The sequence below is a fragment of the Stegodyphus dumicola genome, chromosome 9 (assembly GCF_044657685.1).
Source record: "Stegodyphus dumicola isolate Sdum_Otavi_A_Nest chromosome 9, ASM4465768v1".
NCBI lineage: Eukaryota > Metazoa > Arthropoda > Arachnida > Araneae > Eresidae > Stegodyphus > Stegodyphus dumicola.
In genome coordinates this window covers 153,540,938-153,685,116 of record NC_140776.1, presented here as the reverse complement: position 1 = coordinate 153,685,116, position 144,179 = coordinate 153,540,938, and the positions used below count along the sequence as shown (strand labels likewise).

At 33.5% G+C, this 144,179-nt stretch overlaps 2 protein-coding genes, 1 non-coding gene and 1 pseudogene across 4 annotated transcripts; 2 read left to right on the top strand and 2 right to left on the bottom strand.

Moving 5' to 3' along the window:
* Nucleotides 1-2,071: 2,071 nt before the first annotated feature.
* On the bottom strand, nucleotides 2,072-15,926 carry LOC118184875 (uncharacterized). Its single transcript, XM_035354602.2, has 3 exons — nucleotides 15,633-15,926; nucleotides 11,593-11,829; nucleotides 2,072-6,508 (listed from the first exon to the last, which is right to left on the bottom strand). Exons 1-3 carry the CDS (start codon nucleotides 15,748-15,750, stop codon nucleotides 6,273-6,275), a joined length of 591 nt encoding a protein of 196 aa, XP_035210493.1. The 5' UTR covers nucleotides 15,751-15,926; the 3' UTR covers nucleotides 2,072-6,272.
* Nucleotides 15,927-42,322: 26,396 nt separating this feature from the next.
* On the top strand, nucleotides 42,323-47,178 carry LOC118184876 (hexokinase-2 pseudogene; annotated as a pseudogene).
* A 16,188-nt stretch (nucleotides 47,179-63,366) lies between these two features.
* LOC118184877 (uncharacterized) lies at nucleotides 63,367-139,261 on the top strand. Of its 2 annotated transcripts, none has more exons than XM_035354604.2 (8): nucleotides 63,367-63,550; nucleotides 92,502-92,546; nucleotides 94,738-94,861; nucleotides 120,479-120,603; nucleotides 122,716-122,842; nucleotides 127,557-127,732; nucleotides 129,768-129,873; nucleotides 134,033-139,261. In XM_035354604.2, the coding sequence occupies exons 1-8, from the start codon at nucleotides 63,529-63,531 to the stop codon at nucleotides 134,703-134,705; spliced, it is 1,398 nt and encodes a 465-aa protein (XP_035210495.1). In that variant the 5' UTR covers nucleotides 63,367-63,528; the 3' UTR covers nucleotides 134,706-139,261. The 2 variants fall into 2 exon arrangements, with proteins under 2 accessions (XP_035210495.1, XP_085680380.1); XM_085824254.1 differs by having other exon boundaries at nucleotides 63,369-63,550; nucleotides 136,409-139,261.
* On the bottom strand, nucleotides 131,630-131,736 carry LOC118184879 (U6 spliceosomal RNA). The gene has a single exon (XR_004757501.2). It is a non-coding gene; the product is annotated as a U6 spliceosomal RNA (small nuclear RNA).
* Nucleotides 139,262-144,179: the final 4,918 nt, after the last annotated feature.

The window sequence follows — 144,179 nt, the reverse complement described above, 5'->3', positions numbered from 1 at the left end:
AAAAAATATTATTATCTGACATAGTTTAGGAACAATGTAATTTATATTGAGGATAAAATACAACTATTTTACTCGAGATGACTTCACATCATCCCTAAAGTGTTAATTCATTAACCAAAAGCAAATTATTATTATATACGTTTAATTTTCACTTTAGTTAGCCTCAGATTAGAACTAAACACAACTCCTAGCAATTAGATATAATAAATTATTAAATATGCAAACCCATGGCCCAAGTAGATTGCCATTCGCTTAACAAAATAATGTCTAAATAGACCAGTGACTTTAAAGGAGTCATCCAAAGGGAAAACAAACAAGAGCTTTCATTTGAAGCACATGTTAAAACTAAATTTTAAAGAAATTGTCCTGATTATAAAACTTATGCTTTAATTTCGAAAGTAATTTATTTTATTGTGTTACAAACTTTTAAATAAAAATGAATGAAGCAAAAGCAACAAATAAGTAATTTATAAAAATAATATTCCTTATAGAAGAAATTAAAAGTTACTAAATAGTATGAGCATAATTCGCCAAATATATATTCTAAAAAGTAACAATATATATATATATAAATACTAGAAAAATAAGCTTTATCCATTAATTTTGCAAAAATATATATTGTGTATTAGACACAATATGCATTGTGTACTTTTTGTATATTAGAATACTTTCGAAATTTTTCAGCTTTCTGTGTATATGTGTACTCAGCAAAGTTATGCAATAAAATTTTAAGAAATAATGAAAATAAGCATATAAATAGAAGAACCTGGCTAAAACCTTTATGACACTGTCTTTAGACATTCAAATTTGGGAAAGAGAAAATGGACTTTTAATGCAAAGAAAACTCGTTTTGAATATTAAATTTTTAGCCTACATTTTCGAAAATTATAGAGCGAGTAACAAATCATATCAGTAATGCCATCTTATAACTTTCAAACTAATTGCTAGGAAAAGAATTTCGCAAATATAAAACAATGGCAAGCAATAAAATTGCAGTAAAAATTGTATTTGAAATTGTTGACCATCATTTAAATATCAATTTTAAAGCGGTTTATGTAATAGAAATATTATTTATATATATATTATATATATATAATTAAATAAAATATAAATATTATTTATATATAATTATTATAAAAATTTTAAAGCGGTTTATGCAAAGTTCTGAAATAAATACTTTTAATATGATTAATAATTCACCACATGGATATTATACATGATCATTTAAAAACTAATTCCATTTGTTGGCTCTTACATTCTTAAAAGCTACCTAAAATAATTCAGTGGATCACAAATAGTTATTAAGATAATTTCCCTTCTAATGCAATAAATAATATCAAATTTAACTAAACAAAAATAAATTGGTTTTTTCCAATTCCTGAAAAATTTCTATTACTTTCTACACAGTAAAATCAAATCAAGAGTATAACACTGTTTTATATGCAGCAAGTGCAGAAGAATTTGATAATTAATAATAAATCTTTAATTTTCTGTTGCTCTTTGAGCACTTTCATGTATTACTTCCAGTTGCAAATAAATTGAAAGCTGTATAGTAAATCTATAAAATTCATCAATAAAATACTGAAATCAAAATAAGTTAACTATGAAGAAGTAAATAAAATCATTAAAACTGTTAACTATGATTAAGTAAATAAAACTGTCAGCAATACATAGTGATCACTATCTAAAGAACTTAAAAAGAGATATTTATCTTCCCATTGAAAGTAGCAAAAGATACAAAATAAATGGACTCTCCTGCATAAACTCAAATAAGTCTTAAAACAATCATCATCATCATAAATTTTTTGCATCGTACAACAATTCCACAGCTTTTAGCCATTGAGGCCACAGCAGTTACACTCACAACAAACAGTTCTTTGACATACACATTTATTTCCACCTATAATTCCCTCAAATCGGAACCCCACAAATATACGATCTGATTTGAATACTACACTTCATTTGGAAATTGTATTATCATAGGTGATGATCTTAACGCTAGACATAGCTTTCTGTTGAAAAATATTGATCCAATGAAGAAAAATACCATTTTCAAAAATGACAGCACAGCTAAGTGACAAAATCAATTTAAGGTTGCTGATATATTCAACAGCTGAAAAATAAAATTGTAGATAATTGCAAACTCTCTCTCATTAAAAAACTTTCAAAATCAGATATTTTGTTACATATTTATGAAATAAAATTAAGTAAAATTTCCACAGAAAGCTAAACATTATGTGCTCTTCACTTTTTTCAAAATTATGAAAAGGAAAGAAATCACTTAAGCTACCTTAAAGTTACAACAAATAACAACACATTTTGTAAGAAATAGCAATTTTACTGAAAAAAAGCACATTGAAAACAGAATATACAATTGATCAATCAAATATATCACATCATTTAAAGCGGGAAAAAAATTAATTTTATATATAGAAACAGTATGAGTATTTATTGCAATAGTAATAATCATGAGGTTTAAATTTACTTGATTGTTGCACAGAAATTACCTGATAAATGTTACCTAATAAAATATATTTGTTTAAATGAAATATTTAAACAAAAGAATTTACTTAATCATGAGGCTTCTTTTAATAAAAAAAAAAGTGTTTATTATAAAATTTAATTCAAGATTAAATTTCCATAATATGCCTTTGGAAACCATTTTAAAATTAATTTAAGTATGTAAATCAACAGTTTTCAGTTAAAAAACTAAAATTTCTAGAATTCTGATAATAATGAAAGAAAGAATTTACTCAAGGCACAATAACAATTCATTAGGCTTATTAAACACTTTAGAATTATGAATATTTTTAAAGTATTTAAATTTTCCACAAAGTTCCAAGTTATTTCACGTATTTCTTCAAGTAATGATATTTCAAAATTTAGTCCCAATAAGTTATTTTTTAGGTTTATTTTGATTAAGGTGCAAATTATTTACAATTAAATATAGTTAGTGATAAATAATTCAACATCAATGACAAATTTTTACATATTTTATACATATCATTTTAACACAAGAACATTCACTAATGTGATTTTGAAACTAAAGTATAATTATCAACTTTTCACTTTTACAATTTGTTTTCAGATTTTAGTAATTGTATACTATGTTAAATCAATTTATACTATAACAATTTCCAAAAACTGATTACAGCATGGCAAACATTTTAGTTGTTTACCTTTTAATCTGAAGAAATTCTACAACCATTCATATATCTGCTGGTCTCATTTAGCCATAGCTTATATTTAACAAATGGAATTTGAAATTTTGAAAATGGAATTTGAAAATGGAATTTGAAAGCAGTTGCTAGGTTCTTACACTTATAAATCTCAGTCTGAATCTAAATTCAATTTATTTCGTTTTTAAGTAAAAATGAAAGTGAAGTTTTTAAAGTTTTAATATACAAAATATTATGAGTACATGCAAAATTTCATACTTCTCAGTCATGTTGACATAATGATGTACTTTCAATTGTGGAACAATTATTTCTTAGCAAAATATGCTGCCATTTATGCATTCTCAATCAAAAAATCTGGATCAGTACTGATTCAGATTATATATATATATATATATATATATATATATATATATATATATATATATTATTCCTTTGGCTGATTTAGAGAAATATAAATGTGACCTCCAATGTAAAAATAAAGTAGGTAATATGATAGTTGATAATTTCAATACATCACAAATATTAGTGAGATAATCCATAAATAGTTGTACAACTCTTGTAAAATTTGTAAATCATTCATGAAAAGTAACTTAAGGTAATTTAAAAGTATTTAAAGATTATGTTCACATATATAGAATAAAGAATATTCTTTATTCTATAAAAGAACATATATAGAAACACACATTCACATATATAGAATAAAGAACATATATAGAAACACACATTCACATATATATAAATGTGAACAAATTTCAAATTACTGACACCCTAATAAAACATCAAGAAAAGAAGCAGAATGTTATGGCATTGATTACCCTAATTTCAAACAATGAAATGTCTCAGAACGAAAAGAAATCTCCTAATATAATTAAACTTAAAGCAATAAGACAAAATGCAGTCTGGAAACCCTTGCATATTAAACAAAAGAAATTATTTTGTCAATACCTAATCTATGGTACACTCTAATGTGTCTTATACCTTGTAGATATAAACATATGGATTATCTGCAAATCCCAGTTAGATAAATTTATTTCAGAGTAAAATTACATAAAGAAATTATTAAAAGAATTCCCTTTAAATTACACAACTAATGAAAATTGAATTAACATACAGAATTTTAGATCAAGTCAGTATAAGTAAATTACCTAATACATAAATTAGTTAGTATAACGAAAACATTACAACAAAAAGTGTTTCTTGCAAGAGAATATTATATAGAAAATGTACCAAGAAATGTATACAACACTGCACACATATATATAAGCAACACAAATACAATGCATGTATATTCTAAATTATGTTTATTCATTATGTTGTGTCTTATTATTACAATTTCAAGATGTGTTAAAAATGTCAGCGATTTCAAAAAGTTTTTTAAGCATGTGTTTCTATTCCACAATTTAAATTTTATCATTGAACTTTTGGTTTATAAAATAAAATTATCATTTTCAATAATACAGTATAAGCTTCATTTAACTAAAATATAAAACAATCATTTTATGTAAAGAATATAATAAAAATTTTGATATCTTCATTTACTGCAGTTAAAATCATAACAGTAGCTTGTGTGTCAGAAAATGCATCTGTTCTAACATAAAGGAAGAAAATACATTTTAAAACTTACTCAATTAATGAAAGAAAATATATGAATAAACATTTATTAGATAATTTAATAAAGCTTAATTAGACGATATGGTAAACTTGATATAACTAGGAAGAAAACAATTTAAATATATGCAAAAGAATGGATAGTCTTAGGAGAAGAGCATTTGCACAACGCTTGGCTCTTAAACATTCATCATTAAATTACATGCAACTATACATCTACATTGGAAAATATGTTACACTTGTAAAATCCAAAATTTTTAGTATTCTTATTCTCATTTGAATGAAGCAAGGCACAATAGCAATTCATTAGGCTCATTGTAAGTTTAAATTTCCCATGCATTTCTTGAGGCCTTTCATTGCATTGTAGACCAGAATATTAAGATTGTCAAATATGTATAAATATAAAAAAATATAATTCTGAGGCTTAAAAAATATTAATTTATAAATCACATAATGAACATAAACCTCAACATACAGATATCAATAAGAACTAAGAAAATTCTAGTCTTTCATAATCATGTAATTACATAACATATACAAGAAAAAGAACTGGGAAAAGTACCTTTATCATTTAATAACAAGCAACAGCTATCTTACTAAACAATTTATTTTTCTAACAATGCTATACAGCTGAACATCCTTAACTTGAAATGATCCTAATTCATTTCTAAATAATTTGTTTTTCTAACATTGATGTACAGCTGAACATCCTTAACTTCAAATGATGCTATATGTTAGACTTCTAAATTATCAAACCTAAAATGTTTTAAAATATATAATCACTGTTACTATTATAGGCAAATGTCCAAAATACTCATTTTCACTTTAAGGCACTATTTAATATAAAATAATGACATGTACTCTCCAGCAGCATTGCCATATATGAAAGAAAAGTGAAAAATCAGTACAAATGTGCAAAACATCTCTCATGTAATTATAACCTTATAAACACATTCTGATTTTTCTGGCACTTAAAAAATGCTTTCCTTTATAAGAGCTTATTGCAGTAACAGCAGTTATATATTAATAAAAACCACATAATCATTTTTAACTAAAGAATTTAAGTTATACAATACATATCAATATTAGAAAGCATACATCTCCTGCATAAAATATGCAGCTAATTTAAAAATAAAAAAATTTCTCAACACTTCAGAAAAGACAGGAATAACACAGTACATTTCAAATCTTCTTTAAGTTAATAAACATCTGTATGAGCACACATGAACTAATTTAAATGACATTAATCAATACCCAATCTAAACAATGATACATCTTTGCGAGCTCTAAAAGACAATTTTACAATAGCGGTTTTTTAAACTTATGCCAACACAGATAGGAAATATTATTAATTACAAATGTTCAAGAAAGAGATTCTGCAGCATTAATAAAAAAAAATTCAAAGCACATAGCTTATATTTAACAAAAAGAGATTACCTACATGCATAATAAATGTAATAATTAGCAAATATAACAAAAGGAACTTCAAGGAAGGTTTTGTTTCTCCTTATGCGTTTTCAATGCAGTGGCATACCATTCTAATTCTGAAACTAATCTCTCTGCCTTCGATACTGCAGTATCATTTGAGGGATCTGGAACTCCATCTTCAGAAAATGCTTTATGCACAACAGGTATAGTGTACATAAATCCAGGGGTAACCATTCCTAATTCCCCTAAAAAGTATCGCAATTGCATTCCAGCAGTTGATCCACCTCCTGGACCTATAAAATATTAATATACATGTGACAACTCAGCAAAAAGAATAAGTTTAATGTGGATAAATTGATGAGCTCATAACCAACATATAAATTTCAGTAGATCAGTAGATGGCAATGAGTAGTAAAATTTTCTAGCCATTATGCATTGAAAAAGCATCTAAAGAATGAAAAATTGCATTTTTCTTCATTCCATGCAAGTAATTAAATTTTAATATTGATTTAAATGATTATTATTGCAAAAATGTAAATCTATAAAATGTTATTTGTAAATATTCTTACTAGTATAATTTAATTTTTCAACACACATTTTGAATACATAGAATAGACTTTATTTTAAGCAAGCTTAGTATACTATGTCACCTACTTAATCATTATTACATTATTTAACAATAATGTATGTTTATTTAATAATATTATTTAATATTACTATTTTATATTTATATTATTTAATAATAATGTATGTTTTAATCACATGTACATTGTAGCAGAAGAACGTTAGTAAAAATCCTTAGAAGATTCCATTCTCATCACACAGAATCAATGATGATGAAAAATAATAATGCAAAAAGGAAACAAGTTTCATATGTTTCTTTTAATGTTACTTGTACCTGATGATTCAAAATTAAATTAAATTAATAATATAATTATAGAACTAAGACAATGAATAAATAATGTAAAATAATATCTTAAATATTAGGTACTGAAAAATATTTATCACATTTTTTAAAGACATTAATTTAATGGTAAATGCATGCATAGTCCTTTTTTCCAAGTTTTCATCATTTGGGGTAGATCTAAATAAAAAATTCCTGCAATTTGTGATTGTCATATTCTATCATCTTCTTTCTACACATTATTAATTCCCGTAGAAATTACTGATTACTTTTTTCTTCATATTATACCATTTTGCTAACAAACGTTTTCCAGGAATTTTAATTTTGCATATTAGTGAGTATATAAAAATCATATTTGCAACCTCACAAACAATAGTTATTGATTTATCATTCATGCTCAGTTAACATATGAATATCCCCAAATTTGAGTTTGTTTCTAGTAATCTTCACGTGTAATGTGCACTAATTTGTTTTTTTTTTTTTTTTAATTTATTAAATGCTTTTATAGCACTCTTGACAAGTATTGACCTTTTACAGTATTTGCACTTCTGCACCGGCTTTTACAAGAAAGTAGATTTGGCACCTTTCTGCACTGGTACCAAATAAATGATTACCAACTTGCACATGTGGAAGAAACAAACAGTTAAAAGTCTATGCATAAGTGAGAAACAAACAATTAACAATTTAACTGATTTCCCATAATTACATTGTATCAATACAGTGGTTTTATATCATAAAATGCTTTTTATGCTTAATATTTTCAATCTTCCATCAGTGGAAAAGAAGCTATAGTTGATCTGAGGCATTATTAAAAGCAATTGCTGAACTATGGCCACTAAAAAAGGTCTAAAAAATGAATTTTCCAATAAGTTTATATTTTTATTTGTTTCTTAAAATAAATTGTTAACAAAATAATATTAAATAAGATAGTAAACAGAATTTCACCATGTATATATATATATGTCAGTACTTAGATATTAATACAACTACCTTGGAGCAATCTGACACTCTTTTATGGTAGAAAAGATAAATGTTAATTATCAAGTGCAAGTTGGTGGGTTTCATGACTTTTTAAAAGCTTTTTTCATAACTTTTTTTAAACTTTATGACTTTTTTTTAATTTACAAACTACCAATATTTATTGAAGGTTGGCAAAAATTATCGTTTGAAAAGGAAATTAATTAGTATATTAATTACAAATTTAGTAATTTAAAATACAAACTTTAATTATTAAATAAGTATTATGTGATATATTAAAAATTAAAATACACTTTTCTCCAAATAGAGAATTGCAGAACTATAGCATCATGCAAACTCCAGTACCATCAACTATCAACCAAATACATCTCCTCATTGTTCCTTTTAGAGATTTTGTGTCAAAATTCTGTGTTTCTGAAGACATTTTGCTGCAGTTTCATTCATTGCTTGCAAATTTTAATAATAAGTTTGTTGCAGTTTCATTCATTGCTTGCAAATTAAATAATAAGTGCATAATTTAGAATTAAGTTTAAGGAGCTGCTCAGATGGTATAGTAGCTAGGGGAGCCTAACTGTGATACTGAAGGGCTTGGGTTCGAATCCCGGAGAAGACATGGATGTAAAATTATCTGTCCTTTCATAGGAGGTAACAGTGGCTGCGTATTAGGTGCCTCTGCAATAAAATGTCCACCACTTCTGGCCTTAGTAGTGGCCAATGCCATTATAGGCAAGCGCTCGCCATTTGGGGAAGGGGAAGAATTAATTATAAACATACCACAATCTGTTTATAAAAAAATAGTGACATTGTCTGAGTGAAGGATTATTATGAGCATGGTTGCCTGAAGGATCGTTATATGCATGGCAAATTCTAAAAATTTGGCTAATTCTGCTAAGGTGATTGCAGTAACATGCAAGTACCTAGATGTCCTTAATTTAACCACTTGTGCTAAAAAGACATGCCATGCACGTCGAGATGCTTTTGTCTAAAACTGCGTGCAAAAATGAAAATAACGTGGTGCCGCCTAACAACGAGATTGTATATTTCTCGAGTTACAGCTCTGGATTGCACTCGTAGACATGGAGCGGTGTAAATGAGACACTTTACCGCTTGTTATATTGTAGCACACAGCACAGTAACCATGAAGTTTAGTCATAGTGCAAGTGGTTAAATAAATTACTTATATAATTGGACTAAACACAATAATTAATATATTTATTTTAAAAGTTCTGTTAAATTGAATTGTTATTTTAACTAAATTGTGTATACAGTTGTATTAAATACTATAATAAATATAAATTTGTATTAAAATCATCATGTATGAATATATTAAATAACTTGTGTTGTACAGATATCGAAAGTATTGTTGATTTATCATTTACCGTAGTCACTTTTTTCATGCATGTTTATACATTTGGTAACCAATTATACTATCTTAAAGCTGATAAACCAATGCTGTTTTCTCTCACCAAGGTTGTGCAGAATACAAGTACTCTTTTTTCTTTATAAACTACCCTCAAATTAAATATCAGACCTAAAACAGTTTTTAACTTTATAAGTACTTTGAGAATTTTATTCTTCCTCTTCTGCTGAAACGTTTCTCCCCCAATTGCCTTCTATTGATGCTTCTGAAGATTGGTTCTTTCTTACTGCTCTCATTCTTATGCTCTTCAAGTAACTTCTCCACATCTTTACTGTTAACTTCCTAGCCCATGGTTTTGCCTTGAGACACAATATAATAAAAAACAAAAAAGACAAATGCTCAAAGTCTATACATGCAACCCAATTTGACCATAATGTCCTCCAGGCCAAGTGATGCTTTTATAAGTTACTAGCTGCCAGACTGTTAATGAGAGTTAAATAATGGAAAATATTAAAATGATGTTTGCAGAAAGTTCTGAACGTTAATGATGTGGCACAGGTTACCTCAAAACACCTTTGAAAATTTTATGTTGCTCAGCTGAGTATTTGTAACTTGAGACACTTTTAGTCATATAAGGTGTTTTATATTCAAATAATTTGTTCATGAACTGAACTTTATATATATATATATATATATATATAAACTCATACATATATGTGTGTGTGTGTGTGTGTGTGAGTGTGTGCGTGCATACTGACAAATTCCTAATATTGGTTAGATTAATAGTTATAATAAAAAAAAAAAAAAAAAATACGATGGCTTTGCTCTTTGCAAACCAGCAACCTTTAATTACTTTTCTGCAATTCAGGATCGTTCCCTAACCCAGTACCTGCTAGAACATTCACGCCATTTACATAACCTCCTCATATAAATGCTGCGTCATAAGTTTTCTACATTTTTTCTAGAATGTTCTTTGCGGCACATTTCTCTTCAAACAATAGAAGATATTTGTCTATTGGAAAATTTGTACTTGTTCCATCAAAAATAGGGAATTGAAATTTTATTGTATCCACAATGGCTACGGATTCTTTCTTATCAGTTGACATTTTTGCCGTTTTTGAGCGTGTTAACATTCCAATCACAAAATCTTGAATTTAAGAGTTCGCATACACATCAATTTGAACACTAAAATCAATAACTTTAGAAGCACTTGATAAAACGCATAACTTTGGAGACGAGGGAAAGTACTTAAGAATCGCCGGAAAAGAAGCACAAGCATCAGACGATCACACACTGTCCTTGACCCACTGTTGAATTTAGAAGCGCGTTATAAATAAATCCAGGAGCTTTTTTCCCAAGTAGAGGATAAATCCTGTCGACTAATTAATAACTGTAATGTTTTCAGTTATTCCATCACATCGTGGGCGAATGGTGAGGCTATTCCATTACACGTTCTGGCAGATGGTTGACGAAGCTGGGATGATTGAAGTACGGAGAAAAATGACGACTCAGGACTTTTCACTTTTAACAGCAAGCATATCTTTATTTTAATTTATAGCAGATGACTTTTTCCAGATGAAGTTAATCAAATAACTTATTCAGTAATTGAACTATTAGATACGACTGACTTTAAACTTTAATATGTCATAACGTTCTAACAAAGAAAGAGGAGCATAGCGGAAGCGTTAGCAGGACGAAGGCGAGAAGGCATCTGTCTAGGAGAACTTATGACTCAGCATTTATATGAATGGTTATGTAACAGAGTAGCTTCTAGAAAAATGTAGAAAACTTATGACGCAGCATTTATATGAGGAGGTTATGTAATAGGCGTGAATGTTCTAGCATGTACTGGGTTAGGGGACGATCCTGAATTGCAGAAAAGTAATTAAAGGTTGCTGGTTCGCAAAGAGCAAAGCCATCGTTTTTTTTTTTTTACATATATATATATATATATATATATATATGAGTTTATATATATATATATATATATATATATATATATATATATATATATATATATATATATATAAACTCATACATATATGTGTGTGTGTGTGTGTGTGTGAGTGTGTGCGTGCATACTGACAAATTCCTAATATTGGTTAGATTAATAGTTATAATAAAAAAAAACTTACCAGCAGAATAGCAGACAATGCTGCAAGGCTTACATCTGTAAGATTTTGGAGGAAAATGATCCATCATGTTTGTGAGTGCAGGTGGGATGCATCGGTTGTACTCTCCTGAGACAACAACATAGCCATCTGCTCTTTCAATAGCAGCATTATACTGCACTAACCACTCTGGAGGCTTCTCATTAGGTCCATGGAAATGCAAGGGCTTCTTCAATAAGGGAAACTCCATCAACAAAGGATCTGTAATAGGAAACATGATTACAAATCAGAACAGCTAAAGTAATAAAATTACAGAAATAGAGATGAAAATGAAAACTGCTTTTAATCATTTTTTGCATTTAATACTTTTGATATATTAAACAGAGGAAGCATAATGAAAGGGGGGTAAGAAATAAATTTATTAATGATGCTTTCAGCTCAAAAGTTTACAAATTAAAAATTAGCTGACCTTTAAGATAGTACATATATTAAGTATAATTTCAAATTACTAATAAAAAAAAAAGAATTCTCAAACTATAGCACAGCCATGTTGAAGGTAAAACAAATAAGAACAAATTAGATAAAAAATTAAAAAGGGGATGCAAAATAAAATACTAAAATGAAAGCATTTAAAAAGCATGGCAGCATAATTTTAAGATTTACCTAAGATATTAAAATTTGTTGACATGGCTGTGAATTACAATTAAAACAACTTAAATCTGATAAAAATTAATTTTCACTAAAAATGGAACAATAAAGTTTTCATTTAATCATCATATTCTAAACATATTTTTAATGTTCTTAAAACATATTTTAATGTTCTTAAATCTTTGATACAATGCTAAAAGTTTAAAAAAAAAAATACATGTTTTGACCCATTTTAGGATGCTGTCAGCAATAAAGAGTAATGAATACTGATAACATCTAGGCTAAGGGATTTTAGATAAAGATAGCAATAAATTTCTTTTAATGAAAATAAATGGCTACTGGTTTTTCCAGACTGAAATATAGTTTGAAATTACAAGATAAGAATCTCTAAATGCATGACCAGTAACTGTGATAGTAATCTAAAATCAGAAACAAGTACTAATAAATCTAGTGTCAGCTTAACTCTCTACATCCTTTAAGAACTGCTTTAATCAAAGTTATAATGACCCCAAAGAACAAGTTTCTACTAGATGTGTATATAAAGCCAAAAACCTTTTTAAATGTTTTCAATCAAGTTACTATTGCTTTGACATGTAAAGACAATAATGTATGCTTGAACTAATAACTGAATACTATATAATGAAAGAATACACATTTAAAAACTTAATCAGAAATTTAGAATAATTATATGTAGTAGCATATTACATACAAACAAAGTTATATTTTAAAATGCATATTTCAAATTTCATGCATTAATTTATCTTCTGTAATATGCATATAATAAAAACATTCTATGCACAGTATTCTATAACTTCCATTTTTGCAATATAGTTAGTTATTATTAAAAATTATTTAAAAAAAATTAGCTTTCAAGTAGGTAGTTGAATTATGCAGTATGTAAAAACATAGCATTTTCAAATAATGCATCATTCAAAAAACATACTAATGTATACTTATAAATTCTAAGTACATTATTTTCATTTACAAAGCATATAAACATACTAGTGTCATCTGAACTGATTTTTGATCATTCCATTATTTTCTTTTAGATCAAAATAACACTTTTCAAATTAAATAATAATGATAAATAAATAAATAAATAAGATACTTCAGATTTTTTACTTTGCAGTATATAACTCAATTGTTTATTAAGTCTGAATTAATTGCGGAAGTTTATTTTTTTTTAATTTATTAATTAAATTTCTGCAAAATAACATTGTTCTTAATATTGTACATTTAAAAAAAAATCTTTCTCATTCATTGTAGTACTGTTTTGCAATATTTATGCTTCATTATGCACTGTATTTAGAGATAATTTGGTATTTTTCTGTTATTGGAACTGCATTCAGAAATGCAGAAATGTATGCATATATGTATGTACATGAGTGTGTATACACACACATATATACAAGCATACCTACATACATACATATACACAAGCACACATATACATTTCTAAATCCAGTTCTGATAACAGAAAAGTACTGATAATTATTGGCCCTTAGGGTAATTTCAGTTAATCTGTTTTAGAGTATTCCTGCTTCATATTTTATAACTTTAGAATCTGTAAAATATTGACCTTTCTTTTATAAAAATTTCAGCTGCAAACATTAATTTTTTTTCAGTCTCAGAAAATTGGCTTTAAACAAGGACAGTCATGTAAAATATGAGTTTTAGCTTCATCAGCTTCAAATTCTTTTGAAGACCTCCTAAGCATATGTTGAAGGCAAGAACTTAGAATAGCTCTGTCAAAAACTACTCTAGAAATAGATTTAAAAAAGGTAAAATAGGAAAAGAAGATCATTAAAGGAAAAAAGAAAATGTTCATGCAGAAGACCTTAATAACAAGTGAGCAGCAAATAATCTGATACTGACATCATTAATTCAAATTCCTTTGAGCAAATTAGAAATGCTGCTACATCATAAAATGATAAAGGAGTATTAAAATATATTCAAAATGTAATAGAAAAAAACATGGTTATTACATTATGTAGTATACAGTAAGTAGAGTAAATTTTTTATGCATAATCATAAAATTTTCATTCGTCTAAGCAAAATAGAACAGAACACATAAATATTCAGATTATTATAAGTACTATCATGATATTTTAGAGACAATGATCCATTCACAGTGGATGAGGAAACATTAAAAACTGCTTTTGTTCAGTTTAAAAATAAATAAAGAAAGAAAACTCTGTTTTATTTTCTGACAATAGATCTTCAAGGCAATGAGAATATAACTCTAGAATATCTTTCCCACAAGTACAAATCAAGTATTTGAAAATAAATTTCACAGTCATCATAGTACTGCAGAATAACAACATATTCAGTGAATAGATAAATATCTTAAATTCAGTTTAAAATCTTAAATCAGAACTAAACAAGTATTAAAACAAAAAATATATAACTAACATGAAAAATGGTGATACAATACTTAAAATGTAATGCTACTATATACAAGTTGTCCTATAAAGTCCATTTTACCTTGTTCATTTGCAATACAATTAAAAATTTGTTACTGAAGAATCAAGCATTTCATCTTTTATGTGGATACATGATTGGCAATTCAAGTAAAAAATATCAGATATAAGTTTATTAAATGCATAATGCATTATTATTTTAACTGTTTATTCAATCAAACAGCACAAATTAAAGAATAGCCCTTTGCCTCAGGAGTAGTGCTTTGGATTTTCTAAGCACAACTAACTTGTACTCATGTCATACATTGAGAAAATGATGAAACCTTAAGCATTTAACTCAATTATCAGAAATCAACCTATCTGATCAAATTTGCAAACAGGAACTGATTTTTTACAGCATTTTATACTTAACATCTGTCATGGCACATATACATTCAGTTCAAATTTTTAGAACTTTGTACTAGATAAAACATAAATTTAAATTTATGCTTCATCATGCTATTGCAATAGACCTTTAAACTTCATTAAAATGCTGAGATTGTTATGAACTATGAAAATTAGCATTAGATCAGAAAATTGTGGCAGATATTACTTATTAGATTTTGTAATTATGCTCCTCAGATTATATATTTGTTTTGAAAAGTACTCACATAAAATACTAAACTCTTTTAAGATTTTTAATAGAAGAAATAAGCAATAATACCTATAGCTATATGATTTTTTTTTTTCTATATGAAAAGCTATATTAAAATTTGATGAAAATTTTAACATACGTTACCTAATGATTCATTCAATTCACGGGATACATTTTAACTGCAGTATTTACATTCAAAATCAACTTGATATTACACTTCAAAGCAAAATTTAAGTATCAAAAATCAGTCAATTCTTTTCATTCCCCTTGAAATGTGTTACACTTATAACCTTAGGCATGTCTACTTTTTAATTTTAAAATTTAATGCCATAAAACAGTCTAAATAACTTCGATGTACTTACCAAAAACAGTGACAGAATGATTTTTTGCCTCAATCTGTTTTTTGATAAAGTTTCCAACTCTAGCGCAATTTCTTCCTTCTCTTACGGAACCCAAAAATAAAATAATTTTAAGAGCCATGATAACGCTTAAAGGTCAACTCAAATCTGAAGCGAGAGCTGAAAGCCACCTTCACTTAGCCGTGGAAAAGGAAGTTCTATTTACACCGGTTTTTCTAAGCAGCACAGACGCTACTTGTGGTCTTCGAAGGACACACTCCGTTACCATGGCAACCACACTATGTTTCTGTCGCCATAGTTAAAGTAATTTTTCTTGTATATATGATAAGACAGACAGACAGACAGACAAAGTAGACAGATGTCTTGTTTTGCACCCGCTAAGTCTTTCTGGCCTGATAGCTACGCGTGTTTGTCAGGGTTAAAGAGAAAGGTAATTTATTCCTTTTAGTGACCCTTTGTCAATGCGATCCTCGTAGGGAGTTAACCAGGGCTTAAGTTCCAAGATTAGAAGTGCCGGAGCCTATGGAAGACCGTCAGGAAAGAAGACCAAGAGTAAATAAATAAATATAATGACCATTAAGCTCATTAATAATTTAAAAATTAAATAGTTAATTATTATCAAGTTAATTAATAGCTAAGACACAAATACTAATTCAGAAGTCCAACAACAAAAATCAGCGTTATATTTTCAAATTTTCACAGGACTAGTTTCGATGATTTTACTGAACCACCATCGAAACTAGTGAAAATTTGAAATATAATGCTGATTTTTGTTGTTGGACTTCTGAATTAGTAATTAATAGCTATTTAATTAATGTTTATAAATTGTTATTTAATCAATAGTTAAAATTAATTAATTATAATTTAGTTAATAATTATTAGATAGTTAATTGTTATTTATTGAAATAATTAAAGTTTGAAATAATTAAATAATTAAAATTAAATAAAATGTGAAGAGATAAATTGAAATTTAATAAGCGATTTTTAATATAATTTTATTGTTAAAATAAAATTTTCGAGATAAAATTTCTACTGAAATCGTTATTCAGTTACATCAAAGAAGTGCCGCAGCCTTCCTATTCAGGGCTCCGATACGTTCCGGCTAGAATTATGATTTATTAAAACTAAGATGCACTGGTTCAGTTTAAGCTCTGATCATAGGGGGGGGGAGTTCTTTTATCATCACAAAAATTAAATATACTATAGTATAGCTGATGAAAATTCCAGGGCGAAACAGTATAAGGGTATTAGGGGGTGGAAACAAAAAAATGAGGGGAACCTTGGTGAGAGAGAACATTCTCTTTGACCGCTGCTCTCTGCTGATATAATTATAGCATTAAACATATGTGTGTCAGGGGTAAAATGAGTCCTGAATCTGACTCCTAAGGATGAATGTAAAGTTGCTGGTTACGCTTCCCCCCATTAGTGGATATTATGGGAAGAGCAGTTTATCTCAGTATTTCACTCTTGTTGTTATCTTAAAATCACTCTTGCAATTTATCTTAAAAATTGAGAAGTACCGGATCCGGGTTCCAGTGGGCTCCGGCGCAATTTAAGCACTGGAGTTAACAGGAAGTAGTGTAATGTCACTAACCTTCATCAACTCTTTTCGCGCGTTTTAAAAACTATACCTCCATTCTGCTGCGAAGCGATATTCTAGCGATGTGGGCATCCCAAAGTAATTTTTATCAAATATATTTTTTCTAGTAATGTGATATTTAGAAAATTTTGTATCTATAATTTTAGTCAGATTTTAGTCTAAGTTTTGTGTTGAAAAGTATTACTTATGTAATACGTGTTCTTGCGCCAGAGGCGTCGTCTTAGTAAATATAATGTATGCGCAGTATGTCTATAAATTTGAAATAGCAAAAAAAAAAAAAAAAAAAAGGGGGGGAATTCTCATTTTTTTAACTCAAGCGAATAATAAAATCCTTATTAATTACTTTAAAAATAAAGCTTTGTATTGAATCAATGGATTTTGTTTAGAATCAGAAATTTAAAACAAAATGAACTGTGCGCTACATTGTTGACTAATTTTGACTCTGCATGCGGTCATTAACAAAATAGCGTATTTTACAAGGGTAAAGAGAAACACATATTCTCTTTTTTCCCTCATGCAACATGAAAGTGTATTCGAATTTTCTTTAAATGCATGCTGAACTTTTAATCCGTTCAGATGGAGGAAATGAGTGTTTGGAAACTACAGGAAGACATTCCGATATTCTAAGAGTGAAGCAAAAATTGGAATATTGCTATGAATGCACAAAATATCAGCTGCCTGTCGTTAGGAGAGAAGAGAGGAATGTCAAAATAAAAAAAAGGTTGATTTTATTTACTGAATGTGTTCCGATTGTAAAACAAGTTCGCTGCCTAGGTGTGATTCTTAATGACAAACTGACCGGATCGCATCATATAAAACATGTTCGAGACAAGGCAGTTAAATTATGAATGCCTCTGCCTGTTGATTTGAAAGCATTCAAAATTAGATCTCTGTAAAGAGAGATTCATCTACACCTCCACGATACGTCCTGTACGCCTCGTCAGCATGGGCCTCCGTCATCAAAAATGATATTCAGAAACTACAGGTGGTGTAAAATTCCACCGATTCCTGCGAAAATTCACATAGAAATGTACATTTCTATGTGAGGAACAAGCTATTGACCGATGATCTAAAAATTGAGCCTTTAGACAAGTTCCTGAACAGAACAAATGAGAAATTTTGAAACTCTGCCCCCTATTGTCAGCACCTGAAATATTTTAATCTATTTCATTATAAAGCATCTGCACAATATGCAGCTTTTTTTCTCCACGATAATCAAAATTTTCCAACTTAATGTATTTACTTGATAATCCCATTTGCATCATTGCAAACTTAATGTAAACGGCTCTACATCTCTAAATGAGAGTGAATGTGGTCTCACGTGACTTGCTACTTTGTCATTTTTCCAATTGATGTGAAAAGTTTTGCTAATAGCATTCTGTACATATATATTTATTTTCTATTTATTCTGCATCTCACTGTGTTCTTACCTACTTACTTATATATATTTGTGTTTTAAAATTGCAATTATTTCTCCATGAGAGGCTATTGCACAATTTTTAAAAATTTTTCAATACTGTGGTCTCTTATCACATAATCAACGAATTGTATTTATGATTAAGTGAGGTTTTCTCCCTCCTTTCTGCATGTCTTCGTGGTGTAATGGTTAGCACACTCGGCGCGTATTCGAGAGGTCCAGGTTCGAGACCCGGCCCGGGAATTGCTCATTTTTCAAGTGTTTCCTACTTTAAAAAAACCTAATTACTCTACAAGGTCGACTTTTGATAAACGCAACTAAATCCTCTGCTTTGGACACGCCTTGACTTATCAGATGTCTTTGTTACTCCTGTGACAATTAGTCACACCCTCCTGCACCTTCAATGCTGTCTTCTAGACCTACAGTCGTGCATTCCTGTACTTGAAGGTTCAATCTAGGTTCTAGTACTGAAGGTTCAGTCTAGGCATCAATGAAACATTTCAATAAAACCTTCATCATATAATATTGTTGCGTGCGTACGGGTTCGTTACGAAATGAATGCACAAGTCCGATGAAAAATGAACAAAAATTTATTATTATCACAACAAAAATGCTTAAATTTTCTCAAATTATCATGCAGTATTACGATATCTCACAGTAGTTATCTTTTAACTACTCAAATGTCCAATAGAACGTAATTCAAAACAGCTAAAGAAAGCTAATCCGCGAATTCGCTACAGTTAACAAGAGCAGTTTTCTAAACAACAAACTACGTAACTGCTACGAACTGAGAGGTTTTCCTCCTTTTATAAGACTTTTAGATCGCGTGCGAGAATTTTCTGGTACTTTCTCGAAATCAAAAAGACATATTTATTTATTTAATGTTAAATGCACGTGCTCTTGTATTTTCAATTTTTCCGGCTTAGTTTTCTTTTAATATTCGTCACGCGCTGCACTGCGCGAGAAATAAAACCATTTAATTTATAATTGAACTAACATTAGCTTTTTAAATACCAAATTCGTAACACTGCCCCCTTCCCAAGGACTGCACGTCCCGGGCAGTACAATCCCTGGACAGGAAGCTAAACTTACAACTGTGGCATAAATGCAACTGAGGCATAAACGTTACATTACAATATCAAACAATATAAACAATAAATGCAATAACTAACTTAAACAAATCAAATGCTATCAAATACTAAATACAAAACAAATACTAAATACAAATCAAATACTAAATACAAATCAAATACTAAATACAAATCAAATCAAATACACATTTATAAACAAAAAGGACCATGGTCTGATACTATTTACAATTATTTACATTACGTACTATGGCCATAGTAATGAGCTAACCTGTCGTAATGAACGACTTTAGGTTTAGAGTTCGAAGACTTACGAATCCGAACCACGACGTCATTCAGCCTGTTTAGGACTGTGTACGGCCCATCCCAAGGTGACTGTAATTTCGGACAAAGTCCTTTCCGTCGAGTTGGATTCCACAACCACACCTTGTCTCCTTCGTGGAATTGATGTTCAGTAGCTCTTGTGTCGTATCGGGTCTTCATCTTCTCCGTCGCCAAGTTGACTCGCTCTCGTGCAAAATTGTGCATCACTTCAAACCGGGCCTGGAGATCTTGAATATATTCCTCAGACGATGAAGGAGCATCCGGAGGGCGGCCAAACAATAGATCACAAGGCAGACGAAGGTCACGACCGAAGAGCATCTGTGATGGAGAATAGCCGGTAGTCTCGTGGACAGCACTGCGGTAAGCCAGTAAAAACAGCGATAATTTCTTGTCCCAGTCCTGCTGATTTCTGGAAACCACTAATGAGAGGTTATTAAGGATGGTTCGATTGAACCTCTCTACCATGCCGTCCGACTGGGGATGTAATGGCGTCGTTTGGGTCTTGTCAATGCCGAGTAGTTTGCATAGTTCTTTGATTACTACCGAGGTAAAATTCCTTCCCTGATCGGAATGTAACTGAAGAGGCACTCCGAACCTGGAAATCCAGTGCTGTATCATCACCTCAGCTACTGTAACAGCCTCTTGATCAGGAATAGGATACGCTTCAGGCCACTTGGTGAAGTAATCAACGACAACGAGTATGTATTTGTTGCCATCAGCAGTTCGTGGCAGAGGTCCCAGGATGTCAAAGGCGATACGTTCAAAAGGCGCCCCTACGTTGTAACGTTGCAGCTTGCCTCTGCTGCGTCTCTTCGGTCCTTTCCGACCTGCACAGGCATCGCAAGATCGGCACCACTTTTGCACGTCATCCTTTGCATTATTCCAGTAAAAGCGCTCACGAACTCTCTGTAAGGTCTTCATTATTCCAAAGTGACCTCCCGTAGGGCTGTTATGTAGTTCTTTAAGGACATCAGGAATGCGGGATCTTGGAAGTATCAGCTGCCATCGGAACGTCTTCCCATCATACGATTCGAATTTCCGGTATAAGACGCCGTTTCGAATGTGAAGTGAATCCCACTTCTGACACCAAAAATTGTTGCGTGCGTACGGGTTCGTTACGAAATGAATGCACAAGTCCGATGAAAAATGAACAAAAATTTATTATTATCACAACAAAAATGCTTAAATTTTCTCAAATTATCATGCAGTATTACGATACCTCACAGTAGTTATCTTTTAACTACTCAAATGTCCAATAGAACGTAATTCAAAACAGCTAAAGAAAGCTAATCCGCGAATTCGCTACAATCAACAACAGTAGTTTTCTAAACAACAACAAACTAAGCAACTACTACAAACTGAGATGTTTTCCTCCTTTTATAAGATTTTAAAATCACGCGCTAGAATTTTCCAGTACTTTCTCGAAATCAAAAAGAGATATTTATTTATTTAATGCACGCGCTCTTGTATTTTCAATTTTCCGGCTTAGCTTTCTTTTAATATTCGTCACGCGCTGCACTGCGCGAGAAATAAAACCATTTAATTTGTAATTGAACTAACATTAGCTTTTTAAATACCAAATTCGTAACAATATTATGCCAAAAAAAGACTTCATTTCGCATAGATTTTGAATACAATTCAATGGGTTTCGGAAGCGATCAGACCCAGGAGAAAAACATATTTTTTTTTCTGATGTTTACTGTCTCCTGCAGTTGTTAAACACCTCAAAGACGCATTTCTTGTTTTCAATAAGAAAATTACATGCCCTGCCAAATAAAAGGTATTGCATATTCAAAGCAAAACGTTTGTTGTAATTTTCATTCAATCAATATTCGTCACGCTCTGCACTGCGCGAGAAATAAAACCATTTAATTTATAACTGAACTAACATTAGCTTTTTAAATACCAAATTCGTAACAATATTAAATGACCACACTTCATCTGCACTGGCAGAAGAACAGATAAATTGCTTTGTCCACTGCTTTCTCATACCTCATTTTGCAGTATTCAGTTTTGTGTACTAATTTTTGTGTGCAGTTTTATGTAGTATACTCAAACTGCTCGAAACTGATCCACTATGTAGGTTTGTATGTTCGCAGACTGTGTTAACGAAATACGAAATACAAGCTGTATATCTGCGAATATACAAACCGTCATAGTGGAGTCGGTTCCAACCAGTATCGTCGCTCCAGAACCCCCTTGAAGGTTGTTTTTTTTTTTTTTTTTTTTCAAGAAACTGTCGTTTGTATTGCGGTTTCTGCGGTTTCCTCTGGCCATTAGTGTTAAATACCGATCCTCAATTTGTGTTGTTGCAGGCGTACGATCTTGTCCCGATCTCCAGCAAATCCAGTTTCAAAAAACCAAATCTGGAAATGATACTTTGCGAAATTCCTAACTCTTCCCCTACAACGGATTGTGTTTGACCTGACTCTAAACTATCGATGGCCCTCCAGACTACCAATTCAACTACGTCATCTTGCTGAGACATCGCACTAATTGTTGCAAAACATTCAATTCTTGTCAATTGTTTTTAATCTCCCGCTGCAGAAGGAATGCTGCAAGTTGCTTTTCACTCCTTATCTAAAACGCAGAGTTTTCGACGTCATGGACAAATTTGCATATTCCCAACTTTGTAAACGTTATAATTTTCTTTTTTAACCTCTTCTATTTTTTTTTAAAGCTGCCGGTTATATTGTTATTTCATGCCGAAATCACAATATACCCTAATTGTTCATCTAGACGTCAAACAACAAAAATCAGAGTTATATTAGCAAATTTTCATAGGACTATTTTCGGTGGTTTTACCGAACCAAAATTCTCAGCTGCCAAAGTGCCAATGAAATTTAATTAAAATTCTTTCAGTATTGTATTCCACTGATCCTGCTATTCAGTTCACCTTTGAACTTGAGACATGTAATTCTCTTACGTTCCCTGACATTTTGGTCACACGTAACGACATTTTGTTCGCACGTAAACATCCAACTTCAGTACTACGGTTTACTGTTACCTTCATCGGTTTGCCTTCCACCACACTTCAAATCATATCATCCGATTAAACAAAACTTAGCTTCATTTTATTCCTATATTTTCCGTGCACTTCAGGTTTGCTTCTCTAAATTCGCTCTTGATCAAGAACTAAATTATTTTAAAAGCAGTAGCTATTGACAGGGGCACTTCAGCCAACATTATTAATCAAGCAGTTAAAAAATTCTTATCTCAGCACACCAAAAGGCACACGCTTGTTTTAGGAGATTATAAGAATTCTGTTGTCATTCCTTTCTTTCCATCAATTAGCTATAAAATTGCACGTATTGTACAGAACTTTCGGAACTTCCGCGTTCCATACTTCCATTCTGGATATGAATTCCTGGGGTATTTACAGGATTCCTTGCCAGTCGGGTTTAATTTACATTGGTCAAACTAAGAGAACCTTAAAATTTCGGGTTAAGGAACATGAACCACATGTTAGGAAAAAGAAACACAGAAGTCCACTGTTGTCCAACATTGTTGGTCCGAAAATCCCACTTTCAATTTTTCTGCAGCCAAAATTATTCAAAAAAACATCTTCCATTGGTGAATTATATTTTCTAGAGGAGTTTCACATAAAAATTAATCTTTCTATTCTAGTTAATGACCCTGATTAAAATTCTTCTTTACCTTCAGCATGCCAGAAACTTAACTCATGTCCAGCCATTCTTATCCTATCACTTCATCTCATTTCGTACATTTGCACTTTGGCAGCTGAGGATAATGGTTCGACAAAACCATCGAAACTTAGTCTTGTGAAAATTTTAAAATATAACGCTGATTTTTGTTGTTTGACTTTTAAATTAATATTTGTTCGGCGTGCTGGTTTACCTTACTACTCTAATTGCTTAGAGCAGTGTATACATATAAACTCCTCAGTATAGATATCGCACCCACTCCTCCATTCTTCGAAGATTATTAATGTTGCTGCCACAGTTCTGGATACTTTCGTTCCTATTTGACTCCTCTGCATTGACTCCTTGCACCAGACAACAACAACAGTGTATACATATATACATATATGAGAATGATTACATTTCTCTTCCGATTCAGTCAATTTAATATCCCCAAGATTTTATTTTTACTCTTCATGACTGTATTTTTACTAAGAATATTATAGTAGCAGTTTAAAAATTTTAAAAAGAAGAAAATCTATAAACTACGTCCAAAGGGGCGTTTTTTTAACATTTTGTGTATTACCTTTATTTATTAAATATCATGTTCTTCGCTCTTAAACCATAAAATTCAGTTCAACAGCAATACCACAAAATAATTTTAAATAGCATATCTTTAGAATTTCCGATACACAGTCTCACGCGCTGGATATAAAATTGTTTTCTCTGTACAATATTGCCATCGCTCGCTTTGAAATCCTTGAGTTTGTTAATCAAAAATTCTTAAAAGTTTTACAAAATATGAAATCGATAATAAAACAAATTCCAAATTTCAAATTTGGGCTTTCAGATGCTCATATTCGCAGTAGGATTACGTGATTCAAAATTGGATGGCTCTAGGTACCGTTGTTTTATCACAGTGCGAAAAACATACATACATTTGTGCAGATTCTTCAATATTTAATTTCTTCAAATATAATACAGGGGATAATATTTGGTGGCAACAGTTTGAAAAGTGAAACGGACATTCAGTGATTCCAAGCAAAATCGCAAAACGAAAACAATGGTCCCTCAGGGACAAAGCCCCTTTGGACAAAAGATATTTTGTACTTAAATCGTTTAACTAAAGCTTAAAAAAGTTTCTTATTTAATTTTCAGTTTTTTTTTTTAATTGGAAATGAGTAAATATGTTTTAAACTTCCTTTCTAATTGTTACATATTAAATAGTTAAATGCATTACGAAATAAACGCGAATGAAAACTTTTATTCCCTGACTGGAGTAAAGAATTATCGCAGTTGGTATTTTGACCTTGACGCAACAACTTATACAACGCTGTAACGGAAATTACCTTCAAATATTGCATAATTTGCGTTACAAGGTAGAAAACACAAAGACGCGCTGTGTAATCTATGCCTGCAGCATCCAAGGCTAACTATAATTTAAAACGTAAAAATAATTTAAGTTGACAATTTTTAACTCAAGACTAGGAACTCTCAATTTTCTTCCCTCCCCTCATCAACCTATTTTAGAGAATGATTTTCTACATCCACTCTGTTATATTTTTCTCTAAAACATATATCATAAAGCTTAATAATAATAATACAAATAATACCCATAAATAACTGAAAATAACTAAAAGGTAACAATTTGACTAAGAATATGAACAAAGCTTTTAAAAAAAAATGTTTATCAGATTTACGTTTTATTTTGTTAGTCCAAAGGGGCTTTGTCCCTGAGGGACAATTGTTTTCGCTTTGCGATTTTGCGTCGAATCACTCTGAATGTCCGTTCCACTTTTCAAACTGTTGCCACAAAATATTATTGCCCTGTATTATATTTGAAGAAATTAAATAATGAAGAATAAGCAGGAATGTATGTATGTTTCGCACATTGTGATAAAACAACGGTACCTAGAGCCATCCAATTTTGAAGCACGTAATCCTGCTGCGAATATTGGCATCTGGAAGCCCAAATTTGAAATTTGGAATTTGTTTTATTATCCCTTTCCTATTTTGTAAAACTTTACCGAAGTTTTGATTAACACACTGAAGGATTTCAAAGAGAGCAATGGCAACGTTGTACAGAAAAAAAAAAAAAAAAAAAATTATCTCCAGCGCGCGAGACTGTGTATCGGAAATTCTAAAGATATGCTCCATTTAAAATTATTTGCGATATTGCTCTTTAATTGAATTTTATGGTTTGAGAGCGAAGAACATGATATTTAATAAATTAAAGTAACACAAATGTTAAAATAACTCCCCTTTGGACGTAATTTAAAATCTGAAATCTTTCAAATTTTTTTTTTTTTTTTTTTTACTTCCTTGTAAGAAGTAAGAAGGAAGTATTGTAATTGCGAAAAGTTTCAAGCATCATATTTCAACGCAAATATGCATTTTCACCGCTCTCAAATGCTATTTAACGATGTTTTTGCGTGACACCTATACATAAGGACAGGGTAAAGGACTCTTTTCACCCAAAAAAATTGTAAAATGAATTCTGAAGAGAATTTTTCGTGGCGTCTGGACGTACGTACATATGTATCTCGCATAACTCAAAAATGAATAGCCTCAGAACATTGAACTTCTGTATATAGGACTGCCATATAGATGCGCACATCGTCTTTTGGTTGCAATCGGTCGCACCAAAAGTATATAAATATATGTATATATATATCAGCTTTGCTACTCGGCTCAGTGATCTCAGTTTCTTTATTCTTATATGTTTGTAAATTGTGCATTTCTTGCTTTAAAAATGATTGAACTATGTTGTTCTTATCCTCCGCTTAAGATTTTTATGCCTTTAGTAAATCTATACGCAATATTTTTTGAATTATCAACAATTTAAAAGGTGTTCAAGTGCCGCTAAGCCTAATATTTTTTTTCCATGGCGGCCATTGCTTGTTTATTTGAAACCGCAGAATAGTTGCTAATCTAGAGAGACTAAGCTTCGCAACAACAAAGATAACGCCTTCTTTTATTATTGCGAATTAAATCACGCTTAATCCATTCTGGAATTTATTCGAGGAAATAAGTGTTTAAGATTTACTTCATAATTTTCAATACAGACGTTTTGAGTTTTTATGTATTTTTGCCTTGTCGCGAAGTGAGAACTTAATTAATTGAATGAGGAATACTGAATCGTCTGTGAAAAACTGTTTCTTTTCTCGTTGTTGTTTGCTTAATTTCTTTTATACATTGTTTTAGATTTATAATAATATTTGAATAGAACATGTTGTAACAATTAGATAATTCTTAAGATGATACAAATTTTGTGCATTTTGAGTTAAAAAATGAATGAAATGTAACGCTGTTAAGTGAACCTAAGGCCAGAGTGTCGGTATGGTAAACAAATATAGTAAATTTTAAAAAGTGGATTTATTCTATTGTGGTTTATGCGCTATCGACGAAATAGATTTAATTCAGTCCAATAAGTTTAAATGAAATGCAAGAAAATTGGATATAATTTAATATTCCGTACAAGGAAGTCACGTGGTGCACACATCAGATTTATTATTATTATTGTTATTTTTAATTTTAGAAATATAATGAAGTTTTTAGAAACAAAATCACAGATTCTAATTGGTCAAAAGTTCGATTTAATTTAATGTGATGACTGCGCTCGATGTACGTACACATTTTTATAAAAATATTTGGCGTAAAATTGCTCAACTTAATTCTTAATTACTTGGTTCAAAAATATTCAGCCTGTGTTTTGTTTTCCGTTGTAAATTATTGACTTGATTGAAGTTTGCTTCCACTAGGTTAGAAACGGGAAGATCAATAATGTTGATTAGATAACAACTTTTATTTTGGTCTATTTCTGTCCGGTGACTTTTAAATTCCGGAATTTAGTGCACTCGTGGGTTTTGAGAAAGATATGTGCTTTAACACACTTCTTCAATGCAATTAACTCTTCTAATATCACAATATTAAGACCAGATACAGCGCAGTTCAGGGGTTCTATGAGCCATGCTGGCTCATTCAAATTTTAAGTGTCTTTGAAAATTTGAAAGATTTTAATGTTCACACATTAAAATTCTTCTTTCAAACTTTTCAAGAGCTTTGAATATAACAATACATCTTCTGAGACAATACAACCCTTTGATAATCACATTTAGTTATCAAAGTAATCTAAGTTTTTTGTTTTTTGTTTTTTTCCTATTCGTAGAAGACGAAGTAGCGAATAATCGCTATATCTTGAAGAACAAATACTACATAAGAAGGTTTAAAAAAAAAAAAAAAAAAAAAAAAAAACTTTTTATTTGAACTAAAATAAATAGATACACCCACTTGGTGCTCACAAATCACCACCACTTGTGGTTAATGTAAATTTAACAGAAAATCAAAATGTAACGAATTACAAGTAAATTTGAATGGCTAACGACTGGCTCCTTCAAACCGCTAAATCGGCTGCACACAGAAAAGCCGAGCCTGGAATATCAGAATAAATCTGACGGGTGTCTAGCACCGACTAGCGAGCTAATTTCAAGCAGAGCATAAGTTCAACTCAGCTTAAACTTGCTTCTGAAACATGTTTAGATTAGCATACTACGTCATTAAAAATTTAACATTCCAGCAGGAATTTGAAATCAGAAGGGGAAAAAAATAAAACTAAAAATAATTGGTTAGAATAAAATAAAGTCCTTACAAATTTTACAACGAAAGCCGAAGATTCCATGATTAGTTATCTATCAGAATAACTAGCGAAACATTTTATTTGATTTGCACTTTAGACTGCCTAAAGACTTTTTTTACTCCTTCTCCTTCATTCTTCCATGAAAATAAATTTCTATAAGCATTGTTATCTCTTAGATAAGCACCTAAAAAAAGCCGATATTTTCGTTATCGGCACCTGTCATATTTAAAGTTTACATAACTTAGGTATCTAAAAATATTTGATTATTCTGCCATTTCGGAAGTTTATTCAGCATATATGGCAATCAATCAAGTCTGAATTTTGATTCAAAAGCCATACTGATAAAATGATAAAATTTTCTTCCATGTTCATGAACATTATTAACTGACAAACAGAAATTTTAGAGAAATGTGAAATGCACGAATAATGCGATGAATTACAGATCAAAAACCGGTCAGATTACAGATCATTAACACGCTTAATTTCAGAAATTACAAAATACTGAGGATTTAACTGTTTCTAAGAAACAGAAAGGTATGTGCAAGTGCGTTACATAATGCACTTCATTAAAGTATGTAAACTAAACAAAAATTTAAATACCACATTCAAACAATATTCAACTAAAAACCTTAACTTTAATTCGAAAGTTGTAAATTATGCACACCTAAGCAAATAACGCTCTGTTAACAAGCTTGAGGCAGGAATCTTGATGGTAAGTTTTGGAAAGCTATTATAGTACTAATCTGTTAATATTGGTAATAAGTCTAAACAGCGTATTGTCAGCAAGAAAAAAGAATTAGTAGTGATTCTGAAATCTCAAACAGTGATAACTTAAGAAGCCATCCAGAACAGAGAAAACAGCAACCCCTGCTGAGCCTTAAGATGATTTTTCTATTCAAAATAAATTTGTCTTAAATAATGTAAGCAGCAATATTATTTTACCAATAATGAAACTAATAATAAAAATTCTAACGTAATTATTAATCCATGCTCCTATTATAATGCTAGCTCTAGTTCAAACTCAGCTAATAATTGTGGAATAATTATAATCTAAGCAAACACCAGCTCGCTTCAGCAGCAACATGTAAATTAAAAAGCGGAGGGTAAAGCAACGCAGAAAATTATTAGGATCACCATGGAGGCGAAAAAAGAGATCATTAAAAAGTATGAAGGCAGCAGGCGCATCCGGGACGCATATTTCACAAGTGCACATCAGCGTAGCCACTGATGGAGGGGTTTCGAAAATGGACCAATGAACTTCTATTGCTCTTGTGACGCTAGATCTTCTTGTGAATGTGAGCGTATGTTGTTTACGTTTTAATTTGCATTTATTTCGCAGTTATAAATGTATGGCGTAAAAGTAGAAAATCTCGTAGTGCTTTCGTTTTATGAGTTTAATTAATCGCCTACATTTCACTTTCGCGATTTTTATCACGCATTAATATTTGGATTGATGTTCACGGCATATTATCGCTCTTTACACCGAGAAAATGACTCAGGCTACAATTAGCCTCGAATATTTACTAACTAATGTGGATTAAGAGAATTCATATGCATAGTTTATTATTATTATTATTATTTATTGAGCTGAGGAGGACTGGAAGTGTTACAATGAATCTAGTGTTTTCTTATTTCAGTGCTTGCATTCATTTGATTTTGAAAGTGTAAGATTCAGAATACATAATGTGTATGATCTGATTATATCTATTGTTAACATTAAAAGTTATATGTGAATAAATTGAATATGTTCGTTGTGAATAGATAAATTCATTCTGTTTGATGAATATTTCTTGCGTAGACAGTATATTTAAGAGTAAGCAGTTATTAAATGTGAAATTTAACACAATGCAAATTAGTGAAGTTCACTTTGAATAAAATTCTGCATTGGCTATTATTATAACATCTTTTTCTTATAGACTGAAATAAAAAGTGCTGACTTCTGTTTACATATATAACTATATAACTGGTGTAAATATTTTTCTCATATACATAGTTTTATGTAAAGATTGCACTTGGGCTCAGATGTGCATCACATATTTCTTTAGTAATTGCTTATATTTATTTGATCTAACTTCGCAATGACAATTTTCATAAGAAATAGACGATGTACAGAAAATTGCGTGGCAATATTTTCAACCATCTTGCTTAATTCTTAAAGCGTGCGAAAGGTCATGTGACATGACAGAAATATTGCTAGATGCTTATTGGTGTACCCTAGAAGCCACTCCCTCGGTGGCTACACAGATGTGCACTTGTGAAATATGCATCCGGGACTTAACATACTGTATGCCGAATACGATGGTGTAAACGATTGTAAAAAAAAAAAAAAAAAAAAAAAAAAAAAAAAAAAAAAAGGCGCTATTAAATTGTTTAACATTGGCGAAGGGAATGAAATCAATTACCAATAAAATATCAACAATATTACAGTGCGCCGGAGGTTAAAACGTTTTTTCTGCACAACGTTGCTATTGCTCGCTTTGAAATCCTTGAGTTTGTTAATTAAAAATTCGTTAAAGTTTTAGAAAATATGAAATCGATAATAAAACAAATTCCAAATTTCAAATTTCGTCTTCCACATGCCCGTATTCGTAAGAGGATTACGTCATTCAAAATTCGATGGCTCTATGCACCGTTGTTTTATCACAATGCGAGAAATATACATACATTTATACAGATTTTTCATTATTTTATTTCTTCAAATGTAATGCAGGACTCTAACATTTGGTGGCAGCAGTTTATAAAAGTGAAACGGACATTTATAGTGATTCAACGCAAAATCGCAAAACGAAAGTCCTTCAGGCACAAGGCCCTTTGGACTAAAAATATTAAATTTTTAGTGAGAGAAAGTACCATACCAATAAAGCACAGGCATCTCAGAATATAAGAAGGTGGTACTACCAGTTCCAGGAAACTAGATACCTGTGTAAAGGAAACAGTCCCGAACAATCAGGTGTTTCAGTCGAGAATGCTGAAAGAGGGCGAAAGACTTTTTTACGCAGTTCGAAGAAATCAACGGTTTACGATTGTCGTGAAATTTATATACCCTAGTCTACCGCTTGGACTGTTTCGAGAAAACTGTATTTTTAGCCTTACAAATTGCAAAGCATGCAAGCATTGAACCCTAGTGACGAGTTGCAAAACGTTGTTGTAGTTGTGCAAAACGAACATTTTTGCAATCAACTCGTATTTAGTGATAAAGCCACCTTTCATTTAATTGGTAAAGTAAACCGTCATAACGTGCAAATTTGGGGGCGGGAATCGGAAAATCCCCAAATTGAACACTTTAGGGACTCTTCAAAAGTAAACGTCTTTTGTGCAGTATCTTCATCGAAGTTTTATGGACCGTTCTTTTTTGCAGATGGAACAGTGAGTGGTCTGACCTACCTCACTGTGTTGGAAAGTTGGCTTTTCTCCCATTTGAAGGGGGGAAAAAATTTGGTTTGCTCTCTTCAACTTTTTTGGTTTGCCCTCCGCCCAAAAAATTGGGCAAAATTTCATATTTCAGCAAGAAGGTGCATCGCCCGATTGGCATTTGGAAGTTCACAAATTTTTACACAAAGGATTAGTCGCATAGCAGCCGATGATTTGGTCCTACACAGCTATCCTCCTATTTCACCTGATTTAGCCCCAGATTGATCTGATTGACTTCTTTTTTAAGGATATGTCAAATATCTTGTGTTCATACCAACTTTGCCCGCACTAAAATAACGCATTTGTGATGCTTTACAAACAGTTAATAATGAAATATTGCAACATGTTTGGCAAGAAATGGCATTTCACGCTGATATTATGCGGGTGAAGTCATATCGAACATTTGTGAAAACGAAATTAATATTTTTTTCATTACAATGACATATTGTTTATAATTTTTTCTGCTAGTAATTATGGAAAATATTAAATTTTGTAATCGGAGGATTCTTTCCTGATAATCTTGCACATTGAATATGCGTCATTTCAGTATATTTTTGTACATTTGGCGATTTTTACTGTATTAGCAATGCATGCAATCAAAGTAAGCAGTTTGCATAAAATTATGCATATTTCCTGTAGCAAACCTCTAAATTTTAAATACGTTTAAAAATTATAAAGAACTCAATTTAAAGTTGCATTAAATGACCAGGAAAATAAATTTAAAATTGCACTAAATAAACAAGGCATTAGCGTTATCATTAAAATAATTTAATTTTTCACTAATCAACGTGTAAAAGGAATACATATTATAATTTATATTTATTCAGTGGCGTCTAACCGGCATGATGGTTAGCGATGCTGACTACAGTACTCGGGTTCGAATCCTTGAGAAGCCATGGATGTTTGTAAATGTATAGTGCCTGTGCAGCATTGGGACACTCTAAACATTCGGCAAGCCAAAAGCCCTCTTAAGAAGTTGGTAGGGAAAGAAGGGTGGGAGAACCTCGGGCTCGTTCTCCCCCGGAATGCTCTTTATCAAAATTCGGGGGGAGGCGGAACTAAGCAAAGTCATATAAAGATGCAAATATGATGCTCAAGGCTCTTGCCTATCAAGACAGGCACAGTCTTGCATTCCCTGCCACGATAAATTTCGTGGGCTTGTTCTGATGTTACTGTTAAACAAGCGAGATAAGTCACAACAACATATTTATTCAGTTATTAAAAAAACAGTTGGGGAATTCTACTTTACATTCACAATAAAATTTTTAATTCAACAAAATACAAATAAACGTCATTTGAAGATAACTTCATCGTAATTAACAATTAATTAAGCATTTGAGTTTGTTATTGTGGTCAATTAATTAATATAATAATTAATAATTTTAATTATAATACATTGTATTTACAATGTACAAGACAGTATACAGTGGCGGCATCTATCGGTAGCGAGTCTAAATATTAGCCTTATATTCAATCAGATCAGATATTCACTTAGAATCAGAAACTTTTAAAATGTGCAGAACTTGCGAATATGATTTTCTCTGTCTCATAACTCAAATTTGTAATTTTTGTCTAAATTGCGACTACATTCAAATACAATTATAGTTTTAAAGAGCATTAGATAACCATGATCAAAAAGAATGTGTGTACAGAAATGTTACAATTTTTAAGAATTTTTCTAAAGAAAAATCATTGAAGTTATTAAGATATACGATTTAACCATTATATATTTTAACAAATTTTTAACATATTATTTTTTAAAAAAAATATTATTTCTTAATTATTTGCGTTAAAATCTGTGCAAAAACATGAAAACTATGCTAAAATGTAACAAGTAATACCTTTATTCTTCCTTAAGGTTGAGTAAAATATGCATAATAAGAAATACTTAAATTGCATGGTTTAGTGAAATATAATAAAAAGTTACTTTTTTAGCTCTCTCAAATTTCGTGGCTATATTATGTTACTAAAATAAAATTTTCGAATGCTAACAATAAAAGCTTTTCTAATCAAAATTTTCAAAGAGAAATTCAACTGAATTTGTGGTAACTGAAGTTTGAAGTTTAAAACAGTACTTTTTTTTAGTCATTTCTAATATCTTAACACATTTAGTAATCCTTAAAATTTTGTGAACATCCGCTATGCCATTCTTTATTATGGGACTGTACGATTTTAGTTGCGATAATTTAAAAAAATTACTTTTATACTTAGCGCGTTTTAATAAATGCGTGTACTAAGTATTTTTTAATTATGTTTTACAGATTTTAGTCTATATAAAAGGAAATAATAAAAAAATCACTGGTTCTGAAGGTAGAAAACATTTTTTTCTCTCAGCTCAGAAAACGAAGTACGTGGCACCGCCTTTTATGTTTCTAAGATTTCCATGCGTTGTCATGGGAACATAAATAACAAACTTATCCCTGCAGGAAATCAAAAAGCAATGCATTAACAAAGCTGCAAAAATCACACATTTCTTATGCCATTCATTTTTTTAAAGAAAGCTAAAGAGCATTTTACAATCTCTAAAAATTTCAAAGATATAATCAATAATAAACTTTCTGATGCAAAACATTTCAATATACAGGATCTATAATGATTGAAAAATATCGATTATTATTAGAAAATATGCCAAAATTCGATAAATTAGAAATAATTTCAATCTGGAAAAAAATTTTTTTTATCTGTTCATTGGTGTGGGAAAGCAGCGGAGTAGATATTTTACAATAAATAATTTACACGTTAAGAGAACATATGTGCAAAAAAAAAAAAAAAAAAAAAAAAAAAAAAAAAAAAAAAATCCATAAAAGACTATATATGGTACCGAAGGGCGTGGGTTTGTTTGAATCCCGGAGAGGACATAGATGTTTGTAAATGTATAGTGTTTGTGCGGCATAGGGGCACTTTAAATATGCGGCGAACCGAAAGTCCTCTCGGGTGGTTTGGTGGAAGGAGAGAGCAGTGGGAGACCGCCTGACCCTCCCCCGAAGTGTTCTTCCTCAAATTTGGGATGGAAAGTAGGAGTCCAACCTCTCCTTGGAGTAGGCTCTGGCAATCATTCTTCCATGTAATCTGGACACGACAACAACATCAATATATGCAAATTATAAAATATAAAAGTAAACTTCTAAATTTAATTGGCACTAGCTCCTTTTATCCTCTCTTTTAATTAGGTACTTTTCCTTACTGTCTTAAAATAGTAACTATTCCTAGCATATCAATTTAAACTGGGCCATTTCAAAATTAATCATGGGATCTTATATAAACACCGCTAGTCCAAACACAATGAGATTTCACTCGAAACCGAAACTTTTTAACTCTATTTCTCTTTTTCTAAATGCGTAATCGTTTTTCCCACTTTGCTTTCGTATGGCAACAAGCCTGGCTGCTCGCTTATGTGCATCGACTATTACCTTAAACACCTTGTGATCTTCGAATATGTGACTGTTGCAAGAATTGGGATATTTTATTTATTTTAAAAGCGATTACTTCCAACTTTTTACAGCTGACTACATAATATAGCTGCTTTGGAAAATAGTAACCAGAAAGTTTGTGTTGCCACAAATATTTTTGTAATTTAATCCTCTTTGTGACAAAATGTTTCGCCATGTTTCCACCTTGCGCGCACGATATTTTAAAAATGGCTAATGGTACATACTTGAAATTGGATGGAATTCTTTATATGGGCACTACTTTCTAACTGAACCAACAATCCTATGAATATTTTAATATTGAAAAATTTTATAGACGAAAGCATTAAAAATTTTGTTAATAAAATTCATTTTATAAACTTAACTCAAGATAAAATAAAAATTTAACATGAAATTTTTAGAATTTTAGGTTCACAGTAGTTTCCAAATGTTATAAAAGCTTTATATTAAATATGGAATTAAATTATGCAACAGAATGTTTTAAACTGTGCGCGCAAGTTGGAAACATGACGAAAAATGTTGTCACAAAACGGATTAAATTATAAAAATATTTGTGGCTACACAAACTTTCTGATTACTATTTCAGAAAGCAGCTATATTATGTAGTCAGCTGTAAAAAGTTCGTAGTAATTGCTTTGAAAATAAATAATTTATCCCAATTCTTGCAACAGTCACCTATTCGAACATCTGATGGGTTTTAAGGTGTATGAGTCCCCTTAAGCTTTCAAAAATGGTGGTGCGTATGGTACCCATAATAATGCGAATTAGTTCACCTCCAAAATTACTTGACACAGTAATAAAATTATGCTTGTAAATGGTGGCTACGTCTGTCTGCAAGTGTCATCATTATATTTACGCAATAAACCATCTCCAAGCTGATCTATAGATGGATGCAATCATCCATTATCTAGATTTATAGATGGATGCAATCATCCATCTATAGATCTAGATATAGACAACTATGAAGTAATCTATGGTGCTGCAAATACGTATGTTTTTACCTGCAAGAATTCTGTTGTTGTTAATACTCACTTGTGTAACCTATAGTCAGCCCAAGACCACGAAATTACTCGTGGCAAGGAGCTCAAGTTTTACGCCTGCCGTTGGCAACAGCTTTGAGCACGTTACAGCACGCAAATCAGTGTAATATTTTGAAATATCAAACATAACGCTGATTTTTGGCGTTATATTATAAGGTATTTCTCCCGTCTTCCTAGCGTGCCTTTGTGGTGTGGTGGTTCTGCACCCTGGGACGGTATTCCAGAGGTCCATAGTTCGATTCCCGGCGAAGGGGATTGCTAATTTTTCATCTCTCTGGATTTTCCAAAAAATACCTCATGTCTCTGCAGTTTGTTTCAAAATATAAGTTGATGCTCAAATTAATACTTGTTCGGCGTGTTATTGTATCTTATATTACACATATTTCAAACAGAACCTTGTAAAAAATTAAATGTAAAACTCTAGAAAAATGTACAAACTCTAGAAATTCCTGTTGCTTTTAGTTGAATAATAACGAAGTTTTTACCTCTCCCTGCAACTCCCCAACAAACAAACAAACAGAACACACACACACACAAAAAAAAAAAGCAGAAATTATGTTGAATTAAAATATTTAAATATAATAAAATCTTCTTGACCAGGATTTCTTGAATTCGACTAAACTTTGGGTTGATCTTTAGATTATGGTAACTTGGCGATTTTTTGGCGAAAATTTGGCGACCAACTCTGCTACAGCAACCCTCTATTTTTTTTTTTTTTTTTTTTTTTTTTTTTTTTTTTTTTTTTCGCCGCTAAAACATCCCAGAATTGCACAAAAATGGCATTGCACACACTCTTAACTTGATCCATCTACACTGCTATTTTCTCATAAATTACAAAAATTTGCACGAAAATGCAAAAAAAATTCTCTGAATCTTTAAACTCGGTAAAAAGCCCATACAGTGGATAGAAAAAGTATTTGCACACCTACATTTTTGTTTGCAATTCATAAAAAGAAGCATTAAGAAATAAAAAAAATTGGTATTGCCAAATCATAATAAGTTTAATCATCCAAAACAAACAGAAAAATTACAATAATATAAATAACAATGCTTTTTTGTAACAAAAATTAAAATATCTCGTATCAAAAAAGTATTTACACAACTGCATGAATACAAAAGAAATAAAATATATAAGCAAATTTCAAATAACTAATATTTAGTATGCATTCCTTTAGCATCTATTACTGCTTGTAATCTTGCTCACATTGATTTAATTAAATTTTCTGTAACAGTAGGATCAGTATTCTATCACTCTTCAATAAGGGCAGATTTGTTTGAAATCTTCCTTTTTCTCATTTTTAAATCCAAAGAATTTCATAAATATTCCAAAGGAATTAAGTCTGGTGATGGTGGTGGAGTGGTATGTTTTCTGGGAACATTATAAAGCAACCACATACGTGTTATACCGGCAGTGTGCGTGGGATCATTGTCTAGCTAAAAATAGTACGAATTACTGATACCCAATTTTATTGCACTTTGTGGCAAGTTATCTCGCAACACATCAATATAGGTTCGAGCTGTCATATTCCCATCAATGAAACACAAATTACCAACTCCTTTGCTAGCCATGCACCCCCAAATCATAACAGAACCTCCTCCATGTTTAACTGTAGGTAACATATTTTTGGTATGAAAAGCAGTACAAGGTTTTCTCCAAACTAATTTCCTGCCATCTGATTTAAAGATATTAAACTTACTCTCGTCGGAGAATATGACATTTTTCCAGAAATCAATTAGCTTATCGATATATTCCTAAGCGAATTCAAGTCTCTTCAATCTATTTCGTTCAGTTATGAGAGGTTTTTTTCCTTGGAGATCTCCCATAAATGTGTGCATCGTGCAGGACATTTCGAACACTTTGGGCACAGATTTGAACTCCAGATGTTGAAGCGACATCATTGGCTAAAGTAATTGCACTAATAAATGGATTTTTCGATGCTTCTCGATGTGAAAGTTTCTTTGAGTGTCCAGAGCGCAAGTTATTTGATGTAGATCCTCTTTCTTTATGACGTTTTATAACATACCGAACAATAGAGAAGCAAACATGTACATTTTTTACCTATTTTTCGATAACTTAGGCCATTTTAACGTAGAGAAACAATTTTTTCTTGCAACGAAATCGGCAATTCAGTTTTCTTAGGTGCCATTACAGTTTGAAATCGACAATCAACTGATAACGTTTCTACAACACCTCCTTTTATAGTCGTCTTACGTATGTTATTTACTGCGGGAGGACTGTCAAATAATAGCATAAAAACTCAAATTTGCTAAAGTTGAGTTGAGTGTGCAAATACTTTTTTGACATAAGATATTTTAATATTGTTGCAAAAATATTTTTTTATTAATATTATTATATTTTTTGTAATTAATTTAAATGAATAAGCTTATTCTATGTTTTAAATGCCAATTTTTGTATTTCTTAATTCATTTTCTTATAAATTGTGAACAAAAATGTATGTGTGCAAATACTTTTTGTACCCACTGTATATGAAATTACCTGATCGCGAAAAAGTATATACCCTTTCCAAGGATGAACATTTCCACGTATAAAATAAATAAAATATCCAAAAACTTTTACCTCTAAATTATCTATTATATTATAAACGTCACCAACGAATTCATACCGCAAACATTACAAATGGTTACAAATACTTAGTGTCAAATATTTAAATTATTTTCATACACGTTTACTTCAACTGAAACGTATACCAAATTCCTACAAACATAACATTCACAAAATAACTATCATTTAATTAAAATATCACTAAACCATGTACACGTCGACATATTTTTACTTGAAAAAACATCCCAGAATTGCACAAAAATGGCACTGCGCACACTCTTCACTATATCCATGTACACTGCTTTTTTTCTCATAAATTAGAAAAATTTCACGAAAATGCATGAAAATACTCAACGTATTCTACTCAAAGGTATTCCAAAATACTACAAACATATAACTCACAAAATCACGATCATTAAATTAAAATATAATTAAATTAAAAAACACTACTTAAAATATAAATAAGCACATACAATTAAATTAATAAAAATTAGATTACAATCCTAATTACTTTAAACTAAATCATTGCTAATAACAATTTTCCAATAATATCATATTAATTTATTTACTCCTTACATTTAGAACAATGCATAAAAATAATATCCTCAAATGATTAAAAATACGATTGTTCTAATTGTTTTTCAGAGGAGATGGCCTAAGTTGTTATGCAAGAAATTATGCTATCGTTTTCATGTAAAAATTTAATTCTTGCAGAATATTTCAACATCGTATATTTTTAGAGAAAAGTTTCTAAATAAGAAAAGAAGCATTTAGTATGCACAGATTGCAACTATAAGTAAGTAATAAAAATAAATATTTGCAGAGAAAATTAAAAGTACACACTCCACACTTAAATTAGTTAATAAACATTACAAAAAGTCAGAACTATGCTAATATATTTCTTTACCTAAAGTCAAAGTGGTAAATGTACGCCCTGTTACATTTAAATCATAATACTACAATTCGTATTACATTTTAGTCGCAGCTTTATATATTTCAGAAAAATTAAAAGAGTATTGATTAATAATTTTTAATGATACTTTTAAATGAAAAATGCTAAATGCACTTTTTTGATAATAATAAATAAAATTGTAATAATATTATCAATATAAAAATCGTAAACAACTTTTTGAAACACACTTTGAAAATCCGTTCTTCTTGATTTGAACGAAGTAAAATAATGAATATTTATTTCAAAATCCTCTTCATTACTTAATCCATATATGACAGGCAAAATAACCATGTTTAAACTGTTTCAAGTGAAGATCTTATATAACTATTTATTATTTTTAATTTCCTGAAATTTCTCTCACTACTGCATCTATGACTGTCAGTATTAAAAATATGGACTTAACTCAGAAATCACTCAAAAATCAGAAAAATCAAAAATTCACACAATCAGAAATCACTGAAAATCAGAAATCAGAAATCACTGAAATGGGCTAAGTTCTTGAATTACCTTTGCAAGTTCTAAGCTTGCATCTGCTTAGTGCCCGAAACTAGGTGAATAAGCTTGCCAATCCGAGTGATTTTCATTCCAAGTATTCTGAATCTAGAGATGCTCGTTGCGGAGAAGCATTGTCTTTAACATAAGGTCTGGACCAACAGTATTCCTAAACAGCCTTATGTGGGACTCCAAGACGTCATGCATACATATGTGTCTGATTATAAAAACTTCCATAAAAAAGTAAAATGCAGCTCTAAACTATGAAACCGTTTCACTTCAATAAGATAACACAAGTTGAGTGTTCCTCGCTTTCTCGAGATTAAAATGCGTTTAAAATCATAATTTAGGTCAGGGATTCATAACGGGTCCATACAGATCCCCCTCGGGGGTCGATGAAATTTTCAAAGGCGTCATGCCTATATGCACTGGCATAAGCAAGATGTCACCGATTACAAAAATAAATAAATAAATAATAAATTTGATAATTAATTGTTTGCTGATATAAAGCTGTATAATGAAATAAGCTGCCTGTAATCTAGAGTATAGATTTAAATCAATGGGGACAATGAGTCAGACAACCTAGTGCTGAGTTTCTCGCTATTGCTGGCAGCAGACTGCGAGCCCAAGCTGTCTGTCAAAAACAGCTTAGGAATTTTCGCCTAGAAAATAATTTTTTTTTAATATTTTTTAAATCAATAATATTTTTTAAAAGTATATAAATTTTGTATGCATTAAGTGCAATACAAAAAAATAAAAGGTTAGAACAGAAGAAAACACAACTAAAAAAATATGAAGAATGCAAAATTAGAATAGAAAACAAGAAACCGGTTGAATATTTTTGAAGAGGTCATTTAAAAATTAAATTAAGCAACTTTATGCCAAATATTTAAAAAAATTACAGCAATACATTAGGTGCAGACAACACATCAGTTGAAACGGAACTTTTGAGCAATTAGAATCTGCGAATTTATTTCAGAAAACTTGTTTTATTTGTTGGATCAAAAATAATAATAATTAAAATTATTAATTTTAAATCTGATAAGCTTTTTGTTTCAAAACTTTTGTTCATATTTTTAATCTAATTATATCTTTAAATTATTTATGCGCAATGATTTCCATTACGAATTTTTTTTCCATACTGTATGTCATAGAGAAAACTGTAAGACGGTCATTGAAGAAAACTATTCCTTTATAAAGGCCGCTGCAAGAAAAAAGTTTGATTATCTCTGCTTTAGGCTGTATCTGACTCCATTTCTTTTGGCTCCATTAAGCATGATGACGACATCCCTTTAAATAATTTAATGATTTGTATCTCACTCATTTATTTTTCCAAAGACGACACACCTCTTTGGAAAAATAAATGAGATACAAATCATAAAGTGGCTCTAGTGTAGAATTGACGACAATTTTTTTATTATTATTATTTGGCGATTAAACCTCATTTCTGGTTACAATGATAGTTTTAACTTTGTTTTAGCTTCCATATTTGTTAACATTAACTTGTTAACATTAATATTCCTAGAAGATATTTTTTGCGTGGTTCAGCAATTAATGCAGAAAATATGATCCTAATTGTTTTCGCCGATGCCAGTATCAAAGGAATCAAAGGATATGGTAGTAAAGCGCATCTTCAAAATTTCGCTACTTTGGACATCCTTTGCACTATTTAAAAGCAGAGTAGCTCCATTAAAAAAGCTTACACTTCCGCGCTTGGAACTGATGGCAGCTACTATTGCTGCTAGGATAGCTAATTATCTGAAAACGCTCTTTAACATCAAGGAATACAATATTTATTGGTTTAGAGACTCTCAAATAGTACTTCATTGAATAAAGGGCTCTTCCAATAATTGGAAGCCTTTCGTAGCAAATTGTGTTAGAGATACAGAATTTAATCGCTCCTACTCAGTGGCAGTTTTGCAAGGTATCTGAAAACCCAGCAGATGTTGTATCACGAGGTGCAAAGTTGAGAGACCTAATAGATAATGAATTTTGGTTTCACGTTCCACCTTGGCTAAGGTAGGCAACTTCAGTAATCAAAGGGTTGAACTTGTTTTAGATCCTGAACTTAAGGGACTTTCTCTTGAAGAGCAGCGAAAAACTGTGGTGTGCGTTGCATCCAATAATCAAAATAAATTTGACCTTCTCACTAAATTTTCATCCTGGAATAAGCTCAAGCGTGTAGTAGCATGGTGTCTTAGATTTGTGAACAATGCCAGTTCTTCAACATTAAAAGTTAAAGGAGTTTTAACTGTTCCTGAACTCAACAGAGCATCAGACATTATTGTACGCTTAGTCCAAGAAAGTGAATTTAAAGCCGAAATCTCGGCAATAAGAGCAGGGGAAAACATCAGCTCTAACATCAGAATTATCTCTTTGAATCCCTTCTTGGATAACGAAAATATTCTTCGCGTTGGAGAAAGGCTAAGGAATGCTAATATACCTGAAAATAAAAAGCACCAGGCAATTCTTCCTAAGAAGCATCACGTGACTGAATTAATAGTTAAGTATTTTCATGGAGAAACTTCACTTACAATTTCGGCTATCCGACAGAAATATTGGATAATTAACTGTAGAGACGCAGTACGCAAAGTTATTAGAAACTGCATGAAATGCTTCAGAAATCGTAATAAATACTGCATCGTAAATAATGGCCGATCTTCCAGTATCTCGAGTTGCGCCAAGCAGAGTTTTTTTCTAGAGCAGGCCTTGATTATGTAGGGCCATTCCTTTTGAAACCCCGCAAGGGGAGAGGAGTGAAGCCAATAAAATGCTATGTATGCCTGTTCATATGTTTTGTCATGAAGGCAGTACACTTGGAGGTTGTGAGAGATCTCTCTTCAGAAGCCTTCTTGGCAACATTAAGAAAGTTAGTAGCCCGTTGGGCAAACCATAAGAGATGTTTTCTGATCAAGGGACTAACTTTGTTGGTGCAAATCGTGAATTAAAAAGAATTATGACATCCATTTTATCATCAGAAAAGTTCCAAAACCAGTTAACACAAGAAAACATTGTTTGGAAATTCAGTGCTCTCTCTGCCTCACATTTCGGGGGTCTTTGAGAGAATGGCATTAAGCAAATGAAAAATAGCTTAAAACGTACAATAAGAGCTCAGCTGCTCACATCTGAAGAATTTCTTACCTTGATAATTTAAACTGAAGCTTGCCTGAATTCCAGACCTATAGTGACGATTTCCAGTGATTCCAATGACTTAAGCACTTTAACACCTGGTCACTTCCTTATTGGAACCGCGCTAACAACCATTCCTCAGCCAAATGTGATTGATGATAAGGTAACGCCTGTAGAACGTTGGAAACTGATTCAGCAGCTTTTTCAGCACTTTTGGAAACGCTGGGTCATTCCACTATCTCTCCCAATTGCAAGGACGTGCAAAATGGCTAAAGAACAAACCAAATTTAAAAACCAATGACTTGGTGCTAGTAAAAGATGATAACTTACCACCTTTAAGGTGGCGTCTATTTAAAGTAATTAATGTTTACCCAGGATCTGATGGAAAAGTGCGAGTAGTGGACTTAAAAATTATCAATGGTGTGATTAAACGTCCAATCAACAAACTCTCACCATTACCATTTTGCCATCGTGAGAATTAATGACTCTAAAAAGTTTTATTCTTATTTTCACATAATTCATCATATTTGTATTTTAGTTTCGTAGTAATGTTTTGTGTCTAAGCACAGTAAGTATCTTAATAATTTTCTCTGTCAGCTTATGGAGATTTTGAAATTCATATTTTAACTTTAAATTTAACTTGTCATATAGTATTTATTGAAAATCTTGTTAGTATTGAATATTGTATTAAAATAATTCTAAATTTGAAGCTTGTGGTAAACAGTTGTTCATCGCGGGCCAGTATGTTATGAAGTGAGATGCTATAGGTGGCGCTGACGCGCCAAAAGGGTTAGTTAGGTCTTGTAACTCATCGTGAGCAGACGCATATGTTGGAGCGTCGAAAGGGCTAAAATTCTGTAGCCCCACTCAGGAATATGTATATAATGTTGTGTATTATCATCGTAATAAATATGGTGTGTGAACATCGCTTAATCCTTGAAAAGTTACCGACCACAAAAGCATCTTGCAACTACACCTCCTCTGGATACTTGGAGCTTTCATGATCGTTCACCTACATATATGATACTTATTAATATGAAGGTAACACACAAAATGTTAAAAAACACCTTTTTGGACGTAATATAAAATTTGAAAGGTTTCAGATTTTGTTTATTTGTTATTTTTGTTTTATCTTCATGTAAATGTTGACTTTTACTACCAGTATCCAAAATTTATTGCTATTTAGGAACAGTAAGAATCACTACCGAATAGCTAAGTTTTATTTTTAACTATCCTAAGGAGCTGATGCTGAGAATGACATAAAGCAACAGAATCAAATTTCAAATTCAAAAGCATCATGAGCAACTACTTGTCATTCAACATAAAAGAAATATAAAACTCAGTATTAGCAAAACATTAATTTTATAGAATAATTACTCTTCCAAAAATATAAAATACCTGAATTTAAAAATAATTATTACTCATGCAGTAAATGAGCCACAACAAATAAACTTTCACTGCACGCTTAATTTTAAGAAAGAAGTAATATAAATTCATGAAATTAACAAGCATTAAGGCTCGCGACCTTAAATACCTTTATTAAATTTTAAATGCTTTTTCCAGAAGTTAGTAAAGACTGACCGTAAATGGAAAATTTCAAATGTGTGTTTAGCAGTTTTCATAAACTAATTTTGCTTCATTACCATATCGGTACCAAAACTGGAAGATACAAGATTTGAAGAATTTAAAAAAACCTATTGAAAAAGGTCCGAAAATCCAGGCTTACAGCGACAACTAAATCTGTTGACTTTGATGGACATAAAAAAAGATGTGTAAATTGAAAACACCTTTAAGCAAGACGGAAAATGTATCAGACTGAAAGTTGGAGAATCAATTTGCAATATTCATGATTTCTCAAACTTTATTCGTAACACTAGAAGGAAAGATACAGTGAGATAGCTAGAGAAATGCATTTATGTTAATAAAGCTACAATGAAATAATACTGCAAACAATACAGATCAAACAATAAAAGTGGTAAAAGCTTGAAAATACTGATTAAGAAGTGTATGAGTGTTGATACTATGGTGAAATGACTTACATAATTCTAATGTAGTTCTTTCATTACGTTGAAGTTCAAGCAGTGGACGCATAATTCACAGTTTTCCACATATAAAAAAAGGTTTCATTATTACTTAGATTTAAATAACAATTTTCCACTGTGAGTTTTAATCAGAATTTTCTTTGAACAGTCCCTTTAGCTGCACTGATCTTTTGTATTTCGCGCATCTATTTTTTAAACTCTCGTATCAGCCGCAAGCTTTACAAACATGACTAAAAATTATGAAAAGGCTGTTGATATTCTCAAAGATTTTATGCTTCCAAATGATATGCTACTTAAAGTTTCTGCTCTTTTACTACAAGAATTCAACAAAGGTTTGAGTTCTGCATGTCGCAATGGATCAGTTGTTAAAATGCTTCCTACATTTGTTAGAGATGTTCCAGATGGTTCCGAAAGAGGAAAGTTTCTTGCCCTTGATTTGGGAGGAACTCGTTTTCGTGCTTTATGCATTGACTTGAAAGGGGACAAATGTACTATTAAGGCAACTATAAACTATGAAATTCCTGAGTCGATAATGGTTGGCTCAGGTGAGGAACTATTTGATTATATTGCTGATTGTCTGGGACGATTCTTGGTTGCACTTGGTAACATGCACAGGACTTTACCTCTTGGATTCACATTTAGTTTTCCTTGTACACAGAAAGGTTTAAATAGTGCATTTCTTGTTAACTGGACCAAAGGATTTAATTGCTCTGGCGTTGAAGGAAAAGATGTAGCTCAATTATTGAGTCAGGCAGTTGAAAGAAAAGGAGGAAACGTAGAAGTTATGGCTGTAATCAATGACACTACAGGTACTTTGCTGTGGTGTGCTCATAAACATCGAGACTGCCGAGTGGGACTGATTGTTGGAACCGGAACAAACGCTTGTTATATGGAAAATTTAGATAATGTTGAAACTTGGTCAGCTGATAGGGATGAACCTAACCAAGTCATCATTAACACCGAATGGGGAGCCTTTGGTGATAACGGATGCTTAGATTTTCTGAGAACTGAAATTGATCGCCAAATTGATGAAAATTCAATAAACAAAGGAAAGCAATTGTTTGAGAAAATGATATCGGGAATGTATATGGGTGAAATAGTTCGAAGAATTGTTGTTAAACTTGCAAATGAAGGCTTGATGTTTAAAGGAAATTTATCAGAAAAGTTCAAAACTCCCAATGCTTTTAAAGCTAAATACGTTTCTCATGTTGACAGAGATCCAAAACATAAACATACAGGAGCAAAGATTGTTCTAAACAAGATGGGTTCTGAAGCATCTGACGAAGATTGTGATATTCTCAAGCTTGTGTGTGAAAGAGTATCAGTCCGAGCAGCAAATTTAGTTTCAGCTGGTATAGCAACGATATTAAATAAAATGAAGCGGAATCAAACTACAATTGGAATTGATGGTTCTGTTTACCAGTATCATCCCCACTTTAGGGAACTAATGAATCGCAAAATTGAGGAGTTAACAGATCCTAATTTTAAATTTGAACTTGTATCTGCTGAAGATGGAAGTGGTTACGGAGCTGCAATAGCAGCTGCTGTAGGCGTACGATGCAATCAATAGATAATGCATCGAGAGTATAATTAAAAACATAAAATGTAATTTATAGGAAACGTCTACACTGAAAGTATCAGATGTACTTCATTATGGAACGAAGAGCACATTTAAGAGATCAGTATATTATGTTATTGTTTTAAGATAAGTATTTTCTTTCATATCATTCATCTTTTTAATATATTCTTTGTACCATTTATTAAAAATTACTTGCTTCATTAAGTATATATTGTTTCAATACATTTCTTCGCTCTAGTGTAGAATTGGGTGCCACTTCGATTAGAGACAATTTTTTTTAAATTTTGGCGATGAAACCTCACTTCTGGTTACCATGATAGTTTTAACTTTGTTTATTTGTTTAAGCTTCCTGGTTTTATTTAAATGAAAATAAATTGATGTGTACATGGACAAATTGAAGGCAGTGCGCGATGCCTAGTTTGTGGAATTCTAGGATTTTTTTTTAAAGTGAAAACAGATCGATGTGTACATGAACACAGAGTTTGTGCAATCTTTGACTTCTTATTTTGGTTTTGTGTAGCGGCCATCTTGAAGTTGCGCCTTCCTGGCGCCGAACTTGAAAGAATCGCCAAAAAACAAGAGGCATCCAATTGTAAACTTTTACCCATTTCTTTTATTCTTAACTCCAACCATGGAAATTCAATATGTGTTGGCAAAGGTCAATTTATGCTGTTAGTTCTTGTTCAAAGGTTGGTAAGTGAAACTTACTACATGTGGAGACTTATTGCATCTTTAAAATATCGGTAAAATCCTAATATATGGTACGGCCTTAGTGCGATTTTGAAAATTCTCGCCAACACCAAAATGATATGTTTGAACCCATTTCTGATATATCATTAGTCGCCAAAAAATCGCCAAATTCCGTGTGCACCGTATTCTAGGATCAGACCGAAAAATCTAAGAAAATACAATAGACTGCATTGCTATTCATTTTCTTCTTCTGTTTGAATTAGTCTGTCAGCTTTTCATAGGCTTTTGTGTTTGGTACAAAATTTTTGATTTCAGAATTTAAAAGGCATAGCTTTATAATTTGTTTTGTACAATACTTACTGACTATTAGCAAGTGAAATATAAAAAATATTTGATTTCTTAATATTTGCATATGCCACTGAATTTAATGAAGCAATCTTTTATGATATTTATTTACTAAAAGACGGGTAATAATGCTTAAAAATATGCCTTGCTCATTTATCCAAGCTTTAAATTATTGATTTTTGTGGAGGAAGATATTAAAAGGTAACTAGTACAGTGGGTAAAAAAAGTATTGGCAATTGCCTATAATTGATCATATTACCTAACAAAGGAAATGCTTGACCATTTTAGCTGGACATAACGAATATAGGAGGTAATAAACACACAAATCTAATGAAACGTTCAATTTAATATGCGTTTTACACAAAATATACAACAAAAGCGTAAATTTGTATGTCAGAAAAGTATCGGCAAAGTTCTAACTGCTATGCAAATTTCCTTATGTTGGAGTCACTTGTTTAGACTGATAAGAAACCCTATTAGTATGAAGTCTGCAGTGCTACTTCAAAACTTTTAAATCGTTATTTTGCTGATACTGTGATGAAATGGCTTCGAAGTCGAAAGAGTTGAATGTTAATCTTAAAAACATGACCATTCTGCTCAGAAAGCAGGATTTAACTTGTCGTGCTATAGGAATACAGTTGAACATAAGTTTATTTACTGTTAGAAGTGTTGTAAAAAGTTCAAAGAGACAGGGATCGACGGAAAAATAGATTAGAAGTGGACGGCATCGAATTTTTTCTTCAAGGGAAAACGGGGCGTTATTAAAGAAGTTAAGAAAAATCCTAAAATAATTGCACCCCAGTTAGCCAAAGATGTTAATACTTCGCATAAAACTTTTAGTGTCGAGACTATATAGAATATCTGAGATGGAGGAAGTTATTATGCAAGGGCAGCTAGAAAGAAACCTTTCATTTCAGAAATAAACAGGAGAAAAGGATTAGATTTTGCAAAATCTCATTTTAATTCATCAGAAGAACTTTGGAACACTGTTATTTTGTCCGACGAATCGAAGTTTAACAGTTTCGAGAGTGATGGACGACAATGTGTGTGGAGAAAGCCTAACGCCGAACTGGGAAAACAACATTTAACACAGACTGTAAAACATGTTGGAGGGAGCGTCGTAGTTTGGGGCAGTATGGCAGCAAACGGAATTGGTAACCTGTGCTTTATTGATGGTATTGTGACAGCACGCACGTACACTGACATATTGCGCCGTAACATGAAATTCAGTGTCCCAAAAACTTGGCTTAGGAACATCATTTATGTTTCAACAGGACAATGATTCTAAGTATACAGTGAACCTCATCTCGCACTAGTTACTCTATTAAGCTCCTCGCCGGTTAAAAAGGCCGTCTCAATAGTCCGACATAAATTGAATTGAAAATTTATGGCACAAATTGGACCTAGAAGTCAGGAAATATAAAATTTCGTGTAAAGATGAACTTAAGCGTATACTCCTTCAAGAATGGCACAAAATTCCCAACAGGACGTTTTAAACAACCACGGTTTTACGGTTTTCTCTGTGAAAAATAGATTGCAAGCTCTTATAGAAGCAAAAGGTACGAATACAAAGTATTAAATTTTGTTCCCACATTTTGCTATATGATCTTGCCAATAGTTTTTATAATGCAAATTTACGTTTTTGTTGTATGTTTTGTGTAAAAGGCATATTAACACGAAAGTTTCATTAGATTTGTGTCCTTATTGCCTCTTGTGTTCATTATGTCCAGCTAAAATTGTCAAGCATTTCCTTTGTTAGCTAATATGATCAGTTATAGGCAATTTCCAATACTTTTTTACCCACTGTATCACCTTAACTAGTATTTTAGCAATAGGGCCACAGAGCTTGTTGATGATGACTATGAAGATTTGGAGAATGTCCTTCTGGATCTGAAAAGTGAAGATTTGGATGAATGCACTAATAGTTCATCGTCCGAATGTTTCAAAATTTCAATAGTCCAGATATTTCCAAAATTCTTTAGGAGGAAATACAATAGGAGTTTGTGAATGAAAAGAAGTAAAAGAAAAATTTTACTATCATGAAAATAATGCATCTAAGATGGATCTACATTGATATTGTAATTTTCCAAATAATTCCCCTTGCCTTAATTATTATTCAAAGGTGCACTAATCTACGATTAGAAAAGAATAAAAATTTTAATATATGTAGTCTGAATTTTGAGGGTAGTTATGTTACTAACATCTTTGATAAGATACATGTGTATGTAGAACAAGAACGCCGAACTAACTGGACAGTATCTCAAAGCAAATCACAACGTTTTAATTTATTTTAAATACTTTTTTTGCCTTTTCACCGCATTGATTGATGGAAATGAAATCAAAGAACATACAAGCTAAAATTTCAGGTTTTATCTGAATTAAACTTGGCCTTAATCCTTTTCTGAAAGTACCCATCGATTCCACCTTTATAACAAGCTGCTTGAAGCCTCTTAAATGAGTTTGTGTGTTTCTAATACTCTCATGAATTCTTCCCCGAATGTCCTTTACACAAAGTGTTTCCAAATCTTTCATGACAGGATATACTGTGAGATGGAACCCCATAATTTCGCAATACAGCTATTTATATTTTTAATTGTTACTACTTTAAAGTAGTAACAATTAAAGTTTCTATATATTTTAATTCAAGTGCAGTTATGGTACAAGCCCAATCTTGATGCATAAATGCGGCAAAAAAGCAATAAACCAGATTTTTATCTTCAGTGTGTGAGACTTATGCCGCTTGAAAAAATAAGGGCGGAAATTAGCTTTTTCAGGGTTTTTAATTAATATCTCGGCTGATGCATTCGGGAGAACCTTGCAAAGGAAATTGCCCCGTGCTGGCGTTACTAACGGAAAATTGAAGAAAAGAAACCCTGAAGCCAGTCTATAAGCCTGAGATCGAATATTGGCCTGAACTCCTATTATTCAGAGCCTACCATCGGCTGAGCGGTAAAGTGGCTGAATACCTGTAGTTCTGTCCGAGGAGGCCCACCAGCGGCCGAGCGGTAAAGTCGCTGAACACTGGTAGTTCGGTCCGAGGTTCGAAAACCGCGAACGGGCTGGCTGCATGGGCATATTCGTGGTTTTCCCCATGTGTAACGTGTATTTGAGACAGTTTCCCTTAGAAAGTCCTCCACGAAGGCATTCCTCAGACAAATAGTCCTCGAGGCTTTGCCATAATAACATAAACCAAACCAAACCCAATATTCAGTAATCTTAACTAGACCACTGGTGGGGCCAATGTATTTAGGATAGTTCATGAAACTGTATTTTCATCACATCTTCAGGTACTTACGTATTATCGCAATGACTTTGGCACAGTTTGGCGAATTTTACTGAAGAAAAAGAACAATTACATTTATTGTAAAAAGTTACATATTTACACGCATGCATATTATTACATACATAGTCTACGTTTCAATTATATATTTATTTCGAAACATTATCAGTAAACCTAGTTACAAATGGTTTTTCGTTTTTGTTGTGGTGGGAATTTCGTAGCGATCGCCTTTTTTTAGAAAGAATTCGGAGCATTGTTCCTTTAGCAATTTTGCTGCAAAACAATGTCTTCCTCCAGAAATGTCACCTCTATTTCTTCTACTGTAGGAAACTTTTATAAGTAAAAATTTTAAAATCGAGTTTAAGACTAAAAACAATCATGGTTGTGCTATAAAAGCCGTTGGAACTCGGAGTACAACAAAACTCATTTAAAAACGGCGACGTTGGAAACTGAATATTTGTCATGGCTACATGAGCAACTGTTAAGCGCGTGGTTGAGCCTTTGCGCTTTCTGCTAAGGTAGTTACGAAAATATGTAAGTTGTTACATAGTTAATAAGTAAGTACATGTTACTTATGTTGAATGAATGAGCATTTAAAATAGCGTCTTCTTCCAGCAGATTTTTTAAATGTTCAGTAAGTTCCGTTATGTACTATTGCCGATGTATCATAAGACTGATAGCTAAGATATGTTCTAATTAGAAGGTGACAATTTAAAATTAGTTTAAAAAAGAAACTTTAGAATGATATAGATTTTACATGAAACTCTGTCAGTTTCGAAGGTAGTAAGAACATAGGTCCCTTTCTTCAGCGGCAAAAGCGCTTTTGCTCACTGCCAAGCTCATATGCAAATGGCAAAAAGGTATGACTTTTATGAAATAAAATTGATAAAATGATGGGTAAAGAAGCAAAAAAAAAGTATTACCTACAGACAATTGCCGTACGCAACCATCTTATCTCCGACCTTAGACAAATGCATGTGTTATTTCCCTCCCAGTAAAGTATACTAATCTATCTCGGCCATTTGATCTCTCGGGATTTTACAGTTATTGTTCAGCATATATTTTATGAAAGATTAAGGGCAAAATGTTCTTGTTCCTTTCAAACAGGAAAGAGAATATTATATTTCGATTATGGATTCTATAGATGTATTAACTTTGTCCTGGAATAAAGTGACGCACTTGAAATAGCCACAGATAGGCCTGGTAACTATTTAAAATAAGTAGGTTTCTTTAGTTCGAGTGATTGACCAATCATTCGACATCAGAAGATAGTGTATCCTAAACAGATTTTAACCAGGAGGCATATTCTAAATTTTCTTAAAGAGACGCTGTTTCATATCAAATTCTATACCTTCCATTCCTTAGCAGTAAAATGGAAGTTACCAGCTTCCATTTTACTGATCGTAATCGTGAAGTCAATGAATGCATCCCCCGTTTCTATGTTTCTTGCTTCGAAAACATGATACTGTGGCGCCCGAACTAAAATCTGGTGGACGATGTTTAGTCACCATCAGAATTTGTCCCATTCCCTGCCTTTCTAGTCGCCGTTTAAGTGAGAGAGAATGTATGGAATTTTCTCTTTCTTTACTGCATATCTTCATGATGAAGTTGAAAGAACGTCCTAGCATTCGGGAGGTGAAACGTTCCACAGCTAGAGACGGCATCGCTGGTTTTTCGCATTTCCTACTTCAAAATTCTAATAGAGTCTACAATATGAATGAATGGGTGTTAGCATTACATGTATTCAAAACTTGGCTACAGTATTTGCACATTAATATTGTTAAATATTCCATCGTGCATAAAGTAATGAAATGCGTATAACAAAAATTTTTAGTTCAGTAGTTTTTAATCTAAACTAGAAATTATTTAAGTCATTTAAGGTTTAGAAACAATTTGCACTGTAGATCATATTTCAGTTTTGCTTGTTTGTGCACATGGCATTATGTATAACCGGTTATTACCATTGATTAGTGCTAATTAAAATCAACTCTTGGTGTATTTGTTGTTAACTCTTGGTGTATTAGTGAATCAATCTTTATGTTTCACTCTTGATGTTATAAATACAGTCGATGTATAGGGAATGGGACTATTCACCGCTGCCATTTCGCAGCCTCTGTTTCGCCGTCAGACCAATTTGGCATCAAGACATATTTTCCTTTAAAATGCCTATGTTATATCTTTCCATATTATATTAAGTTTATTTAGTTTAATAATTTTATTTACCTGTAGTACACCTCCGGTCGACAAATTTTAAAAGAAAAAAAGCTTTTGCAATTAAGCATATCTAGAATTACTAAAATATTACCTATAATTAAATGAATTAAAACCTTTTGAACAACATATAAAATGCTTCTGTACACAATTTTTTATAAACATATTGTTACGCATGACATAAAAGTTGACTTAATAGTATATCAATCTATATATTTATTACTTTTAAGAGAGTAATATGGTAACAAGATTCTAAAGTAATAACTTTTCAGTTAAAATTTTATAAAAATGTGAATTTCATACTTGCATGAGTGATTTCTTTGAAATAATTAAAATTTCAAGAAATTTTGATGAAGTGCGCAAATGTGGTGTCTGCATAATTTTAGGAACAATAATATAACAAAATATCTCAAAAGTTCAGCCCATATATTATGAAATGTGAAAATTTTGTTGGATTTGCTAGTGACATAATTTTCTTAATGTGTTGTTGTCTGGTAGATGGATTTCATGGAAGAATGGTTGCCAGAGCTTCAAGGAGGTTAGACTTCTACTTCCACCCCAGTTTTGAGGGAGAGCACCTCGAGGGGGAAGATCCGAGGGTCTCCCACTCCTCTCCTCTTCAACCAAACCACACGAGAGAACTTTTGGCTCACCATATATTTAAAGACATTTTTTTATCGCGGCTGGCATCCAAGCTGATCAAGTTGGGACTGCCTCGAATCCTGGTTCTGCTGAGTAAATCTTAGAATGCATATTAACACATCTTAGTGTTTAAGAGATCTTAAACACGGAAATTTGATCTCCAGCGTTGCGGGCGTTTCGCAAGGCTCTATTTTGACGCCGATATTTTACATTCTGTCTGTCAACGATTTACCAAGCTTTATAAATGACAGCAACACGCTCCTGGCTTGCTATGCCGATGATACGGCTGTTGCTATTAAATCAAAATCGCCAAATCACGCCCTCGTCAAATTACAGAAAATATCCTCGCCATCTAGAAATGGTGCAGCAAATGGAAAATCAGTATTCAACCTGACAAATCAAAACTTCTGCTAGTTAGAAAACTCCCCAAAATGACAGCTATCACGAAAGATGTAAGGCTATTCGGTACCCTGGTTCCCAGAGTGGACAGCCCCAGTTATCTGGGGGTTACCATTAGGTCATTCATCTGGTGCACTCATATGGCCAAACTGTGTGGGAAAGCATACGGAATAATGTTCAAATTTTTCCCACTGCTAAAAATGATAAGCTTTCTATCAATTTGAAGAGAAGAATCTATATCACACCTATTAGGCCTATTATTACGTGCCTGGACTACTGCCAGCGAGAAAGACTAATCAAAAAAAAATTCAGGTGTTGCCAAATAAAGCTCTTAGAATTATCCCAAATCTATGAAAAATTTCACCGCACGGATTAATGGAAGATTTTATGAGTGAACTTTAAGAAATAACCCAGCAAATTACTCAGAAATCTGGAGTACGACATTGAGGAAGATAGATGTTTTAGGCCCTACGCTGCTCATTTGCTGCGTACTACACTGAGCAATGAGGATGACTAACGAGAAAGCAGAATTCCATAGTGCTTTTACTATTCAGTTTGGTATTGTGTCTTTGCAAATAGGTGAATTCTCAGAAACTACCAGCAACGACACCGACCAGTCTTCCAGACCTACCCGGTCTTGAATTTTAGAAACAAAGCGCTTCACTCTGTTCTCTCCCCGTCAAGCACTTATCTCTTTTGGAGAATATTCTTTATGGTTGCATCACAAGTCAGGCCCTAATGAGTTTCTTTCAATAACTGGCAAGAGTAGGGAACACTATCAACTGCTGCAGGTTAGTATACCGACCAAGTAAAGACACTATACATTTACCAATATTCATGCTTTCTCAGGATTCAAAACCGGGTCCTTCGGTACCACAGTAGGCTCCCCTAACCCCTATAGCGTCTGGACGGCTAATAACTATGTGTAGATTCTTCATACCTCAAATTTGTAAGCAAGTAAACAAAGTATATTATTATGAGCAACCGTTAACTTATTTCATTTCTACTTGACGGCAAAATGGCTCACAGCGAATCAGCTGCCTGCGGATTGGCTGTCGGCGAAACGTCGACGGTAGAGCCCTAAACCTGATGTATATATGAAATATAAATTCGCGTTTAAATTTATTTTCTATTTCAAAAGGAAAATACAGGCAATTTCTACTCAATAAATTGCAAACTCAAATGATACACAGGACAAGTATAACGTTTTTTCAACAAAATTTTGCGAAAAACTAAAGGAAATTTCTCTGCATTCAGAAAACTCGAAAACTAAAACTCATTTTAAGAATCAGGTTTCTCGCATATTTGGCTAATTTATAATTTCACAATACATTTAAGCGTGGCCAACCGGCGGCCGAGCGGTAAAGTCGCTGAACACTGGTAGTTCGGTTCGAGGTTCGAATCCCGCGAACGGGCTGGCTGTATGGGCGTTTTCGTGGTTTTTCCCCGTGTGTAACGTATATACGAGCCAGTTGTCCTTAGAAAGGCATCCCTCCCTTTAGGCAGGAGCCCACCATCGGCCGAGCGGTAACGTCGCTGAACACTGGTAGTTCTGTCCGAGGTTCGAATCCCGCGAACGGGCTGGCTGCATGGGTGTTTTCGTGGTTTTCTCCATGTGTAACGTGTATACGAGCCGGTATCCCTTAGAAAGTCCTCCACAAAGGCATCCCTCCCTTAAGGCAGATAGCCCTCGAGAGCTTTGCCGTAATCTAATAAACCAAACCAACCCTTTAAGCAGATAGCCCTCGAGGGTTTGCCATAATCACACACACATATATAAGCCAATTAATCATTTTTCAAAACACTTTCCCGTTACGGAATTTACCCAACCCTCTTCTGTTTGACCAACTGGCTTTTTGATTGAAATAAATTGTGAAGTTACCATTTCCTTTTTACGATATTCATACAAACATTTTAACTGCAATTTCTACGATCATTCTGAATATTAAGAAATAGTCATACTACTGTGCTGACTTTTTTTTTTTTTTTTTTTTTTTTTTTTTTTTTTTTTGTTAATTAAATTTATCAATTTGGTATGTTTTGAGAAAAGTGTATTTAATTTTCCAACCGATTTAAATTTTGATTCCTGTTTTTATCTCATTTTAATGTTTTACAGATATTTCGATTTGCTCATTAAACTGAAGATCTCAACCTTTTTTTGTATGAAATTCTTTAATATTGCAGTCAGTGCTTAATTTACAAAATCACAATTGTTAAAAATTTTTATAAACTTTTTTTATTATTTTACTATTTTTTTAGATCACTAAATAGATAAGTGAAAATTCCCTCACCTTCTAAAGGGCTGCCCAGAACTTGCTTTCCTTTCAATATTCGTTAGTTGCAGAAATTCTATTCACAGCGAAACACTACTATAAATTTTTTGTAAGAAATTTTAATTAACACGTGAAAGATATTTACAAATTATAATTAATACAAACATTATGTTTCTTATATAAGGAGACGGTCTATCGTTTTGATTTATGTTAGACATGTCACCCGTTCAACTAACTACTTTTTGTCTTTTCCGCTAGAAGGCGTTCGTGAAAGCTGAGTTATTAGAACACAAACGTGACAACAATGCTGGAGCTTAATAGGTGGACGTGGACCTATTAAGGTCTGGGATTATTACCTAATCAGGAACGGTGAACAAAAATAAATTAAACACAATAATAAATTAAATAAATTAAACACAAATAAATAAAACAACAGCAGGTAAAACAATAATAAATAATAATAATAATAAAGTCGGCAGCTTGTAGATTTTACATTACGCCCAAAGGGACTTTTTTAACCCTTTGTGAGTTACATTTATTTATTAATTATGTTCTTTGCACTTAAAGCATAAAATTCAATTCAACAGCCATATCGAAAAATAATTTAAAAATGAGCATATCTTTAGAATTTTCGATACACAATCTCGCGCTGGAGATAAATTCCTCCCCATACAGTTTTGCATTGCTCGCTTTGAAATCGTTAAGTTTGTTAATCAAAAATTCGTTGAAGTGTTACAAAAGATGAAATCGATAATAAAACAAAGATAAAATTCCAAATTAGGGTTTCCAGATGCCCATATTCGGTTAAAGATTACGTTATTCAAAATTTGGTGGCTCTAGGTACCGTTGTTTTATCACAGTGTGAGAAACATACATACATTTAGGCAGATTCTTCATTATTTAATTTCTTTAAATATAACACAGGGTCATAATATTTGGTGGCAACAATTTGAAAAAAGAACTGACATTTAAAGTTTTCAACGCAAAATGCCAAATCGAAATTAATAGCCTTTCTGGGCTAACTCCCTTTGTGCTAATAATTAAATAAAATATTGTTACGAATTTGGTATTTAAAAAGCTAATGTTAGTTCAATTATAAATTAAATGGTTTTATTTCCCGCGCAGTGCAGAGCGTGACAAATATTAAAAGAAAGCTAAGCCGGAAAAATTGAAAATACAAGAGCACGTGCATTTAACATTAAATAAATAAATATGTCTTTTTGATTTCGAGAAAGTACCAGAAAATTCTCGCACGTGATTTAAAAATCTTATAAAAGGAGGAAAACCTCTCAGTTCGTATTAACCTAAAAAGAAGAACCTTCCAGGTGAGAGTTGGAGACTCCCTTTCCGGAAGGAAAATCATTGCCAGCGGCGTCCCGTAAGGGTCTGTTATTGGCCCAAAATTATTCAACATTTTCGTTAATGATTTACCCAACCCACTGAATGCTAAAATCCTGAAATATGCAGACGACACGGTGATTTTATCGGAATCTAAAAGCCCCCAACTTGCTCTTACTAACCTACAGTTTCACATCAACATAGTAGCTGCTTGGTGTCAACTTTGGAGAATTAAAATTAATACCGCGAAATGTAAAATTGTCCAATTCCGTCGCTACAGAAGAAATGTCACTACGAACACGGATATCAAGACAGAGAATAATGTGATTTCAGTTTGCTCGTCCGCAAAGTACTTGGGAGTTACCCTAGATGATAGGCTCACCTTCAAAGAGCACGTAACCAAACAAGTAAATAAAGCAAACGGAGTTTTCATGTCGCTTTATACTGTTATAGGTAGGAAATCGAAATTGAGCTTAAAAGCTAAACGCATGATCTATCTCACTATGATTAGGCCAGTTATGCTCTACGCCGCCCCAGCGTGGGTAATTGCCAATAAGACGGATATGAGAAAACTAGAAGTCCTTCAAAACAAAATTTTGAGAGCCATCACTAATGCGCCCTGGTTTGTACGAAATAGCATCATTCATGCAGACTTGAAAATAAAGCCCATTCCTGAACAAATCCTCATGGAGGCGCACAACTTCTTCGAAAAAATGGATGATTCTCCAGTGCACACGCTAAGAGAACTCGGTAATTATGACCCTACGGTGGACAGCGTGGTGAAGAGACCTCGGTCAATTCACCATAATGCGCGGTGGTGATGTAAATATGTAAATAGTGTACATATGAAGTTGTGTTTTGTGCTCTATCTGACCTTATTTAACCAAGTACTGTGTTACAGCCAAAATTAGCTATTTGCCTGGGAGCAGGCTAGAGACTCAGAATCAATTACTATGTGTTAAGGACTGTGTATTCTGTGATCTCACCACGCCCACTGCTGTGGTTCTACTCCTGATTACCTGCTGGACTGCGTACCCTATCTCAGTAACCTTACGCTACTGTCCTGACCGAATGCATCATGCAAGGACTTGAATGCTGGATGATTTTGTTTTCCAAGTACTAATTTCCCAATTTTCGTATATTTAGCTTGACTTCCCCACGGAATGATTGCACCTTGTTCTAATGTCACGCCCCCGGGCGAGGTGCAGTAGCACCTTAATGTACTAAAAACCGTGAATGGCCTTCATAGGCTGCACAGATTGTACAGGTCAAAACTCAAAGTAGTTGTATACCTGAGGTGAATCAGAAATAAATAAATAAAAAGTTCGTAGTAGTTACGTAGTTTGTTGTTGTTGTTTAGAAAACTGATCTTGTTGACTGTAGCGAATTCGCGGATTAGCTTTCTTTAGCTGTTTTGATTTAAGTTCTCTTGAACGTTTGAGTAATTAGAAGATACTACTGTGATATATTGTGATACTGCACGATTATTTGAGGACATTTAATCATATTTGTTGTGATAATAATAAATTTTTGTTCATTTTTCATCGGACTTGTGCATTCATTTCGTAACGAACCCGTACGCACGCAACAATTTTTGGTGTCAGGAGTGGGATTTGAATGCCAATAACAAGAGCGATGGAAGAGCAATTAAGGCAGTTGATATCATCCTTTGCCTCGTTTAAAGAAGAAATTAAAGAGGAAATGAAATTGGGCAGGGAATCCGTTAAGGAAGAAATGAAATTGGGCCAGGAATCCGTTAAGGAAGAAATGAAATTGAGCCAGGAATCCGTTAAGGACGAAATGAAAGCCGTTCAAGCTGGTCAAGAAGAAATGAAAAGAGAAATTACCTGCATAATAGAAAATAAATTTGAAGCTATGGAAGGCAGAATTGACACAATTGAAAAGAAAGTTGGACAAATTCAAGAAAAAGTTTCTTCCGTAAAAGATCAAATTGAAGAAAGAGTTTCTTCAGTGAAAGAAGAAATAGAAGAAAGAGTTTCTTCTGTAAAAGAACATATAGAAGGGAGAGTTTCTGCTGTGAAAGAACATATTGAAGGAAGAGTTTGTGCCGTCCAACACCAAATCGAACAACAAATTGATGATAGGGTTTCTGCAGTAGCCAAAGAAGTGGATATTTGAAAGAAATTCGTAGCGACGGCAGGGAACAATAGTGATGGTTTTAAATTTTTACCCATGCCTGCTCGTCCCTCTCTAAAGTTATTCACTTATGATGGGAAGACCTCCTGGCAAGTGTATAAAACACAATTTACTATAGTGGCGGATGCGAATGGATGGAATTCCCAAACTAAAGCCTGTCATCTCGCCGCTTCGCTGAGAGCAGACGCAGCGGATATCCTGCAGACGCTTCCCGAAAACCAAAGACTTGACTTCGAAGCTGTATCCGGCGCATTGGAGCTGCGCTTTGGCGAGAAATGTTTAAAAGACTACAGCAGGCTTCAATTAAAATCCCGTCAACAGAAGCCCACCGAATCACTCCAGTAACTCGCCACGGATGTTGAAAGGCTGTCCCAACTCGCCTTTACGGAAAACGAGGGAAATCCTGTCGCTGCAATATTTCATCGATGGCATCCGGGACCCTGAAATAGAGAAAGCACTGCGAATGGCGGATGTTAAAGAATTAAAAAGCGCTCTGTTGTACGCCGTGAAATTGGAGGCAGCCCAGCAAGCAACTCATAGAGATCGCTACCCAGTCAGAGCTGTGCGAGTCCACGTGCCAGGGGACCAATTGATGGCTCGTTTAGATGATTTATCCAGACAAGTCGACGCTTTGATACGGAGTAGCAGTGAGAACAAAGTGGCTCGAAGGTGTTGGAGATGTCGATCTGAAGGTCACCTACGACGGCATTGCAGAACACTTCAGGGTACGGATAATAAAACGGATGAGTTGACAAGACTAGTGAATGCCTTGAGACGGAATAGTGGTGAGAAGAAACCGACCCTAAAGTGCTGGAACTGCGGTGTTGAAGGCCACGTACGAAGAAACTGCAGAACACCCCAGAGCACGGAAAATAAGGCATACGATTTAAACAGACAATTAAATGCCAGGGAAGTAAAAGAATTGACAAGTGCTGGAACTGTGGAGCTGAAGGCCACGTACGAAAGAATTGCAGAACACTCCAGGGTACGAACATTGAGACCATTTCTCAGCAAAGACGCAGGAAACAAATGAATGGCCATATCGAGGAACGGAGGTTGCCAGATAATGGAAAACCTTGTTTTAAAGCCCTCAAGATTTCTATAGTGAGTGGCAACAGTAACGGACTGTCCATCAATGGGCACATCGATGGAGTTCCTTGCAATATGATCATTGACACAGGAGCTAATGTTACCATCATTCGGAAGGATTTATCTCAACAGTTTAAAGATAAACTTATTTGGACGCCATCCTGTGTTACCCTTCAGACTGCGTCTGGTGACAACATCGAGATAGCTGGGAAGTTAAACGTGAACATCACGTTTGGAAGTGCCGCCTACAATCACACGGCATATGTGGCGGATATTACAGATCCATGCATACTCGGATTGGACTTTTTAAGAAAATACAATTTTTCCTTAGACTTCAAAAACAACAAACTGCTTTCAGCATCTGGTGACATGACTATCCATCCTCAGAAGAGATCCTCACCTGTAAATGCCGACGCCTTGTCCGAAAGACCCAGCTCGGGAAGCCGCCGAAAATCATGCTAGGGCCGAAACGAAACGCAAGACTACCAGCTATTCTCCATCTCAGAAGTCACCTTCGGATGATCCATATACAGTGCTGAACACGAATGACGTCGTGGTTCGGATCCGTAAGTCTTCGAACTCTAAGCCTAAAGTCGTTCATTACGACAGGTTAGCTCATTACTATGGCCATAGTATGTAATGTAAATAAGTGTAAATAGTATAAGACCATGGTTCTTTTTGTTTTTAAATGTGTATTTGATTTGATTTGTATTTAGTATTTGATAGCATTTGATTTGTTTTATTTATTGCATTTATTGTTCATGTTTTTTATTATTGTAATGTAATGCTTATTAATGCATTTATGCCACAGTTGTAAGTTTAGCTTCCTCTCCAGGGATTGTACTGCCCGGGACGTGCAGTCCTTGGGAAGGGGGCAGTGTTACGAATTTGGTATTTAAAAAGCTAATGTTAGTTCAATTATAAATTAAATAGTTTTATTTCCCGCACAGCGCAGCGCGTGACGAATATTAAAAGAAAGTTAAGGCGGAAAAATTGAAAATACAAGAGCACGTGCATTTAACATTAAATAAATAAATATGTCGTTTTGATTTCGAGAAAGTACCAGAAAATTCTCGCACGCGATCTAAAAGTCTTATAAAAGGAGGAAAACCTCTCAGTTCGTAGCAGTTACGTAGTTTGTTGTTTAGAAAACTGCTCTTGTTAACTGTAGCGAATTCGCGGATTAGCTTTCTTTAGCTGTTTTGATTTAAGTTATCTTGAACGTTTGAGTAGTTAGAAGATATTACTGTGATATATTGTGATACTGCACGGTTATTTGAGGACATTTAATCATATTTGTTGTGATAATAATAAATTTTCTTCATTTTTCATCGGACTTGTGCATTCATTTCGTAACGAAACCGTACGCATACAACAATATAAAGAGATAAAAGGGTTAATAACTTCTGCATTAATTAACTAAATCGGAATAAATTTAATGACAAGTATGTAAAGAGTTAAGTATAAAAACTAAATAAAATGAGAAATTTAATAATAATTTTTAAAAAAGTCATAAAATTAAGTGCAATAATAGAACAAATGAAAGGGAAGTGAAAAAGTAATAAAAGCGAAACATTATATCAGTTGATAAAAGGAAGGTATGTATATATATTTCTATTAGTGTTCTTCAGAATCAGATCAAACTGCATCTTATTTTGATTTCTAATCCATTCTAAAGTGATTTTGTAGGGAGCAGCCCATAAAAATTCCTCATCCTGAAAATAATTGCATTTTAACGTGGACAATTTTCTCTTCTACTTCTCATGTTCCAAAAATTATAAAAATGTTTCGCTTCTACACGTTTTCCCACTAGTGAACCACTGTAGTCGTATGACAACATGAAAGCACTTTTGGCGGTAATTCCAAGTTTAGTATTATGCCAATGCCAAGCGCTAGAATTCCCTTGAAAATTCCCTCTTCCTTTCTGACTTCCCGTTCTGTTACGGGAACTTCTGCGCACGCGCGAAAAAGTTGGCGTTCTGACTGCTTCTTAGTAACCTTCTCCGTGGGAGGGGTACGACGCGAAAAGAGGAAACGCAATAAACCGGTGAAAAATTTATACAGAAGCCGTCATACAGTTTTCGCTCATTGTTGTCTGAAACAATATATACAGTGCAGTGCTAATCAAGGATAATGGCCAACTGCATGAATGAAAGTGAGTATTGGTTTGTTTCTATATATATTCTTGATCGCATAGATCTTAGGCATAATAATTTCGGTTTTCATCCGCAGAGAACCCGTTGGCGCTTCGGGAAAAAACCCGTTTTCGCCGTTGCATTTTTACTCGATGAGCCGAGCCGTAAACGTGATATTTTGTTAACGTGATTTTTAGTGCACGTAAATTCAAGTTAGCAGACAAAACAGTATATTAAGCATGTGGTAGTAAAAATTCACAGATAATAAGCATGTAGATGTAAAACTAACCGGTTAAACGTAATATATTCATTTAAAAATATAAATTAGTACTAATGTACTGAAATTAACCGGTTAAACGCGACAAACGAAAAAAAAAAAAAAAATTGTCTTAAATTCCAGTTAATACAGAAAACAATATATTCCTTACACCAGCAGTGGTTTGTTAATTGTGGTGACCATGGTGATGCATCAAACTATTCTGTCATCTTAGATAACCAATAATTTTGATTTCAATTTAATCATCTATTTATGTCACACCTACCATCCTCTGAAAGGTTATTGTTAGAAAAGCATTAACATTATCTTGTTAAAATTTTACGCCATCAAAATTGATTTATTCTCATAATTTTAGATGACAATAACTAACAATAAAAATAAAAGCATTATTTATTTATTTAAAATGCACATGCACATTTTTGCGGCCTACGGAAACAAATTATTTTAGAGGTTGGAAACCTGATGATTCTGCTCATGGTTCTTAGAGCTGTTAATTAAGAAAACAACGTGAACAGCCGTGTTACAAATTAGCATTCACTTCTCCCGCCGTATTTTCTTCCTTTCATCCCGAGGAGAACCAGCATCTATCTACGAAAATATTTCTATCTATTCATTGTTAAAAAATTCAGAAAAAATAATAATAAATAAGAGAAGAATAATATAAATCTGCAAATGCGAACAACAACAGCGATAATTCAACAAAATGAACGCAAGAGGAATGGTTGCAAACTTCGAACAAGCGAATAGGATAAATCTGCTGGGTTACCAGGTTTGAACTATTATCGCCAAATTTGGCGATGTTTACATTTACCGGGTTCTCTGCGGAAGTGCTTCCTATGACTTAAATCGTATCAAAGTAATAAATACTGAAGCTGTTATTTGTTGTCTGTGGCTGTAAAGAAACTGCGTATGGTATATTATATTATAAGCGATGATTTATCGAAGAGGGGATTTGCAAACAAGATTTTAAAAACAAGTTGTTTCCCCCCCACACACACAAAAATTATTTATTTATTTATTTTGCTATCAATCTTAAAGTTATATATTCCACATTTATATTTTAGTGAGTATTAAAAATTAAAATCTGCTTAATGCTAAATATATGGCTATATATGTAAGGTACCGCTCATGAGAAACATATGTGCAACAAATCTGAAAACGTATCTAAATGTGATGAAGTATGTACGAAATGCAATAAATTTGAACTTGGGTGGAACGTTGATTCCATGCAAATGCCTGAAATCAAACTATATATTATATGATGAGTAGTTAACGGGTCATTCAAAGAAAATATACAGTTAAACATGGTATATATATACACTATGTGTGTATATACATGTACTATGTGTATAGATGTATTTTGGATCATTTTTGGTGTTGGCGATAATTTTCAAAGTCGCGCCAAGGCTGCACCGTATACTAGGATTTTACCTAATTGTAAATTAATGCCCCAATGATTAACAAGGTTTTTGTAATTATTTTTTATTAAATAATTTAACGTAAACAAGAGTAAATAAGTTAAAGATTCTGGATTTGCCATCTGTGTCATATTCTTTTTTATGCACTAATGAATTAACACAAAATACTAATTACTTTTCATCTTGTTTATATTCACTATTATAAATGTAGATATATTTTTAAAAGCAGTATTTAAAGGTAGATGAGTAGTCAGTTTAAGATTGTAAAAAATCTGTTTAAGGGTTTTCTCTAGTCATATTTAGCTAGCGGGTTATTTAATATTCTCTGAAAACAAATCCAAAGTATTTTTTACACGCATGCAAAGAATTTCCTTTTAAATTTGTGTTGTTCTTAAGTTTCAAGGTCGTTACCATCGAGAACTTGCTTCTTTTATAAGCTTATTATTCACATTAAATGTTGGAATTTTAGGGGAATCCCCAGCCTTGCTCGTTCTGGAAGCAATTCGGATCAATATTGAATGAACAGATGAAGTTATGAGCATGCGCTGCATTGGCGGTACTTACCCCGTACCTCAACGAAATGTGTCCATTCAGTGTTGCTATTGTTCCTTAACAGGTGTGTTGCTGATTCCCAGTGTTTCGCGTGCGTGCGTGGGTGTGTATGCGTGTCTATGACTCTTTTGAACAGCGTAGGTATTTGATTCGCGATTTCCATACACCTTTTCGTCTGTTATGCAAGCAAACTAACAGGAAAAATATACTGTGGCGTTCTGTCGTGCGCAAAATTACAACAGTGTTATGGCATTATTTAAGATTCATGAGTATTCATAAAAATTGTTAAACAGCTAATTATAAACAGAAATTTTTCAGATTATTATTTGGTAATTATCTACTAATAAGAGTTTTAAATCAGTAAGATTGAGTTTATTAATATTTTAGATTAAGTTTTCTTTATTAATTCGCTAACAGTTATTGTCCTTCAATACGCAAACCGTCCAAGTTACATAAAATTCCTAAGTGAAGGACTTTTCCATGTTAGGGTAGGGACAAAGGTTAGTGAGGAAGTTGCCTCAGGTGAACAACTAGAACGGACAAAATAGCTAAAATTAAGTTAATTTAAAAAAAAAAATTGAGTATTACCTTTTAACTTTGAAACACATATACAGTAGCAAAAGAATTTTGTGTTATAAACAATACAGCTAGATTAAGAAAAGAATTAATGGCATTAATTTGCTTTCAACAGTGTTGAGGTTGTACTGTTTTGTAGCATTAATTTTATTTTTTGGAACAAACTTTTTGAACTTGCTTTACGCTTGTGTTACATAGACTAAACTTGCATGAATACACCGTGCTCCTAACATTAGTAATTTCTTAATATTGCCCTTTAAACTATAGGTCGATTAGAGTTGACTTAAGGGTACCCCTTGTATTATCGCGAAGTTGTTGTTTCATTTATGGTAGCCTGTGTAGTTGAATGTTATGGAAACCCTATTATGACGTAATCGGTTGCATCATTCCGGTAAATTTGTAAGGGCTTGTGGTGTGTGTGGTTAGGAAGTATATTGCTTGTTTCTTGGTTTAGACATTAACATTATGGCAAATCTCTGGAATATGGTAACAGGTAGTTTGGCGATATTTTGGTAAGGCGATAAAGGTTACTAGCTAGGACTTTAGCAGTGTACATGGATATAGTCAAGAGTGTGCGCAATGCCATTTTTGTGGAATTCTAGGGTGCTTTTTAAGTGAAAATAGGTCGACGTGTACATGGATGATACCGTGTATGTGCAATTCGTAAAAACGCGGCAAGCAGTGAGCGATTCTGCACTTTGTCCTAATTTCGCACCTAATCTTCGTCATGATTAAGCACTTTTGTTCCATAAAAGTTCTAGCATAAGCGTAAATCGGCTAACAGATTGTTGGAAAAAAATGTTGGAAATGTTGAGTAAGAAAAAAAACATGCCTTTACTTCGTGAAAACAAAATGGCGTACAAAACAAAACTAGCAGGTTGCTGTAACAGGGTTAGTCGCCAAATTTTAGCCAAAAAATCGCCTAGTTACCATAATCCAAAGATTAACCAAAGTATATTTTATAGCCATTAATTAAAGCTAAATACTTAACAGGTGAGTAAAATGTTAACCGCATTCCCTCTGAAACTATGAAATTCCCCCAGGGCGGAATTTCAGAACAGAGGTTGAGAACCTCTATTCGAATTAGTTTTCAAATCACAAATTCGAGTTGATTTGTCTCGCGGAGATCGTCTGAACAGAGGTTGAGAACCTCTATTCTAAAACTTACTTGTTAATTTTTGTGATTGTCGTCTGGTAGAAATTGCGTCATGCAAAGGCTATCGTTCGTGGTTTTCAATCCATTGGTCATAATTAAATATATAATACCAAAAATCGTGCCGATTCTTTAAAATTCAAACACATATACATGATTTTATATTTCAGAAAAACAAGATTAATTGTTGAATTTTGAAATTCCAGAAACTTCGAGAGACGCAACTAGATTTCCTAAAAGCCACAAGCTGGTATTTACTATATCATTTTAAAAGTAGTGGAACAGGTTTCAAATAGAAAGAAACGTCCGTAACGTTGTAAAAGGAAATAGATTAATTATTTTTGGGACACTGAGTAGTTTCTGTCTATTATATTTCATACATATTATTTGCATAAGAGCGGCACGCTGCTGATCGCGAGCTGCTCTATGGCAATCTCCGTATTAGCTTGTACCTGATTTGTAGACAGGTGACGGAGGACGGGGACGCCTGGCGTATAACATAGGTAAACAGGCATATGTCCCACGTCCTCCACTATCTCGAAGAAGCAACTCGCTGGAGCCCCGTGAGGCTGCACCGGGAGTTTACATGGCCATACAGGTGCTAGATGTCGGGTAGTTTTTACATAGGACGTTGTTAATAACACAAAGTAACTTAAAAAAGAATATAAAGGATAGCATTAAAACACTAAAACACTCATATAAGCTGAAACACATAGATATACAAAATTAAACGTAAAAGCATAAAAACACACGCGTAATTACGTAACATAAAGACATAAAAACACACACGAGAATACATATCATGACACATAGAATACATATGGAAACACGTCGAGCACATAAATGCAAATATTACACACAGAAGAAACATATGAGACATAGTAAGATGTGCGTAAAGCAGTAGCGCTGTGCGGAAATATGCTCAGTTCACATAATACATAATGTACATACTTTCATTAGGGGCTTCTGTTGCATGAATTACATATTTCGTTGCATACACTACATTCGTGCATTGTACGGATATTATATATTTCGATTTATGATAACACATCATTCCATTGGGTGCCCAGTGCTTTAGACTGATAAACATGTTAGTAACATTATTTCTGCAAGTTGGTGGCTATTGAAAGCAGATGTTAACACGAGGCTCGAAATTGAATGTGGAATGTGTATTACAGAATGTGTACATACTGCGAATATCTAATCGTTGAGTACATTGCAGTACCATGCTACTGTGGCTCCCAGATGTCTTGCCCTAGGGCGTTGATTTGCTGTCCAACTGCGCAGATACTCCTTATAGCTGGCGGATGTTTGATTATGAAACGATAGTAAAGTGTTCTATCATTCGTTAGATGTGATAAGTGGTGGTTTAAAATGATTTGTAAGCATTAGTGCCGCATTAAATAATAATAAGTAAATCTTTTCTGATTGTAAATAAAACAGATCATATAAACCAGTGGTTTTAAATTGGTGGCCCGCAGGCCGCGTGCGACTCGCGGAGCAATTTTATGCGGCCAGCGAAATCATTTCAGTTACGTATTTGTTCCAAATACGGTGTTGAAAATTTTAGTTATTTGAAGCCCGAATTTATATTATTTTCATTTCTATTAAAAACGAACTTGAATAACGTACCAGAAAATTTATTAAGTGGAGCTAAATAATTTACAGTGTGATGTAAATTTTATTTCAAAGTACAGATTTTATTTTTATTCGTACTTGTCAAAAAATAAATAATCTCAGTTACGTCCTATTCACTGACAATAATCGCTTTGCTTGGGAATACATTTATATGTGAACAGCTTTTTTTTTTTCACAACTCAAAATTAATAAGAAAAAAATCAGATTGACCGATGGGCATTTACAATCCGTGGTAATTTCTAGTAATTTCTCTCTAAGACCTGTATCAGAATCGAAATACTATTAAATGTCAAGCTTACAGTAAGAAGTAAGAGAAGTTTATAATTATTTACATAAAAACATATTATGTGTTTTTATTTATGCGTCGGAGAAAAATTTTAAAAAAAGTTCTGAATGCTTTCTGATTTTATATTACTCCTAAAAGACTGTTTGTTAACGTTTTGTGTGTTATCTTTATTTATTAAATATCATGTTCTTCGAACTTAAATCACATAAAATTCAATTCAACCGCTATAATCCCCCCTTACAGTGTTGATTTTTCTCTCTTTGAAAGCGTTGAGTTTGTTAATGAAGACTTTGTTAAAGTTTTACAAAATATGAAATAAAACAAATTTGGTTTTTTAGTTATTCGGTTTTGAGATTGAAAGCCGTAAAAAATTGCAGCGAAAATGTTTGAGCAAAACCGCCAAATATACCAATCGCGCCCATTTAGCAGCGCGCCAAATCTAGCGTACGTGCTGGTTTCAAATTGCATAAGTTTAGATAGTTCTATATTTCTTAAGACGGCATTGAAATACTAGTTTAATTTTTAAATTCTTTTTTGATATGCTATGGATTTAGCAACTTGGGAATTGTTTTAAGAACGCGTTTTTAAGAATTGCACATACTCGGTATCCATGTACACATCGACCTATTTTCACTTAAAAAAAATCCCAGAATTGGACAAAAATGGCACTGGGCACACCCTTGACTTTATCTGTGTACATATCGACCTATTTTCACTTAAAAAGTCAAAGAAAATTGACAAAAATCCAATTGTTTTTACCCTTGTAAAAAGCGGCAAACAAATAAGTGGAACTTTACCCGAGAATTTTGTCAAAGAAAAGGCATCATTCGTTATAGAAAATTATGTTTGAACAACCAACGAGATGGTGGTGTATGTGGTGTATTTAATTATGGCAAAGCACACTAGGGCTATCTGCCTAAGGGGAGGGATGCCTTTCGTGGAGGACTTTCTAAGGGAAACTGGCTCGTATACACGTTACACATGGGGAAAACCACGAAAACGCCCATGCAGCCAGCCCGTTCGCAGGATTCGAACCTCGGACCGAACTACCAGTGTTCAGCGTCTTTACCGCTCGGCCGCTGGTGGGCCAACCAACGAGCTGAAATTATGCTTTAGCGATAACTCGGTAGCGAAATAGCAATGCAGGAATCCATTCAGTTATGTTTAGCTTTTTTTATATATAAATTATAATAATGATTTGAAATAGTTATTTAATCTTATGCTTCCATTCAGTCATGTTTAGCCTTTTTTATATAAATTATAGTAATAAAAAAGTATTATATGAAATTAACCTTTCATCTAAATTAAAACTAATCTAAATTAACCCTATCTTTAAATAGTTATTTACTATTATAAGTTCAATCCTAGTATCCGGTGCACAAGGGATTTGGCGACTTTATGATGAGCAGTAAACGGGACATATACGATGAGTAGTTAAACGGGTCATTTTGGTGTTGGCGATAATTTCAAAATCGCGCCAAGACTGCACAGTATACTAGGATTTTACCCTATTATATTTCCTTTCTTGCGTTAGGATTGCCGCAATTATTTTTGGCAGCACTGGCATCAACAATAATTTGGGCGATTTTTTTACGGTCCTCAAAACCGAATAGTAGCGAAATTTGCAATTCAAAATTCGGGCTTCCAAGTGACCATTTTCGGGTGCAAGATTACGTTATTCAAAATTGATGGCTCTAAATACTGTCGTTTTCTCACAGTTCGAGCAACATACATACATTCATGCATATTCTGCATTAATAATAATAAATAATAATGATAATTAATGAATAATAATTAATTTCTTTAAATATAATACAGGGCGATAATGTTTGGTGGTAACAATTTAAAAAGTCAGACGCCGTTTATAGTGAACCGACGCAAAATGCCGGTTCGAGACTAATAGCCCTTCTGGGCCAACGCTCCTTTCGGCTGATAAGTAAGAGAACCAGACTATATTATTATTATTTATTCTTAAATTTTGTCCTGCTTGGTAAACTTTCTCTGAAAATTTTAAAAGCTTTCATAATTTGCTTCCCTTTATTTTAAATAAAAGTAATTTATTTAATGATTAATTGAAATGTCTTTGAATTATGTGAAAGAAATACAAGTGTAAGAATTTTATATTTAGTTATGCATATGTTGGAATTATAAGGCTAACCAATAAAAATGTCTTACAGGTACAAAGCATTAGATTTAGGATAGTAAATAAATATACACTTCAATTTTTCCTTTGCGATATAAATTACTGTTGTTCATGCATGTTTGATGAATATTTAACAAGTGAAATTTAAAATTTATTTTAAATAGTTTTTATATTTCTTAATAATTAAAAAATTCTGGCCTCCCAGCTACTTTCAGATTATACTTTCAGCCTGCATGCAATTTGAGTTTGAGAACACTGATCTAAACGATAGCCATGATGGAATCACTGACCTTCGTGTACGAAAACGTACTAAGCCGTTCGAGTGAAAGTCATTTCCAGTATAATTCTTGGAAAATAATTCACCGAGTTCCTTTTAATAAGATAATTAAGGCTGTTTCCAGATTGGTATTATTGTGACTGTTTAAGTGATGGTACGGCACTAGAAACGGGTTATTGTTTGTAATGAACGTAATGACGACTGGACGAATATAACGAGAAGTTCTTTGCTAAAGCAATTACAGCTCTACTGTAAATTTCTCACTGATAGTTAATTATTGTTGTATTGGAAGATGATAAATTTACTAGACCATTCACTGTGCATCTCTTAAACTAACATAACTTTTTTTCTTAATTTTGAGAATTTAGACCTATGTATAAAATTGTATATTTTGATTTTTCATGCGCATATTTGTGCGGAAATTTAGAACTTTGTATAAGATTGTATCTTTTGAATTTTCGTACGCATACTTGTGCGGGAATTTAGACCTTTGTATAAGATTGTATATTTTGATAACTAACATAACTCTGTTTCTTAATTTGTTTCTTAATTCGTTTAGATTAGTGTTCTCAAACTCAAATTGCATGCAGGCTGAAAGTATAATCTGAAAGTAGCTGGGAGGCCAGAATTTTTTTTTTAAATTATTAAGAAATATAAAAACTATTTAAAATAAATTTAAAATTTCACTTGTTAAATATTCATCAAACATGCATGAACAACAGTAATTTATATCGCAAAGGAAAAATTGAAGTGTATATTTATTTACTATCCTAAATCTAATGCTTTGTACCTGTAAGACATTTTTATTGGTTAGCCTTATAATTCCAACATATGCATAACTAAATATAAAATTCTTACACTTGTATTAGACCTATGTATAAGATTGTATATTTTGATTTTTCATGCGCATATTTGTGCGGGAATTTAGAACTCTTATAAGATTGTATATTTTGATTTTTCATGCGCATATTTGTGCGGGAATTTAGAACTCTGTATAAGATTGCATATTTTGATTTTTCGTACGCATACTTGTGCGGGAATTTAGACCTTTGTATAAGATTGTATATTTTGATTTTCCATACGCATACTTGTGCGGGAACTAAGAACTCTGTATAAGATTGTATGTTTTGATTTTTTCATGCACATAATCGAGTTGTACATACAGGGCTGGCGCCAAAGCCAGTGCACCGGGCGGCAAAAGTTTTTGAATTTAGAGAAGAAACAAGCAGCAAAATTTACGCATGAAAAAATTTTAGAATTTAGTAGACACACTGGGCAGCAGAAGTTTAAAATTTAGGGAGGCACTGCGCGGCAGGATTTAGGGCCCTCAGAGACTTAAAATCTCTGAACATTGGTAACCTAAGTTCGAATCCAGGCAAACGGGCTGACTACATAGCCGTTTTTCTGTTTTCCCTATATGTAATGTGTATGCGAGCCAGTTTTCCTTAGAAATTCCTCCACAAAAGAATCCTTCCCCTCAGGTAGTGTGCTTTGCTGTGATAAAAAACAAACCGAAATCACAAAATTCTGTACCTTATTTGGAGAAACTTCGTAATTAAAGAACATGTTTAGATTCTTTAGTAAAGAAAAAAAAGTTCTTTAGTTATTTTTCCTTTGTATAAGAATTTTACAAGCATTCTGTCTAGGGACTAAAAAAATTGAGTTAGAAGTTGCGTCATGAAATAACGGCAGCTGAATTAATAATACTAATTTTTCTTGGTAATATTTCGATTCATTTTCTCAACATCATAAATAAGATTCTTTCTAGAACTTTTAGGCACCCACTTGACTTTCAAGTGTTTTAGAACTGTTAGATAGAATCAAGAAAAGCTACTTTGAGCAATCGGTAATGGAATGCAATGCTCATGGAAGAAGGGGAAGAATTAGGTTTAATAAGGCAATTTTAGTGTAAATGTACAACAGATGTATACAAGCAGAAGAAAAATGATTTCGTTCAAGCAGTATTTTGAAAGGGTATATCGTCATCGCACTTAACTACTACTACTTAGAAGCGGTGTAACACCAGGGTGCCTGGGTCAAGGACCCTAAAGGGTATATCAAGGAGTAAAGGAGTGATTAAATATTAACTTCCAGTACTATTTTTTATATATTATCGTCAAATTAACCGAGACCGTATACAAAGAATAAGTTCTCTGAGATAGTTCTGTCACATCTGCGAGTAGAAGTAGTACATTAGTACCGGAGGCATATTTCACAAGTGCACATCAGCGTAGCCACTGAGGGAGGGGTTTCGAAAATGGACCAATGAGCTGCTATTGCTCTTGTGACGCTAAATCTTCGTGCATGTGAGCATATGTTGTTTACGTTATAATTTGCATTCGTTTCGCAGTTATAAATATATGGCGTAACAGTGGAAAATCTCGTAGTGCTTACATTTTCTGAGTTTGATTAATCGCTGACATTTCACTTTCGCGATTTTTTTCACGCATAATATTAGGATTGATGTTCACGGCATATTATGTGGATTAAGAAAATTCAAGTGTATATTTTTTTTTAATTGAGCTGAGAATGACTGAAAGTGTTACAATGAATCTAGTGTTTTCTTATTTCAGTCTTTTGATTTTTAAAGTGTAAGATTCAGAATACATATGATCTGATTATATCCATTGTTAACATTAAAAATTATAAGTGAATAAATTGAATATACTCGTTGTGAATACGATAAATTCACTCTGTTTGATGAGCATTTCTTGTGTAGGCAGTACATTTAAGAGTGAACATTTATTAAATATGAAATCTAAAGCACTAAATGTATACGAATGCAAATTAGTAAAGTTCACTTTGAATAAAAATTCTGCATTGGTTATTATTATAGAACATCTTTTTCATATAGACTGCAATAAAAAAAGTGCTGACTTCTATTTACATTTATAATTGGTGTAAATATTTTTCTCATACGCATAGTCTTATGTAAAGATTGCATTTGGGCTCAGATATTTATCACATATTTCTTTCTTCATCTTATTTACCACTTATTAAGTAATATTTCACATCGATATTTTTGCGAAGTATCCAACATGTGTTTGTATTTATTTCAACCAGGTAGTGAAATCTTCATAATTGCCTATATTTGATCTAACTTCGCAATGAAAAGTTTCAGAAGTAATCGACGATATTTTAATTATTTTCCGACCATCTTGCTTAAATACTAAAGCACGCGAAAGGTCGTGTGACATGACAGAAATATTACTGGATTCTCATTGGTCCATCCTAGAAGCCACTCCCTCGGTGGCTACACAGATGTGCACTTGTGAAATATGCGTACCGGAGGGTTCGGACTGGAAGTCCAAGATCCATCGAAACTGACTGATTATTACGGAATATTGTACCGTCTGAATAATTGTTGATGGTAAGGAGTTAACTTGAGAATTAACGAAATATAAGGACATTGGCGCTCGCATAAAATTTAACAGGTGATGATAAGCTGATAACATGAGGTTACCGCTAAAAGTTCTTTCAGTACAAATCAAAGCACATAGCTACACAAGCAAGTGGGAAAATTTTAAGCAACATTCACAGTACATTAATACAGAAGCAATAAGGAATGCTACAAAATTTGTATAATGCAGAAAACGAAACACAGAAACAAACAGAAGTATACATAAATTATTTTTACTTAAGATAACCATTGGTCGCTTCGCATAATTACGAGAATTGTAATCGTAGTAGTAGATAATAATGATGGAGTTCTTATAGTTCCTGAAATTCAAGTGGAAACTGTGTGCCAAGTGATTGAAATAGGCACTAAATTGTGCTATGCCCAATTCTTCATGGATTACATTATTCCTGACAAACCGACACTAGTAGCAGGCGATTTGTCTGAGGATGCAATCCTGCATAGTCTGAAGTTGGTTTTGGTTCGTTTTTCAAGAATATGCCCAAACAGGTCCTGCATAACTGAGCATGGAATGCAATGTGGTTTTATAAATGTGTAACTTGGTATGTCGTGACTATCATTGTAACAATGACAAAGCTGCAAAGTGCTATGAATTAAAAGTTCTTTCCTCAAAATATCCAAACAAAAAGCGAATTAAAAAGACTTTGCCGAGTAGAGTATTTTCAGTGTACTCATACAGTGAAATACCATTCTGGATGGTATAATGATTCGTTGGGTTTGATTTGTCAAATCCGGCTAGGGTATATGTATGTTAGCAATAATGTTCTCTCGAAGGCGGAAGAATGAACGCTGTCTGCAAGCCATTAACGTATGTTCCCGAAGAAGAATTTACTTTTGCTTGAATAGCCGATTGCTGTTATGTAAAATCTTTAATTATTGCAGTAAAGTCTTTCGATGAACATCATCACTTTCTTCAGATTCTGAGGTACTCAGCGCATAATAAACTTTTTTTATGTGTTGTATTTACATATCATTTATTTTCATTGCAGCTTTCCGAGTAAGTCTCGTTCATCAGATGTACTCTTTTTTTCTTCGCTAAAATTTTAATATTTGTTTCAATGAGGGCAAAACTTAAATCGCTATTGATATTTCAAACAGTTGGAATTAATTGCCTTCTGGACGTAACAATTTAGCAGTTTGGTTCTCTTTATTTTTCTGTATGTAATTTTACTGCCGATTAATTCTTTTACATTTAAATACGCTTCACAAAAAAGATTGATAATAAATACGCTTTACTCGTATCTAGCAAGCATTCGACGCGTTTAATAAATGCTGGATATAACCGGCATTAACGAATATAAACCACGTAGTGGATGGCGGATGCACGCGATGCTAATGGTGTAAGGGAAGTATATGAGAGGATAGAAGTCTGTTGGGCCGAAAGACCTCATGAAAGTTGATGGTTGGGTAAGAACGCTATAAGATTCTCGAATTTTGATGTTGGGATGATCTTTGTATGTATTTTTATTTTATCTTGTAACTGCAAATGTAGTTTATGAAGTTATGTAGCGTTTATGTAATTATGTAGTAGTAGTTATGCAAGAGTATGTAGCGTTTATATAGTTATGTAGTAGTATGTAGCGCATCCTAGTCAAAATTTCCGATTCCTGTTCTCATAATTTTGAGTGTAGCGATACAGATGTTTTCCTCTTGTAATAATCCTTCAATAATATTGCCGCATCTACAAACAATATTGCACTCCTTTGTGTCCCGCAACAACAGTGGCCAGGCGATTAAAGACTGCTGACAACTGGTAGTTCGTCCTGGGGTCGAACGTATGCGAACAAGCTTGCTGTATGGCTGGTTTTCGAGGTTTTCCTCATGTGTAACGAGCCACATTTCTTTAGAAAATCCTCCAGGATGCCATTTCTCTCCTTAGGCAAATACCTCTTGTGTGCTTTGCCGTATACGGAATAATCCCAACTAACCTTTCAGAGTCCTAACTGCATTCAATGCTTGTTTAATTTTCTGTTTCTTGGTTGCTGTTTTTCTTATTTTCGCATCAAGTAGATACGTTTTTCAAGGCGAATGGTAGTTTGGTCCAGGTTTCAAATAACAGCGAAAAGGAAAGTAACATAGACGTTTCCGTGTTTTTCTTCATGTGCAACGTAAGATGGATTAGAAATTCTTCCACTGAAAAGTATTTTCCTTTAGAAAATCCTAATATATTCTTCCATAATCTAATAAATCGAATCGAGGGGGATGTGCTGATTTGCAGGAGCGATATCTCTCTGGGGAAAAACTGGGTTAAAGTTTAGGTCCTTATGAGCTTGTCTTAAGTTAAAAAATCCAGGTTTGTTCAGATTTGTTTGCGGTTATTTTGACACCATTAAACGATGAAAAATACATTGCTGAAAAATGTAAAGCCGTTCTAAATTATTTAACGGAATATGTTAGAAATATACAATTACCAACTTCTAAGATTTTAGCTGGAAGTGAAAGCTAAAAAATATATAACAGATTCCTTACAGTTTTTACATAAAAGTATGTTCATAAACTGTTCATATTTATAGTGGCTCTTAGAAATGATCCAGCCGTTGTTATACCTCTAATTTTAACATACGGAATATTTTCTTTCCTTATTTCAGCAATAATCCCCAACTCCTCATCAAGTTTATCACCATCTTCGGAAAATTTAGCATTTGGGCTGCTCTTAAATTTGTTTGATAAAGAGACTTCAAGATTCTTCCTACGTCTTCAGGATTGAAATTTTTAAATCGATATCGACGGAAGCTTCAGATATTTCCCAATTCGTTTAAGTTGAGAATGTTTCAACTTCTTCAGCTTTCTGTCTCATAATTTATTAAAGGCTCGTATAAAGTCAGTCGTATATTGTTGTTTTCTTTAAAACAGGGTTCTAAGACATGTTCAATAGGTGGCAGAGTATCAAGAACTTCCTTCTAATTCATTTATACTTTGAATCCATATTGTTTATGTTGTTAGGTATTCTAGCATTCATCCCTCATGGTGACATTATATATGTAGTTTTCATCACTTTAATAATCGCTTGCCACACGGTTAAAATGAGGCGTGATGTTTGCTTAACATTTGGAAAAAAAAAAAAAAAAAAAAAAAGAATGCAAAATTAGTATATTTTCGGGAGACGCGGTGTTGTCATCATTTCATTCCATTCGTTATCTCGTTTCGTAGTCCATTCATTAAACATTTATGAAGTCATTCATGCTTTAAAATCAGCTAATGCGAACATTAATTGACATTAATTACATCTGGGCTTAATTAAGAAAATGGCTGTGGAGAGTTAATTGGTTATCATTTTTTCTCATGTGCACGTTACAACGCCCTTGGATTTCATGTATATGTAACTCCATGTGTAATCCATGATAAAATATTGTGCTTCGGAGATGTTTTATATTCAAATATCCTGCTATGAAAAACGCTAGCTTTAACTCGTCTAAATATCTTTCTATATCAGCTGAGCAGGAAGAAAGATTTTTTTTTTTTTTTTTTTTTTTTTTTAAATTCAGAAACTGAGACTATACTTTGATGGCAAAAATTCTGGAATCGGACTGCCAAAGATTTGAAGCGAAACACGTTAAGGAATCAAACTGATAATACGCAGGACAGTACTTAAGTTTTTGTTCAAGCTGTATTGTGCACTGCTTCACTTGCATCGAAAACGTAAGCCCGTTTTAAAGACGTTAAAGTTGCAATTTTTTTCCCCGTTTCTAAACGACACGAACAAAAATGATCTAAATCTTTTTTTTCGCATAGTAATATCACTTGGAAACATTATAGAATTGCCGAGAAGAAATAAGATGGATTAGAGAATTTTATACTTTTGGTGTGGTGTGGTGTATTTAATTATGGCAAAGCACACTAGGGCTATCTGCCTAAGGGGAGGGATGCCTTTCGTGGAGGACTTTCTAAGGGAAACTGGCTCGTATACACGTTACACATGGGGAAAACCACGAAAACGCCCATGCAGCCAGCCCGTTCGCGGGATTCGAACCTCGGACCGAACTACCAGTGTTCAGCGACTTTACCGCTCGGCCGCTGGTGGGCCTTATACTTTTGGAGTTAAGGTTGTTATTTTCTGTATAAGAAACAATATGAACTTGTAGTTCAGTTCAGGACACCACAAGCATAAGCAAACACGTACAGAGGTATGTTAAACATTTTTGTGAGAGCTGTTAACCGCTTTAAAATTTAGCAGTATGAAAAATTACATATTATTAATTGAAATATATCCAAGAAGAGAGATTTAATTCTGACTCTCTCGAAAGGCGTTACTATCGAATTTGATGATTAGTTTATCAGGCTAACTAGCGGCCGAGCAGTAAGTTTATTACGCTTGTAGTCCGACACGGATTCGAATCCCTGTGAATGGATTGGCTACATAGGCATTTTCGTTGTTTACCTTATGCATGATGTAGATGCATGCAGATAAAATCCTATGTGAAGGCATCGCTTTCTAAAGGCTTCGAGTTGCTTTGCCTTAAGGTTTCTATATTCATGTTATAAATTAAAATTCCCTTTCATCATTCCTTAACTTAATATTAAATGAGTTATCACAAACGTTATGCAACTAAATTCTAAAAAGGAAAGAGATGAAAGCATTTAATCAGAAATGCCTCTGAACGTAAATCTAAATGCCCTAGAATTATATTTCTAAAAATGAACAGTACAACAATTTGAAGGCGTCTGACTTATTGACAATGCGTTTCGCTTAAGATAATTTCTCCCCAAATCTGGAAGAAATTGCCAAAAGTCACCAAATTTGGCGACCGTTTGGCGAAATTTTTGTTCGGTCCCTGTTTCCGTTGCGTATTTGATTTCTGGAGAAGTTCATGAGATGTTTCGCCGTTGCCACATTGCGTAATTGAATTCTGGAGAATTTCTGAACTTGGGGACCGTTGCCAAGGGACGTATTTGAATTCTGGTGAATTTCTTGAGATGTTTCACCGTTGCCAAATTGCGTATTTGAATATTGAGATCTCCGTACGAACTTCGTCTTTTAGGTTAACTTTCCATTAGGCTGTGTTTAACTGTCCAAGGGGTTATAGTGTAACTACTGACTGTGGTCTGTGATACTGATAAGAGTTGTACGAGTGCAACTCTTATCATGTGATACTGATAAGAGTTGTACGAGTTTGGAAAGTTCCAAAGTTGTAAAACGTTTTTTAGGTAAAAATAAATAATATGAAGGTATTATTGGTTCTGTGTGCATTCAGTGCATTACGAACGCATAAGTACACAGTTGAATAAGTTTAGAGAGTTTACATAGTTTAATAAGTTTAGAGAATTTATATAGCTTAATAAGTTTAGAGAGTTTACACAGTTAATACACAGTTTAATAAGTTTAGGGAAGCCCGCGCACTCAAAGTGCCAGCTCTACATACAGTAAGCTAGAAATCTTATAAGTGTAGGGTAATCCGAAAATCTTGTTATCTCCCACGTTCTGTGCGCAGATGTTCATTTGTCGTCTATGTATCACTTCAGATGCTTAACATTGGCTGGTAGCTTATATTTAAACAATTAGCGTGTCAATATATTATAGTATAAAACTAACGCTGTACAATAAGATGTGACGTAATATTTTGCAATTTTTTATACTCGTCATAGGTTTTGTGATTTTTGTTAATGCTTATATTAATAATATCTTTTAATTCTTCAATTGTGTGGTATCTCTGTTGTGATAATGTTGTTTGATAATGTCCCGTAGAGCAAATAACTTGCCAGAAAATCAAATCTTCTGGCAAGCCACTTAATTGATGCTTGCAGATACGCTATCCACCAGTCGTAAAACATACCTCTGACACCGTGCTACCAGTAGCCATGTGATTGATATCGCATAGCTATGTTATACATATCTTAAATCAGTTATGCAATATACAATTATTACTCTGGCTTCTTTCAGATTTTTTCGTTTATATAGAAGGAAAAAAAATCTTAATATGAAATCTTTTAAAGAGAAATTTTGAGAAGCATCTGATTGATAGCTATACTGATAGACGATTCAGCGGATCTCAACCTTTTGACTAACGCGTACCATCTAAACAAAAATTCAAAACTTTTAGGACCACCACTACATTTTACTATGATTATTTTTCAATTACTGAATAGAAATATTTAAAAAAAAATATTCTGAAAGCTTTCAGATTTTAAATTACGCCTGAAGGGGTGTTTTTTAACGTTTTGTACGTCACCTTTATTTATTAAATATCGTGTTCTTCCCAATTAAACCATAAAATTCAATTCAACAGCAATATCACAAAATATTTAAAAGAAAAACATATTGTTACGAAATGTACAGGCGCGCTGAGATGGCTTCCCCGCAAAGCAGTTTTAGGGTTGCCATAAAATGGCAAGTGAAGGCAGAGTTGCCACATTTGGCGATAAAATCGGCGATTTACGATGGACGGTTGGAGAGCCTTCTGGAACGAATTCTTACCGGTTTAGTCCAGAATGTTCCCAAACACAAGCCGAAAGCTATATAAACCGTGCTGGTCTGCAGTCAGCAAGTATGCTTCTTCGAGAGGAAGAGGGTGTCTCTAATCGAGAGTGTGTGTGCCTCGTCTAGCGAGTCAATCTCTGCGGAGTCGATCGAGTTGACAGCCAGGCAGCGAGTGGGTCGTCGAGTCCACTGAAGGAGTCTGTTAGTGTATCGCGGTTAGTGCGTCGTCGAGAGAGCGTGTTGAGCTCCGGGAAAGACTGAACCGAAGAGTCAGGAGCTGTGCTCGTGTGTCATCGAGTGCATCGCGAGTTGTAGCGTGGAGAGTCTCGAGAGTTCCGAGAATGACCAAGCAGAGTCGGGAGCTGTACTCCAGAGTCGAGTGCTTTGCAGGAAGCTGTCTCCACCGTGATAGCCTGATAACCTAAAGGCTGTGTCGCTGATCGTGTCAGCGTGTTTATAGTACAGTCAAAAGTCGTTAATTTGGACACCTATAATCCGGAATGATCTATAATCCGGACCTCAAAGCTACAAACTTTCTGCGCATGCGTCGAGGAGTTGACACATGCGCGTAAGACCTTTACGGCTGCGAATACGCGCGTGCGCAAAATACGTTTACGAATGCGCGTTTAATGTATAACGGACGGTATAAGCTAAGCTAAAATTATCTAATTCAGCTAATGTTGCAGATTGCATTGTTCCTTAATCTTCGAATTGGATTCGGCTTATTATTTTTTGCAGACTGTTAGAGCAATTTTATAAAAGTAAGCTTGAACTTTCGATTATGTCAAATAGAATTTCTGATATATATTTACTAATATGTAAAGGATCTACAAAGCGAAAGTATATTTCGAAGTCCATTAAACAAAAGTGGAATTGCTGCAAAAAATGGATAAAGGCATATCCTTTGTTTATCTAAACTTTAACCTTTTTTTTTATCTAAACTTTGTTTATCTTTAACGCCGCGACGCGCAATGAATTGGAAGTTGGTCTGTCAGCACTATCCTTATCTTCAGGGCAGATGTTTTTATTTTATTGGGCTTGTAATTCCTTACTAAATGTAGTATTTCATCTCGATGTACTCCGTCTTTGATATGATTTAAATCAAATTCCTCGTCATTATAATTCGCTTCCGATAGTGAAGAAAGTGACACAGAGGTTATTGAAAACGAAAAAATTTCGATTGACAAATTAGTCGGTATTCTCGACACAGCAATTATGGGATTTGAACAGCGGAACTTTGTAACTGAACAAGAAATTATGTCTGTTTATAGAATTAAAGAGAATGTATTATCACATAAAAAACGAAGCAACTTAAACAACTTACATTGAAAGAAATGTTTAATAAAGTAAACAAATAAATATTAAGCTTTTTTTTTGTAAATTTTGATACCCTTTAGATCATAATTGTTCTTTCTTTCATAAATTACGGTTTCGTATTTTTAATTTTATAATTTCTACATGTCATCTTACCAGATTTAAACTGATGATCTATAATCCGGAATAACCGAAGTCCCGACGAGACGAGTCCGGATTAACGACTTTTGACTGTAGTTCATCGATGATTGTAAAACGTGTTATTAGAGCTGTCCTGATTAATATTGGATAAATAAAGTGTGTTTCGATACTTCATAAAGTGTCGTCGTTATTCACTCCAAATCCACACGAACCCCGTACAAACGTGAAGGAAGAAAATAACGCAACAACTGGTGTCAGAATCAGAAGAATATGAAAAACGTAACAATATCTTTAAAATTTCCGATAAACAGTCTCGCGCGATGGAGATAGTTACTTTTTGTTCATTCGTTCAGTGTTTCCATTGCTCGCTGTGAATCCTTGAGTTTGTTAATCAAAAATTCGTTAAAGATGTGCAAAATTTGAAATAAATGATAAAACAAATTCAAAATTCGGGCTTCCAAGTGGCCATGTTCGGTTGGAAGACTACGTTATTTAAAATCTGATGGCTGTAGATACCTTTGTTTTTTCACAGTGCGAGAAACATACATGCATTCAAGCAGATTCTTCATTATTTAGTTCCCTTAAATTTAATACATGGCGATAATATTTGGTGGTAAGTTTGAAAAACTTACAAGTGTTGGAGAAAAACTCAATCAAGATGTCAGGGTTTTAATTTTTGAATTTATTAGTAAAAAATACTTTCCTTCTTTTGCGTACCACCTTTTTTTCTCTTGCATACCACCGATTGAGAACCCCTGCCATAGAGTATTAATTTGCCGGGGAATCAAATCTTCTGGCAAGCCACTTGATTGATGCTTGCAGATAGGCTATCCACTCAGTCGGAGAACATACCTCTGACGTCAAGCTACCAGTAGTCATGTGATTAAGATATTGCATAGCTATGTATCTCTTAAATCGGTTATGCAATATAAAATTATTACTCATGCTTCTTTCAGATTTTCTCCTTTATATCAAAAAAAATTAATGTGAAATCTTTTAAAGAAAAATTTTGAGAAGAATCTGATTAATAACTATACTGATAGACGATAATTTTTGTAGATTATTTTTAATTACGGTCAGTTGTAGATTAAAGATGATGATACCCGCGGTACGATCGATTTATTTTAAACGTGTCCATCGGCTCAAAAATGTTTGAGAACAGTTACCTTATTGATGTATAGGATATCCTCAAAAATGAGACTGCATTATTTGGCAAATTCGGAATGTTAAAGGAAACGAAAATATGTTGAAATGATTTCGGTATACCGCTTCGTTCTAGAGACATGCGATTTCAAAAATCCGTGTTCACTACAACCAACCAGACTCAAATCCAACAGATATGAACTTTTGATGCCATATGCAAGTAGTCATGTACAAAGAAACCTTGAACACTACAGAGCAATTTACTGAGCGTATTCACGTGGTCTTCTACACTATCTGAACGATGCCATCTTCTAAGCCAGGGGTCGACAAGTTACGGCTTGCGGACAAAATCCGACCCGCCGCTTGTTTTTAATCTGGGCCCGCGGGATTTTATTGTTTTGTTTACGCACCATGAATGCAGGAGTCCCACAGGGGTCCATTTTAGGGCCCGTCCTGTATTTATTTTATGTTCATGACTTTCCACATCGGCAGAAATTACTTTTTTGGGTGCTATGCGGACGATACGGCATTAGCCGTAAAGTCCGCAAACGCACACCATGCAATCAAGAAATTACAGGAGCTTCTACCAGTGGTAGAAAAGTGGTGTAAGACTTGGAGAATTGCTATTAATGCCAGCAAGTCGCAATTATTATTGATAAGGAGGAAAAATACATAGTTGACTATTAATAGCAAGCTCTTCTTATTCTCTGAAGAGATTCCTAGAGTTAGTAAGGCGAAATATTTAGGAGTAATGCTAAATGAAAGATTAAAATGGGGAGATCATATAACAGAGGGGTGTCCGCCGATAACATCGCGGCAAAATCATCGCGGGCGAAAACGTCGCGGAGAAAACAACGCAAGGCGAAAACGTCGTGCTACAAAACATCGTGGGAGAAAACATCGTGGGAGAAAACATCGCAAAGAGAAAACATCGCAGTTCTAAAACATCGTGGTACAAAATATCGTCGTCGAAAATAAAGCGGTTCAAAAACTTCGCAGTTTAAAAGCATCGCGGTAAAAAATAAAGTATCGACAAATCATCGCAGGACAATAACATCGCAGACCTGCTTTTTTCAGGCTTTAATAATTGTAAATGGATATTCCCATAATGATTTGTGATCGCGATATGGAAAGAAAGATAACTTTTACTTTCATATTTTTTATTAACTAATAAATTTTTGCTGAAAAAGTAAGAAGGAAACTTAATACTTAAGAGTAAACTGAAGCAGAACAAGAAATAATTTTCATAATAAGAGTGTTAGATTGACAAAAGTGAAGAAAACAATCTCATAATTAGCAATTTTTTATGGATAAGGTCATGCAGTTACGTAGCTTCCTTTTTCTAAACATTTTTAGATTATACCTTTAGTGGAAAAGTATAGTGAATAATATATTTAGTGAAAAAATACCAGTAAAAACTTTATAAAAATGATTTATTAATGACCTTTGTTAGTTAACTATGTCAGTTTAAAATTCTATTAAGTGCTATAAGTTGCCTTAATTTTCTATGCTTAAATTTCCTTCTTACTCTTTCAGCAAAAATTTATTAGTTAATAAAAAATACGAAAGTAAAGATTATCCTTCTTTCTATCTTGCGCTCACAAATCATTATGAAAATATCCATTTACAATTATTAAAGCCTGAAAAAGCATGCCTACGATGTTATGGTCATGCGATGATTTGTCGATACTTTATTTTTTACCGCGATATTTTCGACGACGATGTTTTTAAACTGCGGAGTTTTTGAACCGCTTTATTTTCGACGACGATATTTTGTATCACGATGTTTTAGAACTGCGATGTTTTCTCTTTGCGATGTTTTCTCCCACGATGTTTTGTATCACGACGTTTTCGCCTTGCGTTGTTTTCTCCGCGACATTTTCATCCGCGATGTTTTCGGCTGTAACCAACAGAGGTCAGAAGAAAAATTTTCACTGTTGTAAATAGTCTCATCCCCATATTGGGTAATTATTCTAGCTTAGACCTCAGGAAAAAGAGGCTAGTTTATATCACGGCAATTAGGCCATTGATGACTTATGCGTCGCCGGCCTGGTGCACGGCTACCAAGGAGGATATAAAAAGACTTCAAATCATGCAAAACAAAGTCTTAAGGCTTATCACCCATGCTCACTTTTTTGTGAGCAATGCTACACTGCACTGTGACTTAAAACTGGACACTCTAGAAGAGCACCTGAATAAGATCAACAGGAAATTCTTCACGAAAGCTCTGAACTGTGACCATAAGAGAAATTTTGATATCTTTACCTACGAAATATTGAATGAGGACGCCAAACTGCGCCCACTTGCGGCCCACCTTATCAGGAACCCGAACTTTCCCACCTAGTGCCCACCTGTAAAAAATGTACCCAATGTGTCTATTAGCATTCTTAATTTTGTATCTTACTCATTTATTGTACTGTGTATTTCTTAAATTCACTAATTTTATTCACATTCTACACTCATTTTATGACTCCCACTTAGTCACGCCTTTACCGGGCCGGTGAGCTCTTGCGTTGCTGGTCTTCCTATTCTTTATCCGTCTTTCTCCTCCTTACTGCGGACAGTATGTGAAGATAATTCTATGTTATTGTGCCCATCCGGCATAAATTTGATTGAGCCAGATAAACTACTGATCTCAGTGGTATTCTGGCTATAAGTTATCAGTCAGTCAGTTTTATTGTTTTTACATGAAAAATAAATTTAAATTGCGCGTAATGACGCGACGGCTGATAGTTGAGTTGATAAATTGTAAATAAGACCGCAAGTGGCACTACTCTCGTATTTTCATGTCCCTGTCGTGGTTTTTAAAAGCACTCCCAACAGGCGAGTGATTGTGCATTGTGTACCCCAAGCCCGTGTTGATAGTTTACTACAGCAGTGCGCGTGGTATCATTTGTCGAGGTACTTTGAGATATTTTGTTCTTTTTATTGTATTCATAATCTACCGTTACTATGTCACTCTCGAATTCATATAAGAAGAGAAAAGTAGCTTTATAGCAGAATAATATAATATAATATAATATAATATAATAATATAGAATAGCGTGCTTTTATAGCAGAATAGAGTGAAAATTATTTATTGAATAAAATGACAACATGCAACGACATAATAGCTGTGCGAAAACACTACAATATACTTCGTCATTGACAAACTAAGCACGCAGCATGGTATTCAAAATTCGCAGCAAATGAACGATGATTAAAATTGGAATGTTTAAAATAAATGCGTCATCACAATACAATTTATTGTGAAAATAAAAAGGGTACTTTTCCGTTTTGCCGGCGCAAACGATAAAGTCGCCAATAATGGTACAACTGATGCCAAACGGAATATCTTCGCTAGTAACCTTTTACGCTTCATTTTCAAAACAAGTCGCAGCCATTTCTTATAAGATTGATTGTTTCTTTCAATACTGGCATGCAATTGCATAAAATTTTTACCTAGATAGCTAAATTTTATGCCCTAAGACCATTCGCGGTAATTAAGTTAATTAGGATGCAATCACACCCGAAGCCGAAAATATAGAAAAGGCAAAATCAAGGGTTAAATTCAACAATTCTAATGAGAATGCACTAGCGAAGTAAAGCAAGGCGGTTTTACATAATTTCTGAGTAAGCTATTCGTACGAGTTGAAATAATTCTTGCATTTAAACTTGTATTCTATATTAAGATTTAATTTGAAATTAATGTAGATAATTACTGAGAGAATTCGTTTTTTTGTAGCGTAGTTTACGCGAGATGAGATCACTTGGGGTCACGTGATAGAAACCGGCGAATCGGGATGTTGAACCATGAAAGCATAGTAAATTTTAAATTAATGTGTTTTTACAAATTTCTTGTCTTTATTTACTAGCTTTTTACAAAATTTTGAACCATATTAAAATGTTTATGCCTTCAAAATAAAAAATTCTTAGAACTAACATTTCTTAACATTTTTTATGTGCATACTCTATGCTGTCGCCATACAAAGTCTGCTTGGCGAGATTTGCGCCGGCGAAACGGAAAAGTACCATAAAAAGTCTTATGAAGCAGTTATTAAAATCAGCTTACGAATAGCTCGTATTTTATCCACGAGAGGCATTTCCCGATGGCGAATTAATTAAACCATATTTGCTTGTGCCAGCCGAATAAATGTCTTCAGAAAAAAGAGGTATGTTTCGATCTGTCAGTTTTTGCGCGAGAACAACTGTTAGAAGACTTGAGGACAGTGGGAGCCAACATCAAGTGTCAAGTAACAGACAAGGCAAAAAAATTCAAATGGTTTTCGTTGGCTATTGATGGGTCGACAGATAATTACTGATGCTGCCCAATTAGTGGCGTTTATAAGAAGGGTCAATGCTGAATTAAGTGACTGGCGAATTAGTTTCAATGAATAATCTGCGTGAAACAACTAAAGGTGAAGATATCTTCAAGGAAGTCGAGGAAACGTTAACACAGTACAATTTATAATGGAATCGGTTAAAATGTGTCAGAACTGATGGTGGCAAAAATATGTTTGGAATGGAGAAAGGATTAGTTGGACAAATTTTTAAGGCTTGTGAAGTTGCTAAAAAATGGTTAAAAACTGGTAATTCCATTGTGTTATTCACTAGCAAGTTCTTTGTGATAAACGCTTCAATCTGTCGTATTGAACCAGCTATATCAGTAGTAAATTTTATTCGCTTTCGTTACTTCACCATCGCCAGTTTCGTGAATTTTTATTAGAGATCGAAGCTGAATATCTTGACTTTCCTTATTGGTACAACTCTGCGGTGGATCAGTAATGGGAAAGTTTTGTTTGAGATTCTTCGAACTGCGGGAAGTATTATATTTTTTCCTTAGATATGAGAAAAATGTACACAAACTTCATTATCGAACTGGGAATAGCTACAGAAATTAGCATTTGCCACAGATGTCGTAGGATAGCTCAACGAATTCAGTTTAAAATTACAGAGGAAAACATTACTCGTATGTGAAGCGTATTCTATCGTAATGGCATATGGCTGAAAATTTGTGCTGTTTGAAATGCAAATAATATTAAACAAATTTGACCATTTTTCATGCTCTAAAAATTTCAAATGTTAGCGAAATCCCCATTTCCCAAAAAAATTTACACCTTCAGACTTTCAACTGAAAGCGATTAATTTGCAAAATTGATGATATGTTTAAAATAATATTAAAAAAAAAAAAAAAGGATTTAACACAATTTTATAAACATCTTTCGGAAGATAAACACTCCCAATTAAAATCAAATCATATGCACTGGGATGGATATCTGTACTGGGAATACTTTACCAAAGCGAAAAGACATTTTCGAAAATGAAGTATATAAAATCGCAATTCAAATTATTGTTAACAGATGACCATTTGCAAACAACTTTAATGGTAAGAAGTACTAATTTCTAACTCCAGTATGATGAAATATTATCTCAAAAGCAATTTACATTCTTCGCATTAGAAATTGTAATCTATTTAAAACTTTTTTTAATATGTAAATGTTAACCGTTTATTCGTTTTTTTTTTTTTTTTTAGTCCAAAGGGATTTGAATCCCGAAGGACTATTAGTTTCGTTTTGGCATTTTGCGTCGGACGGATAAATGTCGGTTCACTTTTCAAACTGTTGCCACAAAATGTTAGAGTCCTGCATTATATTTGAAGAAATTAAATAATGAAAAATCTGCATAAATGTATGTATATTTCTCGTATTGTGATAAAACAACGGTACATAGAGTCATCGAATTTTGAATAACGTAATCCTCCAACGAATATGAGCATGTGGAAGACCAAATTTAAAATTTGAAATTTGTTTTATGATCGATTTCCTATTTTTTAAAACTTTGACGAATTTTTGATTAACAAACTCAAGGATTTCAAAGCGAGCAATGGCAACGTTGTGCAGAAAAAACATTTTTATCTCCAGCGCGTGAGTCTCTGTATCGGAAATTCTAAAGATATGCTCGTTTTAAAACTATTTTGCGATATTGCTATTGCACTGGATCTTATGGTTTAAGTGCGAGGAACATGATATTTAATAAAGAAAGGTAACACACAAAATGTTGAAAAACGCCCCTTTGGACGTAATTTAAAATCTGAAACATTTCAGTTTTTTTTTTTTTTTTTTTTTTTTTTTTTGTGTGTGTGTGTAAATATTAGTAAAATGTAAATGAATATTATATCCGTAACTTATTCTCGGTGATGACGTTTCTGTTTGTAGATTGCCAAACATGAAATCCTTTGACTTCTGAAAAGTCACGTACAACGAGCGCTTGAATATCGTCAGTATTCGGATGACACCAGAAAATCTGTGAACGTGTCAAACAGTTCAAAATCTAATACGTAATATTCAAACTTACGTCAATATTAGAAATTTAAGCATTTTTGGTGAAGTATATCATATATAACAAAGCAAACAAAGCACGCGACATCGGTAGGTACGTACTGTCTTAATATTTGCATGGTTCAGTAATGCATAATATGTATTATGCTATTGTAATACGTATTGCACTTTTCATTATGCAAAGTATAAAATGTTGGCATTATCTTATGTCTTTCCAAAAAACCTTCCTCTTGAATTTATTTCAGAAAACCTTGTTTTCGCGGGAGTCTTCCTGTTTGCTAAACTGGCAATGCTTTCGTACCTTAATCACATTTATGGCAACACGAAAATCTCTTAAACTATACACGTGTACAGTAAGACTCTGCTTAACGCTGTTTCGTTTAGCGCTGTTTCGGTTTAGCGCTCTTTTATTTCAACCCGGGGATTCTCCGAAATTGTGCGCAGCGCTAGGTTTCCAAATAACATATCCGAAACAGTGTAGTTGTGTTTCTTGCTTTTTATCATTTGAAACAACATTTGTTGACATTATTGTAAGTTTGTATAATACTATAACGATTAATACAGTGACAAATATTATGATCTTTAGTTTTTATCATGGGTGATAATAAAAAACAAGAAAAGAAAGCAACCAGAAAAAGCATTTCACTGGAAACTCAAATGCAAGTGATTAGAAGATTAGATTCTGGTGAACGTCAATCTCAAATTAGCGCTGCATTGATTTTGGCAACTTACACAATAAAGACAATTCTTAAGAATAAAGAAAAAATACTGTCATCGGCAACTGCAACTACGTCAAGCTCTGCAACTAGAATTCTAGAAATAACATTATAGAGGAAATGGAAAAACGACTGTCTATATGGATTGACGACGAAATTGAAAGCAATATGCCATTAAGCCAATCTATCATAATGCCTTCTTAACAAAAAGGCAGAAAATTGGAAACCCAGAATAGACTGAATGATCTGACTGAGAATTTTATTTGTTTTTAAAAGTATATGCGTTTATATTGTTTTTATTTTTGTAAGAAATAAATGTTTGATTTTATTTTTATTAAAAAAAACATTATTAAATTTAATGCCTAACCATTTTTTATCCGTCTTCCCCTAACCCCATTATTTACATGTTCAGATAGCCTCGCTTAGCGCTGTTTCGCATTACGCTCTACTTCGATAGAACGTATCTCCCGCGTTAAGCGGGGTCTTACTGTACTTCCATTTATTCCATGTCCAAGCGAATTTCCCCCACATATCTGGTGCTGTTGAATGTTGTCTGTAAATATATTTCATTCTTCCAGACTGGTGGCCCATGACTTCATAATTGTGTTCCTTCATTCGCCTGGCCAGAAGTGGCATCACAGGATTTTGAAATAGGGCATCTCCTGAACCGCACAGTGTATTAAAACAATGCCAACGATATTTTCTTTCATTTGATCTTTTTAAATATGTCACCCAACATCTTCGAATTTCTCTAAGATTATATTAGGTGGAATGGAAAATAGAAATCATCAAATTGCGATACATTTTATAAGTGTTGCAAGAAAATGTCTTCAATGTGTTATATTTAAATAAATACTGTGGAAATGATAATTTAGAAATATTTTGCATATTATATGTGAGTTTAACGCACTTCTAAGATCTGTATTGACAGTATCGGACCACTATTTTAACTTTGTAAATAGAAGTTCTGAAATCTTCTGTTCTTGAATCTGTGGTATTATATATGTTTCGTTTATTCGTAATTATTTAGATAGGTCTTTCACTGACACCAAAAATACCCATTCCTATTCTTTACAATGAGTTCCTTTTTAAAAATGTGACTGTGAGTAATATTTAACACAATTTCATATAACTATAGCATATTCAGCTTTTGTTTTGGAAGCTGAAACTTCAAATTTGTATTGCAGATGACTGTGGGAAGACGTTGGTCTCTTTATCTTTCATTTTAACTAGTAAGTAAAAATTTTTTAATTCTTGAATTATATATACAGAATGTATTTTTAAATGATTTTAAATTACTAAAATAGTCGGTACTTTTCCGTTTTGCCGGCGCAAGCAATAAAGTCGCCAGTAATGGTACAACCGATGCTAAACGAAATATTCTCGCTAGAAACCTTAACCTTTTACTTTAACTTTTACATTTTCAAAACAAGTCGCAACCATTTCTTATCAGATTGATTGTTTCTTTCAATACTGGCATACAATTACATAGAAGTTTTACCAGATAGTTCAATTTTATGCTCTAAAGCCATTCGCGGGAGGTAATTAAGTTAATTAGGATGCGATCACACCGCTCACCCGATGGCGAAAATATAGAAAAGGCAAAGCCAAGGGTTAAATTCATCCATTTTAATGAGAATGCACTAGCGAAGTAAAGCACTGCGGTTTTAATTTCTGAGTAAGCTATTCGTACGAATTGAAATAATTCTTGCATTTAAACTTGAATTCCAAATTAAGATTTAACTTGAAATTAATGTAGGTAATTACTGAGAGAATTAGATTTCTGTAGTGTAGTTTACGTGTGAGATGAGATCACTTGGGATCACGTGATACGAATCGCCGAATCAGGATGTTGTAGGATGAAAGCATAGTAAATTCTTAAATTAATGTCTTTTTACAAATTTATTGGCTTTTTTACAAAATTTTAAACGACATTAAAATGTTTATACCTTCAAAATAAAAAAATTCTTAGAACTAACATTTATCAACACTTTTTATGTGTATACTGTGTGTTTTCGCCAATAAAGTCTACTTGGCGAAACGGAAAAGTACCAAATAGTGAATTTTTTTAGCTTTTTGAATTTATAACATATTAATATTTTAAATTAAAATAAAATAATTTCTATGTGTATTTTAAAATTAAAATAATTACATTTTCTCAGGACATCAAAAAAAATGTTATTGTGAAGGTAAACTCCTAATAAATATATATAAGCGGATTTCAATTTTTGCACATTCCATTTTGACACAATTCATTATTTCTCACATTTTTAAAAATTCAATTTTTTTAAAGACATTTGTCCCCTCCCCGATATTGCAAAACCTGCCCTCGATTCCTTATACTTACATGTTGATATAAGTGGGGCTCTATGCGAGTTAATATATGTTAATGACATGAACAATAAATGTTAATACATGTTAATGACGTATAGTTGTACAAAACTTAAAACGTAATGGCGCAAGCATTTTCTTAAGCCTTCAGAAAGTAAACATGGTAAGCTGTTAAGCTAATTACTGCGTTAATATTTATAGATTTATTCACTTTTCATTTCGTGCAGGCAGTAGTATATCATTAAGCAGTAGTATAAAGATAAAAATTCACAGGTTAAAACATTATTAATCTGTGCTCCAGAACTCTCAAAGTCCCTGCTGTATTTATACCTGGAAATGAATGGTTCAGCCTCATGCAGCCCATAGATCAGACAGTGATAGCTTCTTTGAAACAATAATATATGAGGACAATAATGAATCGGACCATCAGGGCAACTGTTAGGGAAAGCCAGTCTATATTAAGAGAATTTTTGAAGTTTATAAAATATGGAACCCAATAAATAACATTAGAGATTCTATACTGGAAAAAAAAAAAAAAAAAAAAGAGTCAACGACGAAAGGTTCCTGGAAACAATTATGAGTGAAATTCTGAAGAATTTCTTAGCCTAACGAATAAATTAAGCTTGGACGTCAACAATGAAGAATTGTCAACAATGAAGTTAATGAGTTTATTGAATCTCATTTCGGTCAAATGAATACTTAATTGAGCAACAAGAGTTAAATGAAGTACACAGTGAAAGTGAGGAAGGAGAGTTTGATGATTGGTATTCAACTAACTTGAGACGTTTATAAAGGAAACACCTAAACACGCTTCGTTAACTTAATTCCGTTTAATGATAAATAAATAATATTGATAAATAAATATTCCAGAAGCAATTTTTAATTCCCCCCCATCACTCTGCTTTCGAACATTCAGCATTTGCATACATTTTCAGGAAACAGTTATGTGGTCTAATTAAAGTCGAAGGCCCCCAGTATATCAAATGTTCACGAATCCTTTAGATTTAGGAAAAAAATCTAAGAAAATTGCAATAAAATTGAACTTGAGAATAAGTTATTATTTAATATTAGAAATTTCTTTTGTATTTCTAGCCTCCTTGGTTTTATTTCTTGTTGAAGGATATGAAATAGAAAGCTGCAATCTTATTGAATGCCCTCACAGAACAAGATCTTTCGCTTATTATGAGTCAGGAGATGGAACTTTTAGACTATGTAGGTATGGTATTTTTTATTGTGTACAACTAGCATGGTACAAGGTGGGGTAGAATTTAATATTGCGTTTTATGTTCTGAATTTCATGTTTTTATTTTAAATACATCCTAGATGGTGAACATGGGGTCACTAAAATCCCGGTGAACGGGTTGGAAACCGAGCCAGTTTGCTTTAGAAAGTCCTAAACGAAAGCATCCTTCCTCTTAGTCGGATAGTTTTCAATTGCTTTGCCATAATCAAATAAACCAACCATTTAGGAAAATGAGAACTTTGCTAAATGGTTATAATCAATTTTAATTAACTAATATTAATTTCATATCTTTCTTTAGAAATAATCGTAATGACATGTGAACTAGGCTCTTTCTAAAAGTTGGAAGGTTTACTACTGAAGTCTGCTTTTGGAAGCCAAGTAGTAGCAAAAGTGCGTGAAACAGGTTAAATTTACTCGCTTTTAAGGCAAATAAAGTCGAGGGTTATCTGCTTATGGGGTAGCGATGTCTTCGTAACGGATGTTTTTAGGAAACTTGCCTCTTATCCACACTACACACCAAGAAAACCATGAAAATCAACTTTGCAGCAAGCCCGTTCGCCACGATTCGATTCTTCCAGCTCGAACTACCAGTATTCAGCAAATTTACCGCTCCGGCCGCTGGTCGGCCTGTGCGTAAAACACCAAAACAGAATTACCAAGCACAAGAAATAGTCAAAAATAATTATTAACCAGACTAATAGTTGGAGTAACAGTAATAAACGCAAGAGCTAGCAAATCTGAAACATCTAAAAACAATCCAAGGTGTGACAAGTGTGGCTCAAGGCATTTGTCTTTTACCTGAAAATTTCCGAAAGATCGAAAGCCTACTATTTTAGATGTAAATTAAATCACCTACCAAATACAAAGTTTAAACTTTATATCCGAAATTTCTCCGACGAAAACAACTGTGATTTTACAGCGGAAAAATCTAAATTTGTGCCTACTTTAAAATACAGGAAGAAATCTCTGCTCTGTGTTAAGCCAGTATATGCACAGAGAGAAGAAAATGCTTTATTATATACTCATAAAACATCAAAGTCACTAAAATGTACAAGCTAAATATTCGTTAGATAAGCTTCTGTTTAGTTATTTCCGTAGCAAAATTACTAGAGAAAGCAAGACTTTACTAATTTTCAATTCCAGTGTACACAGCATGATGACTGTACTGTAAAGATGACCTGATCCACTCGATTATTAGAAGGAAAATCTAACAAGAACGAAACAGAGCCTGTTTTGGGAACTAATAGAATAAGCAACCGCGGCTAAGTAGATAGCACGTGAGGAGCCTAAAACAAATCGAGAATTCGAATTCTGTTGATATTTTTTGCTCCTTACACCTTCCTGCTTCAACAGTTTCGTGATTTGTTACAACTTTCGTCACTAACTACTGGGCAGCAATATTTATTTAAATGTACAAGTATAAAAAATTAAGATGTTGTCCATTTTAGCGTATGCATTTTACAGACAGACAGATAGAGGAGTACAGGGGGCACCAAAACATTGCCATGGGAAAAACTGGTATCGCCCCACTGCACTAACCATCTATGGAAGTGCACCTTGATAGGGCACGCTAACGCCATGCTCGGGCATTTGTTTACATTGCAGCATTCATAATACACAGTTATATATTAATGGTGCATAATTTGCATTGCAGACAATATTGTCTAAGATGTACTTTACACGGGAACTTTGCAGTTGGATGGATAAATACAATAATAAGTTATTTACAGATATATATACATAATTCTTTTGTGTTTCGGTTTGGAGCTTTATTGGCTGGGGGAGTGATTATAGTACGTAGTTCGTTATTTGTTTCGTTTTTTTTTTTTTTTTTTTTTTTTTTTGTTGAATGGTTCACAGTTCATAGTTCAGCATACAGTTTATGAATTCATTTCATGGTACATAGTGTTGAGTACGTAATACTGGTGTATCTGTCGCACATTGCACAGCATGAAGTAGTTCATAGTTCATAGTTTGAGTAGTATGAGAAAAGTCATGGTTGTCTCAATAAATGGGAGATATTTAAGTGTGTTTTCTAAAGGTACTCCTGTATAGTATGGGGGTGAGAGTGGATATTCTTTTTGTTGCATTTTCTGAACTTGGAGGATTTTTTTGGGGTTGTAAGCTATGGATGACACAGGTCCAGTCCTTGGTGGTGTAGGAAATCAAAAATATTTTTTTATGTTTTGGAAAACTTAACAGTGCTTAATGATGAATCTTCTAAATTCTATTCCAGTATCGGTGGGATGGCGAATGTAATGGGCTGACGTTAGCGGACACTGAAACATGTAATGTGCAGAGTGTCCTCTTATGCATCTATCCGACGTAGCCATATTACGATCATAAAAATACTTGGGGAAGGGACCATGACCCGAGATGTACTCGGTGAAGAAGTAGGTAGATTTTGTGGTATTTTCATCAGCCTTGGGTAGCAGTTCGAATGTACGTCGTCCTTGTGGTTCTTGTTCCCATTGACGTTGCCACTTTTCATTCGCCATTTGTTTTTAGTTTGTACTTTAGTGCTGATTTTAGTGTTGATTTAGGCCATGGGATATTAAGTTGAGATCCTGTTTGTTCTAGAGCTGCCTGTTTTGCTAGAAAATCGGCCCTTTCATTGCCTTCACAGGTGTTGTGTCCTCTGGTACATGACAGGACAAATTTTTTATTACTTGTGCTTATGATGTCTTGAATTTGCCGGGCTATTGGAGAATTTCTGTGCTGTTGTTTGATGGCACCGATTGTCGGTGATTACGTGGATAGTATCTGTTTTTAAGTAAACTAAGTAGCATAATACTGTTTAGTATGACTATGAGCTCTGCTTGATGTACGCTGTTTTGCGGCCGAAGGTTAGGTTAGGTTATTTAATTACGGCAAAGCCTCGAGGGCTATCTGCCTAAGAGGAGGGATGCCTTCGTGGAGGACTTTCTAAGGGAAACTGGCTCGTATACACGTTACACATGAGGAAAACCACGAAACCACTCATGCAGCCAGCCCGTTCGCGGGATGCGGCCGAAGGTAACCTTGCCATTCGGAGTGGAGGCCTGTTTTTGTTTTTATGGTGACACCACATCCTACCTTATTTCGCCATCCGTGTATGCAATATAATCAGTTGATGGAGGTGGCTTGTCGAAGTTGCAATGGAGATTGTGAAGACCTAGAGCGGGATGTCTGTTATATTTCGGTGAAATGAAGCAGCTCTTGCCAAGGAGGCTGCCCAAAATGAAGAAAAGGAGCAGATTCAGGTGCCCCTGCCCCGGTCATGCCTAAAGAGGCAAATAGAGGAGACCGCCATTGGAAACTGGCAGAATGAATGGGACCAAATCCCGCAAGGCCGCAGAGCATATGAGTTTCTGCCCAAGGTAGAGGTGGACCGGCTCATCTCAACGCCCTACCTCACGCGATATATAACAGGCCACGGCCCCTTTCCGACGTACTTTGCAGAAAGGGGTCTAGCAACAACTAATATGTATGTTTGTGACAACTTGGGCTCACCAGACCATTATGTCACGGAGTGCCCCTTAACAGCAGAATGGCACATCAAATTCCCAACCACCAATGTTCTGCCTTTCAAACGCCTTCTCGTAAAACATCGAGGCACGCGGCAAAAGCTTAAAAGCATAATGGACAAGCTAGAAAAAATGGGCATAGACCTCTGCAGGCCGGAATAGGGCACATGCAATGAACATAATTGGCATAACGATTCTCAAAGCTTACTAAAGTAGCTAGGACAGCAATGGTATGTGTATCCGTAGTATAGAAATGTATAGTTATCCACGAGCCGACGTGTCATTAAAGGCTATTAGCACAGTAATGGACAGTGCACATATAATACTGTAGATGTAACGTGGCATGTATTGAGCACACATCTGTTAAGCGTCTTACAATTGTGAAGTCTCTAGATGGTTGCAGGGCCAGGGTAATACCTGAGTAGTCATAGAAAGCCGTCCGGGTGCCCTGTCCTGCTGTCACCTGTTATATTTCGGTGGCTTTTCTTCATAGTCTTGAAGATTAAAAATTATGCTGTTGTACGTGGAAGTTTTCTTAAGTTGTAGGATCATTGTGGGACAGTGCGTCGATTTATGTTTGATTTGGTAGGTGGGGTCGCCCCGGCTGTTGTTTGCAGTGCGTTGGTGGAGGTTGTTGAGAATGATCGGGTAATATTGATTAAGAAAGGTCTTTGAATTGAGTTAAGATTCTGAATTTTTTTCGCTGTCGGGGAAAAAGGCCCAGATAGCAGCTTCGTAGATGATTATTTTATTAACTACACTCTTTAATAGAATTTTCATAATGCGATGGTTAAGGCCACAGGAATATCCTTTCATCGCCTTAATGTTCTTGCGATTTTGTTCTTTTCCTGGAGATGCGGTATCCAATTAAATTTCTGGTCTATGGTGAGTCCTAAGTACTTAATGGTATTCACACATTTTATTTTAATGTTTCAAATTCGCAGCGTGTGGTTCCTGGTTACTGTTTGTCCAGGCTTGTGTATTATAAGTGCGTGCGATTTTATGTGTGATATTTGGAGTTTTATTCTATGACAAAGGTTGTTCAACATATTAAGGGTGGTGTTGCAGTTTTCCTCTAGTTGTCTTCGTGTAGATCCTTGGATTGTAAAGGCTACAATCCGTGTGTAATTTGGCCACTGATGATAAAGGTGATGTTCTAGATTTTCGCGCTCATAGACGACCCTTGGGAACATCCTCTAGTTTGTGTTCTGGCGATTGTGGTATTGTCGAGATTACAACGCTTTTGTTCTTAAAATAGTCTATAATCATAAGGTATAGGTTTCTTGGGCACCGCATCTGCTTGAGTGTCTGCTTTACAGCTGGTCACCGGAGAGAGTCGAATGCGTTTTGCAGGTCAAGACATAGAAGAGCCGAATGCATTTGATTGCTTTTGTTTGCTTGTATTTTGAATATTGCTATATCTATTGCGTGAGTGGTTGAGCTTTTGGGTTTAAATCCATACTGGTTGGTACTTTTCTATTGTCTTTATATATATTTTATTGTATTGACCAAACATCGTTCAAGAAGCTTTCCCATGGCAGCATTAGGCTGTATCTCAGAGGGGTCCGTATGAAGAACCATAGGCATTACTTAACGAACCGAACACAATGCTTATAGCGATATTGCCGGCCGTACTGACTTCCAGTGTGCATAGGGGCGAGGGCAGCATGACGCCCGCCGAAACTTGTGCCCGCCACTGTTCGATCACAATAAAAATGCTTTAGTTTCCAATAAAGTTCTATGTGAAAGTTTTCTCATTTTTAATGAAGTAGAAATGGCGTCCAACACAGATACCAGCACAAAGTGAAATGCGACCAATCTCCTTTTTATGCGCATGTATTATTAACACTATCCAACTATAAATTCCTCTTGAAAAAGTAAATGATGCCCTCCCTCCAACAGATATTCCCATGGAGGTTAGAAAGGACTTCTTACCTCCATGGATATTTTAGAATGTGCTGCTAAAGACAAAAGGTTTGGAACCTCTGGACTAGACTTACTAGAATATCTTTTTAGCACGTTTTTTTGGTTGTTGTTTGGCTTATTCTTTAGCTGTTAAAGTTGGTCATTGTTTTTCCTTTTCTGACCAGTCCTTCCCCATCTCAACAATATTCATATTTCATTGTTTAATTTTTAAATTAAAGCTACTAGAAATGATAGAACTGTATTCTTTAGTGGATGTACATTCTTTCTAGAATATCTTATGTTCTCAGCTTAACTTAGCTGCTAGTGTAGTCATGCACATATGTACGCTGTAGGGTTTATATTTATTTTAACTAACATTTATTTTAAGTTTAAACTATCTTTCCTGTCAAGCCTTACTTTCCCCTGGAACTGCCAATGCCAGAATATGTAAATTTTAGTAGAACGCGCAAGGATTCAAATTATCAGCGGAAGTATTCTGATTTAAATAGAAGGAAACGAGTTCGGTGTGATATTCTTACTGCACGAGCGCGGAGGTAGTTAGCGAGAATTGAAGAACCCCGCGTTGCGGCCTATGTGCTTGGCGGGAAGTAGTGGTAATCGTTCCAGTGAGCTTCAAGTCTGCTGAATTAGCAGCGGTATTGTAAAACGCGGTGAGTTAGTTATTTTAGAGAGCCTCGTAGTTAGAATCTTGTCTTTACTTTCTTTTCAGGTTATTATTTTTATTTTGACTGCCAAGTTATCACAGTCTGTGAGCGTCAAGAGCACGCAATTGTAATTTTATTACGTTGAATAAAAAGGGACTTAAACCCTTCACAAGGCTCTATCTTTTATACAAGTTTTCACAGTCACCTCTTGGTTGCGTGCAAGTTGGAGGCGCGCAACGTTATAACACATATACTCTATTAACAATAGATGATTTCAGTACGTACAAAATTGGATAAAATAGAAAAGAAAATTTCACTGCACAGGATTTCATAACCGGTCGGATTAAGACTACTCAAGGAAAAACCGGAGCAAGGTGGGGAAGTATCTAGTAGTGATAAGACTTAAGTGAGAAATATCGATGACGGCTTATCTTGACTATTTATAAGTAGCTATTACTTTCAAGGGGATATTGTCTATGAAAAATTCATTGTTCACAGCAGTGACTTTGTCTTACAACATAAACACATTTATAATGCATATCACCACATACAATTAAATTTTTAAAAGGCGCTGTAAATACTCAACTACGATAAGCCTTCAAAATTTGCTATGTATTACATGCCAGATTTGGAAAGCGAAAATGCAATATCTGTTTTAGGTATTTTCACTGTTACAGTACATGTTGGCATGCAAATGCAAAAAATGTGCGGTTTATATATACAGTTACAGATGAAATTAGTAGAAATATTTATTCATATTTTATTTGAAACAAGAATTGCTTACAATATTAGGAAAAGAAAGAATTTAAACAGATGCATTGTTGGTATAATATGCAAATTCGTGTGTGTTCGGTAGAATACAGTTTCTATATAAAAAAAACTGTTGATTCAGATATGTGGGTTATGCGTTATTTACTAACTGCATACATAGCGTGAAGCTAACAGCCTAAAAATGTGCTATAGATTTGGTACAGTACTTTAAGGAACGGAATGAAATCATTATATGCAATTGCTTGATACAGCTGAAAGTATTGTCTGGTTCTTAATTAATTACAAATTACATTGTTACGATATGGAAAGTTTCCTGGTACTGTGTTATTGAGAATACTGACTAAATTTATGCTACTGACACGGCAGTGCTGTAGAAACAGTGTGACTAACGGTACTAACAAATTAGTAAGTGACGGTATTAACTGGATGAATTGGCCATTCAGATCTACAGAATTTAAACCCTATAGAACATGTCTGGGACGATTTTGGGAGGGCAACAGCAATCGCCTTCCCCTTCTCAGAATACGCCGTACCTGAAAGCAGCATTGTAGGAGAAGTGGGACGAAGTGCCGCAGGGACTTTTATACTGCCAGATTTCTGGTATGAAGTCAAGTTTTTGAGTACTGTATATTGTAAGAGACCATACTTCTTTAGTAACATCCTGTGTTTTTTTTATCTTACAACTTTTATTTTAGACCTTCCTGTGGCGATGAACCTTAAGCATGATCGTATCTGTGCACTGTGCCTATTATGCGTTATTCTTTTTTTTTTCCCTGTTATATCAACTGTTATCCATATCATCTATACTATTAAATACTTCATTAAAATCTGTCAGTCATTTCTGGGGATAATTGATGAAATGTGGAAACTAATTTTAAACACCAATGTATTTTCATCCATTGTCTTTCTAGCTGCTCATATGTTATGTTTTATTTTTGTAACTTGAAGAAAAATGTTTTGCAATATCAGTACAAAGTTCGGGATAGATACCAAAAAGAAACGGTTCTTGCTCTATTTCGGAATTGCACTGTCTTTTACAACTGTTAAAAAATTTACCAACTTTATCAGTGTACCTAAAAAAGTTATTAAGTACGAGGAACATACTCTGAATGAAAGCGTCATAAAAGTGATTTCTCGGTAGATAATCAAGCGCAAAAAAGGATATTTACACCTTTTTTCGCTGTTTTTAAGCAGCTTCTTTCGTATTTTTGTAATCTTATTTCGGGAAGAGGAAATAAAATTTAATCTATATTTTTTACATCCATACCATGTAATCCTTATCAGTAAGCGATGCTTCTTTGTTTAATAAATTTCTCAAATACCCAGATACTGTTACTGAGTCATCTCTTCCATCCATGCCTCCTTTCTTCGAATTATTTAATCGCCTTACCTTCAACCTTCTTGTAGTGTTTGCGCTTCAAAGGTGCCAATTCCTTCGCAATGGTAGGAGTGTGATTTTTTTCCTTGGTATTTTCTGAAGATAGTTTCAGCAATGTATTTACTTGCCTAGGGTGGAGATCCATGTAAGAGGAAATGGAAGATAAATAAAGGCTTGGTAAACTTCGCTGGTTTAAGTACTGGCTTTCCTGAACTTAGCGCCAGCATTTATTAATAGAAGAGAGGTTGCCAATAAAGATTATATGCTACAGTCACAGATAAGGTTTTGAGAATTTGGGCGTTTGGTATAAAGCCTTTCGGTAGGCTTTTGTAAGTCAAACATTTTATGAGTAACTTTGTGAGATATGCTAATCGTGTGTTAAACTACATCCTGCACTCTTGTCGGCTTCGTAATGAGCAGGGCGTTGGAACCGGCTTAATGATTCGAACTTTCTAGACGGGAAGGTGAACCAATAGCACAAGCCTAAACTTTTGGGCACGCATGGTACCATGCGTATTATTTGAGTAAGTGTAACAAAGTGTACCGAAGGGTCCGGCTCCGAATCCCGGAGAAGGCATGAATGTAAATTGTCTGTCCTTTCACAGGATTTAACGATGGTTACCTAATAGGTGCCTCCATAATAAAATGACCACTGCTTCTGGCCTTAGTAGTGGCCAAAGTCTAACACTGCTGTTGCTAGCTACCTCTCCACACAGTCTAAGCTGGAATTTTCTTTCAGAAGTTTCCCCTTGCAAGAAGGGATCATGGCTAGCCCTGCTCTTTGTTCGAACGGGGGAAAACACGCGTGGACGGCAGGAATGGCACGAAACAGTAATGTCACTTGCTATGTTTTTGTTTGGTGCGTGCTTACGTCGGCTGTAATTATGCATAGCTTTTAAACTAATTTCATTAATTAACGCAACTACCTGTTTAAATTTGTGAGAATTATATGTACAACTTTAAATGTTATTCAACATCGCTAGTTTGACCAAAAACGAAAAATGTGATAGATCAGAAACGGGGTGGACTGAGAAATATGGCATGATTAATAAAGGCGATGAAGCGATATGTGTTCCATGTGCTGGACCAGTGGCATGCAAAACATCGTCTGTAAAACGGCATTATGAAACAAACAACAATTCTTTGTTAAATAAAGGAATTAATTGCATGTTCAGTTAATTAAAGAGAGAAATGTACAGTCGACATCTGTGAATAAATATATTAGCAAGGATGGTTGTACCAGTGCGGTACATTTCCGGCTGCAAATGTCATTGCCCCGCATGGGAAATCTTTTGGCGAGAAAGAACTTTTGAAGGAAGTTTGGTTGCGATTTATTACTTTTTAGAGATTTTGAAAATAAAAACAAAACAATTAATTGCATTAAAAATACTTCTTTATCTAGAAACACAGTGAAAGACAGAATCCTGAAACTGGTGAAAATTGTAAAAGAACAACAACAAAAAAATGACATGTACCCTTCCATTATATCGCCATTTCTTGGCGAAAGTAAGAATGTAAAAAAAATCTGCATGTTTAGCTGTTTTTGCTCGATATTATGGGATAAACTACATCAAGGAAAAATCGTTTCCAACAATTACTAACGGCACAGATATTTGTACCCCTGTTCTAAATTTACTTCCTGAAAAAGAAATAGATTTAAGTAAAACTATTTCGCTAACGACTGATGCTGCTGCGAGTATTGTGGGCAAAAATAATTGTTTTTATCTGTTTATTCAAACTTACATTGGACATTAGGTTCTTAAATTTCACTGAATCTTACATCAATGTCCTTGTGTATAAACGATAGTTTCGCCTCCCTTGCCAATATAATGAACGTAGACTCAAAAATAGTTACCCTCATATCGTTGCTAAACTGACATTTTTTTAATGAAGTCAATTCGGTGTACAAAAGCTTACTGATGTTTAATTAACGTTCGCTGCCATGGTAACATGCTTCAAAGATTTGTTGTTTAGTTGGAAAAAATCGGACTATTTTTACAAAATTAAGAAGAAAATCGAACAATATTCTTAATTGATGGATGTTACATGCCTCTCAAAACTTATTTTTTATGGACATGTGCCAGCATTTCAGTTATTTGAATGTAACGATTCAAAAGACAGATAAAACAGTTATCGTTACGAAAAACCTCATTTGCGTTTTTGGGACTAAATTGCAAATTTTAAGTAAAGATATCATTTCTCAAATTTGAAAAATTTACCAGCGATTTGGATTTAAACGGAAAACCAGACCAATCAAAAGTCACCGAAGAGTTTTATATGGCAATAAATTCTTCAATCAAGGAATTTTCATCGGGGTTTTCTCAGTTTCCAGAGTCTTGGGAAACTCTCATATTTATTACGTACTTGATAAACTTATCTAAGTTTCATTGATTTTGTAAACTGAAGAAATTGAAATGCAGGTAATTGATTTCCAGTTTAATTCAGTGTGGACTCAAAATAAAGGAAGATTTGGAAATAATCGAATCAGAAAAATATCAAGGAGTGAGAGCAAAATTACTTGCACTATAATTGTTCAAACGTGTAACTGTAGTTCAGACCACATATAGCTGTCCGAAGAAGCTGGCGTTTGCTATTTTAACAACGTTTTCATCTACAAATATCTGTGAGTTATTATTTTCAGAAATGAATAACATTCAATATTCGCTTAGAAACCTTTTGTCAGATGATTCCAGTTCTACTAACATTCTGCTAAATGTAACAAAGTATGAACCTAATATAAATTATTTGGCATATAGTTTACAGCTGCAGAAGTCGCACTAATTTCTTCTTTATTAAATAAACATAAAAAACTGCTACTTTAATGATTTCTATATAAATGTATGTTTCGTGGTAAAAAATAAAGAGTATTAATGTAGAACTATTTAGTTTTATTTTTTCCTCACTAATCACTAAGTTAACATTGATTGTTGACACGTCTCGGTCACATAAAATATTTCTTTTAAAAACAATTGGCACGTAGATGTATAAAGTTTCACCATCCCGTTTCTAGGACATCAAATAACCTTAAATGTTAACTATGGCGTTATCCTCGTGTCATCCTTAAATAGATGACAGACAATTTGTAAGGCTGATTGTGATCAGAAAAACCCTCCTAAGATAAAGTTACCACACGTTCCGATTTTGGCGGGACTGTCCCGCGTCCTGCCGATTTTTAAAAATGTCTTGCTTTTTAGAAAACATCTGCGTTTCTTATTTTAAATGTACTGTAAAAATAGATTATCTATTATATATTAATTATTATAGTAAATATAAAGAAATAAAAAATATATAAAATGCATGCAGAGTAAACTAAATTAGGCGATGTAACGAGTTAGATTTACTCGGTGGTGTTCGATCATTGTCGCTACGTCTCGTCAAGAAATATGGGTACTTTTCCGTTTTGCCGGCGCAAGCGATAAAGTCGCCAATAATGGTACAACCGATGCCAAACGGAATATTCTCGCTGGTAACCTTTTACGCCTCATTTTCAAAACAAGTCGCAGCTTTTTCTTATCAGATTGATTGTTTCTTTCAATACTGGTATATAATTACATAGAATTTTTATCAGATAGTTCAGTTTTATGTCTAAGGCCATTTTCGGTAATTAAGTCAATTAGAATACAATCACAGCGCTTACCCGAAGCCGAAAATATAGAAAAGGTAAAGTCAAGGGTTAAATTCATCCATTCTAATGAGAATGCATTAGCGAAGTAAAGCGCTGCAGTTTTACATAATTTCTGAGTAAGCTATTCGTACGAATTGAAATATTTCTTGCATTTAAACTTGTGTTCCACATTAAGATTTAACTTGAAATTAATGTAGATGATTACTGAGAACATTAGATTTTTGTAGAGTAGTTTACGTGAGATGAGATCGCTTGGGATCACGTGATATGAACCGGCGAATCAGGATGTTGAACCATGTAACATAGTAAATTCTTAAAGTAATGTCTTTTTACAAATTTATTGTCTTTATTTATTGGCTTTTTATAAAATTTTAAGCGATATTAAAATGTTTATGCCTTCAAAAAAAGAATTCTTAGAACTGACATTTTTTTAATATTTTTTATGTGTATACTGTATGTCGTCGCCAATAAAGTCTGCTTGGCGAGATTTGCGCCGGCGAAACGGAAAAGTACCGAAATATGTATTGTTAACGGAGGAACAGCTAGCATTAGCTGAAGGGCTATTTGCTTTCCACACCATAAACCACAATCAAAGTTTCAGATCGATTGATTGTACGTCGAAAATGATCAAAACATTGTACGACAAAAAATTTGCACGTGCAAGGACAAAAACCGAAGCAATTATTTGTAATGTTTTTTCACCATATTCGTTTTCACAATTGCAGAAAGAATTAGATAAAAGCACATTTTATGTTCATATAGCTTCCAACCACAAAGATTTAAAATCATTTCTCAGAATTGTTAAGACTTTTTGATCGAGAAACAAGAATTATAATTAGAATATTAGATTTTGTTTTATTGTCGGGTGAAACTTTTTTTTCCCAATGCCAGATTTTGAACAGTTACAGTTTTAACAGAGTCTATTAATCTATACTAAAGCCAGACGTGGTGGTCTCTTTATTATGGAGGCACTTAATAGGTGGGCCACCATTGCCTCCTATGAAGAAACAGACAGTTACAACCATGCCTTCTCCGAGATTTGTACTCAAGCCCTTCGGTATCGCCGTCAGGCTCCTCTAACCACTATACCGTCTGGGCGGCTGCCGGGTGAAACTTTATAAATAATTATTGATTCAATAAGTACTATTTTAGAAAATAATAATTAGAACAATAAAATTATTGCCTATTGTGAGACAATAATGTTATTGTTGACACTAACTCAAATTTTGGTGGAAAAGCTAGAAGAAGCATCAATAACGTTTTTACGAAACTTAACGAACGTTTGAACCAAAATATTATTAGAGTAGGTTATGCAGCGTACATTCTACAGAATACTCTTCAAACAGCATCTGACTTACTTCCAGTGGATGTTGAAAATATTATTTCAAAAATTTATTCGTATTTATATATATATATATATATATAAATTGTAGTAAGCTCGCCTAAAAGTTACCAAGAGCTGCTGCTCCTATATTTTACTTATTTTGCAGCATATTGCGCAAGATGTTTTCTAGACCAAAATTGGTTTTTTTAAAAATTATAATTACTACTTTGCTTGATATATTATATATATATATATATATATATATACAGGGGTTGGACAAAAATATGGAAACACCTTTAAAAGAACATGTTTCTTTGCTTAATATGGTGTAGGAAACCCGTTGGCATCCAAAACAGCTTGCAGTCTTCTCGGAATGGATAAATACAGTTCCTGTATGTTTTCCAAGGGAATATTATACCATTCTTCCTGCAAAACGGTGGCAAGTTCAGATAACGATGTTGGCGGTGGATAACGAGAACGCACTTTCCGTTCCAATGTAGACCACAAAGGTTCGATAATATTCAGGTCTGGTGACTGTGATGTCCAGGGGAGATGGGACAACTCATCGTCGTGCTCAGAAAACGAGTCCTGGACAATGTGAGCTGTGTGAACAGGGGCTTTGTCGTCTTGTAAGACACCATCACCATCGGGGAACAAAGTTTGTACCATGGGATGAACTTGATCGGCCAAAATGTTCACATAAGTCTTGGCAGTCATGTGCCCTGACGCAGTTATCATGGGGCTAGCAGAGAACAACGATATGGCTGCCCAAACTATAAGAGAACACCCGCCATGTTTCACTCTTGGCAACAAGCAGTCTGTATTTATAGGCTTGAGATGGCGTTCTCCAGACGTAAATTCGGCCAGAAGTGGGAAACAATGTGAAAGAAGACTCGTCAGACCATATTACTCGCTTCCACTGCTCTATAGTCCAGGCCTTTATGACTTAAACACCACCTTTTCCTGTTACGGGCATTAGCATCACTGATGAGTGGCTTCTCAATTGCAGCACGGCCAGCAATTGCCTGTTTATGAAGCTCCCTTCTAATTGTTTTGGTACTCACAGGGTTCGGTAACACAACATTCATTTCAGCAGTAATTTTTGCAGCTGCGGTCTTCTTATTTTTCGTCACAATTGCCCTTAATGATCGTCTGTCACGATCACTCAGAACACACTTTCGTCCGCGCTGTGATTTAGCAGATGATGTTTTTCCGCTTTTCAAATATGCGGAATAAATCTTCGATACAGTACCTCTTGAAACACTAAACACATCGGCTACCTTGCTTACTGAAGCACTTACCATACGTGCTCCAACAATTTGCCCACGTTCGAAGTCTGTTAACTCTGACATAATGCAATGACAACCTCACATAACAGCATTCCGACAACAACTGAACTGTTTAGCACATTTACGAAGTTGTATAGGTGGCGTCAGTAGTCAAAAACGCCAGCGCCACCTACATATTTCATTAAAATCAATCTTTCTTTTCAAACATGCATTTCACAAGGTGTTTCCATATTTTTGTCCATCCACTGTATATATATACACAGTGCGTGTTGAAAGTTTGAAGGATTTTTGTGAAAGCGCAGAAATCGAATATAAAATTATTATTGGTTACAGCGAAACACGATGGCTAGCTCTTTTACCAGCTGTAGAAAGTATCTATAAAATATACAAACCATTAAAATCATACTTTTTATCACAAGGTAAAGGTCCAAGAATATTGCAGCTGTTTCTTGAAAATGACACATCACAAATTTGTCTTCAGTTTATCCACAACCAAGCTACATTATTTCACAATGCTGTGAAAATATTAAAGTATTAATTTAATAAAAAATACAATTGTTTAGAACGGAGCAGAAAATGACCTGATTTTCTGAAAGACGTCAGAAATTTTTATAACTGCTTGGAATATCTTGACGAACGAACAGTTCAATTCGAGGATTTTAAAAACTTCCATTGGGTGACATTAAAAAAGGAGATTTTATGGGAATATATGGAAAAATCTTTTTAATGTATTGGTAACTATTTTCCGAAAAATAATATTTGCGAAAATGATCTTTTTGATGAGGTGTCATTGGTAAAAAGATGCATTACTGATGAAAAAAATTAAATGTTGGTTGTTTGCAAATGTGGAAACAGATAAAAAATGGACGGAGTTATTCTTTCATTTTAAACAGAATAATATTCCTTATGAATATAATATATTTTGAAAATTGTAGAACACACGCTCTCCCTTCCAGGAACAAATGCAGCAACAGAACGTGTTTTTATAGTATCAATAAAATATGGAGAATTGAAAAAAACGGAGTTGAACATTGAAACTTTAAAATCTGTGTTAAGCCTAAAATATAATTTGATCAATTCATGTGAGAAATTTCACGATATTTTAATAAATGATCCGAATGTATTGCAAAGTATTCACCCGGATAAAAAATATAAGCGTGAAAGAAAATTATTTTTTTCATAAAAAATTAATTAAAAAACATAATATTTAAATTGTTTTTTTACAAGTATTTTTAGTTACCAATTGTTAATAATAAATATATTTTTGTATATTTATAGACAGGTATATGAATGTATATAATAAAATATATTTCTTTGAATTATTGGTCTGCTTTCATAACTAAATTATAATTCTCATTTCATTCCATTTGTCCCACTTTGTCTCATTGAAAATGTAGTCACTTTATCCTAAGAACGCCATCCGCTCTATTCCGGAAGATTTTGCCTTTCTTTTCAGTCTGTAATTTCAGAGTATGACCAAAATCATGCGGAATGATTTTTAACACTTGAGAAAGGCCTCAAAAATCGCGCCTTCTTTTTACTTTTCTACCAGTTTTATGATTTTTTTTCCTTTTTCATTTTTCATATAAGGCAAGTATACCTTATTCACGACAACCCCATCATGACTCTGAACAGGACCTATCAGTAATGGCAAGTGCCCAAATTAACACGTTACAAAACATGGCAAACAAAAACCAGTTCGTAGAATACGAATATGGTGTGCAGACGATGTACCCTATATATATATAAAGTATCTAAAGTTAAAATTATATTGGGATCAAAGCAAGGCAATTCCTCAACAATATTAATAATTGCAACCGTGGATAAGAATATATAGTTGATTATTTAAACACGAAAAACTAATTATGAAATATTAAACAAGGTATGTGCATAGAAAAAGAATGGCCTTTACAATTATGGTTAACAGTTATGGTGCATATTTTAATAGAATAAAATGTAGAGGAAGATGTGTAACACATTACCTCTTCGGATGAAAGTAAAACTAGTCTTCGAGGGGTGAAATCGTTTGCATTGCATAGTAATTGCGCATCTGTGGTTTTAAGATTCAGTGGTAATCCAAGTTTGTCGAAAGTGTGGTGGTTCAGCAAAACATAATATCACATCAAATATGAATAAATGAAAAATCAATGATCACCAATCAATAAAATATAAATTGGTTTAAATGTAATAATATCTCAATCTCAGAAATCGTACATCATCCATCGAGTAACTTCCATCGAGTCTCAGAACACACTCAATGGCGATTTCAGCGCCCTCTAGCGTTGCGCGGGTCTTACCAGTAATTTAAAATATGGTATAGCTTCATGAGCAAAGGACTAGACCTTGTTCTTTCCGCTGATGTTGCCCTACTCAAAGCACTTTTTTTTTAATGTTATGTGTTCAAAATGCCTAAAAATACATCTACTTTAGGAAGACGGTAAAAATTGTATAGGTTATAATTCAAAATTTTTTTGAAAAATTTATAAAAATTATTTTAAAATACAAATTTTAAAAAAAATCGTAAAAAAGGGAGATTTTTATTTGGAATGAACCTAAATTCCCAGCTGTGAAAGAAGGAATCTGATATTGGTATTAGAGGAAGAAATTGGAATGAAATAGGTGGTTAAAATGTCAACTGTGCCAGAACACCGCACAGCGAATGGTTCAAAATACAAAACCATATTAATCCGGACTAATCAAAGTTTATAGATGATGTCCGGGCTCTGATGCTAAAGAAGTAATGCATAATAACTTCTTGTGCGTGCAAAGCTATTTTAAAGTCAAAAGTCCCATTGACTCCACGGCCCACCAGCGGCCGAGCGGTAACGTCGCTGAACACTGGTAGTTCGGTCCGAGGTTCGAATCCCGCGAACGGGCTGGCTGCATGGGCGTTTTCGTGGTTTTCCCCATGTGTAACGTGTATACGAGCCAGTTTCCCTTAGAAAGTCCTCCACGAAGGCATCCCTCCTCTTAGGCAGATAGCCCTCGTGTGCTTTGCCATAATTAAATACACCAACACCAATCCATTGACTCCACAGTAAGACACTGTACCGTTGTCTGCTTTCAGTTACCAGCTTATTAAAATATTCATTGAATGAAATAATGCAACTAAAAAACATTAAAAAATTTTAATAAGCTGTTATATAAAACTCGTAAAATAATTAACGAACTACAAGGGCAAAAATAATTTGTCATATGGATTTCACGGAAAAAATAGCTTTTTTTTTTTTTTTTTTTTTTTTTTTTTTTTTTTTTTTTTATATAAAATTCATCCACAATTTTATATCACGAATAATAAAAGTCTGGCCGTCCTTGATAAGTTTATTAAGATAGTGGTTTATACATGTATGCTTTTGATAATACAATAAAATTAGTAGATTTTTTTGTTTTGTAACTAGTAAAATTAGTGCTTTAGTTTGTTCATTAAACGAAGATATGTGCGAAAAATTGCTTCAGTATTAAATTTTAAAAGTTCTTAATCAAATTTTGAACTATCCTCACCATATTGTATCATTATCCACAATAAGTGTGTGTGGAAACTATAAGCTCCATAGCTTATCAGGTAATAGTTTAAAAATCGATGTCAAATTTTGACCACATGGCAAACACAACAGGAAAATTAAATAAAAGCTTATGGCAACGTTTTATCGCCATTATACTCCACACTATTCAGAAGACCACATTTTCAAGAACAATTGAAAATCAATTTTTTTTTAAAAGGTTAAAATGTAACATTAAAAGGTTAAAATGCATCTTACAAGATGCTAAATATTTAAAATGAATACAATCATGAGCCGACGTTAGGCATCGACTACGAACAGGCGAGAAGTAAGTCTCTCGATTAAAAAATTTCAGGGTTTTGCCCTCGCGCTATGACGAACGCGCACGCGCATTGCGCAGCAAAACTGGAAGTTGCCACTCTCTACAATAAGAATGTTTCGCCATATGCTTAATCTTTAAATAAGTGCGAAAAGTGTGTACACCTTCGGAAATTTTGGAATCTTTATAATGAGCACAGTTTTGAATGTTAGAACTTTAAAATCCGATAAAAGAGTATGTTATTACATACTATATTGAAGTAAGAAAATCGCCTTTACAGTTTACTTTACAGTGAAACCTCGTATAACGAAACGCCTTAGATCACAAACGTTCTATTTGCGAACGAATTATCTGAACAAAAAATTCTTTGGATGACGAACGGCGTCTCGAGTTACGAACACTCAAATCGACAATGTATGATTTTCAGAATTGTTTTGCAGTAACCTGTGACACATGATTAACACTCAATGACTTCTGGAAATATCTTTTTAATATTTTCCATTTCTGAATTCTTGTAGACTAATGGTAGCAGACGTAGAAAAGTTACTAAAGATCATAAAAATGAGCTTAACTCGGAAGAACTACAACAACTTCAAAAACAGTAAGAAGAAAGACTGTGAAAGGAATGTCTTTGGAAGAAAGGAAATATCCTATTTCTTTGATCGGCGAAATTGGTGCAAAATGAGGTGAAATGTAAAAGTTTTCTGGTATCGGTATCACCTTGATAAAGCAAGGGCAAAGGCAGCCCAAGACGTTTCAGTGACAATATCATGTTTCACACATTTGAAAACGTAAGCAAAAACAAATGTCTTTGGATAAATTTTGAGCAAATCGGAGGCCAATGATTCTCAGAGTCGAGTGGTCTTTAGTGACAAAGAAAGATTAAAAGAAGATGCCCTAAAAGACTGGTACCTGATTTTTTTTATGGAAGGGAATTTCGCATCTAAACAACATTGTCTTTCTCGTCATATTTTTTTCTACGCCGTCCACTAGTACAAGAAAATAAAATTACGTTTCTATGTATTTTATTTGATTAATATTGTATTTTTGTTTATCATTTACTGATTTCCAATGTTTTCATGCTATGAACTTGTGCATAAAGAACTGTTATCAAGTTTAAATAAACATTCTTCTGTGTCCAAGAGCGAATTAATCCATTTGATAAATTCTTAGGTGGAAAATCGTTTCAGTTTACGAACATTTGCGTTGACAACCAGCGTTTAGGCCTGAACGGAGGTTTTACTGTATATGCAACAAAAACAGTCATATGATATCGTAATCATGAACTGTGTCCGGGATCGACGGAGATCGTAGGCCGTTGACCATGGTATTGAAAAAGGCATGCAACCAGTTGGTTTTTACCTGAAATTGGGAGAGCTCTAGGGTGTCGATTTTATATATATGTAACCGCGCCGCTTGATCGCGATAGCAGTGGTTAGTGAGTCTGACTGTCGTACCGAAGGGCTCGGGTTCGAAAACTGGAGAAGACATGGTAGCAAGGTTGTAAATGTGTAGTGTCTGTGCGGCATAAAGGCACTGTAAATATACGGCGAGCCGAAAGCCCTCTGGAGAGATTAGTGGTAAGGGAAGAGGAATAGGAGCCCTCGGATATGTCCTCCCCCGGGGGACTCTCTCTCTAAATTGGGGAGGAGAGGGGAACTGAAGCTAAAGTCGGTCTGTCATCTGTATGGTGCTCAGTGCGCTTGCCAACGACAGGTGCATTTGACTTCTTCCCATTGTTGCGTGCGTACGGGTTCGTTATGAAATGAATGCATAAGTCCGATGAAAAATGAACAAAAATTTATTATTATAACAACAAATATGAATAAATATCGTCAAATAATCGTGCAGTATCACAATATATCACAGTAGTTATCTTTTAACTACTCAAACGTTCAAAAGAACTTAATTCAAAACAGCTAAAGAAAGCTAATCCGCGAATTCGCTACAATCAACAAGAGCAGTTTTCTAAACAACAACAAACTAAGCAACTACGAACTGAGAGGTTTTCCTCCTTTTATAAGATTTTTAAATCGCGTGCGAGAATTTTCTGGTACTTTCTCGAAATCAAAACGATATTTATTAAATGTTTAATGCACGCGTTCTTGTATTTTCAATTTTCTGGCTTAGCTTTCTTTTAATATTCGTCACGCGCGGGAAATAAAACCATTTATAATTGAACTAACATTAGCTTTTTAAATACGAAATTCGTAACACGTCTCGTGTAATTCGTAACATCTGACTGTTGTTAGATAAGGGAGATTAGTAACAGCAACATCATGTATAACCACAGAAGCGCCGCCGTAATCGGCGAAAAGTTAAGGTGGGGAATTAATGTAGATACCGTAGCATTTTTTACTTCTCGATTCCATCGCAGAAATGTTAGAAGATAGTGTAAGCTGGTGATAAAAAGCGACGGGCGAAGGAGGAGAACCGATACATTTCACCCTCTGCTTCATACTGCAGCGTATTTTTTTAAATGTACTGTGTCATCCATTTAATAACTTTTTATCATTCTTATCTTAAAAGGGAGATTTTGTGTTATAATCTGTGAAATCCCAGATTTTCTAACGATATATTTTTGTTGAAACTTTAAAGTAATTAATATCAGATTTTTCGAAAATTTGGCAAAAATCAAAAATGACGTTAAGAATTTGATATAGATTTTCTTTAATTTTTTTTCTTTTTTCTTTTTCTTTTTTCTTTTCTTTTTTTTTTTTTTTTATTCGATGATACAAACTGTAAATTTCTGAGATTTTTAATTTGTTTGGTAAATGAAGTTATATTCGAAGAATCGTTTAAACATTTAAATTAAAAAAAATTCGAAATCGAGTTTTGAGCTCGAAAACCAAATTTTTGAAATCATTGCAGTGTCATAACACATGTGTACAAAATTCGAACTCGTACTTCGATACCTTATCAGGAAGTCGTTAAAAATCAACTTTCGACCATTCAACAAACACTATGAGTGAACTAAATAAAAGTTGGTTAAAAAATGGCGAAAACTATTAAAAAATCACAAAAAACTCAAAACGCCTTAGAAAATTACATAATCAGGATTAGCTCAATTATTTTGCAAAAGTAGTTTTTTTATTCTATATTTATACTTCAGGCAGTAAATGAAATTGGCACTAATAAAAATGCGAAACATACAAAAAATAACAGTTATTTGAGATAAATTTAATTTGAAGACAAGCCCCCACCAGTGTTTGAGTGGTTAAGACCGCTGAATACTTGTAGTCTGACCTGGTTTAACGTCCCAAGTCTTAGCTTTTAAAGTTTGGGGTGAGTGCGCAAATGCCACTTTGATTCACTGTCTGAGACAGATAAGTTGTGTTGTTCGGCAGGATATCTGAATGAAGCGAAAGTCTAAAATAAAGAGAAATTTCTTTTATTAATATCACCACTTGGTCCCGCTCACTTATTTAAGTATATGATTTCCAGGTACTAAAACGTCTTGTTTGTATACCAAATCCGATGATCACCTGCACATCGTTGAATTATCAGTACCCAAGCAAACTCTTTAGTGGCTTTCTCCATGTGTAAGATAAATACAAGCCTTATTTCCCTTACACCTTCAGAGAATCGTTCACGAAGGCTGCCTGCCCGCAAGTTGGTAGCCTTGGAATGCTTTGCATCAATCAGTAAGTCAACCAATTAGGATGCTGTAGTTTTTTGATACCGTAGTGCTAATGATAGCAAGACCGGAAAACAGTTGGAGCTAGTTTTAGTATTACATCATGTCCTCTGCAAAATTAAGCAGTAGTGAAACCAAGCATTTCAGTTAGCGAATGAAAATGCTTATTTACATATGTTTGAAATTTGCAACCAAATATTTATTGGTTATATATAGGGTATCCCAATAAAAGCGCCGTATTTAATATGCCGAAAGAATATTTTGTTCTTAGTAAACGGAAAATATTTTTACATGCTTACAGCACGTTAATTGTTCCGATTTAAGAATGATATGTTTGATTTGACCTGGTAACATTGTCATTTTATGACCAGTCACTTCATTTCACACCTTCAAAAAGCATACACATTTTTTGAAGGGCGTAACAAAATTTTCAACAAAGTTTATTTTTAGTGTTTTCTTAATGGAAAAAGATGATTTTATTGTTATTATAGGGTTGCTAAATCTGACAATCCAAATTAGTAAATTTATAAAATAATTTTTGCTTACTGTTCTAATTATTTTTCTGATTTAACTCGTCATATGAACGTCCCAAATAGAATATAAAGAATAGCATTATTATTAACAAAGCTTCCTAGTCGAATAAGGTTGTCATTATAATTAGAGAAACAAATTTCTAGAAAGTACAGCTCTCTCTCTCTCTTTTCTTTTCTGGAACGCGGGAGGGAGGAGATAATTATGGTGTTCTAAAGTATCATCCATGTAAAGTGTCATTCACACCACGAAGGGACTCTAAGAAGGCGGGAGAAATACCTTATATACTCTCCCTTTTAAAGGGCGACTGGGGTTTTAGGGAACCCAATCGCCAAATCCTGGGTGTGGAGAATCATCATACAAACACCCTTTTAGTTCGGGCGCCACTGTAGAGCTATTAGGTATTTTTGGAAGCAAGCAAGATGAAAAATGAACAACGCCTTCACCGGGAATCGAACCACGGACCTCCGGAATACGCGCCCAGCGTGCAGACCACTGCACCACGAAGGAACGCTAAGAAGGCGGGAGAAATACCGTATAAAGTTATTTACGAATTGTAAAATTAAAATGCACTCTTCTGTACACTGAACAATTGTTTGTTAGATTTTATTGTTATTTACATTACGGAGTGCACCCCATCCTGTCCCAGCTAACGGCAGAAGTAAAACGGGACTCGTTGATGGAGGTACTATAAATTATTTGGTATTCCTAAATACAGTCAAAAGTCATTAATCCGGACTCGTCGGGATTTCGGCGATTCTGGATTATCGATTTTTCCGGATTATAGATCATCAGTTTAAATCTGGTAAGATGGCATGCAGAAATTATAAAATTAAAAATATGAAACCGTAATTTATGAAATAAAGAACAATTATGATCTAAAGGGTATCAAAATTTACAAAAAAAAAAAAAAAAAGGAAGCTTAATATTTATTTATTTTTTAAACATTTCTTTTAATGTAAGTTGTTTAAGTTGCTTCGTTTTATGTGATAATACTTTCTCTTTAATTCTATAAACAGACGTAATTTCTTGTTCAGTTACAAAGTTCCGTTGTTCAAGTCCTATAATTGCTGTGTCGAGAATACCGACTAATTTGTCAATCGAAATTTTTTCGTTTTCAATAACCTCTGTGTCACTTTCTTCACTATCGGAAGCGAATTATAATGCCGAGGAATTTGATTTAAATCATATCAAAGACAGAATACGTCGAGATGAAATACTACATTTAGTAAGGAATTATAAGCCAAATAAAATGAAAACATCTGCCTTGAAGATAAGGATAGTGCTGACAGGTCAACTTCAAATTCATTGCACGCCGTGGCTTTCCCCCCCCCCTCCGCCGCAGAGCAGCGTGAAAGTGATAAACAGGTTTCGGAATGGTTAGGTCATTTTTTTGCAGCAATTCCACTTTTGTTTAATGGACTTCGAAACATACTTTCGCTTTGTAGATCCTTTACATATTAGTAAATATATATCGGAAATTCTATTTGACATAATCTAAAGTTTAAGCTTACTTTTATAAAATTGCTCTAACAGTCTGCAAAAAATAATAAGCCGAATCCAATTCGAAGATTAAGGAACAATGCAATCTGCAACATTAACTGAATTAGATAATTTTAGCTTAGCTTCTACCGTCCGTTAAAACATTAAACGCGCATGCGTAAACATATTTTGCGCATGCGTGTCATATTCGCAGCCATAAGATCTTTACGGCTGCGAATAAGCGTGTGCGCATGCGCAAAATATCGTCAATGCGACGCATGGGCAAAAAGTTTGTAGCTTTGAGGTCCAGATTATAGATCATTCCGGATTATGGGTGTCCGAATTAATTACTTTTGACTGTTCTACCCCATGTTCTTTATTCGGTAACTGCAAGATTTCAATTGCAGAAAAGTGCCCTGCAGATGCATAGGAAGTAGTAAAATATTTGGTACTGTAAAACATGACAGAGATACCCGCCTAGAATCATTCTATAGAAATAAATTGTTTCCTTTAGTAGTGAATATCAAGTCACGCAGTTTTCAATAGTTTGTGAAGTGTGCATCGATCTAGGAATCTGCATATAACGGAAATATATTAAGCAAATTACTCGGGCAAGAATTAAGAAACCGACTTGACTATTGGTATCATCGATTGCTGTCCATTAATGTTGAAGTGTTTCAGTATTTTACTAATGAATTTCATTCTTTTATATTCATTCTGAATGGAAATTAAAACTTAAATAAACCAATGCTATTAACTTCTATGTTTTTGCCTAATGATGCTTAGTTCCTTGAAAATGGTTTGCATTGCTGATTACGAACGTAAGAAATATTAGATGATTTGAACACAATACAAAGGCACAATGGTGTGCCAACCAACATGGGTCCTAATTTAAGAGAAATTGGTTCACATTCACTTTGGATACCAATGAAATCTCTTTTTATTGTTGCTGTGACTAATAGCACTTGTCTGATGTCAGAACAAGTCCACGAAAGATTGGCAAGATTGCGCCTGTCGTTGGCAAAAACCCTGGGCACCAGACAAGTGACAGTACGACTTTGCTCAGTTTTGCCCCCCCCATCCAATTTTGAAGAACAACATACCAGAAAAACAGGTCCGAAGGTCTCTCACTCTTCTTTCCCTATCGCAAGCCTCTCCACAGGACTTTCAGCTGGCCACATATTTTCAGTGCCCCCTCCCATGTTGCACAAAAAGTATACATTTACAAATTCCCATCCTTCTTCGATATTCGAGCATGGACCAAAGAATATGTATTGTATAGACTTTCTTTGCCTGAACCCTTCGGTGCGGCAGTTAGTGTCACTAAACATTATCCAGGTTGAGCGGCAATCAATATTGCTAGAAGAATCAGGAATGCAGTAACTTTGAGCGTTAAATCCGAAACTTAATTGTCGATGCTCCAAAGCTTTTGTGCAGTTAATTCAGTGGTTCTTTAAACACAGATATAAAGAACTAACTATACCAATCAGCAGCATGTTCCTGCATTATGAATTTCTAAGCACGTAAGGTTATTGTATGATTATGTTAAAGTTCTGGAAGCTGAAGTTTCCATTAAGATATGAATGATAATTTTTCCTGTCAAAAGATATTTTTAACTTTCAGGATCAATTAATTTTTGTTTCCTTTTCTCATTTCAGAAAACTCAGAAAAATAGTACCTTGTGCAGATAATTGTTTGCGCACATTCTTTCCAGATTTCTTTCCTGAATCTCATGTCAGTCATGGTTTTCTGAAAGAACTATGTGATGGACCTCTAATAAGCCGTACGTATTGTAAAGAATTTGAAATTAATTCGCTCTAGATTTCTGATGCTTCGGCACATGATTTGGAGTTACTTCAATGTGTATCAGTTTCCAAATTTTAGTTCCTTTAACAATATTTATGTGAGAATTTTTTTATTTTATATGAGAAGATATTTTAGAGAATTTTTTACATAGACTTAGCAATTTTTAAGGTATTAATGCTAAAGAATTGATTTTAATGCTGTATAAATTGTATTTATGATTTTAGTTTTTATTTTAAAGCTGTACTTCATTTTCTATCTAAAAATTATATAACCACCTTCTCCCTTATTGCAGTGTTAACATATATTATACGAGCAAACTCTAAACTTAATATTGTTCTTGCATGCTTTTCGTAAAGAAAACTATACTATTCTATTCTTTTGCTCTAAATTACCTACATTCACTAAATATATAGTTGTGAAAACCTACATTAGGGAAGCAGGCTTCAAATTATTTTGCATCTCCATTTGCTCATGCTAATCCCAACAAAGAAAACTATAATGAACATGAATATGTTACCTTCATCATTATCATATAACAATGATATTAACAAATGTGTAATACAATATTCAACAACTGCTTAATATAATAATAGTATGTTCTTTATATTTTACAAACTGTACAAATGGGGGCTGATTGTGTCTATAAATGTGATTTGAGAGGAGTGTGTAATGTATGTAAAAAGTATCGTAAAATATATTTAAAAAGTATACCGAGATGCACCATATATACATTTCTCTTTTTTATAATCTCAGCTGCGATTAATTCCTGCGCATGCAAATAATAAAGCATTTCATTTATATGAAATATAGCTTCGGTTATACACCGTTTTTTTTTTTTTTTTCCCTAATTAATTCATCAACATTTCTCTTTTCAGCTCCCACAATTTTTCTGAATGTCGCTTATAAGTTTCTTTCTCCCTCCTTCCGGGATGCTTTTCATCCTTCCGGCAGAATTCCCTTAAAAGACATATAAAGGTTGCTTTTTCTCTATGTTAAAGCAATTTTTCACTTATTCCGTAACTACAAATTTAAAAAGTATTATGTCCGGTTAGTTATCTTTTCAGTTGGAAAAATTTCATCGTATAATATATGTGAAGTCATCTTATATGAAATCCTTTTATTTCCTTTCAACACAATGTCAAAAATGTAAGTTCCGTTTTATGTGTAAAATTGTGTTTAACATCAGACCAATCTATTTTATGTATCAAACAATTTTTGTGTTTTATGCGTAAAATATTTCATGGTCGGAGCAATATAGTTTACAAAATCCTATAAACATACTCTGTTTTTATGCTTTCTTGTGGTTTTGAATAATTTCCCCATATAAAGCAATAAATTATCTTCATTACTTCATGGCTATGGTCTGTTGCTTTAAAATGGGAATTTCCCCATATAAAGCAATAAATTATCTTCATTACTTCATGGCTATGGTCTGTTGCTTTAAAATGGGAATTTCCCCATATAAAGCAATAAATTATCTTCATTACTTCATGGCTATGGTCTGTTGCTTTAAAATGGGAATTTCCCCATATAAAGCAATAAATTATCTTCATTACTTCATGGCTATGGTCTGTTGCTTTAAAATGGGAATTTCGATGTTATTTTCCACCTCCCGATTTGACTAGTAACCGTGTGAAGAACAGCTGCGAAAAAAAAGTAGAATTGCTTAATCCGCACCCCACACACTTCCTTTTCGCGCATTTCTTGAGCACAGGAATGCAGGCTCTTTTTCGCGCGTTTCTCCAGCACGGGAATGCAGGCGGACTTGAAGTACAGTCTCAAGTGAGGTGAAGAAAATAAACGCTATGCGTTGATGATGTCACTCATTATGACCGCAAGTGTAGGGGCTGGTAATGCCCTTGGAGTGCCTATTTTAAAGTAACAGATTATAGGAACGTATCTTTGACAAACCTTTTTTTCCTTCTGATACATAATACCCTAAAATTCTGATTTATGAAATGCTGATTGTATTTTCCGATGACTTGTTCAGAGAGATATATATCAAATCTATTGTCCTTCTCATTGCATCTTCATTTTTAATGCTATCTTTTCATACAATAAATGGCTTATGTTTACTTTTTATTTTTAGAGCTAGATATTCATTGGGATTGTATAAAGAAGCATTTTTACAGATTACTCACTTGCATTTCTGTTTCTGGAAGCATGACTGCGAATGCAAGAGCTGAAAGTGACTATACAAAAATAATTTCTTGCAAGTAGGTTAAAAAATATGTATGTATGTATGTTTTCTAAATTGCTAATTTTTGATAATAGCAAAATGAAGTGTGTTGAGTGTAGATTTGCATTATATTATTAGTTTGTTAGTGTATAAGGTATTTCTCCTGCCTTTTTGGCATGCCTTCGTGGTGTGGTGGTCTGTACGCTGGGCTGTTCCAGAGGTCCGCGATTCGATTCCCGTCGAAGGCGGTTGCTAATTTTTCATCTTGCCTGTATCCAAAAATACCTAATGTCTCTACAGTGGCGCCCGCGCTAAAAGGGTGATGGATGATAATTCTCTACACCCAGGATTTGGCGATTGTGTCCCATAAAAACCCCAGTTGTCCTTTAAAAGGAGGAGCATATAAGGTATTTCTCCCTTCTTTCTTAGCATGCCTTCATGGTAGGGTGGTTTGCATGCTGGACGCGTATTCCAGAGGTCCGCAGTTCGATTCCAGGCAAAGGCGGTTGCTAATTTTTCATCTTGCCTGCTTCCAAAAATATCTTATGTCTCTACAAGTGTTCCTCAAATTACATTCTGTTAACTCAACTACAGCCGTGAAATTAAACATACAAATGTTAAGGCTAAAATAACAAGCCGAACAAACAATTATTGAAGAAGTTAAACAAGAATCAGCATACTATTTGTAAATTTTGCAGGACCAGTTTCGATGGTTCTGTATTTAAACCATGGAAACCAGTCCTGCAGAATTTGCAAATATTGCGCTGATTTTTGTTGCTTAACTTCTCCAATAATGCAAATTTTGTTTGAAAAGTTTTGCCAACATTTAGCATTTCAGCATTGATGATGATACGGGGTTCATGAAGAGCCTAAGAAGAACGTGTCACGCCGTATTTGAAGTATTTTTATCACAAAATATATGATAGTATTTCAAGTATACTATCATATATTTTGTGATAAATAGGAACCTCTGTTCACATTCTGCGTATTGTTGTTGCCTCTATCTCAATTTTATTCATTCGGTCAGTTCTCTAGTAAAAAAAGATATAAAAAAAATAAGCAATGAAACAGAGCGTACAATCCGCCTAAGTAATTAAAATGAACAAGCAATCCACTTTAGTATGAAAACATAGCACTCCCCTCCTTTTTTTTAATATTCTAAACATTAACAAAAATATAGGTTTCCAAACTGTGAAAGTAACTAAGGAAAATAACGTTAACACGACCATTGAGCTGCTCATGACATCTCCTCTCGCCTTTTGATTTATCGTGGATAGATGGATATAACATAAATTAAAATACAATATACTTACAGGGAACTAGCGAAAAAAAGTAACTGTAACGGGAAGGTTTTATAGCTGCCCTACCACATCTAGTTTTATCTATCTTGTTAGAAGTCGTGTATAACCATCAATATTAACTCCTTCCCGAGCCATTTACCTCGATGTAACTTAAACCCAAGTGTTATGGGTCGACGCGTTAGTAAACAAACCAGACTGATGCTTGAGAACAGTCACAATATGAGCTGAAACGTAAGTGCTTGTGTTATTGTAAGTTTTGCACGATACTGCTGGCCTGGAAGTAAATTTAATAGTAGATATTATAAATACTACTATTAAATCCTTTTATAGATATTATAAATATATTTTGTGATAAATAGCACTTTAAAAATTACATTTCATAAATAAAGAACACCAAGTAAGTAAACTTTAATCCTTAGTGGAAGTAAACTTTAATCCTTCTGCCTTTTGCAGATACAATAAGACCCTGCTTAACACGGGGGATACATTCCATCAAAGTAGAGCGTAATGCGAAACAGCGCTAAACGAGGCTATCTTTACATGTAAATATTGGGGTTAGGGGAAGATGGCTAGGAAATTGGTTAGGTATTAAATTTAAAAAGTATGTTTTTTTAATAAAAATAAAACCAAACATTTATTTCTTAAAGCCCAAATTAATACCACATTATTATTTCTTGCAAAAATAAAAACAAAATATAAATAACAAAACGAATATTCTTAAAAAAAAAAAAACAAATAAAATTCTCAGTCATATTTAGTTAGCCTTCCGCGTTTTCAGTGTTCTGCCTTTTTGTGACAAAAGCATCTAATGTTGTTTGCCTTTTTCTTTTGCATTGTTCTTTTAAAAGTTCTTCATAAATGGATAGAGCATCTCTAACACCACGCCTTACTTTTGAGCTCCTCTCAAAATTCGGATCATTTTCAATGAATTGATCCATTATTTCAGTTATGGTAGATAAACTCCTTTTTACAAACGCCATCGAAAGTTCTTTTTTCTCTTCTTCTGAATCACTGCTGTCAACATTTTTGTTTTCTTCTTGTTCAGTTAATTCCTTGAGCTCATCATTAGAAAGACTAGCCGCTGCTTCTTGAATTATTTCTTCGACATCTTCCACATTTACCCCTTCAAAATATGTCTGTACAATACCACACCAAACAAGAAATACAAGTACACTCTATCGGATATGTATTTGAAACCTATCGCTGCATAATATTTTGGGGAATCCCCGTATGCTGCGAGCGATTTCGTGGAATCCCCGGGTTGAAATAAAAGAGCGCTAAACCAAAACAGCGCTAAACGAAACAGCGTTAAGCGGGGTCTTACTGTATTACAAATATATAATTTTTATAAATAATATATAATTTATATAATAAAGAATCGTGACCAACTCTTGTGGTGTACTGATAGGAACTAAACTAATGTTCGATTACGACCGTAAAATTAGCTCGTGGTGTTTATGTTTGGCCCAACTTTCTTTTCATGAGCCTGGCTCATGATGTTTATGTTTGGCCCAGCTTTCTGTTCAAGAGCCTTGTTCGTGATGTTTATATTTGGGACAAAATCTTCATCAGTCGGACTGGTTAAAACACGAGAAGGGGTTAAATTGTTTTTGTTTAGGTGAAAACAAGTTGTCATTGTCCATCACATACAAAGGATATTTTCCAACTCTAATACAATTAACTTGAATGTGGAGCGATTCAATAACTCACTGACCAGCACAATCTTTTTTTTATCACTTTCTACAAGTAAATTTATTTGTCTTTGAGTAGCTTTATTATGTTTGAACTGGATCAGCAGACTCAAATATTCGTCTCTAAATCTTTTGCTTAGATCTTCTCCTAATCTCTATTTACCTGTATTTCTTATTTGTATCTATATGGTCTAAGTCTGGAATTCTGTACCACCGAATGACCCGATTCTTATATTGGCTGCAAACAATCTAAATCATATTAAAGATCATGTTTTTATACAATCTATAACATGAGAGAAAATTAGCTACTTAAAACATTCTTTCTAAGAGGATTAATATAAAAATTTATGTATATTTTTTTTAAAGCTGGGACATGACCTAAACTATCAACGCCCTGTTTTGCTTAAAAACGTTGTGAAAATAAACATAATACGAACTTTCTCCATTTTAAACAGGATCTTGGATCACATCTTTACTGCTGGCTTTAGATACTAGGAGCTCTTACCAGTATATTATCATTATACCATAGGCCATAAAGTTAAAAATTTAAGAGGTGTATTTAAAAATACACTCTTATAAATATTTAAAAAAAAGGAAGAAATAAATTATAAAATTTAAAGAAGTTAAAATTTTGAATAATATCATCAATAATTTAAAAAAATAGCTTTTCATATAGCATTAAAAAATATTTGTTACGCATCACTGAGGGAAAAAAATTCATGTATAATTAATTCTCCGAAAAATTTATTCGAAATTTAAGGTTAAACGTAGCTGTGACAATTCACTGTAGCAAAATCCATATATCTCTCAAAAAGAAAAGAAAAGGAAAAAAAAAAAAAAAAAGATGCCAAATTTCAAAGTGCAGAAATATGTAAATTCGTGTATATCTTAGAAAATTTTGAATAAAAAAAACTAATTTTTTGCAGGTATGTTTAGAAATACACCTATTTTAAAGTGGTGGTAAAAATTTTATAGGTTATAATTCAAAATGTTTTTTGAAAAATTTATAAAAATTACTAAAAAATAGAAATTTTAAAACTGTATCATAAAAAGTAGGTGAATTTTATTTGAAATAAACGTAAATTTCAAAATGTGAAAGGAAGAGTAAAAAAAGTTTAATGAAAAAAGAGATATTAATAAATATATACGAAATTCGATTAACATTGAGGAGCTAATATTTTAAAAACTACTCGTGCAAATTTTACAAAATGTGGCAGCCTGGCATAATTTTAGTCGTAGAATTGAAATATGTAAAAAAAATTGGTATGCTATTTCAGAAAAAGTCCGATTTTGTGTCAAAATACCTATGTTGAATAGTGCTATATATAAATCTAATATATAGCTTATTGCGCTTTCGAGACATGAAAAACGCAATTTGAATTTCGTCAATCGGCCCCCGGGATATAGGACTGTCCCCCTTTTTTTTTTTTTTTTTTTGCGCAGTGTGCATAAAATTCACGAAGACACGTAATATGGTACTTGCTCATCGTAGAATCCTCAAATCTTACAAGTACATTACGTTTGCCAATTTATGGCTGCTAAATATGTGGGTCTCAGTTTATGCACCCTACTGGCAATGCGGACTATTTCGATATGTCATGCTTTTGCACTCGTTGTTTTCTTCACATGCTTGATTGCCCCTGAAAATTTCTTCGCTGTTAACGAAGGAGTCTGGTAGTATTTCTTATGACTTTCTCGTAACTGTATCTTATGTTATTTTTCCTTCCTGTGTAAACCTTATATTTTCTGATATTTTCAGAAAAGTGTTTAGTATTCTGAATTGTCCACAGCTGGTTATGGAAAATTCATGTGAAGAGGAAGCTATTGAAGTGTTGAGAAATATACTGAGATTACTTCTTCATAATTCTATGTCGTCATGTGTTTCTGTATCACTACAGGATACAGCTGTACCTGTGTCATATCGCTTAGGAAAGAGTTAAGTATCGATATTTACTTTTCATTGTATGTAGTACAGAATAACTTGTAACATTAGTAAAATATAAATGTTTCCTTTCAGTAGTATAACAGAAGAATTTGTATAATTATACTAGTAACAATTCTCTTAAGCATTCTAAAAGCAGCTGCTAATGGAAGGTTATAACGTCGAGTGTGTTTGGCTATCATAAAATGTTCACGACGTTGAAGACTGTTTGGTGAATTAGTACCAAGTCCTTTAAAGTACTACAAAGTCAGGAGAAGGTTATAAAGAATCCTTTATGAACTCAAAGAAAGTTTAACAGTCGGCACCAACTGGTGCTTACTAAAGCCAATACTTTTGGCTTAACTCGAAAGGTAATAAATCCTTTAAAATTAATGAAATAAAGTATAACCTAACGGCTTTACAATTTAGCTATGCCGCAAGCTGGCTCTGACTCGAAAGTCGGCGTAAACAAGCCTAATGGCAAGAATAACTCAACGCCTCAGAATTCTAATCGCTAGATCAAAGATATCAAATGGCTTCTAGCAGGCAGAACATGCTTTGATTTCACCCTCCAAAACCTCCCATTAAATACTATCTGTCTACCTAATTACAGTATCGTGCGTACTGGAAATTTGCATTCTGGCAGGGAAATGAAATGATACTCGAAGAAAAAAATAAAGGTACTTATAATAACGGTTTAGAAAATTAAACACTACTCTATAAGGTAAAGAATACAAAATTAACTAAACTTAACATGATACTTTTCAACTATCTCACAAACTATGGTGAAGTCAAAAGTCCTAATATGAAACAGAATTAATCTGCGAAGAATAACTGAATGAAAGGAAAAGCGAAATAAAAGATTAAAAAAGTGCTGAGTGAGTAAAAGAATTTCTAATCTGCGTTAAAATATTTAAAATAAGAAAAGTAATGCATATAATAGTACCAACTAAATAAGAAAAATGAAAATTTTAGAAAAATTAAATTGACAGTTTTTCTTCGGAAGAATAAATTTATTTAACAGCTAATAAAATGCAATGAAGCTTGTAATTCTTATATGTATAAAAGAATTAGATAATTAATTGTCAGAAGTAGAGTAAATTAATAAACCTTGTAATCTGCATTTAATTTTTTGTCATCAAATTAGTTCTGATTTTATCTTCCTCCTCCCAGTTTCTTATGCATTTGAACAGTCGTTGTAATAACCCCTTGCATCCGATATGAAAAGAACGTTGTAAAGTGTGATCGCTATATCGAAAATGGATTGAAAAACATTCTCATCAATTAAGGAAATTTAGCCCACTTATTGTAATGGAATAATAGTACATTGACTGTAGCTCCATTTAATGTCGAGAAAACACGTAAACTGTATGCAAGTCAACGTATAATCATTAATATATGAGAAAAAAACCCATTAACAGCATGCTTTGGAATTCTTGCAAGGTGTCTTTTTTATATTTGTTTATTCATTTACAAATGCCTCGCTTTTGGTTCTTAAGCCATTGCCTGTCTTGCTTTCCCAATATTTTTAGATGACAGAAAACTATTAAGGGTAGTTTAAATGTTATTTGTCCATGGAACGAGTTTAAATTTTTTTTTGTCCATGGAATGCATTTAAATGTTCTTTGTCCATGGAATGCGTTTAAATCTTCTTTATCCGTGGAATGCTCTTTGTCCATGGAACGCGTTTAAATGTTCTTTGTCTGTGAAACGTGTTTAAATATTCTTTGTCAATGGGTTGTCCAGAGTTACAAAGAGTACATGATGGAGAATACTTAAATTTAATGTAAAAGAGGTGAGCATTGAGGTAATCATATCCAGTCAAAAGATGGAATCAACCCACAGCTGTAATTACAAAGCGAATGAAGGATATTGTATCCCTTGTCTAGGAAAAATTGCCAATTATGCACAAACATGAATTTTTTTGGGGGTTAATGTATTTTCTTGATATGTAATATATATTTATTTACATTTCTGTAATGTGGAAGTGAAATTTTAAAGTAATTATCTGAAAAACTAATTTGATTTATAACATACTTTGCTTTACAGCATTTATCAAAATAGCGTCTTGTATGGATAATAATCAGGAAGTTGTGGGTAATTGCTTAGAAGGACATATTCAAACAACTTATCATTTGGAAAAATATGCATTTGGGTAAGCCAAATAATGTTTCTCTTTTATGTTATTATTTATTATTATTACTTTAATGTTTATTTTTGTTTTCTCTTATAAATTTGATTGCGGTTTCTTTTGACATACACCATAGTTATTTGATTACAAGCCAGTGATTATTGCAAACTGACACCAGGAATTCAAAAATAAAGGTTAGTAACAAATTAATAGTACCACAAAAACATTAATGATGCTGATTCGAAGCAAGAATATTTTTGAACCACTGGAAAATAAGGAAAAGAAAAGAAATTTGGCTTGTTATCAGGTAAACGATAAACATATTCATTTTTATTGAAAACCTTGTAGTGCATTTATTACCTTGAGAAATGCAGCCGTTAATTCATCAGTCTTCGAAGTCAACTTTCAATACATAATTAATTCACAAACAGCATAATATAAACGTGTTTCTAAATTGCCAAGTATAAAATCATATAAAATGTTTTTCTTTTGCTGTTATTTAAGTATTTTATAGTCATCATTATATAAATTAACATTTTGAACGATATATGTGACAGTCTTTGAATGAACAGAACAGCTCTAAAGTTATTATGGATATTGACAAACAAACACAAAATGGATTCTGTTATTTATATAAAGTCGCAGAAATGAAATACTGTCATAAAAGTAGAAATTCTTTGTGAATGGAAAGAATGCAACTTTCGAGAAACCGAAGACATTATAAAAACTGAGAGAGAGGAACTATAAAATTCAAATGGGGAAAATTAAGCTTCTAAATTCAAAGGAAACCACTTACGCACCACGTGTGGCTACACAAGTTGCTAACAATTTTAACGCCGCCATCAAATCGCTTGAGCGGAATCCGAAGTTTTGGCAAATGTTCTGGGCTGCGGTTCGGAAAGCACTGAAATTGAAGTCAGGTAATGAGAGAGTGATTAAATCCTATAAAATTTGGCTTTCGCCATTATGGATATCCAGATCACATTTCTTGATTACCTGTTGTCGTTCTATAACATTCTTACAGTATTTTGTAAATGCAGTCACAGATGATGACAACTGAATATCTGCAGTCAGGCTGTGCATCTTAATGAGCTCCCTTCTCCTCAGGGTTTTACTTATCCTATTGGTTGATGTCTGTAGTCTGACATTCTCGACTCTTTAAGGCTATGAAGTACACGAACTTAACCATTTCTGCAGGTAATATAACAGTTAGTCCTTTAGACGATGGTTTGTAGACCTTCCACACCTTTGTAGTTGTTGAAAGATTTTATTGCCATTTAGTCCTCCCAGGAGAAGTCAAGAGGCAGGGCTTCACACCATATTTCTTTTGGTTCCGTCTGTGGGACATTTCTTGCGATCCCTCTCTTTCTGCCTTATAAGGAGCTGAGCCGAAAGAGTTAGCCATGTATTGGAACTTACAAGTGGAACACATATGTATCATTTATTATTATACCTTTTTGAATGCCATAAAAACAAAAATGGCTGATAATGGCGTATAAGGAAAATAATTGTTTCACCATTTATGCTGTTATGAAATCCCTGAAGCTTATCTATTCTGTAAATATAATCTCCACTTTAATACCTATTCAACTCCATCCCAGTTTTGATCATTGAGTGACGGATTTGAAGGTTTTCCACCCGTCTTCGCCTACAGCCAGACCTCTCGAGAAAACTTCTAGCTCGCTAATACTTTATTTGCCCGACTCAGAGATACTATACTTTTACAAATCATCTAAACATTACCCAGAACCCAGCCCAGCAATGCGGCAGCCACTTTCAGTAACCACTATACTGCTTACAAGTTTAGCGTGTCATTCTGGTGCAGGGATCATGCTAATCTTCTCTGTATCGTTCCAATTTTATTATATGTTCTGCAGAAGCAGGTACACTGATCAGAGAACAAAAATAAAAGAAGTGCTGCACTTAATGTTTATAATGTACCATCATTGCAAAGTTAAGGGATTTTCTTGCCATACTTAAATCGGCATTATAGCCGGCTCTTGGATATTGTGCCCAGATGGAGACCTTCTCTGTGCGGAAACTTTCATAGTAGTTCTGCAGTTTCATAGTTCTGCATTCATGTTCATAATCATTCATACTCGTAGTTTTGGTTATGCTATAAAAATATTTAAGGAAATGCTGTTCTCCGATTACCATAAATGATTCGGAGATTTCGTTTCTGGTAAACAAAGAGACCGCTCTGTGGTGATGAAACCCTTTAACGTTTTCTCTGGTTGTCAAGGTTTGGGACATCGTACAGCAAAAACAAACAGTCTGTTGCATTTTAGATTCCTATTCATCATTTAATATCTTACCAAAATTACAAAGCATACGATTTATCTGCAAAGACAGATGCTGCTTGGAACCTGCAGAGGAAAGGATTTTCCAATGGTTTTTAGCTTGCGGGCACCACTGACCACAACTGAACTATATTTGCCTGAGGTATATTTGTGATGGAATTTATGTTATTGTTTTTCTTAATGTTTTCACTAGTTTTATTCTTAAAATACCTTTAAATGAGACTCATCCAGCAGGCGACATGCTTGCGTATCTAATGCTTATATTCTATTCGTGACTAATTATGTAAACTCTCTAAGGAGCTCTTTCTGTCATGTTTTGTACTGAAAGCAGTAGCCAGTTTGGGAAGTTGTTATTCTGCTGTGACTTCTATGGAAAGACAAGTATTATTCTGGCAGTTCTAGGGATATTTCTGATATTTTCTGTGTTAAAGATAACAAATGATAGTATAATTGTTTCTTTCGCATCTTTGCACTTGCTGGTGCATTGATAAATGTAATGGGGGAATGTGGCCTTTTGTTGTTATTTTGAGTCATTCATCCGCTACTTTTATCCATATGTAGCATCCCTGGTTAAAATGAGAATAATTAGACTTCAGGAAAAATGTTCCATATAATCGTCTGATATATATAATAATATCGCTTTTTATCTCGGGTTCATTAATTCATTTTTTAAAATTAAATATAATCACCAGATTGTCCAAAAAATACTGCCAGTGGTGATATCGATGCCTCTGTCTCTTGTAATATGGCTGACTTACTTATAATCGGAAGCCATGCATTGATAAGTACCGTGTATTTCGGCTTGTAACGCACACTGATGTATAACACGCAGCTATGATTTCAGAAGCTACATTTATTAATCTTTAGATATATTTGCCATAAAATGCGCACCTTTTTCTTTATGAAGAAACTTGAAAGATACATGTGCGATGTTCTTGCGATTTGAAGATCTTCATTCGTAGATTTTTTCCACGTGTTTGAACAGTGGTATACTGAATTCACAACGATAAGGGAACAATACACACGTGGGAGTAAGTGCTTGAGGGAGTAAATAATTCTGCAAAGGGGGTGCGCTCGCTACATTTAGTGCAGATGCGCACAAGAATGTTGTTCTAGGGTTTTGAGAAAAGGAGGGGGACAGAATTTGAAGCAAGAATGTCCTTCTGACCCCAATGAATTCGCAGAATTAGGAATCAGAGGTTTTCTTTTTTTTTTTTTTTTTTTGTTTGTTTGTACTCATTTAAAGCCGGGATTTTGAAGTGAACTTCGAAGGCTTTAGTAAATCGAATTTGCTTTAGATGTTCTAGCTTTCCATTTAGTAGTATATACCACTCCTTCCAAATGAAACAACACAGTGCTGCTTTCAAATGCAAAATCATTCAATTTGTGAAATAAAATGGAAATCATGCTGCAGCAAGGATGTTTGGTGTTGGTAAAAGATGGGAAGAATAATGATTATTTTATTTATGGATCAGAGTAACAGTGATGATGAACAGAATTCAATAATGTGCTTGAAGATATAACAGAAGACTAACATGGGGACTATTCATGTTATCCGGTAATGAAAATTTTTTAATTCATAAGGTGTGTCATTTCTTTTAAATAAACAGCATTTAGGTACATATAAAAAATCTAATTTTTCTTTGCTGATTTTTAGTCTATCATCTTTATATCAGGCTTATAACGTGCACCTCTAAATTTTGATCTTATTTTTTGTATTGAAAATGCGTGTTATATGCCGGAATATACGGTAGTTAAAATTTTAAGAAACTGTAAATAATGCTGGAAAATAGAATATAAAATTTTACAATGAATTGTTTTATCCTCATTTTATTCTAATTGCAAAAACTGATTGCTTATTATCATTTTATTTTCTTTCTTAGGGAGGATCTCCGCGTAGATAGTTGTATTCAGTCTTCATTGTCACATGAATGTTCTGTGCAGAAACCCATGGGCGGAATTTTCCCTTCATTATTTTTGTATGGGAAAAACATCAAAAATATTTCCCAAGATAATAAATATTCTCTAAATGATCTATTTTCTAGTCATGTGATGACCAATCAGTCAGGTGTAGCTGTAAAAGGACTTGCTGAGTCGGATAATTCTAATGGTATGACTGAATCACAGAGTATTTCTTTCATGGAAGGTCTACATGACGGAGACATGTCTTTACCTACTAGAACTACTCCATTTCTTCATGAGACAGAGAAACCCATACCTACCACCGTCAATGGATCTGTGTCATCTAAAGTTCCACATTCGTACAAAGTATTTACATATTCCAAAGTACTTCTAAAAACAACGTTAGTAACTACGTTGAGGAAAGCTTCTTTCTTTTTGAATACTGTTTCCAATGATACACATTCAGATGCAGTGAATATGTTGAATGCATCTTATAAATCTGATTTAAATGAAATTAAAGGCAAAAAATTCAATAATTTTCAATATACAGCACAAGAAACCAATCATTATATTTCTGGAGCAAATTTAAGGTTTTCACATATATGTATTTTAATAGTGATAGAAACTATTTTACGAAACTTGTATAACTTGTGAGTATTTCCATTTTATTTATAATAAGCAAGTTTAATTCATTCCATAGAAAGAGTCTTGTTTTCCGCATCACATTGTCTGGTATATTTATACGAAACTATACAAATTCATTTTGTAACCGGCTCGGTTCCTATTTTTTTAGTATGTGTGTGTGTATGTGTGTTTTTTTTTTTTTTTAAAGATGCCTTCTTTTAGTATGTGTGCGTGTTTTTTAAAGATGCCTTCCCTAATTTATATGTCTTCTGTTTCATCATGAAGTTTTATACAAATTTCTAAATGTTCGGCTTTTGTCATGTTATTAAGAATTTAAAAAATTATTTTGTAATTATTTTTACTTCATTGTGTGAATTTAAAACAATCTGTCTTCAATAAACTGACACAATTCATTTGGGGACACTCCACTTGCTACTTCCACTTGCTTGTTATTTTCATGGGATGAAAATAACATCGCAATCTCGGCTGCTTCAGATGGTTGTGGTCGTTTGAATAAAAGGCCATCTCGAGGGTTTTTGCCTTCAAAGGGTTAAACACACCTGTGTCGTAATCGCATGAACCTATGGGACAGGACTCTTACCAAAATATCCTTCATGCAGCAGTCATGCTCTCACTAGGCTTTCAAAGCAAACACATGTTCTTTACCACTCCACTGTTTCATTATTACTAAATAGCAAAAGGCTTCTCAATGATGTCCTAAATAATTCCCACCGCTACAGAATTGTTAACAATACGTTTAAAAATACCCATTTCCAGCGCCATGCAGGATTTCCTTTTCTGAAAAGTCACAGCAAGAATGAAATAACGCGGAGTAATTAATCTTAATACGTGGCAAGTATTCCTTCGTAAAAACGGAAAGGTGTCTGTTGTATCTTTTATAACCTGGGGACCTCCTATACTAGATTTCTCGCTTCTTTATTTTATCTGTTGTCTTTCATTTGCTGTCTCATTTATTTTACAACCTGTTTCAGTGTCTTTGTATTGTTTAAAATGATTCTGTATTCATTTAAATATAATTCAAAAATTGTGAGTAACACGTAAGTTTCTGTTGCGGAAGGAAAGACAATTGATGTATAAAAATATAAAAATAAATCGATACCATAAATATTTCTATAAATATTCTCCGTTATGGAAAGCAGAAGAAAACTATTATGTGTTCTGTTTCATGTGTTCATGATTTGCAGAAGTAACTGCTGAGATAATGCAAATCCAAAAATTTATTTTACGATATACACTTTTAATGTGTGTTAGATATGTAGGCTTTGCCTATTAGTCAATTCTTTGGTATTGTATTCCATTACAGTTACTTTTCGTGGAGGGGAGATAATTGTATTTTGATTAGTAAGACTGTTTTTATTGTTCAGGCCTGAAACAAAGTTCCTAATATTGCTTGTTTTTGTATTTTTATATTAATAATAATTGTGATAAATGCCAGTATTACAAGCACGTAAATCAAAATCCTGAGGTATGTCAGAGGAAATCTGTGCAAACTGAAATACCATCTTGATTATAGTTATATTGAAAATACAATCTTGATTAGAAATTGTGAAGAAAATTTAAAGTTCTGATTTCCTCTTAATTAATATATGTAGTACAAATTTCTTTTCCAATTTTGATATGAATTTGAATTCATTAGGACACTTTTTATTTATAAAGTAGATAAATTGATTTTAAATTCTTTTTATTGTTTATTTTCCCTCTTTTTAATTTAGAACGAATCATGCTACGTGAAGAGTGCAAGTAGAGAAAGCTGAATTCAAATTCTATTTTCAATTATGTTTTATAAATTTAAATTCCATGTTGTAAACTAAAATGTTTCTACTAAATTAAACTAAAAATTTCCTCAATTAATTGTAGGCTTTATTTTAAGGTGACAAAATTTTGTCATAGAATGGCATTTATTTGATGTATTTATCTTGCATATGAAATTACATTCACGTTCATTAATATGCAGCCCTAAAATGTTTAAACTTTTTTTAAGAATGGTATTCTTTAAGAAGATATTTTAAGGTGCTGCTAAGAAATGCTGCTTCCCTTAAAATTTTTTAGTTGATTTAATTCGACGAAAGCATACTTTTGCTATTATATAACTGCTATTTCATTCATTTTGTTAATTATTAAGCATCGTTTTAAAATTCATTATCATGAATGTAAATAATAATATTTATGAACTATAAATGTAGGGTAGTTTAGGTGTTTACATATGTTAAGCTAGTTATCGAGCACTGTGATATGTAAAAGTATTTTTGCATTTAATAATCCCAAGCCTATGCTGTCAGAAGTCTTTAGATTCCAGATTATAGATCATCAATTTAAATTTGGTACGATGGCATGCAGAAATTATAAAATTAAAAATATGAAACCGTAGTTTATGAAATAAAGAGCAATTATGATCTAAAGGGTATCAAAATTTACGAAAAAAAAAAAAAGCTTAATGTTTATTTGTTTACTATATTAAACATTTCTTTCAATGCATGGATGCGTAAAGCATACATTACACATAGCCAAAATTAAAAAATTGCAACTAGAAAACTATTTGATTTGTATTCGTGATATTTATAATGATGAGGAATTTGATTTAAATCATATTAAAGATGAAGTACATCGAGATGAAATACTACATTTAGTAAGGAATTATAAGCCAAAAACTTCCAGTTCATTGCGCGCCGCGACGTTCCCCCTTCCCCGCGCAGAGCAGTGTGAAATTGATAAACAGATTTCGGAATGGTTAGAGAAACAAAGGAGCCTTTATCCATATTTTGCAGCAATTCCACTTTTTGTTTGAGGGACATGGAAGCATGCTTTCGCTTTTTAGATCCTTTGGCAGCTCCAGCATCGGAAGTTCTATTTGGCATAATCGAAAGTTCCAACTTACTTTTATAAAATTGCTCTTAACAGTCTCCAAAAAATAATAAGCCAGATCCAATTCGAAGATTAAGGAACAACACAATCTGCAACATTAACTGAAATAGATAATTAGATAATTTTAGCTTAGCTTATACCATCCGTTATACATTAAACGCATGCGCAGAAAGTTTGTAGCTTTGAGGTCCGGATTATATTGGGTGTCCGGATTAACGACTTTTGACTGTATATAGTTAGATTTATGAAAAATTGTAGGAAAATGTAGAAGTTTGTCAATGTTTTATATGCTTGTTTAAGAGGCATTTGCTAGTTACTTTGCTTGTTAAGTGTGTATACACCGAAGGACCATCACATCATAACCATCCCGTTAATAATAACATGTAGGACCACCTTTAGCCCTCAACACTGCTAGTACTCGACGTTGCATTCACTTTACAAGGTTCTGCACCTATTTACAAGTCTGAGGCACCTGGTACCAAGCGCTCATCAACTGGTCCTGCAATTCCCACACATTGCAAGGGGGTAGCGTGACAGCACGAATTTGGTTTTCCAAGGGGCACCAAAAATGTCCTATTGGATTCATCTCAGGTGAATTTCGAGGCCAAGCCATGACTTGAAAGTCATTTAAATGTTCCTCGAAACTTGAAAGTCAGTTAAATTCCCTGACGATTCAATCCTTATGACATGGTGTGTTATCCTTTTGGTAAACACCCTCCACCGCCGGAAATACTGTTGTCATGAATTGGTTGAACCTAGTCTGCAACGATTTCACGCAGCGCACAGACGTCGGGGATTATGGGTCCTAATGTGCTCCACGAAAACATCGCCCACACCATAATACCTCCGCTACCGGCTTGTCTCCGTCCAACTGTGCATCCAGGAGAGAGGTTTCGTTTGGAAATCGGCGTATTAGCACACGCCTGTCCATGGGATGGAGCAGAAAACTTGATTCGTCGGACCATGCAACTTTCTTCCATTCTTGTAATGTCTAATTCCGATGTTTTTTGGCTCATTGTAGACACAGCTGGCGATGATATGAAGTCAGTGCAGGGGCATGCTTCGGCTGCGTAGGCTCATATGCAGCAATGTACGCTGCACAATGTGTTGAGAAACACTGTCTGGGTTGCCATTGTTGTAACTGGTGATGATTTAAGCTGTTGTAGCTCTTCGGTCACGGCGAGCAATGCATAGCAGTTTATGCTTCCCTCTGAAATCAATGCGCCGTCGACAACACGCTGCTGGCCGGCGACTTGCCGTTTCACCATCCATACACCACTTTCGATATGTGCTCACAACATGCCCGCTAAACATGCATGTGCATGTGAACAGCCCGCTAAATGCGCTGTTTCTGATGTTCATGTTCCCAGTCGCCGAGCCATAACAAGTTAACCTTTATCAAAGTCTGATAAATCAGCTGCTTTTCGCTAATCGCACCGTGTTTGGAAAGGCAATGCATAGCCGCTTTATATACTCCAACATCGCACGCGCAGTGGTTTTGTTCCTGGGCGAGCCCATTGTTATAGAGGGAAGGTGGTCATAATGTAATGGCTCTTCAATGTATTTGTTATAAGGTTTGGTTATTGGCAATAACAAATCTGAAATTTCTTATTCACAAATATATTTTTCTTGTGAATCACATGCCTAATGTTAATACAAGGAAATTCATTGTTTTGAAATAAAAGCATTTTGTGATATTTAAATGTTTGTGTTAAGTGTATTTTTTGTTTGTTAAGTGTATGTTAGTAAACAGACGTATTTTTCGTAAATATATATCAGTGTTTTCATATATATCTTTAGATCACTAGTAAAGTCTTTTATAAATTACCTTAAGATCTTAAGGCATTTGGAAATATATATGCAGATGGGTTTGTAAAGACTAAGAAACATTTAAGAAAGAGGTAACATAGACATACAAGAATATAACAAAATGTCAGTTTTAAAATGCGTACTGTCCAATTTAGTGAATGCATCCAATCAACTATGTATTTTAAAATTTACTATATTTTGTATTTAAGAATAATATTTTTTATTCTTAAATACAAAATAGTGATCTAATATTCTTAAATACAAAATAGTGATCTAAAGATACTTTTTATTTTAAATGTTTTGTTACTTGCGCTTAGGTTCTTAGTGCACATAAAACCGATGATAGTTTGATAGAATTTATTTTACCAAAAGAAATGCTTAAAAGTTCTAGAAATTTCCACAAAAATACTCGTACAGCTCTCCTCAATATCACAGAGCAGAATCAGTTGTTACACTTCAAACTACTAAGAACGTTAAACATAACACAATGGAAAGCCCTTAAAAAGAGGGTAGCTCGCATGGAGATTGTCTCAATACTCCGAAGTCGACTCTGAACTGAAAAAAAAAAAAAAAAAAAAAAAAAAAGAACTGATGCTTTCTTTTAAAGCTTGCATATTTTTTCTCCGGCCGCCGAGAAATCTCTACTACATTCCTTATCTCGAAATTGCTGGATAGCATATAAGGGTCTGATACGATTACATTTACATATAGGGATCAACTACAATTACTTAATTACAGTATCAATCAGGGACAGGACCAAATTGTCGCCGGCGGTTTTTCGTCAAATTAAGTGATAAAAATTAGTCGCCAGCTAATAATACTAAAATCAATTGATGTTTATATTTTTCAACATCCTCCCAAAAATTATATCAAAGATATAAATATACATATAAAATTTAAAAGAATACAAGATAAAGTTTGAAAATTATAAAGGCCGACGTCCACCTACACAGTGCTTCTGTTGAAAAATCTTTTATCACGTCCAGTTTTCAAACAAGCACCCTCATCGGGGCATTAAGTAGGAAGAAGGGCATGTGTCCAAAGACTATACTAAATCTAATGTAAAATATCTGAAGTGTACACACTTTTCAGTAAATCGCACCAAGGCCAACTTATACTTAAGGCCTGCCAGACTGAACGAAATTCCGGTTCCCAGTTTTCAGTGGCTTTCGCGAAATTCATCACTAGGTGGCGCTCGCATTCTGCTACAATTTTGCTATACGCTCATTATTTGTAACGTGGCTCGCTATTAACAAAAAGTGTATTTTATGTCTAGCTGCTGTATATTTAAGGGATATACTTATCAAACTTGGTTTTTTTGCGTAACTTTATATGCATATAGGTTTAAAATTGTGTATATACCTCATTGAACTCAGTTCTGAAATTCTTCATTCTGCTTATTTACTTCTGAAATCTTTGTGCATCTAATGCTGTTACTTTCAAAACTTTGTGTGGAACTTTCTTCTGATTAATCTGGAATAGGAATGCTACATATGGATTTATGTCATGTAAGTAATGTATCAAGATGGCACTCATGTGTAGTGATAATATTGTTTTGTGAAATTCAGTAATTTTATTTCATGTATACATTATTCTTGATAATGAACTATATCAGTATCTCACGCTGCCAGCCACAAAATTTTGTCCACATGTCATTCTGATAAATGTTGTATGTGTGTAAAAGTGTATACCTGCTGCATATTTAAGTGATGCATTTAATAAGGTTTTTTTTTTTTTTTTTTTTTTTTGCCTAACTTTAAATGCATATATATCTAAAATTGCGTATATACCTCATTCTACTTAGCATTGTGGGCATGGATATATTATTTATATTCAGCCATTGCAAGTATTCAAATTTTATCCTTGCTATACAGAACTGAACGTTTTCTTAAGTATATATTGTGATTATAACAGTTATTATTTTTTGTGTGCTGTTAAAATATATTTTATGATGTCTGCGTCTCATCGGAAAAGTACCAAAAACGAATTCTGTCTTGTTATGTGCAAAGTTTAAAAACGATTAATCCATAGTAGTCAGAAATTGTTGATTTCTTATTAGTAAAAATATTTTAATTAGAAGGAAAGCATGGAATTTTAAGCTATCTCACCTTTTTTTTTTTTTTTTTCACACATAAACACCAGCTATTTGATCTCGATGTTAATTCCTGCTTTGATCTAGACATGCGCTATTCTGAATTGTACGCATTACAACTACTTATTCTAATTTAAAGGTAATTCAGAGTATACACCTTATTTTTTAATTATGTATATACTAAGAAGTTAACAGATAGCTTCAGATCATGTACTATTTCAGTGAAAAATCTTCAAAATATTTCTATCGGCTGTACTGGGCCTAAAATTAATTTAGTATCCCCTATCAAAGATGTAATTAACATATTAATACACCGTGATCTAAAATTTGTATATCTGTTTCCACGACATTGGAGTAAAAATATTATTTAAAGAGATTAAAGTAAGAATATTACTTAAAGAGATTAAATTTTACATACTGAAGAATTTTTTTTAATTATTAAATAACTGTTTTTAGGAAATCTTAAACAATAAAAGTTTAAATAATGCAGATTTTGATCTCTGTGCAGTATTTGCATTGCAGATATTCAAAGACATTATAAAATTATTAGTCCCCCCCCCAAAAAAAAAAGCTCTTACTGTGACATAGATTTTGAATGAAACTCAAACCCAAAGTTGCTTTTTTGACTAATTTTAATATTACACAGGTGTGTTTCTCTTCACTTTCATTTGTATTCTAAATTTCATTGATGTTAACATTAAGAAACTAGTAATTGAATTAAGTGCATTGCAGCAATTTACATTTTCAGTGTTAGAGAAACTTCAATTTTTCATATGAAAATAATGAAATTTTTTATAAAGCTATTGATCAAATCAATCTGTTTGTTATAAATAAAAGAGACACAGGCATCATAAAATATATCTTACCAGCACACAAAAAAATAATAACTCTCATAATCACAATATATACTTAAGAAAAGTTCAGTTCTGTATATCAAGGATAAAATTTGAAAACTTGCAATAGCTGAATATAAATAATATATTCATCCCACAATGCTAAGTAGAATGAGGTATATACACAATTTTAGATATATATGCATTTAAAGTTAGGCAAAAAAACAAGCTTATTAAATGCATCACTTAAGTATACAGCAGGTAGACATTTTTACATACATACAACATTTATCAGAATGACATGTGTACAAAATTTTATTTACAAAATTTATTTATTTACACGCTGGCAGCTTGAGATACTGATATAGTTCATTATCAAGAATAATGTATACATGAAATAAAATTACTGAATTTCACAAAACAATATTATCACTATTAAGAACACATACACATGAGTGCCATCTTGATACATTACCTACATGACATAAATCCATGTGTAGCATTCCCATTCCAGATTAATCAGAAGAAAGTTCCACACAGAGTTTTGAAAATAACAGCATTAGATGCACAGAGATTTCAGAATTAAATAAGCAGAATGAGGAATTTCAGAACTGAGTTCGATGAGGTATATGCACAATTTTAAACTTATGTGCATATATAGTTAGACAAAAAAACAAGCTTATTAAGTATAGCCCTTAAATATACAGCAGCTAGACATTTTTACACACATACAACATTAATCAGAATGACATGTGTACAAAATTTTATGGCTGGCAGCGTGAGATGCTGATATAGTTCATTATCAAGAAAAATGTATACATGAAATAAAATTACTGAATTTCACAAAACAATATTATCACTATTAAGCACACATATACATGAGTGCCATCTTGATACATTACTTACATGTAACTACCTGACATAAATCCATGTGTATTATTCCCATTCCAGATTAATCAGAAGAAAGTTACAAACAAGGTTTTGAAAATAACAGCATTAGATACACAAAGATTTCAGAATTAAATAAGCAGAATGAGGAATTTCAGAACTGAGTTCAATGACGTATATACACAATTTTAAACCTATATGCATAAAAAGTTACCCAAAAAAACCAAGCTCGTTATGTTATAGCCTTCAAATATACAGCAGCTAGCCATAAAATACACTTTTTGTTAATAACGAACCACGTTACAAATAGTGAGCGTATAGCAAAATTGTAGCAGAATGCGAGCGCCACCTAGTGATGAATTTCGCGAAAGCCACTGAAAACTGGGAACCGGAATTTCGTTCAGTCTGGCAGGCCTTGAGTATAAGTTGGCCTTGGTATAAGTTGGCCTTGATCGCACAGTTGACTTAAGAGGCTGCAAATTATTCACTCAGCTTAACTAGTTATTGAAGGTCCGGTGGCACAGTGGCTAGCGCGTCGCGCAGCAGCGCCACAGGGTCGGAGTTCGAACCCAGGGCTGGGCAAGGTCGTCTCGTCCTTTCATCCCTCGATTTCCATCTCTTGGGTCAATAAAATGAGTACTAAGTTCGCTTGGGGACTAAACACTGCGGGTCCTGCGACCAAGCTGACCACTTGTTCAGGGCATATGCTTACGCACCCCGGGCCCCACGGTCAAGAAAGTAGATTTCGCGGCATGCAGGCCTTGGCCCATTAGGGCTGTTTGCGCCACTGAGTTTAGTTTAACTAGTTATTTGGATTATAGTAGAGCACACGGCGGCTGTCTGCCTAAGGAAAGGAATGTCTTCGTAGGGACATTTTAATAATATTAGAATTAATTCAGAATGTTAATTGCATTGCCACTCGTATAACCAACTGCAAATCACGGCAAGAAATACTGACAGACTGTTAAAGTGACTGTGCAACTCTATCAGCAGTAACAG

Bases quoted from the DNA above. Each gene is read 5' to 3' on its own strand.
- LOC118184875 (XM_035354602.2), bottom strand. From the start codon at position 15,750: ATGGCTCTTAAAATTATTTTATTTTTGGGTTCCGTAAGAGAAGGAAGA. The intron at 11,830-15,632 runs GTAAGTACATCG...TTCCTATTACAG, and splicing joins TCATTCTGTCACTGTTTTTG to ATCCTTTGTTGATGGAGTTT. The intron at 6,509-11,592 runs GTAAGTTTTTTT...AATATTTTATAG, and splicing joins CATTGTCTGCTATTCTGCTG to GTCCAGGAGGTGGATCAACT.
- LOC118184877 (XM_035354604.2), top strand. From the start codon at position 63,529: ATGGCCAACTGCATGAATGAAA. The intron at 120,604-122,715 runs GTACGTATTGTA...TTTTATTTTTAG, and splicing joins TGATGGACCTCTAATAAGCC to AGCTAGATATTCATTGGGAT. The intron at 122,843-127,556 runs GTAGGTTAAAAA...TGATATTTTCAG, and splicing joins ACAAAAATAATTTCTTGCAA to AAAAGTGTTTAGTATTCTGA.